At 49.4% G+C, this 116,581-nt stretch overlaps 6 protein-coding genes across 13 annotated transcripts; 3 read left to right on the top strand and 3 right to left on the bottom strand.

Annotated features, from left to right (window-relative positions):
- Positions 1-1,552: 1,552 nt before the first annotated feature.
- etfb (electron transfer flavoprotein subunit beta) lies at positions 1,553-6,802 on the bottom strand. The gene is made up of 7 exons (XM_049026834.1): positions 6,652-6,802; positions 5,022-5,180; positions 4,673-4,831; positions 4,464-4,526; positions 3,180-3,338; positions 2,364-2,576; positions 1,553-1,942 (listed from the first exon to the last, which is right to left on the bottom strand). Exons 1-6 carry the CDS (start codon positions 6,703-6,705, stop codon positions 2,406-2,408), a joined length of 765 nt encoding a protein of 254 aa, XP_048882791.1. The 5' UTR covers positions 6,706-6,802; the 3' UTR covers positions 1,553-1,942; positions 2,364-2,405.
- A 2,864-nt stretch (positions 6,803-9,666) lies between these two features.
- LOC125749504 (upstream stimulatory factor 2) lies at positions 9,667-18,827 on the top strand. Of its 6 annotated transcripts, none has more exons than XM_049026827.1 (11): positions 9,671-10,385; positions 11,231-11,271; positions 11,528-11,643; positions 12,591-12,710; positions 13,369-13,531; positions 13,704-13,791; positions 14,981-15,019; positions 15,757-15,815; positions 16,004-16,098; positions 16,333-16,461; positions 16,931-18,827. In XM_049026827.1, the coding sequence occupies exons 1-11, from the start codon at positions 10,348-10,350 to the stop codon at positions 17,018-17,020; spliced, it is 978 nt and encodes a 325-aa protein (XP_048882784.1). In that variant the 5' UTR covers positions 9,671-10,347; the 3' UTR covers positions 17,021-18,827. The 6 variants fall into 6 exon arrangements, with proteins under 6 accessions (XP_048882788.1, XP_048882787.1, XP_048882784.1 ...); XM_049026825.1 differs by having other exon boundaries at positions 9,673-10,385; positions 16,004-16,146; XM_049026830.1 differs by lacking the exon at positions 12,591-12,710 and having other exon boundaries at positions 9,670-10,385; positions 16,004-16,146.
- A 3,900-nt stretch (positions 18,828-22,727) lies between these two features.
- LOC125749064 (hepcidin antimicrobial peptide) lies at positions 22,728-23,810 on the top strand. The gene is made up of 3 exons (XM_049025923.1): positions 22,728-22,906; positions 23,002-23,085; positions 23,302-23,810. The coding sequence occupies exons 1-3, from the start codon at positions 22,730-22,732 to the stop codon at positions 23,398-23,400; spliced, it is 360 nt and encodes a 119-aa protein (XP_048881880.1). The 5' UTR covers positions 22,728-22,729; the 3' UTR covers positions 23,401-23,810.
- A 19,264-nt stretch (positions 23,811-43,074) lies between these two features.
- iglon5 (IgLON family member 5) lies at positions 43,075-93,854 on the top strand. The gene is given in 9 exon segments (XM_049026526.1): positions 43,075-43,735; positions 86,821-86,899; positions 87,763-87,995; positions 89,440-89,559; positions 91,864-91,995; positions 92,117-92,237; positions 92,725-92,876; positions 93,641-93,687; positions 93,689-93,854. Coding segments are annotated over 9 exon segments (996 nt in total). The 5' UTR covers positions 43,075-43,674; the 3' UTR covers positions 93,740-93,854.
- Positions 93,855-102,544: 8,690 nt separating this feature from the next.
- Positions 102,545-104,041, bottom strand: LOC125749125 (free fatty acid receptor 2-like). The gene has a single exon (XM_049026040.1). It carries the CDS (start codon positions 104,039-104,041, stop codon positions 103,046-103,048), a length of 996 nt encoding a protein of 331 aa, XP_048881997.1. The 3' UTR covers positions 102,545-103,045.
- A 3,106-nt stretch (positions 104,042-107,147) lies between these two features.
- On the bottom strand, positions 107,148-110,952 carry LOC125749404 (free fatty acid receptor 2-like). Of its 3 annotated transcripts, none has more exons than XM_049026644.1 (2): positions 110,875-110,952; positions 107,148-109,041 (listed from the first exon to the last, which is right to left on the bottom strand). In XM_049026644.1, exon 2 carries the CDS (start codon positions 109,020-109,022, stop codon positions 108,066-108,068), a length of 957 nt encoding a protein of 318 aa, XP_048882601.1. In that variant the 5' UTR covers positions 109,023-109,041; positions 110,875-110,952; the 3' UTR covers positions 107,148-108,065. The 3 variants fall into 3 exon arrangements, with proteins under 3 accessions (XP_048882601.1, XP_048882602.1, XP_048882603.1); XM_049026645.1 differs by having other exon boundaries at positions 110,879-110,927; XM_049026646.1 differs by lacking the exon at positions 110,875-110,952 and adding an exon at positions 109,614-110,863.
- Between the last annotated feature and the right edge of the window lie 5,629 nt (positions 110,953-116,581).

Genomic DNA, 116,581 nt, shown 5'->3' with positions numbered 1-116,581 from the left:
ACAATTCAAGGGCCTTTGGCAGCCAAACACCCTCCCTATAGGGTCAGGGGCCCTTGTAGGCAGAGGATCAAAGAATGTAGGCCCTCTAAAATAGACAAACGAAAATACATTGTTGATAAGCGTTGCAAATTGTTTTGGGCTAGGGGCCCCACGGGCCCCCTGCATCCCATGGGCCCCTGGGCAGCGGCCCCGCTGGCCCGGTCCGTAATCTGTCCCTGATATCAATGTTAATATATTGGATATACAGTGATCCCCCGGCTATCGCAAAAGTTACGTTCCAGAGCCATCCGCGATATAGAAAGACCATATATATTTTTTTATATAGTTTAAGCCATAAATACCTCTCCCACACGTTTTAAAAGCAATGTGAAAATCCACGATATAGAAAGGCCATATAACTAAGCATTTTTAAAAATAGTTTAAGCCTTAAAACATCCATCCCACACTGCCCTAAACACATGTAAACTTTGTAAACACACATGATATGTGGATGTCGGGCTAAGGATACAAGTAACATCATAATAATATGTAATGCGCATGCGATATATATATATATATATATTACACACACACACCGCAGAGAACTGTGATGCGTCGGGGAAAAATCCGCGATATACTGGGGAATCACTGCATCTTGCATTCTGTCACGCCAGTCGAATACTATGCAAAAATCATGCAGCCCGACTTAAGTAACCGGTACTACTGGCGTATGGGGTGAATTTAGTACTCGTTTATTATAAACAAGTTGCGTGTACGTATGTGGGCACATTCCGTAATAAAGCGTGCTTTGATAATATTAAAGTTTCGATCCATATCTAGGTTTCACTCGACTTGTGTGACTGGTTCCTTCCTTTCATCGTGAGCGGAGTTCAACAATTTTGCCCGCCAACGTTGATTTTCGTCAGTGGACTCCATTTTAAAATACTTCAGCATCACTCGACCTACCATTCATAAATGTGTCACATACCTAACATTGCAGTGTGTCAAGTGCCCGAGCTTCATACAGTCTAAACACACATAAGCAGTAATACATAAGCACCCCATTGTCTGATTTAGTCATTTTCTGCTCCCACAGCACAATTAGTCTGGGAGGGAGGGCAGCTGGTGCCAGTTGATATCTTTTCTAATGTTTTAAAGTTACAAAACTTGATGGTAGATATTTGTCCTGCACAATGAATGCCTGTGTACTTTACCACATGCGTAGAGGTAACAGGTGCTGTAAGCAAGATGTAGGCAGCCTCCACCCACCTCGACATGCTCCTACAAAAGGCCATTATTACTCCAGTCTCAAGAACCTGCCGGAGTGGGCAGGAGAACATGTGCTGGATGTAACAGAGCATGCAGAGGCGTGTTTGGGCTACTTGTTATTGTCACATCTGTCAACATCGCACAGCAGTCACAGCTGGGCAGTCGTTCCCCCAGTTAGAAAGCTGCTACCTCTTTATGTCACAGTTGGCCAAACACACTTACATAGTTTACATAGGAAAGAAAACCAGTTAAGCTTCCATCCTGAGAGGGGGAACTAATCCACAAGCATTTACTGTACACAACATTTCACTGGGACAGTGAGGAAATTTATTAATCTGTCACCGTGACAGATACGAAAATTTAATGTGGCACAGTGACAGACAATAGAGGCTATTCTCCCTGTGGGGCGCTGGTCCCAACACAGAGCGGTACAGAGGTATGGTGTCATTCAGACGCATTCGGGTTGGCTGGCAGACGGCACCCTAATCGCCACCGCCCACCCAGCCCCCCATCCCCCCCGGTGGGACTGCTAACAGCAGCGCTGTCACTTTCAGCATTCAGGAGGGAGACAACGAGGCACACAGAGTCAGGATGCGCAGGAGTCCAGTCGAGCCGATGGTGAGTCATCCTGCCGGTCTGGCTGGTTTTCCCCCCCAATCTTCTTTCCATCTTTGTTTAAAAAACCGCAGCCAGGCTGTAAGAGAAACAATGCGACTGCTTACACCTGCAGCCTGTCTGTTTGCAGTCACATCTGATTCCTCACAGCACACAGAAATATCAGCGTTGGAACATGAAAAAAGATTTACGCTGCGATAAGTTTTGTTTCCTATGACAGAAATGTTTTAGCTTTACTTACAGTAAAAAAACAGTCACAGTATCCACCCAGCTGACTGTTGCAGCCATTGCGGCATGACAACTACATATACATACCATACAATGCCGATATCGTCATTGCATGTTGTGCAGGCCTGAGGTAACAGCTCCCTGGGTGTTTCTAAAGGGCAACATTCTTCCTGTGTGAACTTCCTGGCTATGCCTACCTCTGCTAATCCCAGGCTGTAAGAACCATGCCTGCATTTTAATGTCATTTGTTTAATTTCCTTCTCCTCCTTTACCTCCCAGTCTGTCCCTGTACAGACTCCCTCCTCCTGCCGCCTCTATATTCTTCCACCCTCTTTGAGTTTGGAGACCAGGTCCTCCACAGTTTCGACCTTGACCCCCGCCTTCCGCTGGGGGGGCTCCTCTACCCGTAGCACCTCCAAACGCGATGTCACCTCCACACCTAGCTCGCCTGGCTTCACCACACTGATCTTCTTCTTCTTGGCTTTCTGGGAGGAGGAAGTGAAGTAGACCTGTACTATTAATGCGCACTAGCCAATGTGTTCCACACAAGCATGCTTTCCTTCTCGTTAAGCTACATCCTTCTGCGTTCAGAAAATATACAAGATCCGGCCACAGCTCAGACCAGCCGGGGTATGAACCGTGCTGACAGAAATCTATGGTAGTATAGCAATCCAAAAAGTCTTATAGGATATATAGGATAAGCATAACTTAAATTTTACTAGTGAAAATTATAATTCTTACTAGTAAAAAAATTAATGTTTACCAATAAAAGTATGAATTTCAGATATCTATAGTTCAATTTTGACTAGTATAAATCATTTCTACTAAGAACTGTATTACTAGTAAATATTCTCATTTCAAATATCTATAACTCAGTTTTTACTAGCAACATATTTCCATTGAATTTTTGCCTCCCATATCCAATATTCAATTTTAGTAAGTAAAAACTCGTACTGAGGATATTTACATTTTAAATTTTGACTACTCAAAATTCAAGGTCCACATATGACGACTAAACCTCATACTGCACAGACTGGCTTCCCGTACAGGTGACGCATGTGGAATCCACGCAGGAAATGGCCCGTTACCATGATGTTGGGCAGAGTGGCGTATCTCGGGGTGTTGAGACGCAGGTCCGCTGTCACCACGGCCGGCATGTTCAGCTTCACCGTCTCCAGGCCGCCGTCAATCTCCCTCACCACCTTCAGCTTGTCGCCCTCCAGGACCACCTCAGATGCGAATGTGCCCTGAGAGACAGCAGCTGGTTTCACAGGGAGGCAAACGTTCCCTATTCATGCGGCAGATCACTGCCCAAATACATCATCTGATTTAGAGACTGTCCCCAAGCTTTGCCGCTTCGGACTGCTCGCACAAACAACCACAGCTTAAAAAAATAAAATTAACTAAATATATGTAAAAATAAATTTGGGCTGGTCATATGCCTGGCATCATACGCTACCTAGTGTACGCTGCGAGCCGTATGATAGTTGCCGTGGGGAAAATTCTGTACAGAATGGTAGCGCGACCATCCCAGCCTTACATGCATCTCCCAGTCTTATTCTCACACCTAGTCATAAGTTACATTAAACGGAACCCAGTCTGTGTCACATTAAAACTATGGACACCACATAAACCAAATTTGTCCCTCTGGTGGTTCCACAGTGTAACTGCGCCCCCATCCAACAAAAATACACATAGTACTTCTGGAATGTGACAAGGGAAAGCAAAATGACTGATATTTTTTTTTAAATAAGCTGTTGTCTGCATTCCGCATTCCCCTTTCACTCATGTTTTTAGATTGTTAGAGGCTGGAGGTGTGAAAACAAGATAAAGTGAGATTTATCAATGAAATCAATTCCATCTTGTTTGATCATTCAAATCACAAACCGCAAACATATGCACAATCACCTTAAATGACATGTATACTGTGTATACGTTAGCTGTAATAACCCAGCTACTACGCAAATTATGTTTAATATATGCCAATGTTAATTATAATTGCTGCTATAGGTTTTATTGGTGTGAGTGTGCCCTACGATGGGCTGCCCCCCCATCCTGGGTTGTTCCCTGCCTCGTGCCCATTGCTTCCGGGATAGGCTCCGGACCCCCCGCGACCCAGTAGGATAAGCGGTTTGGAAAATGGATGGATTACTTTAATTACTTTATTCTATAGTTTTATCTAATCTCATCTATCTAATCTATACATAACTTTCTTAAATATTTTATTTCATCCGGAGTTTGTTGTTGTTCTGTAATGTAAGAGAATTTCCCCATGGGGATTAATAAAGTAATTCTGGTTCTGATCTATTCAACTACGCTTCAGGAGAGCCATATTTCCCAGAAAGCCAACAAAAGATGAGAAACCTGCAGACCTGAGGCCAGTCGAGCAGGGCGGCAGTCATCTGGCCAGTCTGATTACAGTCATCATCGATTGCCTGTAAAAAAAAAATAAAAAAAATAAAACACATCAAAACAAAAAGCCATCAGTGACAGCAAAGTCCATATCATAGATCAAAAAGCTTCAGGCTGAAGTGGAGACTTAGAACCTCCGTTTGTCCATCAGGTACAGGACTGCAGGTACCTGTTTGCCCAGGATGATCAGACTGGCCTCTTCTTTTTTGGCCAAAGCGGCCATGATCTTGGAGACCTGCAGAGGACCCAAGGTGTCGTAGTCCTTCCCAGACACCTCCACGTGGATGCCGCGGTCCGCCCCCATGGCCAAAGCTGTGCGGATGGTCTCCTACACCCCACATGGAATCATGGCCATAAACATGAATACTCACAGGGTGCACAAAATCACCTGGCAGGAGAAAACAGAACTGAAATAGAATTCATGTCAATCATTTTCGCCACAATTAACCAGCAAGACACATTTCTTTACAGAGCTGCAGAGATGGCCCTCTATAAACCAAGAGACTCCCTCAGCCCACCTGCACTTGCTGGGGGCCACAGCTGACCGCCACCACCTCCTTTACCAGCTGCTTCTCCTTCAGTTTGACGGCCTCCTCCACGGCGATCTCACAGAAGGGGTTCATCGAGTGCTTCACGCCATCTGTCACCACGCCGGTGTTGTCCGGCTTCACACGGACCTGAGGGTAAGCGAGACGAGGAGGAACGGCTCGTTAGGGGGTGGGAAGGCGGCACAAGCACCCCTCCGGCATGCTGCCATGACGCAGAGGATTTAGCTGCAGTCGTCAGGGTCTGATGGTAAAGAACCTCTTGCAACAGATGGCAACTGTGCCTAAAGACTTGTAAGCTGAAAGATGCTATCTAAACGCAAAGACGCATCACACTCTTAACAATACCAGGCAAAACGGTCAGTTACTATGAATAAAACCAATGACCAAGAAAACAGGAGAAACGAAGGTTCCAGTCATGAAACTGCAAACCAGTATCGATAGGGTTGATCTCCATGCCAGCGTAGCTGAAAGGCTTCCCCACAGCACAATCCACTGATGACTCTACAGCTTAGTGGCATTCATAAACGCGATACCTCATTAAGGGTCTTCAATAGGAATGAAATACTAGCTTTGTGGCCATCTTAATGCTAATAACGTCATAAACCACCACTCTGCCCAACATGTATTTCAGATGAAGTTAAATGTTCAGTTATTAAAGTAATCTGAAGATCATATCAGGCAAATTCAGTGCAGTTTATTAATTAAGCTGACAATTCAATCGCCAGGCAAACTACCTTCAGAACCTATTAGCGTACAAGTAGCATAACTACAGACTGCTTCGTAGCATACAGTACCTAAGTCACCGGGCAGGGGGAGACCAATTGTCTGTGTCCTGTTGCTCGTCACATTACTTGTGTACTTCAACCTCGTCTGGTTGATAATTGTTTGTGAGGGAGATACCTGTTAGAGGAGTAGTTTTAAGGACGTTGCTTGTGTACGTAGTAGATATACAGTCAGATAATAAGGGCAGCTGACTGTAGGACCACATGAGGTTATATCGTTAGTCAGTTATACCAAACCGATGTTTAAACTTGTATTATCCAACTGTAATACAAGTTAGAGGGCTGCACTGACTATAACGAGGAATCCAAAAATGACCAACTTTTAATCGGAAGTGTCAGCAAAGCGATCTATTATTGATAAAGAACATGCACGTAGAGCTGGATTCGTGGTAACGGCACACACGGCGTCAAGTCACAGCAACCTTTAAGCCAACACCGCCTGCACGCCATGCCACCTCGGCTCCACAATATCGCAATACGCAAAATATCGTTTTTGCTTACTGTTAATTTGAGCTCGTGTTCATACACAGGGGTCACACAACACCGGATGAAGCGTATTTTTTTAAGCAAAACAATTCCTAGGTGCTCACTAATGCATTCTAAAATGTACGTCTCCATTAAAAGATAGTTGTTAAAACCATGGTATTATACACTTATGTTAATATTGTAATAAATGTTAACACCCGGCGGTTTTGCCGCTGACCTTGCTGCGCGCCGACCCATTAGTAACAGCTACTTGCCACCTAGCTCTCCCAAAACCCCTAAAACGACGAATGGCCTACGCTCATATGAAGGTGAAACAAAAACGTGGGAAGTACCTTCACTGCATAGTCAATGACCCGCTTAACACCGACGAGAACTCGGGCAGCCATATGGGTTCCGAAGAGACAGATACACAAGGTTTCGCTCAAGAACTTCGTCGCGATACCAAAGGAGGTATTAGGGGGCGGGCTCTTGTGGATCCGCCCCAGAGCACCACCAATGAAAAATGCTTTACGTCCCAGCTATCAATCAAATTTAGGAAATATCCAATCGGGATCTGAGGAGCTATTGTTTGAGGTCCAAAGCAGCACTACACCAGCCAATAGGTTCACACGTCCTCCTACATATTCGGTTGCAAACAACGACCACGAAGAATGGTTCCTCTCTCCGTAGAGAATCCACAATGTAGGGTAAAGGTCAACTTCAGAATTGATTGGCTATTGATACTACTCCTGGAAACTCCGCGATGTGCGCCATAAATAAATAAATTTGCCCAAAAATCGCAGATCTAAATTATATCCTGAATAGTGCTTATATGCAATAAATAAAATTATGGTTCTTAGTAGCGATAAAATGGTTTCTTTTAGATTATTGTCCATAACCAGCAATTCACTGGTTAATTTGCATTTCCCAACTTTTCCCAGGAAGCACGGGCATAAGGGGTCACCCTGGATTGGACACTAGTCCATCACAGGGTTCACATACTTAGGGTGAATGAAATGCCAAACTGCAGATATTTGGGCTGTTATTTGAAACCCAGTCAACAAGAGGAGAACATGCCAGATCCACACACACAGTATACAAGTGTGATTCAAACCCTCAACCAAGGATTTGTAAGATAACACTGTTACTCAATATACCAAAGATACTCTGTATGTCTCCTCACTGCATCAGGGAATAAATGTAATTAATCATTTAAAAGAGTGAAACCCGCACAGCATGGGGGGAACAGACATATGATAGCAAAGCTTGGGGTCATATGCACCCCTGGAGAAAGTGGAAGGCCTTGCTAATGGACCCAACAGTGATAAGGTTACTCTGCCAGCCATCAGATTCAAACTGGTGACCTTCCGGAACATTCCTAACCCACAGAGCCACACATCACTCCACGTCCTGCCTTTTCAATTTAACATTGTCAGTTTATTACAGTTGGAAGCTTATTAAACAGATGGTCAATCAAACGGGCTCCGCCTATGTTTGTTAAGCACATAACGAGAAGCCATTTACTTTACCATCCAACCATCTTAAAAAAATTCTCTCTTACAAGGTAAGAGGGGTTACTTTTTGCGGCCATAAAATAAATTATTTTAACAATTAATTTTAATGATGATCATTATTACTCTGCTTGGTAAGCTTGTACTTAATGCGCCAAAGTTGCAGTGTTTCTGTTATCCTATGTATATAACACATATTTTTGTATATATGCATGTATATGTACACATATTTTTCCTGTCATTTTTAATTTACATTTTGCAATTTTTATTTGCACAGTATAATCTGCCTATAAAGCTGTATTTCACTGTATACCCTGTCCACATCTGACAAATAAAACTATTGACTATTGAGTTATTGAATATAACTGCAAATCTTTTATGACAAATGGAAGCATTAGTCAATGCAAGTATATGAACCTTACTTAGCAACAAACGATACATTAAAGACCCCACGATATTCCACAATACAGCAAAATATATGTGGCAAACAAACAACTTCATTCCTTCCAGCGTTAACGCTCTCCCATGGGTGGTTTATAAATGTGCTAAATCTTAAACCTCTGTATACAAAAACCAGCAGACATAGGAACAGCTTCTTCCCTCAGGCCATCACCCTCATAAACAGCTAAGCTGCGTCACCTGCCTTCTGTCAATTTTCCCCCCTTACACTCTGTTTGCACTCAACCTCGCACCTTATACTTTGTACAGTGGGTTACCCACGTGTGTACATTTCAAATTTTATATCTTGTATAGTGTAATGTATCGTTTGTACAGTGTCATTTATTGTCTGTGTACTAGGGAGTCTCTAGCAGCCAGAACCAAATTCCTAGTGTGCCCCAGCACACTTGGCGAATGAAGCCGATTCTGATTCTTAAGTTTGTACCTAAAAATGAGTGGTGATGTGTAATGGTGCTTGGTGTCAACTTTACTCAGCATGGGACTGCCAGCATATGAAACGCAAATAGACAGGCAACAAGCCCTTAAAGGCTAAATACGCATTGAAGACAAGCATGGGAAGCCTTAATAGCAGCAGAGACCAATACAGACACTGTAAAATGTGCTTCTAAGCTGGAGTGTTTATCAATTACACGGTTAACAGGGGGTACTTCTACGGGTAATAAAGTAAATTATTTAAATAATTCATCTGGATAATGATTATTTCTCAGTTTTGTAAGCTTTTACTTAACTTGCAATGTTTCTGTTAAAGTACGTATAGAGCACATATATTTATATATACATATGTATGTACATATATTTTTTTCGTTAGTCGACGCGAGTACAGGAATCTCACCGAGCAACAAATGAAACAATAAAATCGCCACCATATTCAAGCCCATAGAAATGCTTTTCAAACATAAAATGAAAGACCATTGGTCAAAAACGAGCGAATACCAGCCGTTTATTAGTTAGAATTACTTCAAGAAATTAGATCATTATTATACGTATATATGTAGCACTTTGACAAGGGCAATGCGCCTCATTTATACACCCAACTGCGCGCCTCCAACACTCCGTCCGACCCAGGGCGCTATTCTATGGGCAGCCGCACCACTTCGCCAATCTCTCAAGGCAGAACCGTTATAGTTCCGGCGCGTCACATAGTGCGGTTGTACACGATTATTACCGGGTACTGAGGGTAAAAGCACACAAAACACACACGCAAAATGTCAGTCCATGTCTAATTCCGCGTTTTAATGCAGCATATTCACATATTTATCCCACCAAAAATGCTCATTTCTCATCCGCATCATGTGGTTCACGCCAAAATCCGGATTGGATCAGCGCCGTCAGGTGGGGAAACCATCGTGACCATCGCCCTCCTTCGTGTTCATGCGTTTTCTATAAAACGTACATCTAGCCAACGCGAGACGTCGCGTTTTAGCGAATGAAACTGTTCACTCCGGGATCCATGCGTTTTATCGGCGTGTCACCCACCCAGGATAAATACGGATGAATATGCCTGATCCACCCATACCGACACTATTTCGGGGACAAAATTCTAAACTTTCGAAACCGTACCGGACGCAAAAATCTGGAAGGGAAATCCCACTTATTTTGATGTTTATACCAATTTCAGTATTAGTTCGGGTAGCGAACTGTTGCAGGCACCCCGAACCGGCGCCGTTCCCCACTCCGTGTTTTGCTGCCGCCCGCGGATGGATACGTTCCTGCACTGCGCGGCGCTCAGGTCGAGCCGATAGGGCGACGGCGGGACGGAAAGCGAAAAGAAAAAAGAGAGGGATAGCGAAGGTGGAAAGCGAGCCCCGGACCAGCGCAAAATATACCGAATCGACACTCCGCTCAGCTGGGTCAACGTGAACTGGGACCCCCGCAAAAGAGGGACAGGCCGGAGATCGCGCGAAGTAGCAGCAGACGGCCGAGCTCCGCCAGCGGTATCCATCTTGCTTCATCGGCCGGTGTCCGCCTCACGTGTCCCGGACGGCCTCTCTCACATGACCCGAGTGTTTGTCCCCGTGATCGGCGCCTCCATCCCCCGTCTCCGCATCCCTCGGCCCCGCGCTCTGTACCGCCACCCCCATGGATATGCTGGAGCAGAGTCTGGACGCTGCTGCGAGGTACGGACGCGTCCCCGTCGCCGTGCCTCCCTCCCCCTCAATGTCCGTCCGTCCGTCTCCCCCAGTGGCCCGGCCACCATTTTCTCCGCTACTTCTCCGGAGCTGCAGAATTTTCTGTTTGTTTTCTTTAGTATAATTTTAAACCCGAGGGTGTCCCATGTGGCCCAGGTACCGCTTAATGCATGCAAATTAATCCGATTATTGGTGGTTTGCCAAACGATATGCTTAGTGTGTATGGAAAGCCTTGGATTTCTGGTTTACGTTTAATACCGAGGACTCCTATGCGGGGCGTGTCGTTTATTCACCTGCTATATTATTATAATTTACCTGGGGTGCCCTCGTGTGTGTGTGAGTGTGTGTGAGAGAGAGAGAGTGAGTGTGTGAGATGTGTTTATCTCCACATTTGCTGCAGTATACAGCTGTAGGTAGTTGCTGTAGTTTAGTTAAACTGCTTTTATGAAAGTGGGTAACAGCTGTGTGTCAGAGCGGATACCTTCCAGTAGTAGTTTACTAGCATAGTGTTCGCAACTTTTTATTTTTTCGACCGGTCAGGGTAGGTTTTCAGAGATTAATTGGGGCTGTTTTATTGTAAGTAGTCGATTTACAGTCCTTGCATGAGGGAAATGCAGCGGTAATGTCATGTGGATTGGGTCCCGGCCCAGGGAAGCCTGAGAATGGTCAATCCTCTTTTGTTACTCTCTGTGCTGGTGGTCAGCTGTCTGTGTGTTTCTGTAAACACAGTTACCAGTCTCCAATTTTAGTGACATGGCAAAATATCCTTTTGAACCAGACATTCTACTTTTCTCTTACAATGACACTAATTTCTCTCTCCCCCCCCCCCCCAGTCACGAAAAACAGGAGGAGGAGGTTGTTCAGATTTCTGAAGGTAAGCTGTCAGTTTTTTAAATGACCCCCTCCTCCCCCCACCCCAGATGTTACAGGGACACAGCACCTATAAATCGACTTGAATTATTGCAACACTCAGCTCGGTGAATAATACAGACTACTGGGCCGGGCCGGGTCTGGCTGGCGGCCGTGTTGGTGCTGTGTTCCCATTCGAGTAAATGTTAAATGTGCTCCTTCTCCATTCCATAACCCCCCCCCCCCCACTTAGCTTTATTTTTTGTGATCTGTGCTCTCAGGAGACAGTGCCGGGGGTGGAGAACAGGCCGCGGTAACCATAGCAAGTGTTCAGCCAGCCGCCTTCGGGGATCACAACATTCAGTACCAGTTTCGCACAGAGAACAGCGGCGGGCAGGTAAGACGGGATTCTGAAGTCCCGGGGGGGGCCACGCCCTCTCATAGCCTGATGGGCTGCTCTTGGCAGGGCGGGGGGTGTACAGGCAGCTGCCTCATTCAGTACCATTCTCCTCTGATTTAATAGTGAGATACATTTGTTTGTTTACTTTAAATTTTTACTGGTAAGACCTGTGGCCTCATACCATGAAGTGGGGTTACTTGTCGGATTTAAGGTAGTCTGGGCGAAATGTAAGTGAACGAATATGCAGTCCATTTAAACTGTGGCACCTTAAATCCGACAAGTTACCCCGATAAGCCAGTAACCCCGCTTCGTAGCATAGGCCCCTGATTTTGTTCATTTTAAGCCTGCTCAGTAGTGTTGTGATTGGAAAGGACTGGGGGTGGTGGGGTAAATCAAGCAGCTGATTAACTGTGGTCACAATTACCATTTACAGTCATGTGACTTCAGTCCTACAGCAGGATTGGCACTTGGGTAGTGTCATGTTGGAAGGGGGTGTCACATGATATGGGGGTGGTGCCTTGGCCCCAAAAATAGCCAAGAAGAAGGCAAATCTTCAACACGCTTCTTCTGACTAAAACCAGCTTTTAAGCATAACATTGTATGTAAGTAATTACAGAGCAGTTCCATTGAAACCAGAATGCAGACACGCAGAATAGAATTCAAACAGCGAATAGTATGGATGGGCTGGACGCTGAGGGTTACGGAGAGGTTGACGGCAGGTATTTTTTGGCTGGCGATGTGGTTAGAGGCATATACTGTGACTGTAAAGGTTGTAGGTTCGAGTACTACTGATGATACATAGTGCTTGACCTGACTTGGTCCAGGTTCATGAGAGACCGTACGGATAGATATGGTAGTGAGTGTCGTCGGGTGAATGTTGGTAACGTTGGGGAGTGTAGCAGCTCAAAGCGTTTACAGGTTGAGCCCTTCTCCCCTGTGGTCAGGTGACGTACCGCGTCGTCCAGGTGACGGATCCGCAGCTGGAGACGGGGGATGACGGAGGCGGGGCGGTCAGTGTCGTGTCCACCGCCGCCTTCGCTGGGAACCCGCAGGCGGTCGCGCAGGTGCCAGGACTATCCGCCGTCCCATCCTGAGTCACATGCCCTTCTCTTCCCACTTCTTGTTGCCTCTGCTCCATAAGTAATGCCCTTACTTCCTGTTTTAGCCTTCGAGTTAAACGTCATGTTTAAGCGCTACTTTCCCTGCGTGCCCCCTTGCTAGCTGGCGACCCGGGTAGCGGATTTTTTTCTGGCGGTCGCTTTAGCTCAGAAAGCTAATTAGACACCAAAATCTTCAGCCTTACTGGATAGCAGGGCTGATTCTAGGGTTTGACCGTTGGGGGGAGGGGGAGGCTGTACCCCCTTGAGTAAATATGGGATACCACCCCCAAGTCCCCCACCCCCCTGCCCCTGTCATTTCCCCTGTAGAATTTAGCTGAGTGGGGGGGGTCCATGACAATGTGCACGAAAATACAGAATGAATTGCTAAATGGTCTTGGAATAATCATTTTTTTGGGGACTGAAATACAAAATTGACCTAAATCAGGCCTAGAACTGTCTAGCTGCGTAGTGCGCTGTGTTGTATTACTTGGCTTTATAAAGTATGTTCCTCGGTGAGCTGTGTGTTCGCCTTCCTGCAGAGAAATCTATTTGACAGAGAGTTAGCCCGCATGGTCTGTAGAAGGCTCACCATATGGCTGCGTTCCCCCCCCCCCTTTTACAGGCAGTGATCCAGAACCCCTTCAGTAATGGCGGCAGCCCCGTGGGGGAGTCGGTGGCCGGTGAGACGCGCTTTGCCTATTTTCCTGCCGCCACGGTGAGCGACGGGACGGCCACCGCTGTGTCGGTACAGGCCACCTCCGACCCAAGTCTCACGCAGGCAGGGGGTGAGTCAGTCCCACACGCATCGTGGCGCAGGCCGGGCCGCTCTGAAAGCTTCCTGTGTTGTGTAATTCTATAGGCATCCACAGAGTTTGCTCCACACCCTCCTTATGCCATTAGCAGAACCCTGTGACCAGGGATGGGCTCCATAACGGGCTTCCTCTTGTCTGCCCCCAGGCCAGTTCTATGTGATGATGACCCCCCCTGACGTCCTGCAGTCCGGCACACCCCGGACCATCGCGCCACGCACGCACCCTTACTCCACGTGGGTATCTGGTTCTACAGTGTCTTGCGCCCTCTAGTGGTCATCTTGGGATGGTTTGGATAGCAGCTCACCTCCCTGAAATTAAGGTCACTCAGATAGAGGGTCCTTGTGGAATCTCTCCACTGGTCGTGAACCCATCTTCCCTTTATTTCCTTGTTAAATTGCTCACCCCATGACCTGAAGTAATGATCTGTTCAGACAGGCTGTGACGGTGTCTAATTTCTTTCCCATAACTGTCCCATAATTGTCGAAGTGAGGGTTCGCACCCCTGCATTTCAAACGAGGCCTTCAGTGGGCCTTTTCCCCTCCACCGTTTAAAAATGCGAGCATAAGCGCACTCACACTGTAGGGTATTTCTTTTGAGTGTGTCGGCATTGTGGATATAAGTGTGACCGATGGAGGTGCATTTTGTTCTATAAATAGGACCCGTCCCTATGCGGGGGGGGTGTGGGGGGAGGTGTGGGAAGCCAAGTGCCTCTGTATCCTCAAAGCTGTCACACCTGAGAGAGAAAAGGTGTAGAAATTCATCTTTTATACAGTACTGAAGACATTTGCTGTCTAAGTCTTTCTGATGTGTGGATTTCCCCTGCTGTAATCGGCAATGATGGTGTCCAGTGCAGAAGGCTCTTAAAGGGTTTTAAGCCTGATTCTGCTTTGCAGTGAGGGGTTGACCCTTGACCTCAGACCGTCGATCCTATAAAGCCTGTAAAAAGTATCTTTCAAGTGTTTTATACTCGAAGTGCAGTGATGATGTGGCCGGGGTTATGGGGAGTCTAACCTGGTTACCCATCCAATTAGTCTTGGTTGCTATGGTGCTGTAGTCAGGGGGGAGGAGAGGCTGTGTTTCCGAGTCAAACCTGGGGGGGCTGAGCAGCAGAGGACCCACTCGGCACTGGTTACGTATGCGGACAGCTGCCTGTTGGGTTCGCATCCCAGTTAGTCTGGCTTCTGGCCAGCTGGGTAAATGCAGAGCAGACCGCTGTGGACAGGTGAATGCATGCATTGTACCCTGAGGAGCAGGACCTGCATGTCTTACCGCCACTGTTTGCTTTCTACTAGGAAAATACCTTGTTTGCTTTGTGTATATTATAAACACCTAGGTCACATTTCTGTAATAATGTCTGTTAATACTTTTTGCCAATCATGTGTAAATATGAGTGTGAAAACCAAACCTACCTGCTGTCCACAGAGTGGAAAACAGACCAGTGCAACATGACAGTTTAAACTGGTGAGAAACTTTTACTCCCCTAAGAAGACTAGTGCCCCCCCCCCCATAACCCTGTGCTGTGCCCCCCCCCCCCCGCCCCCACCCCCACCCATTCCTAAGTTCACCAGAAGACATCCTCTTGCATTCATGCTGTGTACTCTGCTAGTTATTTTCTGTGCTGTGTGTGTGTGTGTGTGTGTGTGTGTGTGTGTGTGTGTGTGTGTGTGTGTGTGTGTGTGTGTGTGTGTGTGTGTGTGTGTGTGTGTGTGTGTGTGTGTGTGTGTGTGTGTGTGTGCTGTGTGTGTGTGCTGTGTGTGTGTGCTGTGTGCCTTATCTGTGGTGTGATTGTGTGTCCTGCGGGCACTGCTGTGAGGAGCAGGCAGGCCGTACCATCTTCCTGGGCCAGAGATAGATTAGGTTGGTACGTTTGCCCAGACGGCCTGGTGGGACACAGGGAGTGCGCTCGTGGACCTGCTGGTGGTTGTGTGGATGATGAGGTTCTCCGCGTAGGGAGAAGTGAGGGTTACAGACCTGCAGTGGGCTGGACGGCCGCTCGCTGGATTGGGCATGCTGATGGAGCCCCTGCTCTTCCCACCACCATGGCCGCCGGCCGGGAGTTCCCTCTGGCTGCCGTGCGCATCTGTAGAGTGGCTGATTTCTTGTGTGAAGGCTCTCCGCAGCTCTGATCCGGCTGTTGACGTTGTTTTGTGGTGACGAGAGGTTTGTAATCTCGTTCCTCGTAATCCCCCACTACCCAGGAAGATCGACGGTCCACGCACACCGAGAGATGAGAGGAGGCGGGCACAACACAATGAAGGTGAGGGACTTGGAGGCTTTCATGTACCTCACTGTGGTCAGTCTGTTGTTATGTTGACCCTTTTCCACTAGATGGCGCTGCTGCCCAGCACGAACCAAGCCTTTAGCGGAGAAGTTCGGAAGTGTGCATTGCAGCCAGTGACGTAATGGCGGTTTCTGTGACCCTGAAACGTCCCCTTTTGTTTGCAGTGGAGAGGCGGAGGCGAGATAAAATCAACAACTGGATTGTGACCCTCTCAAAAATTATACCCGACTGCACTATGGACAGCAGCAAGACTGGAGCGGTGAGCCGTCCTGCCAGCGATGGGAGGGACGAGGCCTCCAGAGCTGAGGTGGGCGGGGCTACCGCAAGCTGTCAATCACTGCCTGCTCTTACCTAATGGGAACCCCTGGGGAGACACTGATTGACAGCGTGGGAGGGTTTGCCCCACCCAACAAGGGTCCCTCACGTCATCACGTGTCTCCTACCCTCCCCGAAGTAATCGGTGCTGTGTGCACACCCCCCCCCCCCCCCACAGAGCAAGGGCGGCATCCTGTCCAAGGCCTGCGATTACATCCGGGAGCTCAGACAGAACAACCAGCGGCTACATGAGAGCTACAAGGAGGTGGAGCGGGTCCAGGTGGACAACGAGCTCCTCCGGCAGCAGGTACACCGTCCCCCAGCAGGGGGCTCTTCATGTCACTCCCCACCACCCTACAAAAATGCTCAATGGTGTAACACCTTGTCCTGCAGGATCATTAGCATTGATTGACACGCATCTCGACCACTAAACCTGGAATTCTGTGCCTCAGGTTTTAGTGTCTCTGATATGGATGTTCATCATAATTTTTACATGTGTAAAGAAGGCACTGCTTTGTGTCATGTTGAAACATATTGGTTAATTTCCCCTGACATGGGCAGCCCGTGGCGGCCCCTACTGGAGCCCCTAGGTAGTGCACGTGTTTAGTTTGTTCCAGCACCCAAACAGCTGATCCAGGCCTTTGAGGGCTTGGTGATTAGTTGAAGTAGACGATCTGATGTGGAGGGAGAGAGTGGGGGGGTCCCCTGCTTTGAGTGGCTGCCGGCCGGGCGATTAATGCCGTCCCCCCCCCCCCCCCCACCCGGGGATCTTGCAGATCGAGGAGCTGAAGAACGAGAATGCCCTCCTGAGGGCTCAGATGCAGCAGCACGGCATCGAGGGGGTGGGGGAGTCGGCGCCACAGTGAGGCAGGGGCGTGGGCCTGGGGGCGGAGCCAAGGGGAGCTGCAGGGCGCGAGGAAGGACTGCTGAGAAGGCACCTCGCTGGCTGCCTCCCTCTCTCTGCAGGCTGGGGCTGGAATCCTCCGGAGGACATGGGGCGGCCTGAGCCAGCTCTGCCCGGGGCCCCCTGCTCATTAAGCCTGCCTCGGACCCTGATGATGAATGTCCTGCGGAGAGCCCTGCCGCCTCTGGAGGGTTTATTTCCTGCCCTTTGTCTCTCCTTTTTTTTTTTTTCTTTTGTTCTCAGTTTTACTTTTGCATCTTTTTTTATGACGTTTCTTACTGCTGTTCATGTCACTATTTGGCCCTTTGTTTGGGTTAATTTATTAGCTTTTTAGGCGAACGCAAGTGGGGAAGAGAGGGGCATAGAAACTGATGTGGCACCAGGTCGCGCGGTCTGGGCTGAGCGGACCCTGCCGGTCCCCGAGACGGGGGCCTTCCTCTCCTTAGGGACTGGCATAGTTCTCACAGATGGATTCGCAATAAAGCATCACGCTGTAGCGCTCGGATAACTCATGAGGTCCAGTACGCACGCTCTGAAGCTTTGAGACTGCCCTACAGACCGTGCCCCGCAGAAGAGCTGAACGTAGTCAGACAATTTAGGAGCATTGAAACCCTTTTCCTCACGGATATCGACACCTCCGTGCTGCAAAGCCAGCAGCCTCGTCTAAGCATCTTGGATCTCCTCATGCTCTTCCAATGTAGAATTGCACCCTTCGTAGATCCGGTTTCTCCTCAGAGCACTTAACGTAGCTTTGGGTCCGGCTCAGAACGCCTCCTGGTGCGTGTTTTTTATTTTTATTTTTATTTTATTTTATTTTGATGTTCCCCCTTTTTTTAGGAATGTAAAATACTAGCTAGATGGCTACTTTTAGTGACCAACTTGAAGGTGGTCTATGAAGAGCTGGAGTGACTGCAGAATGTCAGGACTTCCTCCTTCGGGGTTGTATGTGCTTGTATGTGCATTTTGTTTTGTGGTAATTTTTAATTATTTTTGTAAATAAGTTCATGAATAAGGACTCTTTGGGGAAAGAAAAGACTCATTACAGAGATGTTAATGGTTTTCCTTGCTTGTGTTCTTTGAGGGGGGAGGAAATGAATGTGGAGATTGACAGACTGACAAGCCAACCGGCACCACCTGCCTCCTTCGTCCCGCCTCCAAGAATGATGATAAATTTATATATCAAATTTTTTTAATTCATTTTTTCTTCAGTAGTTGGAGAGTCCTGTGACTGGATATTGGGGGTAGGGGGGCAATAATAATAATGTTGCGGGATTCCGTGTCCTGCAGTAGACTTACACAGACATCTCAGATGCTTCAAATTGGCACCTGGCTCTGTTCACGGGTGTGTGTGTGTGCGGACTCATCATGAGGTCTGAGCTTGGGGTGAAGAGTCCATCCTTTCAGGAACTTCTCTGGAGATCAGAGCTGTGTTTGTCTGGGCTGGATTTCCAGTTAGAGAAGGATGGCAGATTGTCTCCTTTTTGCCAACTAGTTTTACTTCTCCAGTAGCGCTGGCATGAGATTTCAAAGGTAGAAGAGAGAATAAGCTAAATAGAGAAAAAAAATATTTGCTTTTGGCAAATTTTAAAAAGTCTGGTTTATTTTAATGTTTATTTTTTTTGAAGTAGCTAAGACTAAAGTACGGAGAACGTGAAGGCTACGGCTGGGAAGGTCTTCGTTGGTCATCACGGACATCGGTGCCATGAATGATGCCGCGGACGACGACAAAGCCACGAAATAAAGATGTGCTAATTCCTTCTGAGAGTGAATTGGGTCTGTTTCCCTGCTTTTCTTTAGTTGTTAGTTGTCTGTCACCCGCCTGACGCCGCCGCCGAGTCTGTCGCCCCCCCCCCCCCCCCCCGTGTTCCCCGTGTCCCTCACCTGTCCCGCCCCCCGGCCCCCTGCTGCACGTCTTTGTCGCGCTTCTCTTCGCCCCTTATCTCGTCCGCCAGCACCCCGGCGTTTTCCCGTCACACCGTCGCCAGTCTGCACAGCCAGGCGCCCTGGTGTCCGCCGTCCTGTTTGAAGTGACTGATCTCTGATCCCTTGTCCTGTGACGTGGGGGCATTGCACTCGAGCTCTCCCGAGGACTGGTGATGGTCCTCAGGCCCTTGGCTCCCGAGGACTTGCACTGGCTATGGTGAGGGTCCTCAAGCCTGGTTTTTGGGTCCGGCCCGGGCCCTTGGAGGGGCATGGATACGCTGGCCAGGGTTGGAATGAAAACATTTTGGTAGAAGGGGCACCAGGAAATGGATTGTGAACCACTGATGTAAAAAAGCAGCTATTGACCATTGCCTGGCCTGATGTAGCCTGAATTTGGAACACCCTGTCTGACTGGTAGCTGGGCCTGTAATGGCTCCTATCTTTAAAAGGTGTTTGGGCGTCACTGGGTCCGTTAAGGAAAATCGAATTTCCTTGCAGGCATCAATAAAGTTTCATTATTATTACTTTTATTAAGCTGGTCTGATTCATAAATGCTGTTTATAGTTGCTGTCATCTAAAAAATATACATATATACATACACACACTTTATTTTTTGTTAGATGACATGATTGTTAAATCTGCACTGTTAAATCCTGGTTTAATCCTGGTTCTGCTGGCAGAAGGCTACACTGAGCAGCAGGCTTCTTCCAGGCTCGGTTTCTAAGACATCAGAACGCAAGAACAAAGTGAAGCAGGAGACACTGGGATCGACCAGAAACCAGTCAGGTAGAGTGCAGCTTTCTAATGGCAAAGATGACCATCAAATAATCCGACAGTTTTCTCATGAATCGTAGGATGACATCAAGTGACCTTCAAAAGGAATGGGAAACGTTAAGTGAGGGTGTGAAGTGCACTGCTAGGACAGTTCATATGAGGCTAGAAGCAGGACTGAAGTCCCATTAAGCGAGGAAGAAGCCCTTCAGTAATGAGAAGCAGGGAAGAGCCAGGCTGCAGTGTGCAAAGAAAATATATATATTATTTACAGACGCACACCCAGGATTGAGAAATGAGTGAAATAAATTGTGCTGTGGTCTCTTAATGTTTTCCAGAGCTCAGTGTCTGTCTGTCTGTCTGTCTCTCTCTCTCTCTCTCTCTATCTATCTCTCTCTCATATATATATATTAAAAAAAAAAAATGTGCTGCTGATTCACCCCACATGTGACTGTAGAAGAAAGAATGATTCAGCCATGGGGTGTGATGCAATCATTCCTGTGCTTGTCAATTTTGCATTAGATCCTAGTTAAAGATGTGATACATTGCGTTACAGCCAGGGGGGGAGGCATATAGAAGTACCTGTATGGCTCGGGACACAGGGAGGGAGGGGGAGTCACTGTCCTTGGCTGGTGCCAGTCGTGTGTGTGTGAGTGGCGGCCGCCCTACTGGAGCCCAGTCCTGTTTGAGCAGAAGATCGCCTCTGATAGCATTGGCGACTCCACGGTCCCTGTCTATGCTGGGGAAAACCCTTGGATCTGTGCTGCAGGTAAACACGGCTGGGAACAGGCAGCCCATCTGCCCATGTTCTCCAAAGCACATCCTGGTCACCATCCTCCTCATCTGTGGAAGAAGAGGAGATGTTCTGAACATCCGTGAGCTCACCTTAGCTCTACCTGGGCTTCTTCTGTCTAACTGTACTGCGGGCTGTTTGAAAGCACACATGGTCTCATGCCAGCTTTGTGGCACAGACGTGTCTCAAAGTGCCAACATTCTCACAAGTGGTACACCACCAAGGTGTGATATGTCACTTCAAGGGGTTTCACTGGCAGTGGTTGTAATTCAGTTTGCCTCCTTTCTGTACGGTGCCCTTAGCAAGGGGGTGGGCCGTGTCAAAGGCTACTGCAACAATTCCAAAATATTGGATGAATTACAATTCAGGATGTATGATTTTGGTACATACTGTACAGGAAATGTTAAAAGACATAATCCCAGGGGGTCCAAACTCCACAAAAAAATAAAATAAGAAAGCCACTCTCTCATTCGATATGTATCATTAATGGAAAATGTCTTGCATATAATTTGGAACATTAGCTCCCATTATCATTTTTAACGGACTTGTTTGGTTTACAACGTATGGGTTAGCATGTTAGCATCAGAGAGCAAACGTTTAAATGTGCTGCACCCGGAGAAAATACAGCCAAAAGAGAATGGTGTAGCCCCACTTAAGATAAAAGCGTTCATATTTTCTAACCTTAAGACAACAAATATCAGTTTAATAGGCAACGTTTTTGTATTATATACATTATATTTATATACATTATATACTTGTGTATAATGTAGCGTAAGTGTAGCGTTATTTCTGGTAATGCGATTTTATTGCGTTCTGTTCTATTTTTGGCATTGCTTATCCAAAAACAGTTATTAGAGCTATTTTTGTTGACAGTGGACACCCGCCAGTTAGAAAACCGTGTTACAGGTTATCGATAAACGAGACTGGTGCATGGGTGTCCGCCAAACGACAGTTGTTGTCCTACTTTATAGTTTTATCGTAAACTACAGCAAACGGTAAACGTCTATGTGATTACAGCTGTATTGCATCCAATAATACTGGCTTTACTCGGTCCAATTCATTAGCCCATATGTGGTCTGTTTCGTCTGACTTAAATCTTTATTATTTAAGTCAATCGATTTGTTTAATACTTAGAATAAATTATCTTATAATATCACATCATCTGCAATGTCCTAAATCAAGGTATGTTAGTCTGATATGCAAACCTTTACAGAGGTTTCATTACAGTATTGAAAACTTAAAACGCTTGAAGCGTTTCCAAACTCATAAAACGCTCCCAACATATTCAAGACCTCAATGATAAAAAAGAAAATCATTATTTGCATGTTTCTCAGTGGAAATTCCTAAGCGGGATTTCCGAAGACTGCCTTCTGTCTCCCCTTCCCAATTATGCTCCGGAATTTCCCGACAGGAAGGGACGGCTTTTCCAGAATTCCAGAACTCAAAATGACGAATATCTGCTACCACGCTGACTTCCAGGCCTAAACGAAAGGCGTCCCTAGTCTTTTTGTGTCGGTTACTCTCCAATAGACTTTGAAATAACTTTAACCGAGCTGTTGATGAATAACGCACCCTCTCACGTGTGCTTAATTTGAGGAAATCAAATATGAAAAATTACTAAACTGCTCATTTTTGCCCCTTAGAAAAGAAGAATGTGTTTAAGTGTCAAGGATGAAAATGATTAAATAAATACAACTGCATGCATTTGATTGTTGCAAGGATCTGTGTCCAGTTATAAATCCTGAAAGATGTGAGAAATTAATCCGTATTGTATATTACAACGCTGTTATGCATGAGTGGAGTATATGGCATGTAAGCTACTGTGGACTCCAAGCCTCAGGGCTGTGAAATGTCTTATTACGACGTTTTTTTTAACCTCAAAATGTATTTCCAGATATTTTTTATTGTACTTGACCAATGGGACCCATTATAATTGCGATTCTCGAACAAAACAAGAAATTATTTAATTCGATTATTAATATAGGTATCAAAATGACACATTCATATTTATCGCGATTTATTTGAAACGACCCGAAGTCGTTATATATATATGCACAAAGTTATATTTACATGCAGTTAAACATTCTCATTTGGAGTTATGAAATAGCAGAAATTACAGAAATGGGCGGGGCCGGCTGAGGGGGGGGGGCATGAGGCAACAGGGTGCATAACAGATATAAACTCATGTGGCTGCATTGTGAAAGCAGGTCCTCTTCTGCCTACTGGAAAGTGTCAGTTAGTCGACTGGTTGAGGAGCGGAAGGAAACTTTGCAAGTTGGTGTGAGAATGAAACTCCTGTGCATCGTCGCCGTGACCCTCTGCCTTTGCGCCCTTCAAACCGCGGCCGTGCCCTTCTCCGAGGTAAGCGCCAGTCAGTCATGGACCAGAAGTAGCGTGATTTGGAGCTCCGATCTTCAGATGCAGTTACCTTACCTGGGGTGTATTTCCACTGACAGACACTGACACAGGAGACCGGCCGGGGTGACACGCGAACTGAGGAGCGCTGGACACCCGCAGCTGCAGAAGAGACCAATCCATTGGTACGCTACTGGGGCACATTCATTAAAGTATACTGAAGAGATTAGCGTTAACTAAGATGCCGCATATACCCGGTAGGCCTATAATATTACTGTCATGTAGTTACTTAATGCTGGGCAGCAGACGGAATAAGTGAAGATAATATGTCTGGATAATACTCAGGAGCTTCTATTTTCACACAGATCACATGGTAACTTGATCGTTCGCTTTTCTCTTAGGTCCTCCTAAGGATGAAGCGGCAGAGCCACCTGTCCCTGTGCCGGTACTGCTGTAAATGCTGTAAAAATCAAGGCTGTGGTTTTTGCTGTAAATTTTAACCACCTCGTTGGACACACGGGGCCGGAACACTGCTGCGAAGATTAACTTATTACTGACATATTTCTAACTCCTGTATTGCACTGGATTTTTTCCACCCTGGTCATTTAATTCGTACTTCCGAAACCAGATGAATTTATAAACGGCAATATTTTGGTTATGCAATCTCAATAATTTTCATGACTATGCTTAGAGCTCGTCCGCTGGATTCCGTTTTAATTAATCATTTTGTTGCTCGAATCTGTTGACAAAATAACAGATTTGTATGTTTTTTTATGTATATTCGCCATGTACTTACCAGTTGTTTTATACACAAGTGTTTTGTTTCGTTTCTTCAATATAAGATTTATATAGATATGTTTCAAAAATAACATGTGTTGTCATGTAAATAAACAATTTATGATAAACAATATCTAAGGACACCTATTTTCTTTCATGGTATTCAGCTCTGCTCTCAGAGCTATTAGTGTCAGTGTCATTTTTGTGATGTTCATGGTGCCACTCACTGACTGACAGCTTTTACCCCCGCCGTGTTAGTTTGGCGTGACCCCCAAGATACCGTAGGCCAAAAGAAAAAAGTAAAGCGGAAATGGCGCAAAGCAAAGCCTTTCGTGCAGAACAGATGCGGCATTACTGATTAATTTCCAAATCATCCTATATCTCCCTACCCACCTCTTCGCGGATCCTGGTTAGTCGTCTGTCCCTCAGGGCCCGTGATAAGTAACGCAGCGGGCCACAAATATTACCACTAGGGGGAGCCAAAGACCACGCACTGCACTGCCGTTCGACAAGCGTTCTAATAATTGACCTCAATCTATAGTGGTTTGAGAAGAGCCAGCCGTATTACAGTACAGGTATTTTAAGTATTATAAGAGCACCTTCGATGCTTGCAATTCTATACACATAGGAGTTCAATACTATGTTTACGCATTGCACATAACTTTCTGCAAGAATGGAAAGCAACGTCTTCGGTGGCTTAAAATCCACACGTTTCTCTGTTCACCAGGTGACATCATTTGCATGCTCATTTGGCTGTAGTAGAACTGGCTCCCGCATCTCAGGTGCCGGGTCGATACTATAGCGACTCCTAAAGAGAATGGATGGGGTTTATAATGAAGGCGAACCACCAGCGCAAACATGCTGCCCGGCCGCCCCTTATCCCCGGGTCAGCGCGGCACCTGGACTCGTTAGTTTTCATTATCCGACAGCAGCGTTGGCGGTTTCCCATTCTCTCACCGCATACCGATGCGCTACAACAGACAGTATCGCGACCGGCTGGCATTTCTCCTGTGAAAAATATCCTTTAATCGTTAATGCTTATCTTTCGCATTTCGTTGTGCCTCTAGGTGGGTTCTTTATGAATTTACAGCAGTATTATCTGGACTCCAGCATTGTCTCTCCTTTTGCACCAAATGTATGTAGATCTACTGAAAAATGAGCCCGTGAAAACTACCCCCAATATGACCCCCCCCTTTTTTTTTTACTGTATCTGCTCCCCCCTCCGGTTCCACACGTCGCGCCGCTAACGTCAGCGGTCGCCTCCCCCCTTTTTCAGTTCCACCCTACAACGACACATATCGGTGCTCATTTAATTAAGGTACTTGCTGCCTGGTGCAGAGTGATTACTCTATCGGACTTCAGCTCAAACACAGGTGTTCGAAGCCCAGAGTGACACGCACGGTCTGCTCGCTCACGGTCGCAGTTCAGGTTTATCTTATCCTTTCCTGGGAGGGGGATACTCTCCATAAAAAGTTTCTCACCCAAAGGCATTATGAATGTTTTTGCACACAGTAAGCACCTGAGTGGAGGTGATGCTGGCAGATTTTTTATTAAACCGACAAAAACACAAGGAGCATAACGCCTGTTTACATCCATACATTCATTTCCCTTAACTGCTTATATAAGCCACTCACACATTCAGGAAGATCTCGTTTAACATGCCCGTGCAAGGAAATGTGGCTTACTGACTAAAACACATTTGTTAGGCTTCCTGCAGTAGTAGTTTGCCATTCATTATGCCAATAAATGTCTGCATTTATAGTCATTTATTTGGCGACCACTTCTGTGCATGTTAGTGTGAAACAGTGCTGGAGTAAAAGCATAAATGACAGGCGGGAAACGAACAGCAACGCTAAATCAGCGGCTAGCGTAAAGAGAAGAGTCACCGTGTGAAATGCATCTAACAAGTGAACAAAAATGAAGATAAATCAAGCAGAGAATGCACAAGTCCGCCTCAGACAGCTCCCGCTACGTCCCCGCGCATGCCAACAGCTGCGGGAGCGGAGACACGTCCAGGTGCAAGAAATGACACGTAATAGATGGTCAGGCGTATGATATAGATGCCACCTCTGGTTAGCAAGCTGAGATGGAGATATCAGCGTCCTCCAAACACCTGCAACGCCATTACTGACAAGCTGCTCGCAGACGATTAGTATTAGAAGGGATGTCAAAATGCGACACCGTCCGATTCTTAGCTGTGCGCTCTAAGTATTAAATGATTTCACAGTATTCACTCCGGAAAATTACGAGGAAGTCTCAGGGGCCATTGTTTTTAATTTTTCTGTTGCTGTTGTATTTTTTCTTGGGTGGGGGTTGGCGGGGAGAGGGGTCATCTCTCTGTTGTAGATAGTGACAGGTCTGTATTTGGCGTGTTGAGGGAGGGTCAAGCCCCCAGGGCCACATACAAGCAGATCTTTTGTCCCTGTTACATATTCCAGTAAACTAGTGTTTTTGTGGAACAATGATTCACTCAGCTAACAAGACCTATTACCGTGAACAGAGTAGCTTGGTGTATATGGACTCAGCAATGTTCCATTTCTCTATAATAATCCTGCATATTGAGATCTATCACTCCCTCTCCCCGTCAGCCCACCCCCTTGCATTTGTATTATCAATCATAGATGGACCCACACGGAAATGCTGTAATGGATCCTTTCTACTCAGCTGCTCCTCCAGCACCAAAGTGGAACGTTCCAGAAGAGCCACGAAGCTACGTCTAGGGGAGCTGGAGTTTCTCCTGGGTCTCTGGGGACCACACCTTTCCACTGGAACCTCCCCCCCCCCCCCGCCCCGTGCCCCCCACCCTCTCAGACACCTCTCCCCATGGTGGTTTTGCTGCTCCTTTTCCAGCTAGTAGTGACTAATGTGTGTCTCGCAGCAGGTTGAAACGGCAGCATCCTGACAGTCTGTGGCCCACGACTGCTGATTTTTATAGTCCCTCGCATCTGGGAGGGAAGACGTTCTCCTCGCTCACCCGAAATCTCCCTCAAGCGGTTAAAATTACCACAGAGGAGCGACTGTCCCGCAAGACTCGTGTGGTATACGTCACACCGCTTAAGGACAGCAGGTGACAGAGAGTTTAAGGACAGACAATGATTCAAAGGTTGCCGGTTTGAGCTAAGCGGGGTATTTAGTGCGAATTATTTAAATAAAATATTAGGCTGTATTAATGAGTAAAACTGTAAAGTGATGCAGATAAAAGCACCAGCAGACTAATAAGATTATAAATAAATCTCTTGAGGATTTTAATGAAACAAGAGCGGGGAGAAAAAACAGCTTTTCCGTGTGAGTAAATATGACCTTGAGCAGCGTCCGTGGAACAGAAGTACCATGCGATGCGCGGAGCCTGTGGGGGTCGACACGGCTGTGAGGTGCGTCAGAGCCACTCGCTGGGCCCCCCAACGCCACGAGGCAGGGATGAGAGACAGTGGAGGTTTTGAGGGCGATGCGGTGCTCTCATTAGAGGCTGGCTCTATTTCGGGTGCCTGCGTGTTTCATGCGTGCAATTCCTGCTCCCGTTTGGACCCCTTGCTTATGTAATACTCAGCTGACATCACCAAAGCCCGCGCAGCGCCGTGCTCCGAGCACCGCAGCCTGTTCCCGCGCTGACGGTGCCCCCCCCCTCCGAACCGCGAGCCGTGACCTTGGCGTGTTCTTGGTACCTGTCCCTGTCTCAAACAGTTTGTGTTTTCATTCCAGTCACGCAGAGTGAATTAATGTCAGCGTAGCTATGACATGAGGAGTTTCCTCACTCACTGGGGGGGGGGTCATCAAACAGAGCGGGATAGAGCACGCAGTGCCCCCCCCCCGTACAAATAATTACGCAAAGATGCTAAAAAAGGAATACATGTCGTATATATGTGTGTTTTGCTTTCTGTGCTGTGCTGCTGCCTGGCAACCCCCCCCCCCCCTTGGTCAACATCCTGGTCACTTCACTGCTTCTCTCCTCCCCCCCTTTGGACCTGGCTGTCACATTTGTTCTGGCCCTGACACTGGGGCGATAAAAGACTGGTTGGGGAGTGCAGAGGGAGGAAAATTCAACACAAAACATGCAGGGTAACGCTGAGGCAAGTTATTCAGCTGACTCAGCTTTTTCAAAATGAGAGTCCCCCCCCCCCCCCCCCATCCTCCCCACAGCTCTCTCTCTCTCCCTCAAGACATGGCCTGCTTTCCCCTGGGCGTCCACTGCTGCCCATGAAAGTCCCCTACATATGGGAGGGGCCTCGCTTATTCCCCGTATGGGGCGGCATTGCCAGATGGTGGGCAGTCAGCATGCAGGCCGTCGTTGTTTTAAACCTCGATCTCAGCTCAGAGGTTATTGGCTGCGGCAGTCCGCCGCCGCTCCTCGCCTTCAGCCAATCACAGCCCTCATCTCTGCCTACGCTGTACCTCTCACTGGCGGAGTGCTGTGTCAAGCCAGGCTCGACATGAGTGTTATTACGACACGGTGTTACCCCTCTGTCACAGGCCACTGTGATCAACCCCCCCCCCTCCCCCCGCAGGAGAAACAGAGCTGTGGGAAACAGAGCTGAAGCTAAACTATAAGAAAAAACTAACTTTAAAAAAAAAAGATTTATTGGCGCATGAAGCAGGGACGATAAATACCACAGGAAAAGCTGTGTTTTATACAGTGGCTTAATTTTTTTTTTCTCTCCTCCTGAAACAAATTCAAATGAAATCAATTTACAGCCATCGGAACATAATTTAATAGTTCTTATTTGTCATATGGGCATGAGAAATATGTATTTGGTATTTATGCGCGGGGAAATTGTTCAGACATTTTTATATATCTATTAATCTGTGTTTCCAATCACGTTGGGGCCTGTGCTTGAAATGTGTTCTAGAGCAGCTATGGGGAAAAACCGCTGGACGGTGCACGGTCTCAGAACATCGATCAATAAGGGCGTCGTAAATTAGGGAGTGAGCCTGGCTGCGCGGGACCGGCGGCTGGAGCGTAGCGGAGGTGAGTGGGAGTTTCAGGGCTCCGTCCGTCTCGCTTTGTGAGGCCCGTCTGCCTGCCTGCCTCTTTCCCCGGCGTTTCGATTAAAACCCGACTGATCCGCACAGCCTGGCAACCGGATCCCGCGGCACCTGCACTGATCTGCAAACCGATTACCATGTAAAAACGACTTTTAAACTTCTACATCCTGTCACCTTTTTTTTTTCTGAAGGAGATATGTAACAGAGAGAGAGAGAGAGAGAGAGAGAGAATGAAAGAGGGAAGGTGACATGTAAGGATGAGAAGCCAATACAAAACCAATCTGGTGGCGTGTGGGGGGGGGGGGAGGGGGGGGGGAGGAAGCGTGAGTAAAAGAAAGTGTGAGGAGGGAGAGATGGAAGAGGGACAGAAAGAGAGAGAGAGAGAGAAGGATTGGGGAGAGGAAGGAGAAGGAGAGCGAGAGGGGGAGTGACAGGGACACAAAGGAGGCTGGTGTCCAGGCAATGCTGGTTTGGGCCGGATGCCCCAGTTACTCCCCAGTGTGGCCCCCTTCGCCTGGCTTGTTAGAGGCTCCGCTGAGCCCCCGCCGACGACGGACCTCAGCCTTTCTCTCTGGCTGCCGGTCTCCCTTCCCAAGGTCAGCGAGGAGGCGGAGCCGGTGTGAGCGATGGCATGGGCACGGCGGTCCGAGGACAGGCTGCCCAGCCGGGTGATGGGACTGCTGGGGAACAGGCGTGGCCCCCATGCTCTGGGCGCTCCCTCCTGCTGCCCCCGCCTTCCTTTCATTTCTGTGGGTATAACCCTGATCTCAGCCCTAACCTGAACCATACGCCTTCATTTGATTGCATTCACAGATCTTTCGGGGGACCTGAAAAATGGTCCCCACAATGTCAAAATAACAGGTTATACACACACACACACACGTACATTACATCAAAAAAATTCTACCTCACACAATCGAATAGGTCCATCTAAGACCAATCATGAATATTTATTTTTCTGATGTTCAGCTGTTAAAGGTGCAATAACCAGAAGAACACCTGCTAATGAACATTCATTTCACTGAGCCAGTGTTCCATGGGTCGTATGCATGTCTGCTTTTATGTCCTGACCAGCTCACGTAAGTGAAGAGCCCCCCCCCCACCACCACCCTCCGCCCTGTTCCCCCTGACTGCTCCCAGTTATGCAGAGCAGTGTGTAGCCGTCAGGCCTGCGGGGCTGTCCACACTGCATCTGCCCTATGCAACCCCCCCTCCCTCACCGGCACTGTCTCCCATCAGAGTAACTGCCGCTTGTCAAACTGCCTAAACAGCGGGTGCGGGGCTCGCTCAATGATCCAACCAAGTCACAGTGCCCCCCCCCTTGCCGATGCATCCAGAGCCAATGGCTCATCTACCCCCTCCACCCACTCACTGTCCCCAGTTATGGTGCTTTGAGTAAATAGCTTAGACGTCACCGAGGATTTGAACATGTCTAGCAGTACAGAGTGATTGAAGGGCCTGGGTAGAGAGAGAGAGAGAGAGAGAGAGATTGAAAGAGGGAGAGGGAGGGAGAAACATCAAAAGGAGATCAAACGGGAGACACAAGGAGGGAGAGATAGAGGGAGGGAGAGAGGGAGGAGGAAGAGGGGAGGAGGGAGAGGAAAAAGAGAGAAAAAGAGAAAGAGAGGGAGAGACTTAGAAGGAGAGGGAAGGGGTGAAGAATGGAGAGAGAAACACAGGAAGGGAGATCGAAAGGGAGATACAAAGAGGGATGGAGGGATGGAGAGAGAGAGTGGAAAAGAGGAAAGATAATGGAGAGTGCAAGCGGGCAATAGGGTAGCTGCCTGTGTGTCATAGAGGACACCTGATGACATCACGCGCAGGAACCGGACCTATGCAGGACGTCCTGCCCCTCGAAGCTACCCCCATCTTTATAAATCACATCTGGCTGGAGGAAAGAAGAGGGGGCATTGAGGGGAGGACAGAGAGTCAGAAGAGTGGGTGGGGGTGTCAGGGAAGAACAGATGGGGAGGGGGGTGGTGGGAGCAGAAGGATAAATATGTATGCTCTGTAATCTTTCTACCTGACAGACTCTATAAGGCTCCAAACATCCGTGTCATGTCAGATTTAAGCGTGAGGCGTGTGCTGGCAGGACGGGGCCCTTTGAACGTCACGCCAGCGACGTGTGGCTCAGGTCTGCAAGGAGGAAAGGAAGCGGAGGGAGGGAGAGAGACGTGTATCTGTGAAAGGAGAGGAGCGGCCTCGACCGCTGTGTGCCTGTGAGTCTGGGTCATGCTGCGTGGTCCTGGGTTTCCCGATGGTGGTACCGGAGCTGACTGCACTCGGTGGACATGTGTCACAGCGCGAGTCTGTGGGGGCGCGTGTGTCCTCGCACACAGGGCGGGGCTTCTGGACCTGGTCTGGCCGGGACCGTGTGCCTGAGAGGGTTCGCCGACTGAGTGTACATCTGTCAGTACCTCCCGTAACCTCCAGGGGGTGCCCCAGGCCCACCTGCGCTCCTGGCCCACATGAGTGCTGGGGACTGAGCCCCAGAAGTGTCCTGGGAGTGGTTCTGAGAGTCAGACGAGCACGAGAGAGGCAGCCCTGGATACAGCGAGAAGCACTGCGCTTTTCCTGACATATGCCAAGCCTGGGGGAGGCGGGTGGGGGGGGACTGGCACTCACGGCCCCCCGCCTCTCCGTCATCTGTTACTGGTGGGAGCGAGAGAGCAATGGAAAGAGGGATCGAGGTGGAAGACAGGAAGGTGGCAGAAGGAACAGGAAGCGTAGGGAGGCGGGGCAGGAAGAAGAAGGGTGACACCAGCGCTGAGACTAAGGACAAATGTGTCTAACCAAACGCTCAAACGAAGCACTTAAAAAATTTCATGGCCATTAAGCACATACGTAAGAATAATGTATCGTCTTTCAAATACATAAAACAATGTAAGAAATCCTCTATCACCTATGGTGCTAAGCTTAGGCTTAGCTGATCTGTTAAACTTTTTGCCCTTATGATAACTGCCCCCTACTGGCAGTTAAGAGAAACTGCACATTTCACATATTGCTGTTCTACCTGAGGTAGTGATATTGTGTGTGTTGCTTTGTCCAACGCCTTTTAGCAATGTAGCATTTTATCCTAATAAGCTGTCCAGCTGGATATTACATTGATTTATCTCATAATAATGAATGCGAACATTTGCGCTGCCGTCATCAGCACTGACTTACCAGTATTAAGATTCAAATGAGTCACCCCACATGTTCAGCTTTAAAAGGTGCATTTCGCTGCGGCGAGCTGAGCGGAGAGCTTAGCGTTACTCAATGGATTTGACGTGTTTGTTCAGTCACGTTCCCAAGTGGGCCATTAGATTTGCCTGGTATTTCAGGGTTAATTCACATCTTACTGATCCTGTGCAGGAGTGAAAAAAATCATCTCCTAGATAACCTACATGAGGGGGAGAATGTGAGAGATCAGGCTGCTTCCTGACAAACACAGGCATTACAGCCCAGAATCAGAGGAACCTTCCTGAGGAAGTTTGCCGTTAACATCTCCATCCAGAGAAACCTTCCCATCTTCCAAAGGAAGGTCTTCATCGATGTTTCCATCCAGAGAAACCTTCCCATCTTCCAAAGGAAGGTCATCATCGATGTCTCCACCCAGAGAAACCTTCCTGTCTTCCTAAGGAAGGTCATCAATGATGTTTCTATCCAGAGAAACCTTCCCATCTTCCAAAGGAAGGTCATCATCGATGTCTCCACCCAGAGAAACCTTCCTGTCTTCCTAAGGAAGGTCGCCATCAATGCTTCCATCCTGAGAAACCTTTCACTGCTTTTCACTTGTCCTTCATGACAGAGTACAGAAGGTTTCCATGAACTGAATAAGCTTTACTTTAAACTAGGAATTCTAAACAATTCAAAACAAATCAGATAATATTGTGAGCCGCACAGCTAATAAAGGCTTAATGATATTTGGATGAATTTGATGTGGTGAAGTTTACGGTCTGACCCCCGAGGGCGAGGTGGGCTGGAATGCATGACGCCAGAGCCGTCACACCCCCCCCTCCCACAGTCAGCCGTCAGACCACAGTACAACCACCCCCCCCCCCCCCCATAGTGACCTGTCAGTCCCTGTGACAACATCCAAAATGCGGCAGATCTTTAAGCAGCCCCCCACCCCCACCTCAACTCCATGCTGTCGGCTTTGCGGGGGTAGCTGATGGATCACCATCGCCGGATGGCGGTACTCGGCAAGATGCTCTGCCATCTCTGCGCACAGGGGCCGATTAACGGACACGCCGGGGGCGCGGGGGGGGGGGGGGGGTGGAGAGACGGATGGCTTGAGTCACCGGAGACACTCTGACCGCTAATAACTCCACGCTGATAGGCCATCAAGGGAGCGAATGAAAAATCAAAGAGACACAACAGAAAACAGTGAGAGGGCCACAGAGTTGACTGTTAACAGGGGCTGCTATGCCAGGCCCCCGGAAGCTGCAGGCGTCCTGGGCCAGAATCTCTGAGCGTGATCCGCAGTGAGTCGACATTGGCGCAGCGAGAGGCAGGAGTTGTTTAATCAATTAGAGGCAGCTGGGGCATTTTCAGCCGTTAATGAAGGGGGGGGGGGGGGGGGTGGTGGGCTGGGTGGCATCAGCACACACACAGTGAGTAATCAAGATATCTAACACATGTCGCACTGACAATTATCCCGGTAATGGCAGGGACTGTGATAATCTCAACACTAGCCGATGCTGTTTTGGCCATAATGACAACCATCACTGTTGTACCAAACAGGAGACACGAGATCTCTGAAGATCTTCACATTTAAGCAGTTAAGTGTTCATAAATAAACACCAGGCCAGTGAATTGGCTCCTTATTAGTGTCATAATCTAAGTTTGGATTCATTATAACATTATTATGCTAAGGATCCAGCATGCGGTAATACCCAGGTGGCCAGTTAGAGAGACAAACTCATGGGAAGGTATTTTAGGGGGCTATCATGGTGCAGGATTACTCCATAAAAGTAAGGAATGCATCTCATGTGCAACGGCAAAATGGGCCCCAGGAAACGAAGAACACCGGGATTTGGTTCCAGAAGAACGACCTTAGCAGGTAGAGGGTGGATTTAAGAAGGCCGACGCAAACAGGGTGAAGGAGAGAGAGAAGAGGGAGAGAGACAGATAGAGTCTGGAATGGAGATGGATGGGGCGGGTTCAAGGGCAGCAGTGGGAATGGCGAGCAATATTGGAATCAATCCCGACTGAAATGAGAGCGATTGATCTCAGATGGCTGACATCGGTGGGGGGGGGGGGGGGGGGGGTGATGGAAAGAATAGGGGAGAGGAAAAGAGGAACAGAGCAAACAGAGGGGAAGCCGGTCATGCTGATCCACATTATCGTCCTGCCCTCCTGCCGAGCCGTACCACTGTCTGGCCCAGTACAGACGCCCTACTGGGCTGGTGAGAGACTGATCCAGCCAGCCTGCATCTGCATGCATCCGTCAATCCAAACAGGGATTATTGGATATTTGCTGTCTGTCTCTCTATCAATAATAACAGAAAACAATTGTACATATGGACTGACTGACGCGCGATGGAAAATAACCACAAATATCAGTGTGCTTTCTGAATTCCAGTGTCCGTGTTACTGGTCACCAAATGCGCACTGCTTAGACTGAACAGCAGTGTGTCCCTCCCCGGGAGGAGAGGCTGGTTTCTCTGGCATTGAAGTGAAAGGGGTAGGGGTTTGCTGTTTTTATTAATAACAAACTTCCACATTACACTGTAGGAGAAACTGTATTACTGTTTTCAATCGACTGCAGAACCTGTCGTCTGTGCAGCCAGGTCACCCTATGTCTGCCTGTGTCTTTCTCTGTCTGCCTGTATCTGCCTGTGTTTTCCTGTGTCTGCCTGAATCTTCCTGTGTCTGCCTGTGTTTTCCTGTGTCTGCCTGAATCTTCCTGTGTCTGCCTGTGTTTTCCTGTGTCTGCCCGAATCTCCCTGTGTCCAGTATCTATTGAAGCCCATGTGGCGCCCTAGGCAAGCTTATGCCTGGCGCCTGGTGGTCACCTCCACCACCTAAAGGACTGACTGACACTGCCTTTGTGTATGTCTTCCTGTAACTACCAGAGTTCATGGGTGTCTTCCTCTCTCTGCCTATGTCTCCCTGTGTCTGACTGTGTCCACTGCTTTCTGTCTTTGTTTGTAGGTCATAGTGTGAGCTTCCTAACCGGCTAAATAGGGGCTTTGGTGCTGCGTGTTGCGGTGTGTCTGTGGAGCTGGATCACTCGTGGATCCAGGACTTTATGGATCTGCTCTGCAAGGGAATGAGCAGTGGGGGCCCGCCTCTCTCCGCCTTCATGCGTCGTTGGCTCTTCGACTTCCTACTTGCGGGGCGTCTCTGCAGAATCGCGCATGCAGGGGCTCTGAGTTTTGTCGCAGGTTTGGCTGGCCAATACGGAACTCCTGTGCATGGTAATGCTATTAGATATTCTAGACCAGGTTCTGCCTAGAATATACAGTCATTCTGGTTTCAGCTGGAGCTCAGTCCCTGCCAGGTTCAAACTCCTTGATGCACTGATATTCAGGTCCAGGAATGTGGTGAGGGTTCGAGTCCAGGCCATGTTCTTTAGAGTAAAAATGCGTTTGATTTTGAGGCTCTTGGCTTCTTTCAGCGACGTCCTGCTTGTGTGACTGCGTTGGTCTCCTACAGCCGCTCTGACTCACTCCTCCTCCACCGTGTGAAGAATTTTCTCATTTATCACAGATTTTTAAATCACATTCGCTTTCTATGCATGTTAATATTATCATGTTCTTCACCCCCTATACCACTTTGAGGGACTCTAGCACAATCAACATTGCCAGATAAAGCGAAATGCTTTTTAAAATCCCGGAGACTTGCTCCGGGTGGGATGATGAACGGAATCGGGTGCCACGGGGATGGAAGGAAGGAATAGGGAGGAAACGGCGTAAAGTCAGGATGGAAAGTGCTGCAGTGAGGTGAGAGCTTGGCTTTGGGCACCGAGGTATGGGTGCATTTTCTCAGCGAGGGAAAAACAGGTGAATTGGAGGAAAATGCTGGTCATGTGATATTGCCCTAACCTCCTCCCTTAATAAGAGTAGTAATAAGCAAAGGGGTGTAAATATGATGTTTTGGCAGGAAGCCAGTCTTAGCCAGGGCAGGAAGAGTGCATTAGAGATGTTGCAGAGCCTTCCACAGATTACCGCTCACACAGAGGAGCCGCAGTTTCTGGGTCAAATCACTCTCCAGTCTTATGAAGGACACCAGTATAACTCTTATGAGGTTATAAGACCTTGACTGCAGGAGACGGGGAAACAGCCGGAATGCAGAAGTGGGCTGGATGCATGAGTCACGCTTCTGGTCAGGTGGTCCTGGGTTTTGGTAGCGTGAGCTTCGCTAACCGGGTGGTCAGTTAGCGGCTTTGGGTCTCTATTTATGTCTGGGCTGTTAAACATTCCATTCATTGTTTTGTTTCATTTGGGACTCCAGTTCTCTGGCGGGTCGTCTGTGTAGTTTGATTCGGTTTTAAATGATCATTCCGGCATTTGCTTGTCTCGTGTTACTGGTCATTTGTCATTTTTTTGTGGCTGAAGGTCTCAGTTTTTCCCGGAATTGATTTTGACACATGGACAGTTCAGTTCCCCTCGGTATTTCGAGGGGGTGTGTCTCTGCCTCCCCATCCAAGGTTGCTACGCTCATTACATCCCCAGCTTACTCCAGGTCATCCTCACCTTCGCTGCTTCTAATCAGTGCGCAGACTGTCAGCCTGATGAACGGCAAAGAAAGACAGATTGGAGGGAGGAGAGCAGCGGGGGAGGAGACATGGAGGAGAAGGAGAGATAGGAGGAGAGAAAGAGTGAGAAGGAGGTGGAAGGTATAAAAGGGGTCCAGGGAAGTGCATACTGAGACAAGCTAAGGGTTAGCTACCTGAGGCCGCTCTGCACTACTTCAAAATATGGCCCTAGGCAATTTATTTGATTTGATAAGTATGTACAATGGAGTCCCACTTATTCATCAGTCCCATCCACTTGGAATACTGTGGGCTAGCGGTTCACTGTAAAGGAAACTCCAGCGATTCCTCTTGAGTCGAGAACAAACACCCCCGCGGTTCTCGCCTCCGTTTGTTCAGCGGGAGTCTTTTTTCTTTTTTTTTCCCATAACTCTCTCCAGGGTAAAGCTTGTGACGTGAACAGAAGGAGAACTCAAGGTCAGCATCTGTCACCGTACACGTCTCGCGATCATTCTCGGTTTCGCTCCCCGTCTCTGTGCTTTACACTTCACCGCGGTTTAAACAGCGGGCGTCAGAGAAATGACAGGTCGAACCCTCGACGGCTGCGGGTGTTTGTCCGTGCGGATGTGGATGCAGGAGTCGGGGAATGTGTGCCATGTGGATGTGGATGCAGAAGCCGAGGAATGTGTGCCATGTAGATGTGGATGCAGAAGTCGGGGAATGTGTGCCATGTAGATGTGGGTGCAGGAGTCGGGGAATGTGTGCCATGTGGATGTGGATGCAGGAGTCGGGGAATGTGTGCCATGTGGATGTGGATGCAGGAGTCGGGGAATGTGTGCCATGTGGATGTGGATGCAGGAGTCGGGGAATGTGTGCCATGTGGATGTGGGTGCAGGAGTCGGTGGAATGTGTGCCATGTGGATGTGGATGCAGGAGTCGGGGAATGTGTGCCATGTGGATGTGGGTGCAGGAGTCGGGGAATGTGTGCCATGTAGATGTGGATGCAGGAGTCGGGGAATGTGTGCCATGTGGATGTGAATGCAGAAGTCGGGGAATGTGTGCCATGTGGATGTGGGTGCAGGAGTCGGGGAATGTGTGCCATGTGGATGTGGGTGCAGGAGTCGGGGAATGTGTGCCATGTGGATGTAGATGTAGGAGTCGGGGAATGTGTGCCGTTTTACACATCATTATTACTGCCATCGCTGAGCCACTTGCCTGACACATTTACCCAGCCTGACCCACAACTTCTGCCATTTATCCAGCAGGATGTACAGCAGAGCTGCTGGGCGATTCAGGTTAAGTGCTTCGCTCAAGGACACAAAAGCAGCGTCGCTCCTGGGGCAGGGAAGCAAAGAGACAGCTATTGTGAGCGACATCTCCAAAGTATGCTGCTAGAACATTTGGAGGAGACTCAGAAGCACCTCCATCACCCGGGCTGATGGAGCTGTGCACGAAAATGCCAAAAATATCCATTCGGCACAGAAAAAGCACAAAGACAACAAACAGATGTGCTTCTGTGATGCGTTTTCCAGAGATCAACAAGAGCTCTGCACTGAGCCCAAGACTAGGGCTCCGGGCAAGACGCCATGTGATACTCTCCATATCAAATAATAATAAACCATCAACCAACCACTTACCCAGGCAGCACAGGGCACAAGACTGGGATACAGCCGGGATGGAATGGCAGTCCATTGCAGGGCACGTGCACACACACGTACACACACACACGTACACACACACGTACACACACACACGTACACACACACATACACACACACATACACACACACACGTACACACACACATACACACACACGTACACACACACATACACACACACGTACATGCACACACATACACACACATACACACACGTACACATACACACGTACACACACACACGTACACACATGTACACACACGTACACACACTCACACACACATACACACACACATGTACACACACATATACACACGCACACACACACACACATACACACACATGTACACGCACACACACATACACACACATGTACACACACACACACGCACACACACATACACACACGTACACACACACACGTACACACACACATACACACACACACGTACACACACACATACACACACACGTACACACACACACACACACAAACACGCACACACGTACACACACACGCACACACATGTACACACGCACACACAAACACGGACACACATACACACACACACACACACACACGTAGGGTATACCTATCCTATTGGGGCCCGCTCATTCAATTCTTTGGGAAGAATGTTAACGCTAACTATGACAATCTTAACCCCCACCCTGCCCTAACCATAACCATAAGTAACCAAGCAAAATACAAGAGTTTTTGCATTTTTAGTTTTTTCATAGCAGTCACCGATTTTTATAAAATAGAGTTTTCCCTTATGGGGACCAAGAAACCTAGAAGGGAAAAAAACGGATATTTATCACGTTATGGGGACATTGTGTCCCCATAAGGATAGGTATACTCGCTCACACACACACACAAACACACATGATCATACACTACAGGCAATTTAGAGATACCGGTTAGCCTGTCTGCATGCCTCTGAACTGTAATAATAATAATAATAATAATAATAATAATAATAATAAAATAGGTTATATTAATTATAGTCCTTTACATACACTATATGGACATAATTCAATTCAATTTTATTTGTACAGCGCATTTGCAGAACATTACATTGTCTCAAAGCACTTTACATTATTCCTGCCCAAAGCTCCCAGAGAGTAAAGCCAGAGGCGACAGTAGCAAGGAAAAACTCCCTCAGGAAGAAACCTTGGGAGGAACCAGACTCAAAGGGGAAGCCCATCCTCCAGGGGCCGGCAGAGAAGGCAGCCAAGCAAAATCCTAATTTACACGTCCAAATTTTAAGATTTGAGTCTCAATGCAGGGAGCAGGCAGGTGAGGGCAGGCGGGTGAGGGCAGGCGGGTGCTGCTGCTGCTTCTGATGGCAGGATGAACAGTGGTACAGCTGCAGGGCAGGGAGGAGACAAAGGGTGGGCAGCTTGGAAGGATGTCACAGGTAGCAGAGGTATCACAGGCAGAAGGCCGTTACACCTACAGGAACTTTTATGACATCCCATTCTAAATCCATAGGCATCAATAAGGAGTTGGTCCCCCTTTTGCAGCTATAACGGCTGCCACTCTTCTGGGGAGGCTTTCCACCAGACTTTGGAGTGTGTCTGTGGGTATTTTTGCATTCATCCAGATGAGCATTTGTAAGGTCGGGCACTGATGTTGGACATGAAGGCCTGGCTCCCCATCTCCATTCTAGTTTATCCCAAAGGTGTTTGACGGCGTTGAAGTCAGGGGTCTGTGGGGGCCAGTCAAGTTCTTCCGCACAAAAAGTGACAAAACTCACTCAACCAAGTCTTTACGGACTTCGTTGGCCTTTATGGACCACACTGTTCCCAAGCTGGAAGCATAGAATTGTCCAAAATGTCTTGGTATGCTGAAACATTAACATTCACTGGAACTAAGGGGCCCAGCTCAACCCCTGAAAAACAACCCCATACCATTATCCCTCCTCCACCAAACATTACCTTTATAGCATTCGGCGGACACTCTTAACCAGAGTGACATAAGTGCTTTGAAGTCTCAACTTTACAGTTGGTACAATGCAGTCAGGTAGGTAACGTTCTCCAGGTATCCGGAAAACCTAGACTCCTCCATCGGACCGCCAGACAGAGAAGCACGAGTCGTCACTCCACAGAACACGTTTCCACTGCCCCAGAGTCCAGTGGCGGCGTGCTTTACAGCAGTCCATCTGACACTTGGCATTGTGCTTGGTGATGTGAGTTGCATGCAGCTGTTTGGCCATAGAAGCCCATTCTGTGAAGCTCCTGGCCAAATGCATCTGTGCTGGGGTTAATGCCAGAGGAAGTTTGGAACTCTGCAGTTACTGAGTCAACAGAGCGTCTGCGACTTTTACTCACTATGCACCTCAGCAACTCTATTCTGTTACATTTACGTGGTCTGACACTTCGTGTCTGAGTTTCTGTTGTTCCTAAACACATCCGCTTTACAATAAAACCACTTACATTTGACCGTGGAATATTTAAGAGGGAAGAAATTTCATGAACTGACTTATTGCAAAGGTGGCATCCTATGACAGCACCACGCTCGAATTCACTGAGCTCTTCAGAATGACCTATTCTTTCAGAAATATTTGTAATCCTGACTGCATGACTAGGGGCTTAATTTTATTCACCTGTGGCAATGGCTCTGAATGAAACACCTGCATTCAATGATTAAGAGGTTTGTCCAAGTGCTTTTGTCCTTATACTGTCTGTGACTCCCGATTGAAGACGTTGCCCCTGGAATGTGAAGTCTGGCTGGGATGATCAAACCCATCTCAAGCCATCACCCAGTTCCTCAAGTGAACATTTCCACTGGAGCATGCAAACTGTCCTTCACCCCAGTGGCTGAGTGGGAGGTCATTATGGGGGAATCATGTCACGGATGGAGGGGAGGCTGGTTTGAAGAATTCAACAATCAAAAATAATAAGTAATCAATTCAAAAAATGACATAATGGGTCGTTTTTCATGTGTGCAATTCGATTGTTTTATGGTGGATTGTTGATTATATGAATGGGCTGTTACGAGAACCGCAAATGCAGAGGGAGCGATGGAGGTGATTGGCCTGTATGGACAAATGTAAACGTATCGCTTATCACATCTCGGCCTTTGATCCAACTTCAAGGCTGCACAGTCCAGGAGTGTATTTTTGACTGCCCGAGAATGTGGTTCTGTTACACCCCTCTGTTACTTTTTCCAAGGGACACAACCAAACACACCAGTTTCTATAAGTCAGTACTGCGAAGGTGAAGAATCAACTTATGTTTCACTTTATATATGTCATGAGGAAAGATCCCTCCCTCTGTCCATTTCTCTGCCTTTCAATCTTACTTCATTTTTCCTTCTCATCCCACAATCCTCCTCTCCAGTCTTCCTCAGCCATTCACCATTTTTAGCTCTAACTAAAAAGAAAAAAACGAATCGACCGGGCGTCATCAAAGTGTGCACGTAACAAGGATGCATTTCCATATACTTTTAGATAACAAAAACGTAAAAATATGCAACCGGAATCACTGAGCATGAGTCCTTGGATCCCAGGAATCGTTATTCCGACAGGTGTGTGAGGTAGCTGTCAGCTTGCTTTTGTCTATATCTGCATTCTCGTTCTTACTTTTAATCACGGAACTTAAATTTCAAAATAAGATTCCTTTGCGTCAGAGGCGCAAGAGGCAATGACATGGAATGTGATTGGCTGAGTGAAACTCCCTGCACTTCACCTTTGTTTGAGGAGTGTGTTCTGTTTTTGGGGACGTGCGCTGTGTCATTTTCAGTGTTCATAGAGCTGTTCAATCAAAAGTAAAAGAAAAATCTCTCTGCATCTTTCAGTCTCTGTCACCCTGTCTTGCTACTGTCTATCACTCTGTTCTCTAGGCTGGCCAGTGAATGCATCACCAGGGAGACACAACTGTCCTCCTTGAGATATGGATGTGGGGGGGTTAGGTTGGGCAGGAACGGCGTGGGACCGGCACTCTGGGGGATGGCGATTACAAGCTGGCGTCATCTGCCTCATCCACGGCGATTAGTGGCCAAGCCGAGGGGCTTGGGTGGGGGAGGAGCAGGTGGCACTGCCCCCATACATTTCCATCCTAAACAGGCTGCCAGAGCAAATTACGCAGGCAACACCACAGGCAGCGGTGGGAAGTGGGAGGGGGCGGGGCTCCGGGTGGGCACACCGCAATTAAATGTCATGTGACTGCAGGAAACACCTAGGTGTAGATTCCTCCCTCGAGTCTGCTGGAGACAAATTACACCTCGTGCACCTGCGAAAAGGGCATTACTGTATTAAAGGGAAAAAAAATAGCGGGGAGTTAATTGTTTTGCAAACCTGTGAACGGGTCCGTGAACCCCCTGTTCATTCCCCCTGAAATGTCAGCCACGAACTTCATTTATGCACCCGTGACTTTGAGGGACTCCGGTACATAAAGTACACTGACTCCCCTGAAAATACGGAAATGTAAATCTCATTCTTTTTTCACTGGATTTATTACAAAAAAATACACCCTGTCGAGAAGAACTGTATGCCCACACACATCACCACTTACGTTCATTTCAATGTATTTTTTTCCTCGTTTGCTCAGCTCTCGTTCCCTGTGAGTTTCAGTTGTGAAGGATGTGAAGCAGTGACTAAAACTTGCAAATACGCAGTCGCATCTCCAGGCAATTAATAACAACAAACAATTCAGCCCCCACAGCACGCTCATATTAGGACTACCTACTCCGTACGTCCATTTGTTTTCCAAATTTGGGCTACAAAATTAATTAAATTACAGATGCCTCCCCACCACCTGTACCCTTATCAACAAGACTTCCAATCCACGCCCACCACCACTTAAATATCCAGCACCGTACTATACGTACACAGCATCCGACCTCCTCGCCGGCGCTTTCTCCGTATACTGCAGCAGCATTAAGCGCACAATAAATCACATTGCATTACAGGAGCGTCGTTTTCGCCTCTCTGGCCCGCCTTCCCAGGGCCGCTCATTGGTCAACAGCCCTCCTTAGCCCGCCCCCTCAGACCATTTGTAGAGCCCGACTTCTTCCTTGGCGCAAGGGATTGGCGGAAGAAAGTTCTCCTGAAGCTGTCAATCACGGCTTTCTTACGCGTCGCTTTGGGGGTGCTTCTCCTTATGATGCATAGAGCGCAGAGCTGCTAAACGCGCTGAATACTGAAGGCAAAAGGGAGAATAAAAAAGGACAAAAACACACAACCGCACACACGCTTTTCCCACTTCTACACATAATACCAAATATTTGATATAGTTAGCGGTTTGCATAATTTTTTGTTAATTCGGAGTCTCATCTCCATGCGCCTTTGAACGTCTATCAGAGAAATTTGCATATATATTAATTCATTTTGGGAATATTTGCTTTTTCAAAAAAAAAAAAAAATACAAAATAAACAAACGGATCGTTGTGCTATTTGCCAGTTGTTTTGTCTTAGGAGAGCCGTCCGACTGTTTTTGACGAGGTGCATGAGAAGAAAACACCGTAAAGGAATAAGCATAATTGTGGGTTTTATTTTTATTTTTTTGTCCGCTTGTACTAAATTACATTTGACAGCTATTTAAACATCACCGTTGCGTGAATTACGCAGGTGACCGAAAAGGCTGCGTGTTGAACAGTCTAAAGGGGACAAAAAGGAGACTATAACTGTACTTAATACAGGAAAAAAACGCGTCGGACGAGATTAAAAGGGCAACATGAGCGGCGCCGTCTTGCAAAACGCGATCTTGGGGCTGTTTCTTGCAGCGCTCTGCAATGGTAAGTAGTTACATCGCAGTACTTTGATTTATGACCGCTTCTTTGACCACACGTCTGCATTTTTTTTCTGCCGTTTTCTGTGTTATACTGCTGGAGTTGAATACTAATGTCCTTCCTCCACCGTGCCGGGATTCTACCTGGCCGTGAATCATGCGTACTGCTGTCACGGCGCACTCCGTTTTGTTTTGGTTTGCGACACAGTGTGTGTCAGTGTGTGTGTACGAATGTGCGAGTATTTATAAGAAAAAAAAGTGGTACGCGATGGTCTTGTCATTTGCCTAAATATGAAATATATGTATTTCCCCCGCGATCCAGATTAAAGGACGCCGAAATACGCATCTCTAAGATTTAAAGCTAAAGTTCCCAGTGCGGCGGCAGTCCGGCGCGGTTCGCCCCGTATTGCGCATCCATTAATATGACATTATAAGTGAAGTCAGCACATTCCGTGGCGATCAGACCACGAACTGCCTGCGGATCATCGTGGACACGAACGACCAACGCCTTTTTAAACGTCCTGACACGTACGCTCTCCTCCCGCTCTACTCTTATTTATTTATTGATCTTTCTACGGGGTTTCGTCGGGGTTCTTTCGTTGCCTTCATTTCTGGGTTATGAATCTGTTCAGTACTGTATCTCCAGACGCCGAGTACTCTCTGTCCTCAGGGTCAAACTTAGAGCCAATGTCATCGCTGGGAGCCCGCACTAGGTCAACAGGATCAATGCTCGCGGTTCCGGCGATTTCATGTTTGCTGGATTATTTTTCCTCTATCCATGCTCTTTTAAATCTAAATTTAAGCATTTAAATTTCCGTGCTCGGATAAAATAATCACGTTGTTATACGTAAGAAGTAGCCGTCGGACGCGTTAATTCCCCTCATTATTAACTGCACGAAAGACAGATGCATCGTGAGTGGGAAGGTGCTTCACGGCGGACTAACGCGCACTGCAGACGGGAGATCATTTCCGCAGCGCTGTCGGATTGCCGTTATTTTTGTTGATGATGGCAAAAAGGCGACGAGAATAACCGCTAAACGGCATCAGCGATGTAAAGGGGACGACTGCGTGTCCTGCCGTACACCCACACGCACGTTTATCGCCGGGGGAGGCTCCACTGCTCCCGGTGCCTTTGCGCAGATGTCTTCGGTGCGCAGTAATGCAACAGCGTCAGTACACATGCGTGCCTGAATTAGCGTTACATTACCGAGTGGGAAATAAGGGTATAAAAATAATAGCTCATCGCTAAATAACTGTAATTGAATTGTCGTCGAGAAAGGCTGGCGGGTGAAGCGCCAGCGAACCGAGAGCCATCTGTCCAATAGTCCGAGGTGTACGAGCCGAGCGCATCTCCACAGAATTACGCAATATCTAACGGGCACTGGTGTACGCGTCTTATATAAACACAGCTGAAAGGGAAACAGACAGCCTGGGCAATGTGGGTATATTGGTTTTCAGGTGTTATCTGCAGATTTTGCCCGCTTCATATTTTAACGGCGTGATGGTTTTTAAGTGTTTTCAATTCACATGCTGTGTGTGTGAATGTCACCACTCCACCCCAACCAGAGGACCTCCACTGTGCAGCACCAATGCAGTGCCAGGCTTGCATTTCCTCTCTGATCTGGGGTGCCATGCAGTTACTGACGCACATGGCCGCCTCTTACACAAGCATGTGGAGGAAACAGTGGATAACTTCAGGACAGCCCTGTGCCATAAGTTATCATAATTAAACTTAACTTAAGAGTTACGTGGATGAGGAAAACTGGCGGAGAGGTTTGGAATAACCCTGTCTTTGTTCTTGTATTTTGTGACAGGTTCTAGTTTTTCATTGTGCCTGGATTTTGTAGTAGATTGCTGAGTCAACACAAGACAGGAATCGAATCTGTCTGCCATCATCTGCTGAGAGCTGGACATGCATTCGGTGTAAAAATAACTTTTGAAAGACAGTGAATTGCTGAGTTTCCCTGATTGGGTCACTACCACTGCAGCGATTTAATGCTCACTGGAACCGGTTTGCGGTATCAGCGTTACACTGTGTCGCAATTTCCAACCCCTATACTTCACCAGCTGGTTATTTCACCAAACTCCTTTGCCAAAGGCCGCAAGGATACCGCTCAGAGGTGCCGTTAAATCTTCGACATCAAGGATCACACGTCAGGACTCTAAAGCTCGCTTAATCCTCTTATGGATCCGACAGCTCAGACCCTCAGACCCCCGGAGCCGGGGGCTGGGCCGTCTGTGCTGATTCGCGTCAGTCCTACCCTGTAGAAATGTAACATAATTGTCTTTGGAAAAGCTTTTCATTTCTTCGCTCTGCAGCCTGTGCCGGGACGGTTAGCTACAAATTTCATTAACGACAAATATCACGGGCCTGATAAACCTTATTAGTTCCAGAGTGTCGTTCGTGATAATTGTGTCTGCCGGCTCCCCTCTTCGTAAAAAGGCAGCACACCTGGGCTTTGAGGCCCGTCATCAGAGAGTAGCGGGGATTTCGGGTGGGAAAAGTGGGCATAGGTGGGGGGGGGGGGAAGACGACGTGTCGCGCGGGCGTCTGCGAGCTGCCCGCTCGTCCGCCGTCCCAGCGGGTCTCCGGATCTGGCAGGGGCCAGAGGGGGTGGAGATGGTGCTCGCTGCCAGTGCTGGCACTCACCCCGCCGTTCTTAGGAGATGCTTCCTCCTTCATGAAACAGGCCGATGTGACGTTCCTCGGCTTCTCAGCGGCGCCCCCCGTTGGCCGTTCCCACTCTCACGTTTGCACATCTCCCGGAGCCCTGACTGCGATTCCGTCCGCGTGTGGCAGCACTGGGACCGGGCGCTACGCCAGCCACTGCGAGGAGGGCCGACCCGAGCTGGTCTCACGCGCGTAATCGGGTTGCGGGAAAATGCTTGGGCTTTGTGTCGCCGGGAAGGTTAAGTGGCGCGCAGGCGGGCGGTCGGGCAGGAGCGAGGCTGGCTTTCGCTCCAACAGAAGTGACACATCTGGCTGTCTGGCTCCGTGGTCCAAAAATGGCAGGCGGGGGAGGGAATCTGGGAGCATGGGCCTCGGCTGAATGGGCTCCCTCTACTGGTGGGCTTTAGTTCACCTGATAGGAATTGCCTGAAAATCCCATGTTCACTCATCGCTGTAACAAAGGCCCGAATGGCTCCTTCGGCTTAAGCCGGCCTTATGCAGGTCCCTTGAGGAGGGACCCCTTCACCCACTACATGCAGTAGTCATCGGCCCATTAATTAGCCTCTGTGCCCGCCCCTCCCACACGAGCAGCTAGCAGGATGCTACACCCTTGGGTAACCTCCGCTAACCCATCCCTCCCGCCCTCCCCGGCGCCTCATGGGGTCGGGGCCATGCCGTTGCTTCCACGAGGCTGTGGATTCGAGAGGCAGGTCAAAGGGTGCTGCTGGACAGGCCTTTTCTGCCGGGGATGGTGATCAGTGCTGCAGACTCTGGCACATAGTCCATAGGTTTCTGTGCTGAAAAAATGCAATTAGGGTCAACCTTAAATAATCATTATATCCCAGCTTGATTGCAATTATATCTGTGTTTATAATATATGGAGTTATGCACCATGCAAATGTGTTCAATCCAAGGTAGGTGGATTTACTACCTGTGTTTAATTAATGTAAAACTTCCCTCCAGTCCTGCAATTCCCACCCCAGATTCACTGCTGCCCAGAACATGAATACTTACATGAGAATTCTTCACCGTAATAATAATAATGGAAAAAAGTGATATTTTATTTAGTACAGAGAAGATCATTCAAGTGGCGTGCATATAGTAGTAGATGTAGAGCGTACACACACACAGGCACATACAGTCAAACAGACACACACAGTCAAACAGACACACACAGACATACAGACACACACAGGCACATACAGTCAAACAGGCACATACAGTCAAACAGACACACACAGTCAAACAGATACATACAGACATACAGACACATACAGTCAAACAGACACATACAGACATACAGACACATACAGTCATACAGACATACAGACACACACAGACACACACAGACATACAGACACATACAGGCACATACAGTCATACAGACACACACAGTCATACAGACACACACAGACATACAGACACACACAGACATACAGACACACACACACAGACATACAGACACACACAGACATACAGACACACACAGTCATACAAACACACACAGGCACATACAGTCAAACAGACACACACAGACATACAGACACACACAGACACACAGACATACAGACACACACAGACATACAGACACACACAGACATACAGACACACACAGTCATACAGACATACAGACACACACAGACATACAGACACACACAGTCATACAGACACACACAGACATACAGACACACACACACAGACATACAGACACACACAGTCATACAGACACACACAGACATACAGACACACACAGTCATACAGACATACAGACACACACAGTCATACAGACATACACAGTCATACAGACACACACAGACATACAGACACACACAGTCATACAGACACACACAGACATACAGACACAGACATACAGACACACACAGACATACAGACACACACAGTCATACAGACACACACAGTCATACAGACACAGACATACAGACACACACAGACATACAGACACAGACAGACATACAGACACACACAGGCACATACAGTCATACAGACATACAGACACAGACATACAGACACACACAGACATACAGACACAGACATACAGACACACACAGACATACAGACACACACAGACATACAGACACAGACATACAGACACACACAGACAAACAGACACACACAGACATACAGACACAGACATACAGACACACACAGACATACAGACACAGACAGACATACAGACACAGACATATAGACACACACAGACATACAGACACACACAGACATACAGACACAGACATACAGACACACACAGACATACAGACACAGACATACAGACACACACAGACATACAGACACACACAGACATACAGACACAGACATACAGACACAGACATACAGACACAGACATACAGACACACACAGACATACAGACACACACAGACATACAGACACACACAGGCACATACAGTCATACAGACACACACAGACATACAGACACACACAGACATACAGACACATACAGACATACAGACACACACAGACATACAGACACAGATATACAGACACACACAGTCATACAGACACACACAGACATACAGACACACACAGACATGTGGGGGGGACACACACACATGGGCAATTACTGGGGTTACCAGCAGGGTGAATTTAAAAGACCCCCGCCCCCCAACAGCTTGCATGAGCAGCAAATCAATGCGATAGACACACAGAAGCGGGGGTGCGGGTGATTATAGGTTTACACGAAAGCCTGGGCCACGAATAACCTTCATTGATCCCTTATCAGTGTGGGGAGATGGCAGTGGGTCTGCGACAAAACCGGAGCCCAGGAAAGAAATGCACTGCTTTGGCTCCCCTGGATAATTTAGCAGTTGGGTGATCTGAAGAGTGATTGTTTTTTTCGTCTGTGCGGGGATGTTAGTGCCGTGAGGAGTCCGACTCAGATTACTGCCCCTGCTTTGCCCTGGGGGCCCCTGCGGGAGCGGGGGTGGGGGGGTGGGGGTCCCTGCACACCCTCTGTCCTCATTAGCGAAGACAAGCCTCTCGCCAGCGAATCGATGGAGGCGCCCTGGACGGCAGGGCGAGTCTCGCCATGTGATGGGGTCGCTGTGCGTGTGTGTGGACACGCTGAATCAAATCCCCCCCCGACGCAGTACATGGAGGTACATGGAGCTGCCTGCAACCTCACAGTGCCCCAGTTTACCACCTTACCACCGTGCTGTTTAGTGTTTAATTAATGTAGTGCGATAGACCCATAATTATGATCAAAATCATACCAAGGGGGCTGTAGGGCTCCCAGTTCTCTGTGTTATTATTCTAATAACTGGTAGCTAAATATTGACGGGACATTCCTGTTTTTTCCGATCCGCGGTACCGTAAAAACTGTGCTATTAGCGGCCTGGCAGAGGATGGGGGCTTCCGAGGAGGACACAGAAGGAAGGATGAAGATGAAGCCCAACATACGGCACGGGACATGCTGCCAGAATTTGGGCCGGCATGGAATTCTGCCGTCTCTGGCCCAGGCAGGTGGACAGACTGGTAACTGACCTGAGGAGTGGCGGGCAGGGTGTGGGAGGCACTGACTGGCTAGTGACGGGGGACTGAGGTCTTACAGCCCACCCGCCACCTCATTTGGCCACATCTGATGCCACACCGTGCCACGTTAGCCCCTTTCTCTGCCCGCCAGGAAAGGCGTTTAATGAGTTCTGTCAGCGCAGTTGGCATCCGATCCGCTTACGTCTTGCAGCTTGAGCAAGACGAGACCTTTGGCAAGCGTCGGAAAAAGGCAAATTAATATTTTCTGATGGGTTTGGCTAAATGTTGTATAAATGAATATGAATATGATTGTATAGATATTGCGCAAATGAATCATTCAGAGTGGAATTTGTCCATTAAATTTCCTGTTGCGTCACAAGGATAATAACGGAGATTAACCTATGCAGCGCTTCCTGTGCAAATGCACCCCCGACCTTCATTTCTGCCATTTGGTAAACTGCAAGCACCTGACGGGCCTGTAGGGGGTGCTAGTGCAGCAGCCTGCCGTAATACCCTGGCTGACTAAATCTTTCCTCTCCTAGAGTGGGGATGTTACTCTCAGACGGGGGTCACAATCTGTGGTCCACGCAGTTGGACTGCTTCCGGCTGCAGCTTGGCTATTAATAATTGTTTGAGATATATCAGTCACTGATTTTAAAGAGTCAGCCTCGTACCCCCCCCCCCCCCCCCCCCCCAGTCGGTTGATGGTTTAAATTTTGGTGTTCTCTAGACAGATTATCTACTGACTACTACCAAGACTTAGTATTAATTATGGTCAAATTACTGATTTTGTTTGTAACCGACCACGGGTGGTGTGAAGCAGCAGCACCCTCCACGAGAGAGATTATGCTCATGCAGACGGCCGCCTTTGCAGGATTCTCTGACACTTTCATCCAAAGAGCTGCATTGTAATGTAATTCTCCCTCTTACATTTTTCTATTTGTCGCAGGTATCCTCTCCTGGGAGTCACCTGTCGGTCTTTTTGTTAAAATATCACATTTCCCAGCCTCTACTCGATACCCATGACCGAACTGATTAAGTAGCAGGGTCTGTACCCTGATGGCTGCGAGATCGAGCCCAAAAGGGTCATGCTGCAGTTACCTTCGAGCAAGTTTTAGCTGAATTGCTAATAAAATTTTATTACCTAAAAAAGGAAAGTGTATTTGCGTTGTTATTGTTTTCTTTCGTCCTCCCGGCATTTTCATACGTGCGACTGAGAGACGTGGACGGCAGGTAGCGTGTGAGCACCGGTCTGGTAAGTTCTGCCAGGGAAGGCCAGGAGGACCGTGGCCCGGGAAAACAGATCGATAAATATTTCAGCAGTTGATCCATTTGCGCAGTCCTCCTGGGAGGAGGGGGGGGGGCCTTTCCGATGGAGGACCATTTTGGGGGTCGGAAAACAGACTGAGAAGGAGCCACCTCCCTTCCTCACCCTGATGTTGTAAATTTCTCAGCTTGCATTATGAGACGAGGTGGGGAGTGGGGGTGTTGGGTAGGGGTGGCTGACAAATGACTACGGTGTGAGAGACTTGTCAAAGCACATGGGGGGAGGGGGGTGGAGCCTGCCATGGCCTCTCGCCGATTAATGACCCTCGTTTCCATGTTAGTGGGGGGGGGGGGGGGGGGGGGGGGGGTCTTATCGGTTTTCCAGGCAATTAACAGACAAGTGGGTCTGAGCATGCTGTGTGTACATTATTGTTTAAAATCTGTACAAGGAATACAAGGTTGGGGGCTGGGGGTGGGGTAGATGATAGATGTCGGGGGGGGGGGGGGGGCTGTGCATCCGGGAACAGCGCTAACCTGTTGGCAGACAGGGCAGACAGCTGATGGCAAAGCAGGGGGGTGGGGGGGGGTACAGTAGCCCCGGGGTCAGCGCTAACCCGGAACCCCCGGGGTCCGTACAGCAGCTGAGGCGTTGCTAACATGGTGGGGGTCACGACATCGCCACTTAATAAGCCGTTAGCGTCCACGTGACTCCCCCTTGCAGCAAAAGCTCGCGGCTGCGAGGTATTATGGGGAACTCCGCACCGGTAGCGGGACACGGTTAGGCCCTTCAGCGTGGTCTAATGCCATATGGTAGGTAATCTGTTAGTGCAGCGTTATGCCGTGTTTTCCCACGCTAATGAACACGCTTGGGACCCCTAAGTTAGTTTGGCAGTCGGGACACGCGGCGGCCTTTCTGACTAGCCTCACTAGCTGTATTTGAGAAGGTCACTCGTTAAGGGATGCTGTGATGGCTCATCGGTGAATAAGGGGAGTGCCCAGTGCAGTGTGGGAAGTTGGAGTGACATCGCAGCGCTGTGATTGGCTGCAGCGTCCAGTGGACGACATAACACCGGTGTGCGTCCCTGTGCGTTGGGCGATGTACACATTAGGCAGCTGGGGTTCTGCCCTAATTCCAGTCCACCAGGGGCCTTGTTATAGTTGCTGTGAACCTGAGTTACTGCACTCAAATGTCCAGCTTATTAAAAGTCGTGGGAAGCCGAGCATCTAAATACGGATCCCTGGACCACTTTCATTCCCGCTACTGTGATGACAGCCATAAGCTGCTATCACTTGATTCACTAATGGCGTTCCTTGGTCTATTAAACCTTCCATTTTTCTGTAACAATGATTCAAGCACCCACCCCCATCTGAGACTGGAACTGTCGTGGCCATCTAAGAACTGTCATTGTAAAAACCTGCTCGGTTTTTTGAGTTTGCCAGTGTTTGCAGCTGACTAGAAAGACACATTCCCGTCTTGATGTTTCTGTTAACATTTATGGCTGTTAGCAGTGATGAGGACAGCATCACGGGAACATTAGAGTCGTCCGCGGATGCGAAGTTCAAATCGGCATTTAGCCAACAGCTCAGCCAAGCTTACTCAGTTAAGTTTCTGCTCAGGACAAAAAGCGCTACATTGGTTGCCCTGCACCGTGGTTTGCAAACTGTTAATCATTACCCATGTTTAAGGGTGTGACCCCCTCCCGCTGCCTGGGCGGCCTTCGATCTTCCATGGGGGGAGGCGTGTGTATCACCTCCGGACTCTCCCGCAGGTCTCATCCCGCGCTCATGCCTGTTGTGTTTCACGCATGCTGCTCTCCGCCAGAAATTAGGACCATCTGTCAGGCAGGCTGTGTGGGAGCCCTGGTATTACCAGAATGGGGTCCCCCCCGAGAAATGACCTGAGTGCAGATTGGAGGGTCGCGACTAGAACCAGTCTATAGTGCCCTTCACGTCAAGGCTTGTTGGGTTTGCATGAATATTAATGAGGTAATTATGAATATTACACGCTGCTGTTGATGTGGGTAGGGTACAGAGTTGGGATTTTCTCTGCAGGAGTAGGGGGGGTCAGTAGCCTATCCTTTGGTCTCAGTCAACAAAATCCCAAGTCACCCCCAATGTCAGTTGCAACATGTAAGCAGATGAAGCTCAGCATCAGGCCTGGCCTCCCGTTGAACATCTCGCCGTCTCTGGCCAACTATTCGGCTTACCGTGTGCCCTGGGCCCAGAAATCTGCTCTGTGCTGCCTGGACAAATTTATACCCTTTCTTGGTCTTATGTATCACCCTTATAAAGTAGAAAAACTTCTTGTCTGGATCAGAACTGGCAACTGGTGAGAGCGCTGGCTCCCTAGCGTCTGTGGGAGAGCTTGGCCGAGGCGGAAGGAGGTCCTGTAAAGGACATGGACTGCGAGAGGACACACCCGAAACTGGCTGGGGAGCAGACGAGTCTCGATTGACATCAGACAAACAGCTGCGCTTTAAATATTAATGCTTACTGAGGAAAAAGTTACGAGAGGTTTTGAAATGAAGTCTGATATAAATTTGTTGCCGGGCACATCCCCCCCCTCTTTCTTTTTCTGTCTCCAGTTTTGGTTGGGTGTGTTTTCTTTGTTCGTGTTTTAGCTGTTCCCTTCTGTTTTAGCTCTGTGTGTTTTGCCTGTACGTGTTTTAGCTGTTTGTGTTGTAGGTGTGTCTTGTTGCCTGTTTTCGGTTTGAATGTTTACTTGTATTTTAGGTCTCTGTATTTTGTCTGTTCTTGTTTTGACTGTTCACTCGTACCTTAGCTCTGTGTTCTTGTTTTGGCAGTTTTTTGGTCTACGTATATTTTCTGGTCTTATTTTAGCTGTTTGCTTGTGTTTTATCTCCGTATTTTGTCTGTTTTAGTTTGCTTCTGTTTTTGCTCTGTGTATTTTGTGTGTTTTTGTACTGACTGTTTGCTTCTGTTTTAGCTCGGTGAGTTTTGTCTGTTCTTGTTTTGACAGTTCACTTGTGTTTTTGCTCTCTTTCTTGTCTAGTCTTGTTTTAACAGTTCACTTGTGTTTTATCTGTGTATTTTGTCTGTTTTTAGTTTGACTGTTTCTGTTTTAGCTCTGTGTATTTCGTGTGTTCTTGTACTGACTGTGTTTCAGCCCAGTGTGTCTTCTCCGTTTTTGTTCTGGCCATTAATTTGTTTTTGTTTTAGCTTGGTGTGTTTGCTCTGCCTCTGTTGTAGTAGCGAGTGTGTCTCTGCTGCCTACCGTGTAGCTGTGTGGGTTTTGACTCTATATCCTGGCCTCTCATGTTACGGCTTCTCGGATTCTGGCATCCAGGCGCGTTGTGGTGAGGAGAATCCCAGGCTCGCCGGCATTTCACAGTTTGTTGGGTAAGCTGGGTGTCATATCTGTGGTTTCCCGAGGCAGTGGGCGGGAGGTGTGAAGACAAGCTCTCCCACCATGTTGACCAGTTTGCCATTGCGGGGTGGATGGATTCATCTCTGTTAAAATTATTTTTTAAGGCCCCTCCCAACCCCCTTGGCCCGCAATGCTCAGCCTTGTTGCATGCCGGACTGCAGTTTCCGTTGCGACAGTTACATGCTTCATTGGAGCAGTGGAAGTATCCCCCGTTCCCTATCTGATTATTTTTTATTGCGGTCGTTTTTCATCTTTCGCTGCCTCGCCCTGTCTCTCCTCGATCTCTTTACGCGGTGTGAAGACACCCCCCTTGTAGTGCTTCACTTTTTCATTCCTCTCTCGGACCTGCAGAGGGAGGGGTCAGGATGCGGGCAGGATGGAACACCTAGTGTGAGAGAGAGGGGAGAGAAGGTCAAATCAGGGACAGCAGAGATGCACAGCTGGAGGGGGAGAGGAACGACTTTGCGGGAGATGCCGAGGCAGCGGATTCCGGGCAGCTGCAGAGGGCTGCCTCCGCATCCTCCGGAGCCGGGACTGCGGGTGTGCAGGCGGATCAGGTGTTCACACTCAGTCTCTGGGAAGTTAGCGATCGCATTCTGATTGGCTGGGAGCTGAAAGACGCGATGCTGAAGGACGGGTGAGCACAGAGCGATGGGCTGGCGCTGTCCTCGGAGGGGGAGGTGAGAAAGACGGATATAAACAAGTCTGTGAATTGAGGGCATAAATATATCTAAAGATCGGCTTGTTTTCCTCCTTCCTCTCAACTCACTTGATCTTTCCGGGCTAAATGGGGGAAAAGAAATTGAATTAAAAACTGCTTTTGATATCTCTACAGCAGTGATAAATAAAATTGTCGGAATCTGTCAGCAGCACCGCCATCTCCCCCCCCCCCCTTCCACATCCTGCTCCCTCTCCCGTCCAGATTGGAATCTTGAAGCCCCATTTACTTTTCCTTCCACTCTTCTGTGAGCACTGTCAGGTAGTCTGAACACGTAACCCACCCCCCGTCTTGTTCCCCCATTTCCATCTCCCCCGTAGCCTCCATCTTCGTCCCCACAATGCCTGCCTTCGGGCCTGGGGAGAATTACCCAAAATTACCTGTCATGCTGGCCACGACGTGTAAATAAGGTGCAGGACGTGCCGCTTTTCCATTCCCCTGTTCTCCTCCCTCCGTCCTCCCCCTTTTTCCATCCAGTGCCCCCCCACCCTCCCTTTCCCCGATCTAACAGGAAGTTTCCTCCAGTAAATGAGCCGGGTCGCAGTGCTGGCTGGAGATGTTTCAGGCAGAGGGGCAGGTCATTGACTACCTGTCATTTAGCACAGCAGTTTAAGGGAATTGGGAATTACAGAAGGTGGGGCGGCTCTTCTTGGGGAGTAGAAGGGAGTCAGCCTGCTTTTTTTTTGGGGGGGGGGATTCTTCACTTCTGAATAAAGTTTTTCTTTTGCTGTCATCCATTGGCTTGCATGACAAGGGGTAGGGTGAAAAAAAAGGGCCATAAAGTAAGAATGTGTTGCCCCGGTGAAGCGATACCCCATTCTAGGCTGAAGGAGACATGTTATACAGGGGGGGTTGGGTTATTTCTGGGCTTTTTAACGGAGCCTTTGGGGCCAAACACTATATATTTCTCTATTCAAGGACTGCTGCGTAATAGCTGACCTACATACCTCTTCAAAGACCCACCATCTTCTCTCCCTGTCTGCAGACTAATTTAAGCACAGAGAGAAAGAATGAACCATAAACAGCAAACAAGCGAGCGGCACAGTGTGGGGGGGGCTCTAGCCCTGGAGCTAAGTTTCGTCAACCCCCCCCGGCCCAGTCACATAGCGCCTGTGGCTTTGGGTGTGTCCCTGGCCATGCATGTAGCACCCCCTGCTGAGTAGGGAGAGGGTTTTGTAGGCTGAGCTGGGGTCCCAGGTTCTTAATGCGACAGAGATGTTAAGTGGGGCTATGATATTTTTTGAAATGGGGAGTGACGGGGGAGGGAGCAGTCTGGGGCCCAGTCAGCTTTCAGCTGGGGCCCCGCCCATGTATATGTCCCTTCCTGCATTGGGAACCAATGTGTGGTTCTCTAGGCGAATCTCTCAGGAACCACGATCCGGCTTCTGTTGCATTAGTGGGCTGGTGGTGGCCAACATCCCTGCCAAACCAGGTATTTGCTCTGTGGAGGTGGTTCGAGGCCCGCAAAGCACCTCGCGGGAAGGTCGGGGCCCTGGAATTTGCTCGTTGGGGCGTTCGGATCGTGAGACGGTTGACCGGGGCTTCGGAGACCACCGGACTCCACAAGTCCATCTCTTTATCCCTCCTTATCGCTGGGTTGTAGCTCTCGATTCCTAAGGGGCCAGTTCAGTCCCTTCGTTATTTCAACAGTAGACACCAGTCAGAATCATGCTCAATTGGGCCCATAGCGTAGCACAGCAAAGGAAGTAAGGTTTTTTTTTTTTTGCTCAAGTTCTATAATGACAACGACGAGCCAGCTGTGTCCAAGCAGCTGGGCCCAGGCCAGGCCAAGCTTTTATTAGACTCTGTCGACAAATCTAAACTCCGGACCGGTTCCTTTATTGATCTTTTGCATTTCCCTCTGTGGAGGAGAAGCTTTTTAGCCTTAACAGTAAGCAGATAATGTTACGCCGGTGGGACAGTGGATTGCATTATCCGGGAAGTATTCTGTATCTGTAATCCGGCGGAAATTAAAGCAAACAGTTGGGGGGGGGGCATCTGGATTGCGGTTCCGGGTGAATGCCAATCGTCTTAGCTGCCAGGCAGGAGCTCGATCCAGTGACTACCCAGGGGCAGCTTGTAAAAAGGGGGTGTCCTTATTTTCCCCGATATCCATCTGTCCTGAACTACGCTGCACATTTCTGTGGTGGCCTTATCTCAGGAAACATGCCCCCCACCCCCCACCTCTCGGACATGTGACAGCGAGCCTCTTTGGCCCGGAGGTGTTTGCGGGCCCTGATTGTCTTGGTGACCTATGTCACACCCCACTGTCTGAGCCTACGGTGCTGCGTTCGTGGTCTTCCCGTCCACCTTGCAGGCCAGTGAAAGTGCAGTATCACCCCCAGGGGGGGGGGGGGGCGGGGGGGGGCGTGCCACTATGTTTATTATAGAACGCAGTGAGTGGGACGGAGAGAGGAAGACAGACGGGGGTGCAGAGGGAGCCAGGACAAGGAGGGGAAAAAAAGAGAGAGTGGTGTGGAGTCGCCCTTGACTCGTGAATTATAACTGGGCTGTATTGATTGTGCAGGGGAGGAAAGGAAGGGGAGGTGAGGGAGACTGAGGGTGGAAGAGGAGGATCGCTAACATTCTGATGTTCAACACGATGAGTCACAATCATTAGCCCCAGCCAATGGGATGTTGGGAAAGGACGTACGGAGTCATATCTCTCGACAGTGTCGACGCGCATTGATTTAGGAGGAAACCTGCAATGAACAGATGTGCTGCGCCAAGAATGGTCTGACCCACCAAGGACCTTGGGTGTCTTCAAGACCGAATGGAGTGGAGCAGGATTACGGAGAGAAGGATCTCGAGGAGGACCATCGCAGGGAACAGGCTTCCAAAGGCTCAGAAAGTCTCGTTTTTTCTCACTCCCGGCAATATGAGTAAGCCGACTTCGTGTCGCTGCGTAATTATCAGTTTTAAGCTAGTTTTTGAGTCTGATTAGATTTATAACTGACCGGTAAGGTTTTTTTGGTTGTGTATTCTGAAAATAGTGGATGTTTCCACAGTCCTGGTGCTCTGATATAATCAGCATACATCTCCTCATACACGAGGCCGCGCGGCTGACTGAACTTATCGCCAGTTACGAGGTCTGGCTCTCAGGATGAGGCGTGAGGTGGGTTCCAGGCATGATAAGCCGAATGCGGAGAACGTGACTCATGGAATATTAAACGCCGGAGCAGATTGGGCCGCCTTGAAGAACGAGATGAGCGAGGGTCTCACAGGAGTCTGCTCAGTCCTTGGCTTGGCCTTGTGTGAGGCCGATTTACGTGTGACTCCCTCCGCCCCTGGTGTCTGATTCCTGATCGGCCAGATTGATAGGCCAAGGTGAAAGTAACATTCAGCCCCCACACCAAGGCAGTTGGTCAGGTGCCCGGAGGGTGGTGCCTGACAGGGACCCTGAAAGTTGATTAAAGGTAAAACAGGTTGCTGTCCCGGGAGTCGACCTCAGTCGAGGCCAAATCATACCGAAACGTGGAGCTGTTAATTAAACAGCTAATAGGCAGGACTCCTTCTGTTTCTCCCGGCTTCTGATTGGGTTACTCCTGCTGACAGATGCGCCTGCAGAGCTGCGGCACTGCAGTGTAATTGATGTGACATTACTGCACAGCTGCAGCGTTGCACATTTCGCATTACCTGCTCCATCACCCTTTATATGCTTCCCGTTACACGCTGCAGCTTAAGGTCAATATTACATCCCCAGGTCCTTTTTCAATCTCCGTCAGAGGGGCCAGCGGCCACAGAGCCATGGGGTACATAGCATAACCCCCCCCCTTCCCATTTTAAGTGCTATAAAATAGTTTACTGGAAGAGTCCTTTGAATGGATCTAAAGCTTCCCATTAGGGAGGCCTATCGATACAGGACAAGCAACCCCCCCCCACCATTCCAGCCATATCTGGCTGTATTAATATTACCCAAGCTCTTAACAAACATTTATTTCATTAGTGGGAAATGTTATCTTGAGTTACGATGAAGTGTGGTGGAAAGCGAACCAGGAGTCGCAGGGGTTCCCCAAGGACCTGCACTGGGATCCCACATAATGTCGGCTTTTATCATTAGAATTATTTCCCTCGCATACGTGCGGGAAATTCCTTGGTGATTATCCACTTAACGCTAAATAATTCCCTCACATAAGGCCCAGTAGGCGTGGATGGAAGCTGGAATAAGCGTTGTAAGCAGGCAGGAATTGTTTCCACTGGGTGATTGATCTCGTGGACTCTCAGCCTGTGTGATGGGCTGCAGCGATCCCTCAAAGCCATGTTCCGGGAGTCTGACTCACGCACTCCGACAGCACCTTAGCGCGGCGCTCTGGACCCCTAGCCACCTGCGTCTGCGCCACTTACAGCCTGCTTTGATCAGTGGGTTGGCCCTCCCCCTTCCTGGCACCTGCATGCCCACTCCACCTATTTTTCTGAGCTGCCGGGCTTGCCGCTTCCGAAACTCCTCCGGCATCGCCCACCTTCCTGACTCCGCGGCGCTTGGTACTCCCGCGGGATGGGGAAGGGGGGGGGGGCGGCGGCTGCGGGTGAAGGGGGGCGAAGAGCGGATTAGAACGGAATAGAATTAAATAAGACATAGTACAACAGGATGGAATGCGCTTCCTTATCTGCGCATGGGGATCAGAGCCGCCACCAGCGGCACAGAATCAAATTAGGACGTAAAATCGCGATGCGGACGGCATGGCGGAGGGCTGTTAGTAGGCCCCGCATATGCGCCGATCGGAATGCGGCACCACGCATGATGCATCAGAGAAAATGGAAAAAATAAATAACAGGAATGGGAGTGAGTGGTCGCCGTCCTCCCAATTAACCTGCGAGCAGCCCACGCAACCCGTGGGCTGGGTAATTACAATGAGACTCACTTCCTTTGTGGCGTGCCGGTGAGCCGTGATTCCCACGCGGGGGCCGGCGTTCCGCTCTCTTAATCCCTTTGTTTCAAGGCCCTCCTCCTTTAGTTACACTGCCGCCCTGCCGCAGCAAACCGCCACCTCGCTGGAATTCTCCCTGCTGCTCTCCTCCTCGGTCGCTTACTGGCGACACTAAAGTCATTACTTTCTCGGCCCGGTCTCTCGCTGTCGGTGTTGTCGTCCTCGGCTCTGCTTGGTTTGCCTGTGGATACGGCCCTCCCTCCCTCCGGTCCAGCATATTGACGGTTCCAGTCTTGTTCGTGGGAATGTTAGCAGTTGCAATGGCGTTCCAGTGCGTTTGTAAAACACCAGTTGTTTTATGAAGCAGGTGGACATTATGACACCCCCACTGCACTTCCAGTTACTGGAAGAGCAGTGGGGATCCAGTGATATGTGATTTATCTCTGGCTCCCTTTTCCCTTTTGTCAGCCATGTGGATTTGCTCTCTCTCAGGTACTTTCTTTTCACACCGGGCATCGGGAAATTAGAGCTAACAGCCCCCCTTCCCTATGCCTTTTACTGCCCCCCCCCCCCCCCCCCCCGCCATTTCTTGTCGTCACCTATCTGAGTGCAGCCTACACGATACGGGCTCTCCTATCCGACAGGCCGGGCGTAGCCCACAGCCAGTCGTGTCGCGCGGTGAGGAGCCGATGGGCCTTGAAGATGCAGGAGCAGATGTGCTTTATGTAACCTACGGGCTGATGCCTCCTGTTGGTTTCCCTCTCGGCTGCCGGAGTGCACTTTTATTACCCATAATACCTGTGCTTCAGAATGCAGACGCACGGCCTTACCCATAAACAATCAGATCTGTGCGCAGGGATTTATAAGGGCTTTCAGCATTTATAATGAGCTTTGTTAGAGCGTCTTTGATAAGACAGCCTGCCAAGCAAACATATAATAAGCTGTGGAACGTGTCTGTGAATTTAAAACCATGTACATCTTCACTCTCAACTCCATTATCATAATCTTCAGAGATGCTTATCTTGTTCATTTTACTCCTGACCCCAGCAAGTAGGGCGCCGAATTTTCAGAAAGAACAATGAATAATAGACTCGGCGCTGACGTTCCATGTGGACCGGACCAGCGCGGGACAGAGCGAGAGCCGGAGTTGAGATCTGGGGCACCGAGCCCAGTTCCTCTAAATCTGGGGTGGGCGACCGCATCAGTGCTGGGAGGGACTGCAGGGTTCTGGGGTGGGTGGGGGTTTGGATGCGATGTGCTGTGGCGGGGGGGGGGGGGCCCTGAGCATGACTTACCGCCGTGAAACGGAGCGTAGGTGTCTGGCTGTTCTCCGAGAGGCTCCCAGCTCTCTGCGCACTGCGAAGCGCACACCCCCCCCCCCCCAAGGGAGGCGAACAAGCTACCAGCGTGTCCTACTTACCGCTGGCTTGGGGGAGGGAGGTGATGCCTCGCTCGTGAGGAGGGCCCTCCTCTGAGACCAGGGGCCTTAAAGAGGATTACCGTGGGCTTTCTGATCCTCAAGGTGTCTGTAAAGGTGTACAACAATGCAGCACTGCCCACATCGACGAGATCAGAGCCAAAATGGCGCCCCACAAATCAACGGCACGGTTGAATACACGGCACCGGTGTATTACCTTAATTTACCCACCAGTATCCCACACATAAACTTGGGTGACAGGCGGCAGCCGGCCTCTGCGTCCGGCCATTTCGCCTCGCTCTGTTCCATTAATGATTCTCAGCACGGAAGCCTGTGATTCCTGGCAACGCTAGCGCTGGTATTCCGCGCATTAGCGATTCACGCCGCGGATACGCGCGAGCTAAAGGACTTCGTTCAAGGGCACCGGCTGCAGCGGATCCCCCACCGAACAGCGTGGCCGTAACCGCTGTCTCCCACTGCAGCCCCTTTTGGCTCAGAGGCCCCGGTTCCTCTTTGAAAGCCCGACCTCCATCATGCCCCCCCTCCCCAGCATGTCAGGGATGGACAACGGCGCTCTGATTTTAGATCGATTGGTTTACTGTTGCCCGGACCCAAATTCGCTGACTTCGACAAAAGGCACAGAAGGCCCCAGAATCCAGCCTCTCCTTTATCCAGATTCCCTGTGATCACAGCCAGATTTAACCTCACACTCCCTGGTTTCACTCCATCCCTCCCTGTACCACCCACTTTGTGCTCTTTATTCTGCTTGTCTTTCATCCCCTGATCCTCACAGCCCTTCCTTACACCATCTATCACCTCAACGCTGCCCCTCACCTCCCTCGCACCTCTCCTTCCAGGGGCGGGGTTACAGGGGCACTGGCTCCAACTGAAAGCTGACTGGAGGCCAGAGTGGCCCCTCCTCTTTTACTCACTGATGCAAAACACATCATTGGTTAATAATAAGGTTCATCCCTTTGTATGAAGTATGACCCTTCTCATGCTCCGCACCAAAATCATTCCCAGAGGTCTGCAGGGGGGGTCCGACTGGGTTGTTGGAGACGTGAGGGGTCACTCAGATTTAACGATGCCTCGTAATGATAGGCCTCTGCTGCCGCCTTCTTGCACTCCAGTTAGAATGGCCTGGTATCCTCCACCATCCGTGTGAACTCGATACCGGACCGCGGTCACACTGGGAACATCCGGCGCGGTATGTAGATTTCCCGCTTCTCCGCTCATTCCTGCGGCCGCCTCCAGCGCCTGAAGTCCCGCCTCCAACTTTCAGCTTCCATTTGAGCTGCAGTGACTGATTCGGCTTTTCATCAGCCGACACATTATCTCATCAGAGCGAGATGGCTACACAGGCGGCTCGGAGCTGTGACGGGTGGGGGGGGGGACACTCAGCACGGCCCCATTATCCTAAAGCAAGAGTGACACGCAGATCAGGCCGTCCTATCAGCTAAGGCAAATCACTCGCCGGTGACACCTGACTGAAGCGGAGAAGGATGTATGGGCCAGTGCATCAGATTTTCCCTGGGAACTCCAGTGTAATTAAACGGCAGCCTCAAGCTGAACAATTAAACATGCTTAAAAAAACACGGTGACGTCTCCCCACCTGGGGACTTAACGCCATGGAGCGCAGGGGGGTGGAGCTTAGGGCGGTAGCATCACATCTTCGAACCCACTGACGCTGAAGACGGTTCACCAAAGTTCGCCGGCTAGATGTGCGAGTTCCTGACCAGCCGTACCACCTTTTAATAGGACGTGTTGATGGAGTAAAAAACCCCTGTTTATTTACACAAATGAGTGGTCCTGTTCCTCATTAGGGAGCCAAACGAGCACTTAATGAGTTAATTGGCATATTACACCGATTGCTCCCAGGGCTCATGGCGAGGTTCGCCTGTCATTCATCGAGAGCACGAGCAGGCGGGAGACGACGCGGGAATCATGGGAGAGCAGGGTGGGTTAGCGCACAGCGCACTAGCCTGTGTTACTGACGCGCGCTCCTCTCACCGGTAATAACTGCATCGGTCTAACGAGGGGGAGTGGAGGAGACAGATGCCTTTCGGCCTTCGGAGACGCGAGCGGAGGGAATGGGAGACGTGTCGGAGAGCTCGCCGGAAAGAGGGGACGGCCGAGACTGGGAAAGAGCCCATCCAATTGGCTGAAACCGACAGTCGGGGCGTCGCCGGGCCATATTGAGCTTGGGAAGCGGCACATAAGTGAGCGAGGCGCTAATGCTAAAGTAGCAGCTCTGCTAGTATTTTCTGGCCAGCTTGTTCTGTCCGGGTATCCGGCAAGTAGACCCCCAGCAGTCTGCAGTTAGCGGGGCTGCCGGCGTCCGCACCCGGTCCCCTGAGCCCAGACATGGTAGCCGGTTGGGTCCTATCCTCCCAGAGTGAGGCTGATAAGAGGCCTTGGGCTTCCTAGCGCAGAAGTGGCAGCGGCGAAGGTGGCTGCATGACCAGCCTACAGCACACTGACGCGGCAGATTCCCGCCCCGGACTTCGGTCAGAGCGCGGCGACCAATGAAAGGCCGCAGTTGCCATGGAGGTGGGCGGGATTTCTACACCGCCGCTGCTGCTGTTTATCCATTCAGCCAGCATTACTTTCCATGTTGGATACTCAGCTGGGGTGTGTGTGTGTGTGGGGGGGGGGGGCAAACAGCCGCATCGCTGGATGGAGACGTGTTAGGATGACAGGTTGTGAGTGTCACCTCTTGTATGATTACAGTACCTGGCAGCAATCGCACATTTTCTGACTTGGGCTTTTTTAAAAAAACGTAACTGGTTAAGTGCACCGCGTCAACATAACCCGCTCAGCAGCGCTTACATACACTAGTCGTCGGCAAATTTGAACTGCCGTTCATTACTCGAGCTCTCCGACACTTCTCAGGGAAGCCTCTGGTGAAATGTGGAGGTCTGGAGACGGGAAAGCGGCGGCACAGCGATGGGGACGGGGCGCGTGGTGAGGTCTCGCCGGGGAACGAAGCACAGACACGCGAGGGATTAGGGAGGCAGCCGGACAGGATCAGGGATGAGGCACCAAAACACAACAGCCGTAAAGTAATTCTACAACGAGCGGAATTCCATCACCGAGCAGATAAGTACAGGGCATGCCAAGACTGAGTGAAGTTTGTCATAGCACCTACAAAGGGGGGGGGGCATAACATATGTAATCAATAAATAATACCCTCATGGAGGCAGCAGTGAGAGCGTGTATTGATACGAAGACATCTGGGAGCTTGTCTCCTAAAAATCTTCGAGAGAGAATGTGGGAGTGTGTGTGTGAGTGTGTGTGTATGTGTGTGTGTATGGATTATGTTTCTATTACATTTTAGGGACAATGTAATAAAACCTGTTATTTTGACTTTCTGGGGACCATTTTCCAGGTCCCCACAAAGATCTGCGAATGCAATCGAAAAGGTAAAAAGGTCAAGTATTTTATTTGGTTGCTTACCATTAAGGTTAGGGCTGGGTGGGGGTTAAGGGATTACAGTTTTCCCCATAGAAATGAATGGAGAAATCCCATAGAGACAGAATTACAAACGACTGTGTGTGTGTGTGTGTGTGTGTGTGTGTATGTGTGTGTGTGTGTTTGTTTTGGAGAGGGGAGTCAGGCAAAGCTTCCATTATTCATTTTGATGCTGGTGGGAGCTGTAAAAAGAGACCTGAAGGGTGGGGGGTTCGTTCGTTCGTGTTATGCGACACATGGAAGTCAGGAATTTAAAAAATACGAGATAAGCTGTGTGTTTAATTTCAGAAAATGATTGTCAGGGGTCAGAACCGCTACGATATTTGGGTATTAAGCAAGTGGAAGGGAACTTTGAGCACAAGATCGGTTTTAAATCTCAGTGTTAACAATCTTTGCGATAGTCATTTGATAGGGATGTTTCTGTCATTTCTAATACTCTTATAACTGTTCTGATTCCATCTTTAATGCAGTGTCCCCAGGGCGGTGGGGTGGGGGGTAGCGGTTCAGAACACGGGCCTGTAATCCGCAGAATGCTGGATCAAGTCCCATGAGGACCCTGCTCTTGTACCCTTAAGCAAGCTTCTTAATAAGAAATAACCAGCTGGAGAAATTGGGTCCTTCTTTTTGGGCAGGGGGGTGTCAGCTAAGAAACTGAAATTGTAAAATATGCAATGTTTCTTCGGGGTCTGTGAAGGCAGCGAAAATGTAAATGAGGGGGAGCGGAAGGATCTGGTGGCAAAGGCAGCAACATTGCTGGCTACTCTAAGGCTCTCCGGGTCCAGGTTTCTCGCAGGATCTCGCCGTACGGCGAAACTGTGACCCATTATGATTAATTAAAAGCGTTGAGCTGTAAACCCAATCCCCGTGGACCGGCGTTCCTGCTTGCTGTTTCCAGGCTATGAGAGATTTTCACTCGGGGAATCGCAAATAAAGAAGAAGAAGCGAGGAAGCGGTGAATCGCGAGGTTCCTCGCCAACCCTGAGCGGTGGAACAAATGACACTGGATGCAATTTTCTATAAATAAGAGTGGAGCTTGGCCTCTATTGGAGGATGGCTGTCGCTTAAACACGGCACGCAGGTCCATAAAAAGACAACAGCGTGGAAAAAAAAAACAACGAGCAGAACTGCTTAGAAAAGAAACCGCAGCTTTCGAATTTTTTTTTTTCTTTCCGTCTTGTTGTTCGTTTTAGCTGTCATAGGGAACCTCTGAAGTCTCCGAGCCCAATGGCGGATCAGACCTGGAGATGTATCCCAGAAGGCACTTGGATGTCGCCTCCCTCGCGTGCGTCATGGAAACGCGGGCTGGGGGCCTTGTCACATCACTGCACGCGCTGACAGCCATGGCTGGCAGCACTGGGGGTTTCTGTATGATTTTTCCTTCCAATCGCAGGCTCCTGGCTTCTGAGTGCCGTGGTGCTCCGGCGAGTCGTGGTTCTTACTTTATTGGCTCCTCGGCGCCGATTGCAGCCGGTCGAGCCGTACGTGCAACGTGGTGCGAGGGGTCCAAGTTGTGGCACTTGTCAAGTCCTCTGGCTCTTGTAACGGCCTGCTTCCTGTGGGAAAGCGGTAGCGTGTGGGAGGAGCCGCTCGGAACTCGGTCCCCCCCGGGCCTCAGACCAGGATGCCTTCGGCCCGGTCCCGGTCCGCCGCGTTGCCCACCATTGCCACAGGAGTGCGTAAGCGAGCGTTTTCCCCTCGTGACTGCTCCAGCAGACGCTAGCATATGTTTGAACATATGGAGCAGCAGGTAGCGTGATTAAGGAGCTGGACCCGGTACCCGGGAGGGTCGAGGCTTCAGCGCCCCCTGAGATGTGGAAACGGGTGGCGCGTAACCAAGCCATGCACGCCGCTGTGTCCCCCTCCCGGTAATCCCTCCGTCTGAAGCTCCCTTCCTCACGGAGACGTCACTCCAACGTTTGAAGGATCCCTGAAGAGCCAGAGTTCCTCGCTCAGTGTCTGGGTAACGGCACGCAGGGCCTCCCCAAGGCACAGGGTCAGTGGCAGTGGCCACTTGTGGTCCCCACATATCACCGCCCAACTTCCGCGGTGTTCTGGGGCGTGGTGTGAGGGTCTGGGTCTCAGTCTGGACCGACTCTCTGTGTTCACAGAGTCAGATGCAGGACTCATTGAGGCAGTCTGCCCTAGAAGTGATTTCCAGGGAGCTAATCCATCCCCCCCCCAACGAAAAAGTCCCCGTTTTCTGCCAGAAGCACTTTGGAAGGTGAGCAAATGGGACTAAAATGGGGGCAGAACCTGGGCAATGGATGGGGGAGGTGGCTGATTAAATCACCTTTATGCTGATCATGGCCCCCCCGGGTTTTTGCTGCTCTGGTGGGGGCCGGCCCAGGAAGCGGGCAGCACAGGGTCCTCCAGGGGTGATTTCCTGCAGGTGCCTTTTAATTAGTGACTCATTAGGACCCGTGAAAACAGGCAGCTTGAATTATTGCCTGAATAATTAGTAGAATTTAGTAATTAAGACCTGAGGTAGTCGAGACTAGGGCATTCCCCCCCCCCGGGAATCAGCTACACCTGGTGTAAACAAATGTGACCGTTGCCAAGTCTTAAGTTGCTGTCCCATCAGAGGCGTCGGGTGGGGGTCTTGTTGAAGGGCACTTGCACTTCACAGAATGTCAGTCTGAGCTTTTTACCCAATCTAGGTCAATATGCAAGTGTTGGGGTTGATGTAGAGATGCATGCTGGGTAAATTGGCTTGTCGAAAAAATGGTTCGGAATGAAAAACCCAAAGCAGGAGTCCCTTTTGCAAAGAGGAAAATTGTCAAGACTCTTTCAAGGAGGATCATTGAAACCTACTTGAGGTTCACAAACAAGCTCTCATTCCCAGGTGAGCCAAGAATTGATATAATCCGAGTCACCGTCGGACGCGTGACTGTCAGGGGGAAATATACCACGCTGTGGACTGCGTGACATTTACCCAGCGATGGGGAGTGTGGGCTGGAGTCGGGCCCGGGGCCTCGTCTGAGGGCGAGGGGGGGCGTTCAGGGGCCTCGTGAGGCAGGACCATGGGCTCCCCCCACTCAGCAACCGAAAGGTTCACTGGGATTTCAATGGGGGAGGAAACCCTCTGAAGATCACCGTCAGTGACTCCCGAAGGTGACTTGGCACATTGTAGCCATAATAAAGCGGCCTGTGGATGGCGCCGTGCCAGCTCCTCCCCCCACTCAGCCGTCTTCGTCTTCCTGAGATCAATAGTCCCAAGTCGATGTCCTGAAAGACGATCCATGAGGCTTGGAGGACGGGGCTGCAGTGCCCCCCCATCCTTCACCTTGGGACAGGGGAGATGTGGGACAGCCGCGTGGGGCAGGGATGGGGGTCCCCAGATGGCAGGTAGAAACTTAACCCTGGAATTTGGGGGGAGGGTGTGCATTACAGGGCACCTGGGTAAAAATGAGCAGATGTGAGGTAGGATGTGCAGTGGGGGGGGCGATGTGTCGATGGTCACATGTGCTGGAACCAGCCACCAATCTCAATCCCCAGAGCCCCCTGAGCCCACGGTGCCCCCCCCCCACTGGCCCATCTGTGTTTACCAAGATTTGCATGAAAATGGCAGCTTTGCCAAATATTACCCATGTCTTACACGGCGGCAAGTTAAACAGGGACAGGCAGTCCTGGCGCTTTGGGCGGGGGGGCGTCATGGGCGGCGTCCTGGGAGGGGGGGCTGCCTCTCAGCTGTGGCGGCTCAGTGGTGCATACAGGAGCACCGTCCCGCAGATTGAAGTGTTCACTGGCATACAGGTCGCCCAGGCTCTGGTGTTTATGTGAGTCAAGGAAATTAATGGCTTTTAACGGGGAGGGGTGGGTTCGAAATGAGAGCCTCTCGCCCCTCTGACCGATCCCAAAGCCAGGATCGGGAATGCTGCTCCCCCAGGTCTGTTCTCAAACAACCCAAAGTCTGTATACATGAGCGAACGAGGGGGGGCGAGGGGGGGTGGCCGGGGGCCAGTGCATGTGAATGAAGAGACCATTCAGTTAGCAGAACGTCACCGGCCCGAGGCTGATTGTCTAAGACAGGCCAACAGACCCCAGCTTCTCACTGATTAAAACGGGTGATGGGGGACTTGGGGGGGGCGGGGGGAGACATCAAAAGTATGTGAAGCATCAGAACCCCATTCAGGGCTCTGCAGAAAACAAGGTCGCCATGTTCCCTCTGCATGTGACTCCCTTGGGGTCATCGTAATGGGCAGTACCATGCGCCAGAGGAAGGGGGAGACATGCCACTTTTTAGGCTGTACCACTTTGCACAGAAAGCAGGGGAGGCTGTGCCACCATTGCCACCTTTAAACGATTGCTGTGCTCTATTACGCCGCATTGGTGGCAGTCCAGTAGCCACTCAGGTTTTAAGTAAAAAGTCATGTAATTTGTCACTGATGAAATGCATTGATTAGGGCCTAATTATGCCCGTGTCCTCGTTAATATTTCACAATTTGGTAGAACATATGCTGTTTGAAAGGGGTGAATTGCATTCATCAGCATGTCAGTTATGTTAGCGACCATCAAAAAGTGCTGGCTACCACAGTCTGCCTCGTCCAACTTCACCGGGACCGAGGTGCAAGGCTTCCTTGCCCTCCCCTCTGCTCCTCCAAAATGGAAGATTCCGTCGCCTTAGTTTACGTACCAGGATGTCCCATTTATGCCAGTGTTGACATAAATTGCCGAGCTTCAAACAGCAGCACTTCAGTCAGGGTTGCACGTGCGTGTGGAGCGTGTCTGTCTGTATGCGCGTGTCTATCGCCCTCCGCTTCCTCTACACTGCGCTCACGCCGCGTCGGGCTCTGTAATTGCAGGTGACATTAGCGTCATAAAGGCTAAGCGGCAGACAGGCTGCCTCCCATCATCTGTGAAGAAAGAAAATTCACCCCAAGCTGACAGTCGCGATGTGCTGACATGGGGAGGAAGGCAAGAAAAAGTGTGAAACAATGTTTAATCACAATGAGCGTGGAGCCATGCTACCTGCAGCGAGGGTGTCTGTGAGTGTGTCTGAGTGGCTGTGTCGGTTTGTTATTGTGTGTCTCTGTGAGTGTGTCTGAGTGGCTGTGTTGGTTTGTTATTGTGTGTCTCTGTGAGTGTGTCTGAGTGGCTGTGTTGGTTTGTTATTGTGTGTCTCTGTGAGTGTGTCTGAGTGGCTGTGTTGGTTTGTTATTGTGTGTCTCTGTGAGTGTGTCTGAGTGGCTGTGTTGGTTTGTTATTGTGTGTCTCTGTGAGTGTGTCTGAGTGGCTGTGTTGGTTTGTTATTGTGTGTCTCTGTGAGTGTGTCTGAGTGGCTGTGTTGGTTTGTTATTGTGTGTCTCTGTGAGTGTGTCTGAGTGGCTGTGTTGGTTTGTTAATGTGTGTCTCTGTGAGTGTTTTTGAGGGCCTGATAGTGTTGGTCTGTTAATGCGTGTCTCTGTGAGTGTGTTGGTTTGATAGTGTCAGTTTGTTAATGTGTGTCTCTGTGAGTGTGTCTAAGAGCCCGAGTGTGTTTGTTTGTTTGACTGTGTCTCAGCGTGTTAGTTAGTGTGTCTTAGTAGGTACATTTGTGTAATTATGTGTCTGAATGTGTCTGTGGGTCATTGTCTTTGCTGTTTGTGTGAGTGTGTGTACATCGATGTTCATCTTTTGTGTGTGTCTCAGTGTGTGTGTTCATCAGTGCATTTATCCATTGTGTCAGGGTGTGTGTGCATGAGTGTGTATGTATGTGTGTCAGGGTGTGTGTGTGTGTGTGTGTCCGGGTGTTTGTGCATGTGTGTGTATGTGTTTAAGGGCGTGCATGCCTGTGTGTGTGTTTACCAGCTAGTCTGCTGTGTAGCGATTGGCCCCAGCCACTCGCCATCCATTCAGAGGCCTGTCACACTGACACTTACCGTAGTGTGCGGCTTCGTCAGCTGCGGCCTTCTGTCGTTAACGGGAAGCCAAAGCGTGAAGCAAACGCAGGAAGTGTTGCTCAAGTCCGGAACGGCCCAGGAACCAGCGCCGAGGACGCAGGCGAGCTCTTTCACTTAGATTATCTGCTCAACTGTTGCCACACCAACCGGGCCCCCTACAGCCAAGACCTAGCCCGGGCCCATATTCCAGGGAATGGGCCACCAAAGCTACCTGTGTCCACAGCTCCCTCCCCTGCCCTCCTGATGATGCTGACAGAGCTTTGGGGCGGTGGAGGGGGGTAGATCAATCGCATCGTAGTGCATCGGGAGATAAGTGCCAGAGCTCAGTGTATATGTGCAAGAAATTGCATCTTGAAGGAGGCCGGCCTGATGGGAGGGGGGGGGTGGGGGTGGAGGGGGGATGGATCGATAGCCATGAGGCTGAGCAGAGCAGGGGCTGAATGGCAATGCGGGGGCCCCTTCTAATTCGTCACGTGACCAGCCCCACTCAGTCGGCTGACGCCGCCCTGCTAACCGGACTGTTCCAGGCCGGATCGGCGGGCCAGCGTGGGGGGGGCATCTGTACAATCGCACATTCCTCTAATTAATATCTCTCTGACATGCTAATTACGCGCTTAAGGATGAACGGCAGCCAGACACTCATGGGGCAGTGGCAGATACGCCACTCGTGAGCGCGCACACACACATGCACACATGCGTCGGGCCCCCTCAGCCACCAGGCGCGCGTCCTCACGCGCCCCTACGCTCACGCTAGCCGGCACTGCGGCAGAGATTTTTTTTTTCTCCCTCCCTCGCCGCCGCCCCCCCCCGCCAGTTTCCATGGCAACAACCTCCAGTTTCTGGCGCTGAAAAGTGGAAACTGACAGGAAGTGTGAGTAGCCTCCAGGGGCGAGAGAGGGAGCGAAGGAGAGAGAGAAGGAGAGAGGGGGATGAGGGGAGAGGAGGAGAAGGCTTTGCTGGAAGCAGCGGAGCAGGTGTGGGGCAGAATAGTGATCAGGCTGCTTTTGTGTCTGGCCGCATGCTCGCCCCATTTGGCGTCCCTGGCTTCCTGCGTAAACACACATGGTTTGTGGGTCTCGGCCAGTGAAACGTCCGATAACAAACTGTGTCTGGCCTGAAACGGGCGTCGCGCAGCAGTGCCGTGTCAGAGCTGGTGACCCTGAGCTGGCCGCCACCGCTAGCTGGGGACAGGCCAGCCGCCCATCAGGGGCCCTGGGCCCCAGGCCCCACGTACAGCTTTCCGAAGCCTGTGAGAGCAGCTCTGCCATCAAGGGCTTCCAGTGTTCCTCAGGCAGACGGTCGGGGGGTTATTATCGTGGATCTATTCTCTTTCGACCCCCCACCCTCTGCTCACAGCTTTCTGTTTCGCTCTCACCTCTCCCCCCTCTGCTCACACCCCCTGCTCTCTCTCTTCTCTCATCCTTACCATCAGCCCTCACGGCCTTTCACTTCTGTCCTCAGGTAACCCCCTGCCATCCCACCACATTGCTCTCTGCTTATTTGTCTTCCATATTCTTACATTCCTCCTTCCCTCTTTCTCCTCCCTCCTTTTTTTCTGCCTGCCTCCAGTCTTACATTTTTCCTTCCCCCTTTCATCTCATCATTTTCCTCCCTCCTTTTTTCTATCCACCTCCTTTCCATTTCTCCCTCCTCTTTTTCACTCCCCCTTTTCTATTTCTCCCTCTCTTCTCTCCCCACTCTCTCTTCTTCTCATTTCACCTTCTACCTCCTTTTCTTTAGCTGGTTTTTCTCCCTCCTCTCTCTCCACTTCTCTATTCTTCTCTCCATTTGATTTCCTCCCATTTTCTCCTTCCTCCTTCTCCCTTCTGTTTCCTCCCTTCCTTCCTTTCACCACTTCTCCTTTTCTCTCCCTTCCTCTTTTCTCTTTGCTCCTTCTAACTTCTTTCTCCCCCACTTCACCCATTCCTTTCTTTTTCTCTCTCGTTCTCATGTCTCCTTCCTCTCCCTGTTTCTCCTCTTCTCTTTCCTCCTTTCCCCATCTTTATTCTGCTCCCTCTCATTTCTCTTCTCCCTCCTCCCCTCTCACTCCTTTCACCTCCTCTTTTCTCTCTGTTTCTTCCTCCCTCCTTTCTCCTCCTCCCTCCTCTTCCCCCTCTGCTCTCTGGCTCTCTCCTCCCTCTCACTCAAATCTGAAGAGTTTGTCTTTAGCAGGCTCTGCTGCCATGTGTGCCATGGATAATCCACAGACGGCTGACTTCAAAACGCATACGGAAATGAGCACCGGCTCACGTGCGTGTGAGAGAGCAGACGGGCTGTTGCTTCCTCCTGCCTTGTGTATAATTCCCAGACAAAAGATGGGCCCGGGGTCGGCGTTTCTCGCGGCAGGGACTGGTGCATCAGGAGCTCCACCTGTGGAATCGGCAGAGCTTGTTTACCACCAGCGCGGCTTGTGGAGTGGGCGGGTGTAGGATTACGTGTGTCTGCTCTGCTCGGCTTTAATGCCGTAAACTCGGAGTCATGTTGGGTTCAAAGCACACCTGTTGCGGGCCGGACTGAGCTTTGCCGACTCCACTGGCATTCCGGCTCAGCTGAATATAAAAACTGGTCACGTTGAACCCTGATTTCCACCGGGGGGATTTGTCTTACCACATCACACTTTCCGTTTCGGCTGAATCGCAATTGCAACTCAAACAACATTTTTGCCAAAGTATCAGTCAGGTAACCAGTAGGCGGCAAAAACTGAGACTGGCACAAATCACATCGGACAGAACTGCCACCTATTTAGACCCTAACCCAAAAAAGGTACATGAGCTGGAGGCATTCAGCAGTGACAGTCAGGCAGCCCTTTGACCTTTGTCCTCTGAATGGACCTCCGCTCTATAATACCGAATTGCAGATTTGTCCCCCCAGCATAGGTCCCTGTCTCCCTGGCCTTGCAATCGAACCATTAATTGAAGCCCCCCTACCCCCACTTCCTGATTGAGGCTCTGCTTAATCCCCCCGTGAGACCACCTCACCGATGCCTCTCCTTGCATCTCTCGCTCTTCCTCTCTCTTTCTGTCCGTCTCTCTCTCTCTCTCTCTCTGTTTCTTGATTTCTTCCCTCCTGATGTGAAACAGACAGCCCTAATTCTGCCGGCCCTCAATTCCCCACCCGGCATCTCAGTCTTCCGCTGTGATGAACAAACCTGAGGATCAATTCCCCCTCCGGAGTGCCGGGACCCCCCCTCGCCGACAGCCTGCCAAACAATTACCGCACACGCCTCACTCCACCTCCCCGCTGGGCCCCCCCTCCAATTTGCCCCTGTCCTCTTTACACTGGCCACCCTTTTGCCCTTCTGTCCTCTAAATTACTGCACAAGTGATGGGAACTAGTCTCAGGCCTTTACATCCCATTGGGTCTTCCCCAGTTATCGCCCCTGACACTCACCTTAGGGTACTTCATCCAGCCCCCCATCCCATAAAGTGCTCGCAAACAGGCTCGGAGCAGTGAGGCTGCTTCTCTGGGAAATTTCCGATTCGGCTGCTAACAGGTAGCAGCTAAGCGTGATCTTCCGGAAAGGTGCTTTCTGTCATGTCTCACTAAACAGACATGCTTGTCTCTGGCTTTCCGTCAGCCGGGCCCGGAGAGAGAGAGAGGCGTCTGCGTTCACATAGACGCGGGGAAACGGGGCTGACAGAACGGCGTAGGAGTCTCTCTCTCCCCAGCCATGCCCCTGGCTTTTTACCTCCATTTAGTTTCCTAGGTGGGATGACAGTGATGGAGGAAACACAGGCCGTAAAGGAGAGACTACCCTCTAAGGCACCTGGTGAGTTACCTGCGGCTCGAAGCTCTTAGGCGGCGTGTGCTTCTTCAGTCACCGTCTGTGGCCGTCTGTCCCCATCACACGCGGGACCGATTTACAGCCCGACTGCTCCTCCGTGGAGCTGCTCGCTGGAGTTAAAAGGCAGCGGCAAAATCAGGCAGAAGGTCCCGATTCCTCGCATTACCCACCTCAAATCCTCATAGGGTTCAGGGGCTGTCAATCAGAGGTCGTCTGATGTTTGCCAAGACGCCGCCATAAACTGTAAGGCAGAAGTAGAGAAATTTACCGTCCTGCCTCAGAATGATTTTGCCTCACAAATCTAACTTCTCCTGACGCTTTTTATTAGGAAATAATATTTCCAGGCTTCCGAGCTCCGCCACCGTGCTCGTCACATGTGTCCCCCCCTGGGGCTTCAAAGTCTGACCTGTAGCTCCATCCCACAGATTCTTTGAAGTGAAGCTCACTCCTTAATATTTCGTGAGCAACTTACTCCCAGCCTTACCTTGATTCCCTATTGATTGCCATTCGCCCCGGTTGGGTGGAAAGACAGTGGAAGGGAGCAGGGTGCATGCCAGTGTTGGGGGGGGGGGGGGGGATCGATGCAAGCGTGAGCCCCCACGGGGGTATCAGTCGTTGTCCGCGCCAGCAATCATTAACCAATCCCACCCAGCCCGCTTCAGCAGAACAACAGAATTGCAGATTTTTTTTGTCATTTCACAAAAGATTCTGATTTCCATGCAATTATTTTGTTCTTTTTCACATTGAATTCACATATTGGATTTTGTTTTTGCAACTGTAGCAAGTCGCCGACGCCCCCACATCACACGAAGCTGTCGATAGGCGGCCACCCGAGGCTTGGAGGGTGGGTGGAGTGGGGCCTCCACGTCCCTCTGTGCCAGAACTTAAGCACAGCTGGATGGATCCAGTCTGAGAAGGTTCAAGTCAGAAGAGTAGGGGTCCCCCCCCCGACCTTTGATCTTTGATGACCCTTAACAGACAACAGAGAGCCCAAAGTATAAAAACGGAACCTAAGGGGATATCCCATGAGCCAGCAGCGCCCCCTACTGGTCGGCCGGCTCCAGCACAGCACCTGGCAGCCATGTCCTGCAGCACATCCTGATTGTTCTGCTAGTCTCCTAGCAAATGTCCTCAGATGATATTTTGGGCGCCTCCCTCCTTCCCTGGGTCATGGGGGCTGCGTTCCTTTGCTGCCTTGGCCATGGCCCAGTGTCCCCCCCCCCCCCCCCCCATCGGCGTCATGCCCCGCGTGACACCGTCCCTCGGCCTCCCACGCTGACATTTCATCTTCGCGCTTCACTGGCCTCGTGTTTCGGTTGGCAAGAAAATAATAAAGATGGTAATGACACTGTGCTCAAACGTGCGGGGGGGTGGGTGGGCAAGGCGGTGACCCCACGGTTTTACATGGCGCGCTACATGCTTGCGATTACGACGCAGCAGCCCCTGCCTGCCGTGGGCCCCCGTAACTTGATTTCGATCCCCTCCTCCCTATGGCCAGCCCCTTCATTGCCGCGATTATTTTCTCACGCGGCCCCGGGATCGTCAGGGATCGATTGAGCGATCGGCTTTTAACGAAACGCAGCCGCTGTGTGTCCACCGCGGTTTAAGCCTCCAATCCATCACTGGGTGTCTTTTCAGCTCTGTCCTTTTCTGCCACGTGCCTCCCTCTCTCCCTTAACTGGGTTTGGAAAGGGAAATTATCCTCTTATTAAGTTTTAATTAAAGGCCATTTAACTTTTTTCTCAAATGCCTGTGGACACTTGCTCTTGCTCCCGGATCTTCTGCGCTGTTAATGAACAGCTTTACCTCCAGCTTTACCAACCCACTTACTGTAGACCTTCTCCTTCATATTAGTGTTCTGATCAGGGTGGTTCAGCATCCTGTCACCTGCACCAGAGAAGTCCTACCGGTCCCAGCCCAGCCTCACTGTCAGGGGAGCTGGACCCGTCCAAATGTCCAGAGAGGGGGCTGGGAGGGAGCAGAAGTGCGGACATCTGGGGGGACCCCCAAGGACCAGGTTGAGAAACACTGCTTAAGAGGTAGAGGGCGCCACCGTTTGGGCTGAAACGGCATCTGCGCCCTGCTTATCCTTCAAACGGAGTCCTGTAATTTGCTGCTGAGCCGCAGGGTTAGAATATGAATCTTGTCTGGCCTGTGTGACAGGACCAATTAAGCCCCCCAGGCCCTGAGGTTGGGGGAGGGGGTTAGGGGATGGATTATTTCATTAGTCCCTGACAGTGCAGCCGGTGGCTGATGACAGGGCCCCTCACCACGGCACAGCGCCCCCTGGGGCAGAGTTATCCCTCCTCAGAAAACTAGTCCAGTCGGGTCTTTAATGATCTGTGGTCCAACAGGCGGTGGCCTTGGTGGCGACGCATTTGTGTGTGTGGATGGGGAGAGCTTAGGAATCCAGTCACCTGACCATGGAGAGCTGCAGCAAGTATCGTGGTCAGCAGCCGTGCATCGGCGGTCATGCTTCCACAACGGTGCAAGCGAGTGTGCGAGTGTGGGTGGAGGACATGTTGTGCTACAGGCTCTGTGTGTGTGTGTGTGTGTGTGTGTGTGTGTGAGAGTAACTGCAGTGCTTTGGTGCAGTGTGACGAGGACGAGGTGACAATGTGCTCCACCTCCATCGTGGTTCCTCCCTTATCCTCGAACCTCGACACCACCCCCTCACAGCCACAGGTAGCCATTTTCAATGCGAAATCAGACTTTGTGTGGGTTCAGTAAAAACCGTGATATGTACACAAGAGAGGTTACAGGTAACACTTAAGGAGCCGTGAGGAAAGATGATGGGATGCTAGGTGCTGGTGGGGGGCGAGGCAGGAGGGGTTCGGGGGGGGGCAGAGGGTTAAATACTAGGGTGGAAAAGTGGTTTAATGACGGCTGCCACCGTCCCCAGCCACCCTGAGGGAGAGGAGGGTGAACAGGATGGGAGTAAGAACAGGGGGAGGTGAGAGAGCTGGAGAAAAGCGATAAGTGGCCAGTGTTTGGCTGCTAGTTTGTTTACTCCTCTGGAGTGTGTGTGTGTGTGTGTGTGTGTGTGTGTGTGTGTGTGTGTGTGTGTGCGGTCTGCCAAGGCAATGCAAAAAGGAGCGCAAAGATGCCGGGAGGCCCCTAGGAGCCCCATCGAGGTCACGGTCATGAAGCCACGCTCAGGTTTCCACGGTTACCTGCATTGTCCTTCACTGTTCAATGCCTTCCTGAGACAGTCGCGCCGTGCAGCTTCAGGTGGGGATTGTGTGAGATGTTTGAGGGACCTTGGTAAGTTCTCAAAGTCCTGATCCGTCAGTGTGACATTTCATAAACAGGTGAAAAATTAGAGGAAAAGGCGATGAAATAGAACACCCGACCTGTGGGGGGGGGGCGCTCTTCCAGCTCTGCCCTGAGCGATGCTATGGGTCCCGGAAAGACCCCCCGTCATTGGCTGGCCCCCTCCAACATCTGAAGCTGCCGACAGTCCCAAAGTTGTTGTTATTTTTCTGTGTGGGAGGGGGGAAGCAGGAGGCGGAGGGAGCCGAGAACGCGACTCCTTGGAGACAAAGAGGGAGTCAGCGAGCGAGCTGTGTGGTGGAGCTGCTGCCTTTGAGCCTGTCAGCCTGCAACCAAAGAGCCGGATCTGTGTGACACATCTGTACAAAATCTCTGTCAGAGTTCCTGTCTGTCTTTATCTCTGGCCCAGGGGTCCCCGCTCCTCCGCGCCCGTCTCTCGCTCCGAATCGCTCCTGCTGTCTTTCTCCTCCTCTGCCCGTCGCTCTCTGGAGCTGCGGGCCTGACTCCCATGCTCAGATAAGCCAGAGAATTACACCCAGTGGGGGTCGGGAAGGGAGCATACGTGACCCACGGGCCCAGTGGGGGGCAGCCTCCTGTGAGTGTGCGCGTGACTCTGCAGCAGTGTCTCCTCCCCAGCCGGGCGCACTCAGGAGAACACGCCATGGGAACAGCCGCGGAACGGGAACTCTCTGCAAACACCGGCGTGCGGCGCGTGTGCGAGAGAGAGAGCGGGAGCGGCGGCGGTGACTCAGACGTGAGATCGGCCTTCGCTTTTTATCAGTGGCGGCCGGGGGAGGTTTTTATACAAAGAAACGGAACATGTACTTAGCCGCGTCATTGGACGCTGTTGGAAATGGACGGCTGGCGTATCCTAGCGACAACCTACACCCGAACAAGGGGACATTTGTCCTGTATGGCAGTGTGGCAGTCTGGTCTCCGGTCCAGCGTGGGTGTGGATGGCTCAGTGTCGATGTGGTGCCCTCTTTGGTGATGAGCGGAATCTCTGGGGGACGCCGCTGTGCTCTGTGGGCTGAGGACTCCGCATGCACCCGGCCCGGCAAAGGGGCCCGCTGTGCTCCGCGTGCCTGGCTGCCAGCACCAGGTCGCCACGACGACGGCAGCGGCTTTGTATAGAGGGACTGAGACCCGCTGGACATGTGGTCATGTGGGAGTGTAGCCATGAGAGCAAGCCCCTCTCTTATAGGAATGTCTTCAGCTGCTTAGAACTGGAAACTTCCAGAGTGCTGCTGCTGCTGGCTGGGTGTTTGGAGCTGGTCACAGCAGATCATAGTGGATGGTCAGGATAGGGAAGTCAGAATGGAGGTGTGGTCAGAAAAAGGCGGTCAGAATGGGGGTGTGGTCAGAGAAAGGCGGTCAGAATGGGGGTGTGGTCAGGGACAGGGAGTCAGAATGGGGGTGTGGTCAGAGAAAGGCCGTCAGAATGGGAGTGTGGTCAGGGACAGGCGGTCAGAATGGGGGTGTAGTCAGAGAAAGGCGGTCAGAATGGGGGTGTGGTCAGGGACAGGCGGTCAGAATGGGTGTGTGGTCAGAGAAAGGCGGTCAGAATGGGGGTGTGGTCAGGGACAGGCGGTCAGAATGGGTGTGTGGTCAGAGAAAGGCGGTCAGAATGGGGGTGTGGTCAGAGAAAGGCGGTCAGAATGGGGGTGTGGTCAGAGAAAGGCGGTCAGAATGGGGGTGTGGTCAGAGAAAGGCGGTCAGAATGGGGGTGTGGTCAGGGACAGGCGGTCAGAATGGGGGTGTGGTCAGAGAAAGGCGGTCAGAATGGGGGTGTGGTCAGGGACAGGCGGTCAGAATGGGGGTGTGGTCAGAGAAAGGCGGTCAGAATGGGGGTGTGGTCAGGGACAGGCGGTCAGAATGGGGGTGTGGTCAGAGAAAGGCGGTCAGAATGGGGGTGTGGTCAGAGAAAGGCGGTCAGAATGGGGGTGTGGTCAGGGACAGGCGGTCAGAATGGGGGTGTGGTCAGAGAAAGGCGGTCAGAATGGGGGTGTGGTCAGGGACAGGCGGTCAGAATGGGGGTGTGGTCAGGGACAGGTGGTCAGAATGGGTGTGTGGTCAGAGAAAGGCGGTCAGAATGGGGGTGTGGTCAGGGACAGGCGGTCAGAATGGGGGTGTAGTCAGAGAAAGGCGGTCAGAATGGGGGTGTGGTCAGGGACAGGCGGTCAGAATGGGTGTGTGGTCAGAGAAAGGCGGTCAGAATGGGGGTGTGGTCAGAGAAAGGCGGTCAGAATGGGGGTGTGGTCAGAGAAAGGCGGTCAGAATGGGGGTGTGGTCAGAGAAAGGCGGTCAGAATGGGGGTGTGGTCAGGGACAGGCGGTCAGAATGGGGGTGTGGTCAGAGACCGTAGATCAGAATGGGGGGTGTGGTTATCATGGTCATTATGGTGGAGTGTGGTCAGCGCTGCTCCCCCAGTATCGGTCAGCTCAGCGTTCAGCAGAAGCTTACTAAGCAGCCGTTAGCTAAGATCTCTCTTCCGAGACAAGGCTAAAGGAAGGGGTGGGGGGGGGGCTTGAATTACTTTTTCCAAGGAGATGTGAATTCTCCTGACTGTGCGCATCCCCCCCACCTCCTCCTCCTCCTCTCCAGCTCCCCACCCCTTTCCTAAGGGAGCAGCAGTCAGCACTTGCTGTCAAGCCAGAACTCTTCCCCCGGTCTGCGGAGGTCTGGGTGCTGGAGACTTAGCTCTGCAGCTCGTTCTTCTCATTTCGCTTCAGAATGCAGCTTTCCTCCGACCCAAACCGCTGGGTCCAGAGTAGGGTCTGCTCTGGTCTGGTGTGAGCAGAGGAGTGCGCATATCACTCTGCCAGGGAGTTTAGCTCTCGTCATTCATCACAGAATAAACCCCAAACCTGGATAGATGATCCCATTTTAAGCCGTGACTTGCTTTATGAATGTCCATATCGAGACCGATGAGGGTGTGTATACAGCCACGTATCTAACGAAGCGCTTAAGGGTTAATTGATATCACCTGAACCGTCTGTTAACCGGCATTCTCCTTACATTCTTGATCCTCTCAGTAAAAGTAGTTTATTCACATATTGTTTTCATAGTTACTTTACATTTAACTCGGCAGGCATCACCCAATTAAAATGTGCGCTTTGTCATTTCAGATTTGTCCAAAATAAAAACTCAGGCATTTTCCGCAAACTTCTGTCCTGCTACCTCCGTTTTTATTGTTGGGAAATAACTGGTACTGTGTGGGAGACTGCAGACACAAAGACAGGCAGTTGTGTTGAGGTGATTATACTTGCTGTGCCATGCGGTGTTTGAATAGAGGAAAGATCGTGTTTGAATTCAGTAGACCATACTAACTGTGCAGGGGGTTTGAATTTGCTCGCAGGAGTTGTACTTACACAAAAATATTCTGAAGGCAGAAGAAATAACGATTGGTTTCCGAGTGATAACAAATCAAATTGTAGAAGAGGTGGGTCAAAGCAACTAGAGGAGGCTGGGCCAAGGTATCTGATTGGTTGGTCCAGCCTCCTCTAGTTACTTTGACCCACGTCCTCCACAATCTGATTGGTTATCACTCGGAAACCAATCATTGTTCCTTCTGCTCACAGAACATTTTGTGTAAGTAAAACTCCCATGAGCTTTGAATATAGCAAAGATTGTATGAACTATGCAGGTGGTTTGAATTTAGAAAAGATTGTACTAACTGTGTCAGGGGCTGAATTTAGATGAGATTATATTAACTGTGCTGGGGGTTTGAATTTAGAAAAGATAGTGTTAAATGTGTCGAAGGGTTCAGTTTTTATGAGATCATACTAACTGTGCAGGGGGGTGTGAATTTAGAGGAGATCATACTAACTGCAGGGGGTGTGAGTTTAAAGAGATCATACTAACTGTGGAGGGGGGGGGTGTGAATTTAGAGGAGATCATACTAACTGGGGATTTAAAGGAGACCGCGATAACCATCTGTGCTATTTTAAGTTGTGACTTTTGGGAAGAATCCTCCTCTAATATATATCAATCACATGCGAAGTAGCACAGATGGCGAGATCTTCTCACGGCTCATTGAAAATGCGCCCGTAGATGAATTCTTTGAGGGCCACTAATACGAGACCCAGGCACTGCCTTTTGTGTGTGAAGTGGAGGAGATGTAGACATTTCCGTAGGCAGAAGTACTGGGGTATGAGTCCAAACGCTACGTCTTCATTGCCGTCATGCCCGCGGGCCTCTGCTTTGCTGCAGCTCTTTCCCAGATAAGCAGCCCTCACTGCTGTCGTGGATGGATTTGCCCCCCCCTTGGGACTCCGTGGCATTGTGTTACCCCAGATTCTGTTTACTGAAGGCATCCAGCTTGAGTTTGATGCAGTTCGACTTAAACTCCTTCCGTGGCATGGAACCTTAGGATTCTTTCACACCTAGATAATGCATGTTGTAATCTAAATTCCGATAAACCCACTCGTGCAGAAATCCATTTAAATACGACTTTATCCATGTGTCGTCCTCATTGCCATTAGCAGTTGGAATTTCTATTACTGAAACGGCCACAAACACATTTATAAATGTCACTTATGAGAAACATAATAACTGTGTTTTATTCAGTTTTTCATTTATATCAATTTGGTACATTTTAACTGGATATGACACTGCATTTGCAGATATTTGGATATATTTTTCATGAAACATATTGTCATGTACCGTACCAAAGCTGCGAAGGGCTTGTTTGCCATGACAACATTACACTAGACAGACCCAGTGCTGGATGGTGATGGGGACAGGCCACGGGGCGGTAGACGACAGCCCAGATCAGTTCACCAGGAGGATTCTCCTCTAATACCAGATTCAAACCCGTCTCCCACAGTGAAGACAGCAGCTGTAACCTTCCATCACCAGTGCAAGGCCTTCTGGTGAGGCCTCTGCCATCGCCACAAGTACAGAAGTGGTTTCGATTTAGTAACTAGCAGTGCAGAGTTTATGCGACATATAACATGAGTACCAGGGTGATTCTGCTGGGTACCTTAACCTGAGTTAGAAATCTGCTTGTTTCATTTTCCTATTTACAATCTCCAACGTGGCATTTTTGAGAGGCATCCCAACTGCTTGCCGTTCTTCCGCGTAAGATTGATAACACCCCCAGGACTGTGGCTGTTAACATTTTGTTAGTACCGGCAAAATCATTGATCAAACTCAGATTTCGCCTCTGTGAATTAATTATCTGGCCATCCTTCAGTGCCCGTTCCTGTCGCGGCGTGTTCAATATCACGTATCTCTAAGAAGAGTGCGCGCTGTCGAATGAATCGACATAAATTGACTTAGCTTTTTTTTTTATTTGAATAAACCTGGAGTATTTTCTTCTTGGTTCATCATGCCCTTCTGCCCTTATGTGAATGGCCGCACATTCAGTGCGAGCCATCGGGATGCGATGGATGTGTGTCAGGCTATCAAACTGAGCATGCTCAGAAGCCCGTCCTCTCTGCCCCCCCCACCAGGCACCATGTGATCTTGCAGGTGGCTCTTAAACCACCAGGCCTCTGGTGGTGCCTGATGTGCTGGGGGCACGTGGCTTAGAGACAGCAAGACGACCCTGGACTCGCTCAGCAGTGCCACCGTCTATAAGGTCACAGAGCGTGACTTTACATGACGTGGGCGAGGTCCCTCAGTCCTCAGCACGGCGTGACGTCCTCCCAGAGCCCCGCAGGAAGAGCGATAAAACAGGGCAAAGCCAACATTTTTTAACCTGGCGTGAATAAAACATGGGGCTCTTTAATCTGTAATGCAAAGTCTCCTGCGTCTAGTTTCATGCATTCCTACATTTTATTATATTTCATTATATTATTTTAATGCTTTGCTTTCCGGCAAGTTCTGCCTTGCTTCCACGGCCAGACGTCCTGTCAGTACGTAAAGCAACCAGAGCCGGTGTATGTACAGGCCCCTGGCAAGAGGCCGTACCAATACGACAGCGCCCACAGGGATCCACATCGAAGTATTTACAAGGTGAAATCCCACATGGTTATAGCATCTGGTTAAAAATACAAGCATCTGCTCCAAACAGACTTGATAACCATTTCTCCGGCATTAAATATGCCTCTGTTTTGTCGAGACCCACAATGATGGCAGATGTCACGCAACCCCCCCCCCCCCCCCCCCGCGTGCACGATAGACGAAATGCACGTTGATGCAGGCGGAGGTGACAGTGTCCTCTTTAATATTCCTCTTCCAACGAAATCTTAATCACCTCGAGATTTCACATTCCAGCTACACTTTGGTACGAGGGGTGGGGGGGGGCGAACGTCCGTCTCCAAAATCAGGTTTCTGTTCCGAAGCGGCCTGATTCAATCTCGAAAATCAATTCCGTCCGCTGGAAATTGGAGCCAGTGACTACAAATCAGACGCGACAGAGCGCTCACTTGAAAGGTACGTGTGAGGCACTGCCGCCCGGCTCCACGCCTACCTGTAGAGTTGGCGCGATGGACGAGGCTGGCCCATCTCAGGTGGACACCTATCCAGATGTCCCTCAGGGCAGTGTGAGTGGAAATGGGTTGCAGCCCCCCAACAGCGAGAGACTTATCTTTACACAAACATTATTTTCATCTGTGTGTCTTAACACCGCGGTGATCCCTCTGTGGCCAGCACTGTGAGCTGACTGGCTGTGTATCTGATGGGCGGTCTGCGATATCGCTCCATCCGTGCTGGATGTAATATCGCGGGCAGCCTGGTGGGCTCGTGGCGAATGACCGGCAGAGCGACGGTTGCCGTGGGGCTGTTCGGTGGAGGCAGAGCGGCAGAATTAATGGGATCAGACAGGAGAGTAGAAGGATCTGTGTCCCGGTGAGGCATTAATCCCCACCCCAAGCTCCAAGCACCCGGGGGTCTTGGGCTATGAGAGCATCTGCACATGTCCGATTGGCACTCTTGGGGCAGTAGTGTTCCCTGCCCTTCCCATGCCACTGTTCTTTTCCTCTTTTCTCCTTTCCGTATCTCCCTTCCCCAGAATTTACCTCTTTCTTCTCGCTGATCAGATTACATTGTCGAGGAACTCAAGATGATCAGATTCAAAGGTGTGCACACTCGGTGACGTTTTTAATGGGGGGGGGGGGGGGGGTGACTGGGGGAAAGGGAAGGGGTGAGAGATTAAGCTCCACTGATGGTTTCAGCAGAGTGGGAAAGGATTCCTGAGGATCCAGAGGATTGCAGTGTGAGATGGGGGGGGGGGGGGGTTACAGGGGATAGGGCAGTGGAAGATGTGATGGTGATGTGGTGACTGACACCAGTCCCGCCCACTCCGCAGCCTGTCTGTCGCGCAGTGATTAATGTCCTCTGGTGCAGGATGTAGCTACTAGCTGGAAGATTCTGAGAAGGTCAAACTCAGAGGCTCAGGGCTTCACAAAAGGCATGACTGAGCCCCTGAAAAACTCTACCCCCCGCCTTCTCTGAATCAAAGAACCTGTGAACAAGAGAACCAATCAGAGCCAGGGGGCGTGTCCTTTACCAAGTAGGACATACGGAAATCTCTCTGTGTGTGTCACAGTGACACCAAGGATGATCACAGGGGTGTGAAAATGGGGGCTGGCCTTCTGTACTGGTGACCTTCACGGCCCATCAGGTAACATACCTTCATGTCCGCAGGGTGCAGGGAGGGGTTACTCCAGTCCAGCATGTGTCGCACCTGTGGACCATAGCCAAAGTTTTTCCAAACATAGATCGCAAATGTGTCTCCCAAGCAGCGTCACAAACTTTCTACTACATCGCATTAATGTATCATGGTGGTGCTCACCCCTGCCCTCCCTGGGGGGGGCAGCGTTGTGCTAATGTAATGTTGGCCGGCCAGGCTACGCTGCAGCAGACGCTATGATTGCAGCTCCTTGCAAATGCTCCACTCTGGTGCGCTGCCTCTCACACACACATACACTCTGGACACATTTACTCCCAGTCTTCTAACTACTGCTTTATCAGATGTGACGTAGTTTGAGGCGCAATAAAAAGAAGAAGGACTCTTAATTTAGCAGAGCGCCCCCAGTCACATGGTGCGCTGACTCATGGCTTTTTACCCGATGACGCCGTCTCCGACACAGAACCTGCTCGGATCGGATGCCCAGCTGGTCCCCCCCCGCCCCCCGTCCCGCGTTAGACTCCCCCCCCACCTCGCCGAGGCCCTTGCAGGCCCGTCCTGACAGCCGTCTCCAAAGCGGTCCGTCCGGTAGATGGGGGAGTTGGTGGGAGACCCAGCAGTGACACGGAGCAGCGCTTGGCTGACGGCACGAGGGCACAGATTGGCTCCTGGTGGAGAGCACCTGCTCCTCCGTGCCGCCGTTGGCACAGAGCGAGGGGGGCGTGTTCCTGGTCACTGCGTGTGCGAGGGGTGTGTGTGTGTGACAGTGCAGGATTATCTGTATGTGTGCCGGTCTGGGATTCTGTGTGTGCAAGGGTGTGGGATCCTGTGTGTGTGTGAGGGTTTCTGTGTGTGTGTGTGTGTGTGTGTGAGGCTGTGGGATCCTGTGTGTGTGTGAGGGTGTGACTCCGCGTGTGCATATGCGTTAGGTTTGTTTGCACACATGGGGGGGTGATCTGTACCCGTCCCCCCCCTTCCCCACCGCTGTCCCTTCATTTCACGCTCCAGTGGCTTCCCATGAATCCTCTTCCCCCGGCTCATTATCGGCGCTGTTCAGTGAGCGTGTGCAGGGGCGCACACTAGCCGGGGGGAGCACGCATCATTCAGATACGGCGTGGGTCAGCTGTACACCGTGTGTCTGCTTGCATTTTTACTGCATCACGTCAACAACCAAGAAAATGGCAAAACACGCCCCCCCCGACAAGAACTGGAAGCATGCGTCAGACCCTTTAGTGTGTCGCTTTGACTCTGTTGTTCCTTCTCATCCGCTGCAGGGCTGAGCACAAGTGGCGCCGAATTCGGACACCTGCCGGATAACATCACAGTGAGCGAGGGAGAGAGCGTCATCCTGAGGTGGGCCCCAAACCAGCCGCTCCCGACAGCCCCCTCCCAGACAGCTTCGTTAGCCTCTTCCCTATTAAACATTAATTTTGCTCCTGCTTAAGTATCGCCATGTCGACCCCTGCTGTGATCGGCTGTATTTGCTGTCTGTCAAGTAGTCTGTTATTTAGCCCCCAACCAGGCACTGTGCCATCGCCGGGCCTGGCGTCACAGAGCTGCTCTCCTCCAAACAAGTGACACCCTGCCAAAAGCAGGCTCCGCCCCCCATCTTATGATTTCTTTGAACTCACCATGACTTGGCCTGCAGTAATAATGAGTGTTGTTGTGTGTAGTGCCGTCAGTGGTTCACTGGGGACCTCTAGTGGAGCAGGTGGATACTGCAGGACGGTCGGACCCTCGTTTCATATGCACCTGAATGCGGTGGATGTGACATGAAAGAACAAGCTAATCAGGGGCACCACTAGAGATTTTGGGCCCCAAGAAAGCATATCATATTGGACCCCCAACCCAGACTAATCCAATAATGTTCTAAATTTTTTAGGGCCCCTCATCCTAACTTCTCATCTTTCATGGTACCCCTGAAGCAAATCCAGCAAATTACCTATCCTCCACCCCCCCGGGTCCTGTCCCCTGCCGGTTTTATCAGTTCTGAATGATGTCGGTCATTGAACAGTGACCACAGATATTCAAAACATGTGAACAGAAAGACTTCATGGCCATAAACACTGCATAATAAAAAAAAAATAGTTTCCTTTCCCCTGAAAATAATGTGGGGTGCCCACCAAGCTCACATGGCAAACCACTGTATTTTAAGGGTTCAGTGGCAGAATGAATGATCTGCCTCATCTCCTTCCCCAACTGAAATCCTGCTCAAGGTGTAAAATCGACGATGAGGTCACCAAAAAGGCCTGGCTCAACCGCTCCAACATCTTGTTCACGGGGACGGACAAGTGGTCGCTGGATCCGCGTGTTTCCCTGGTGAACAGCAACGACAGCGACTTCTCCATCCAGATCAAGCGTGTGGCGGTGGCGGATGAAGGCCCTTACACCTGCAGCTTCCAGGCCCGCAACCAGCCCCGCACCGCCCATGTCTACCTAATCGTCCAAGGTGAGGGGTGAGGGGGGCGTGGCCATGGGCTGTCCGTCATCAGCCGGACCCCGCCCACACCATTTGGAGCAGGCGTTTCCTAGTTCATGGATTCCCAAACTTTTCAGCCCATGGTCCACAAAATAACTTGGGACACCCCCCCATTTTGCTGACTACAGGGGGAGTTCCTCTCTGTAGGTTCATGGCAGTTGATCAATTGTGGTTACAGTTAACATGGAATATTTCTAATGTTTTAAATATTTTATAAACATAATTCTATATTCTGGAAATCATGTCGCGAGCCCTGGCTCTGTCCTACTTAAATATGCTACCAAGCACTGATCCTGGATCAGCTCTAGTCCTAACCACATTTTACAATGTTTTATGGTCAGTGTGAAAGCTACAAAGAGGCAGAAGACTCTGAGGTTGAGGAGACTGCAGAAGGTCGTGGTTGGGGGGTGTTTGATGCCGGGACACGATACACCGCCTGCCGAAATGAGTAATCGCTAGTGTAGGCCCCGGGTGGGGTCGATCGCCAAGGCAATAGCGGTGCCAGCGAGAGACCGGCTGCTGTTCACCGATGTGATTTATTGGTGTCCAACTGACTGCCTGATAAATTGGCCTGTGTGCGTGTCGGCTGTCAGGGAGAGAGAAGATCACCTGTAATCTGGCAATCGATACCTCAGCATTATTCAGCATTACTACACGGAACCTCACCAAGAAAGGCATGCGGGCAGGAGAAAGTGAAATGGAGAAGGCAGCCATCTCTATGTGTTGAGTAGCCCCACCAAACTCTGGATATCAAGTGTGTGGTGGTTTTGTTTTGAGCTAGTGCAACGCGGCACTTCGCCAGCTCATTGCTGTCTTTACACACTACGGTGCACATGACATCAGACAGGAGCGCTGATTGGACCGCAAGACATGTCACATCAAATTTGGTCAACCAATAGGAAACCTTTGTAAGAGGGACTCGAGAGGAGGCAGATGAGGGAGGCACACCTGAAGGGGAAAATTCTGTGTACTGACAGAGACACTCAGGGCCCAGGGGCTGTTTGCAGTTCGGCTTGAGATTCACCGCGAATGTCTGCTTTTAGGAAATTTGTAATGAGCAAGTAATGCTGTGCAAATTCTTCTCTCTCCATATTACTGTGGAGGACTGTTTTTAAAGTGATACCAAAAGAAATAGGGTTTTTTTCTAAATAAAAGAGGATTATGGGAGGAAAAAAAGTTAATTGACTATTAAAATTCAAGTTATCTTTTTCTGTAATGGAAAATACATTGTTCTGTGTCTGGAATGCTGAGCTAAATAAATGACAGTGTAACTGTAATTTGGAGACGGCCCAGACTTTACAAGTTTCCGTGTCCCCTGTACTAAGCACCTGAGAGTGACCTGTGCAGAACAGGGGGCTCTCCAAGGTGACCTGGCCCACAGCGGTCATGGGTTCCCCTCTGTCCTGTGTTGCAGTGCCGGCCCGGATCGTGAACATTTCAGGGGACGTGACAGTCAACGAAGGCAGCAACGTGAACCTCTTTTGCCTGGCGGTTGGGCGGCCGGAGCCCACGGTCACCTGGAAGGACTTCAAATGTGAGTGACCCCCAGCCTGTAAAATTACACCGTCCGTGAAAATCCCCCAGCCCACCTCCGCTGGTGTCGCCGAAACAGCACCAGTAATCTGGGTCATCTTTAGAACAGTAATTACAGTTGTGAAGACTGCGAATTACCACGAAACATGTAATAATTAAGCATTATCAGAAAACATCATAACATGACTGTTTGCTTTAATAACAGGCACTCAGGCTGAGTACACCTATTGGGTTGCTTACTGGAACCATTACAGCATGCTGTCTTTCTCTGGGGGGCCAGGATTATGGACTAATCTCGTAATACAATAAATGTCAAAAACACCGCCCACTCTAATGATGACTGAACTGACCCCAATACTCATCTCACACTACTAATCCTACAGTGTATCTAATATCAATCCTCCATCTGCTGTCATGCAGTCTAATCCCATAATGAACACAGCACTCGGACACTGATTACTAATCCCACAGCAAATCTAATCTCATCTAGACTCACCCCATAATGCACGACACTCTCACACTGACTACTAATCCCGCAGTGCATCTGTTGTCATACAGGTTAATCCCATAACACGCATTAAACATTCACACTGACTACTAGCCCTGCGATGCATCCACTGACATGCAGACTAATCCCATAATGAACACAGCACCCGGGCACTGACTACTAATCCCACTGTGCACCTGGCCCCATGGTGACTAATCCCACAGCACACTTGACACAAACACTACGCACTCTTACACTGACTAATAATCCCACAATGCATCTGTTCTCATGCAGACTAATCCCATGGTGCACCTGTCACTGTGGTATGTTGAATAATCTCATACATTTACTCATTTAGTGGACACTTTTGTCCAAAGTGACATACAAGTGAGGATCAGAGAGCAGGGTCAGTGTCCCTGCAGCAGTTGGGGTTAAGGATCTTGCTCAAGGGCCCAAGTGTGACATCACTCTGCTGGCCTCAGGATCCAAACCAACGACCTTCTGATCACAGTCACAGAGTCCAAAAACCAGAGCCACACTTTGCCACCATAATGGTTAGATATCAATGCCCCATCACACTGACTGATCCCATAATGCAATTAACACTAACGCTCCATCTGCCATCTTTCTGCCCACTCTAACACAGAATAATCCCATAATGCATCTGTCCTCACACAGACTAATCCCACAATGCACCTGGGAGTAACAAGCCATCCTCATTTGCTCTGACGAATTTTAAAATGCACCCAATATTACTCCACCCACTCTCGCACTGACTAATCCCACAATGCACCAGTTCTACCCATAAGTACCCCCCCCCCATCCCAGCCCACCGCGGGCGCATGCTTTATTGCGTGACCGTTCTGCAGTGCAGCACCGTCTGGATGCTCTCCAGTGCCGCCAGGGAGAGCTCTGTGATCCGTAACACTCCTGTGTTCTCATATTGCCGTAATGCCGGGATACGAGGCTGTCAGCTGGCATTAGATTCTGATTGTGCCCCCCCACCACCACCACCACCACCAGCGAGTCTGTGCATCGGCAAAGAGGACTGAACACACACTCTGACAGCCTGAACACCTAGTGGCCAGAAACAGGAACCCCGGTGGCCGCTAGTTGCTCCCAGCGTGGACGGCAATGCAGGCGTGACCGCTGAAGCTGCCGGCTTTTCTGCGCTCGTTTCCCGGCTGACTAAGCCGTGTCCCCCCCCCCGTAGTGAGGGGGGGGGGGAGTGTGTTTTCTGTCTGCTCCTCAGAGCTTTCCGGCTAATGAGATGAGCGATCGCCGCGCCGGTTTCTGTGTGCGCGTTAAGATTCCGCCCCCGTGTACTGCTGCGTCGGATCTACCGTGTCGCTCCCGGGTCTCATGCCACGGAGACCGCGCACATGGCAGGTTGGCCCCAGGGATATGGTGGGCAGAGGATACACTGGCAGTTTTAGGGCAGCCGACGCTTTACAGGGGCTGTTGGATACATAAAATTATATGCTAAATTTTGTCAAAGGGCCCAGAATTTTTAGCTATACCCCTGGGGTGAGCCCATGATCCTCAAAGGAGATTAAGCTTCCCGGGCCCTGCGTGCCGGGGTCACGTGGCTGCATCATGACTCAGAGCCTTGTTTGATGGATCATCTCCCTTTTTAAAGAGCACGGCGATACATCTTCTATCTGACGGTCCTTGAGGCATTGCACTACCCCCTGTCAGCCAATTGCATACCAGTGCACCGTGAGCTTCAGCAGCATAGTCCTCTACCTGATCCTGATTGGCCGACGGCGCCGTGACATCACAGGCAGCCCCCCTGAGCTGTCCCTGCCGTCTCTGTAGATGACCTGCTGAGCGAAGGCGAGTTCCTCGACATCACAGAGATCAAGCGGCACCAGGCGGAGGAGTTTGAGTGCATCACCAACAATGGCGTGGCCCCACCCGATACCCGCCGTGTCCGGGTTACCGTCAACTGTGAGTTCCTCCCAAAATGTACCATGGGGGGTGGGGGGTGGTCATCAGCTGCTGATTGTGCTCTGATTGGGCTCTGGTCTTGCCAGGGTCTCGCTCCTCTGAAGCGTCTGTCCTCTTTCAGACCCGCCCACGATCACAGACGTGAAGAACATGCCGGCACAGCTGGGCAAGGCGGCCATCTTGCGCTGTGAGGCCATGGCAGTGCCCACTGCCACCTTCGAGTGGTACAGAGACGACCGCAGGTAGGCCCTTGGCACCAGCTCTCTGGAAGACCCAGCTGGCCCCTGCGGCCTTCCCCACATACGCTCGGTTCTCTCACTGTTGCTAAGTGGCACTCTCTGCCAGCCACCCCCCCCCCCCCAAACCCGCCGCTCTGCTTTGAGAGTCTCACTCTTTCCGCTGAGCAGTTCACACACCGCAGAGCCGGCCTGCTGGGAAGGTGCCCTAAATATGTTTCGCAGTCAATGCACTTAACACATGCCATGTCCCCTCGTGGCACCGTGCCAGGTGTTTGACTTTATAGGTGTATTTTCTTTTTTTTTGGAGCCCATTTTCCCCGAGACCTTAGTGGCTTGCTGTCCCTAAACATGCCGAAAGGGGAAACAGCATCCGCATTGTGGTCCTGGCGAATGGCTTGCCTGCGTCTGCCAGGCCTGCAGGTCGGCCATGCACGTCCGTGTCTACCTGATGTGGCTTTGCCCCCCCCCCCCCCCCCATCCCCATCCCCAGGAGGGTGGAGAGTGGCAGCACCCTGCAGATCAAGAACGAGAAGACACGCTCCCTGCTGCTCTTCAACAATGTCACAGAGAAGCACTTTGGAAACTACACCTGCTACGCCTCCAACAGCCTGGGCTCTTCCAATGCCAGCATGCTTCTCTTCCGTGAGTAACTCACCGCCCCCCAGCTACCCCTGTACGCGATCCACATCGGTCCCCCCCTAATTGCACTCCCCCTCCGTTCCTGCATGGTAATGCAGTGTCCCTCTCCCAAACAGTCCTCCCCCAATACAGTTTCCTAGTCTGTCCATCTCCCCCCCCCCCCAGCCTCCCTTTTGTCCTGTTGCTCTAGCACCCTGGATCTCAACCAGCTGGCTCCTCTGGGGTCCCCATTGAGGGCCTGGGAACTGGCAGCCACCCCCCATCCCCCGCTTTCCCACAGACCCCCTCTCCTCGCTCTCATTGAATCTGCCCCCCCCCTCCCCCCAACTTCGCTATCTGAGATGAGACCTCGATATTCTTTTCCACGTGGCTCATTCCTCACCATTATCTCATGAAGCTCCGTCCACATGGCGATTCCACAGCACTGCTGTTGACTCCCGTATCTCCCAGATCTCCCTGTCCGTCCTCCTGCCTCTAATCTTCTGTCCTATCTTTGATGCAGCCCCACTGGCCGTCATCTGATAACTCCTCTGCCTTTTCCTTGCTTTGCTGATTGTCCATCCCCAGGTGCTTCCTCAACTCCTCCTGCTCCTCCTCCTCTTCCTGCATTCATCACCCCCTCCATCTTGTTTCCTCCCCTGCTGTCTGCTTGGCTGTTGTTCCCGCTCTTCTCTTTTGCTCTGACCCCTTCTTTTCTCCCTGTGTTTTTCCTTTCTCTGCCATTTGGCAACCCCCCCCCTTCACCTAACCCCCCCCCCCCTCCGCAGGGCCGGGGGCTGTGTACAGCCGAGCCATGGGCGCTGTTGTGAGCTCTGGCCCCGGGGGTGTGTCTCTGCCTCCTCCTGTCTCTCCTGCTGAAGATCTAGGGGGGGGGCATTTTGGCCAGCAGAAGAAAGGAGTCTTTAACTACGAACCCATCACTGTGAACAAAAACGATATGCATTTTCCCAGGAGCCATCATCGCATCGCCAAGCCCCCCCCTCCCACCCCCCGTCACGTCCCCTGTGTCCAGTATCACCACCCTACTCTGCTCCACCAGGCACTGTCTGTCCTCTCTGTAACCCACGAGGGTCGCTGCGATTACGTCACTCAGGACAAGTATGATGTCAGGGGTGTCCACAGTGGCGCTAATGATCACGGCGCATAATATATAACTCTAATGACGATTGGCGGGCGACGATTTATGTGTGAAATAACCGCGATGCCAGGATTGACGAGTGCTAAGCCCCTGTAATGACAGAAAATTTGTGTAGGAGTCGCAGGGGAGTCCCCTCCACACGCTGGTCCAAAACGAGCGGCGTACACTGTCGGGATGGTGCAGACCTTAACGCTGATGATAACTCACGTTATAACGTTAGTGGAAGTCCAGTAGTGATCATGACATCCGGATCAAATGGCACCCACGTTGTCCCCGTGTCCCTGCCCCCCCACCCCACCTTTTTTACCCCTCCAAATTTGGACCTCAGAGCCATGTGAGAAATACTCCCCGACCAACACCGCCAGAAACACCCCCACCATATGCCTCCACCCACCCCCCATTTGCAACTCTTTGTTCCTCCTGCCTTGTCTGTTCTCATTGTAAATATTCAAATATGGAGGCTATCGATGACCCAGTGGTCAATAAAACTACGTTACCCAGAATACTCTCTGTCTTCGAATCACCAGGAGGGCACCGCCCCCCTGCATTGAATGCTCATTCCCCTTGTCGCTTGTTGATAGCATGTACTGGTTAGAAATGTTCCTGTCGTGAGCCATCCGGCCGCCTTGCGCTGCACTGTGTCAGGTGTTCTCTGCTTAATCGCTCTTATTTCTGGTGTTAATAATGACGATGTTAATGAGTATTTGAATAAATATGATATTAATCCCACGTGACAAACCGTGACGGAGCCGACTACGAGCTGTGTGTGGATATATTTTGCTCTGGGAAAAGCACGTTGATTTAGCCAAAAGGAGCTGTAAAAAGTTTTCAAGGTGGCGTACCCTGATTTGCCCCACGACGATATCTGATTAAAGAATCTGAAGCGGATCTCAGATGGCTTTCTTCTTCCAAAAAAAGAAGCAATCAGTCAGCCATTGTTTGTTTTCTACGGTGTGTACATAGAGACGTGAGTCGCGTTGTCCGTGTGACGTAGATTCATCACAGTTCATGTTGTTCGTGTGTTTTTTTTTTTTAACGAAACCCGACAATAATCAAAACGGCGCAGTAGCCGCACAGCTCGCCACGATGTTAGCACCGAGGGGTTAGATAAAGGCTTCGCTCAGCGTGGGCTACGAAGCGGGGCGAGGGGGGGCACGTCTCCCTCCAGGCGACTAGGGACCGGAGTCGTAAATCACGCGCAGCCCGGCTGTCGGCGGGAGTCTCTGAAGGACGAACCGTCTTGCCACGGTACTTTTCCTGCACGGGCGGGGTGCGGCGTAAGGTCCCCCACAATCCAGTTACGCGGCCCCCTGTGAGCAGCGGCGAGGGGGGCAGCGCTCCGGCCACAGCGCGGTGTGTCTATGCAAAATTTGAGTCGGGAATGCCGCGCCGGGGGCAGCAGCGCGAGGACAGAGGCGAGGCATCGATGGCTGCCCCACGCAAAGCAGCAATAACCTCCATCACGTGTGCTGTCATGCTGATGGTGGGGCCCTGGATTTCACAGGGCTGCCGTAATGAGACGGGGCGGTTCTGTTTTTTACCCCGGGTTAAGGCCGCCGCGCCAAGCTTTCGGGCCGTTCTGTCAGTCATCTTGTCGGCCTAGTTGGTGTCGAGTGAATGAGCCTTGCGGTGCGTCGTGTATACGCAAGGAGGCCATCCTGCAGACTGGTGAAACTGTGCACGGGCCAAATGCTGGTGAAAATCCAAGCACAAGAGCAGGTCACGTGGTCACTGCTGTCTCTCTGTCCCTCTCCTTCTCTACCCTCTTCCCGCCCCCTTGTCAGCATCATGTTCACATCCCCGCGACGTGGCATATTTACATATTTATGTACATATTCTTTCATCAAAGAAAAAAAGAAAACTAAAGGAGAACAAAATGTCATGAATCTCAATGTGGTTTAAATACAGCATGTTAATGTTTGTTCTGGATGGATTTTCAAAAAAAAAAAATATTGTATGTGGGTTGGGCATTGTGGGGTGGGGTGGGGTGTGGGTGGGACAGCATTTTTAGCCCCCCAGAGGAAAACTGAGGGAGGGGGTGCAGAGGCGTGTGTTTGCCAACACGGTCTGAATTGTTTTATGCGTACCCCAACCAAGAGGCGGGCACAGTGTGTTGGAGGCGGGCCAAGGTGGGGTGGGGGGACACACAGGCACTGGGAGGCGGGGCTTAGGGTGGGGTGAGCTCGGCAGTGGACAGGCTGTGTCCAATGTCATTCTCCCCCGCCAGCATCACAAATCGGATCATGGAGGGTGAGTGTTTCCCCGAGGCAGATGGGGCATCGCTGGTCAGAGAGCGAAAACAACAATAAATCAAAGTCCTTCCGGGTGTCTCCACTGAGGCAGCGACTCTGAGGTCAAATCGTTCCCAGCTGATCACACATCTCTTCTGTACCGTGACCTAAAAGCGCTATGTCCGATCAAGATGATTATTGAAGCGTTTTGGGCTTGCGCGTTCATGACAGAGCAGTCTCTCGTCATGTGGCTTGAAAATCCGCCATCAATTACGTCTCTTGGTCCCTGAAGGCAATCACTGCACTGGCTTGATTATGTCCTGCTCCGAGTTTTGCTTATTATGCAGCTGCCTGTTCGGTGATTGTTGACATGGAATAGGAGACTAAGGATAGATGATTGGCCGATGATTGCGGGAAGGGCTTTGATTGGTGGAAGCCAGCTGTAACTATGCAGCAAGGCCACCAGGGGGCAGTGCTGAGTCATTCTGCACTCTTCACATTGCTATAAATTGCATTTCTTAGTTTGATATAATTATGTACATAACTAATCAATAAATAAAGTCTGTATTATTTTATTTATATATGAGATTATTTAATTGAAAAATATTTTCATGAAAACTATTTGAATATCAGAAATATTTTTAAGGGGGTATTTGGAAAATGTGCTTAGATAGCTTAGTTGATAATTTAGTTAGTTTTTTTAAACTTTGTTCCCTTGGCTGCAGCGGCCGCCCCGCAGGCCGACTCGCTCTTCTCTGGCTTTTAAGAAATGGCTTCTCCTGGAGATTCAGCAGTGGCAAGGCAGCGAATCAATATGCTCCACAAGGGCTCAGAAGCCAAAGCGATCAGACCACAGTGGCATGAGTTTTCGTTTTTAGGCGAAATTACATCATGTGCAGCCCATACTTGCAAGTTTCTGAATCTTATCCCAACAGAAAATGTAGTTTCTGGGCTTCAAAACTGAAGTGAAGATTAGATTTTTGTTCTTAATTTTTGCCTGCTCCAAGAATGTTAGGCGTTGGTTCACCTGAAATTTCACGGCAAAGACCTCAACTAATGGAAAATTGATAGTTTCTGATTTCATGTGCTTTGAGAATGTCAATACCTCCAGATACCATGGATCTAGCGGCTATAATGTGATGAGCAGCGACGCCCTTTATAGAGGGAGTCCAGGACCGCGTCCCCTGAAGCCTCAGAGGAGTTGCCGTTTATCGAGAGATGAGAGCTGTGGGTGCGAACATGAGTCCAGATGAAACAAAGTCTGCATGCAGGCCACCAAGTTGATGCTTTCGCTTTTGGTAGGTTCACTTAGATAAGCGTAGTTGAACTGAGAAGGGGTGATGATTGCATGGACAATACTTTGATATTTTTTCAATATGGATGCAATAATCACTTATAGATTTAACTATAAATAGTTAGATAAGGAGCAAAACAGATAGATAGATAGATAGATAGATAGATAGATAGATAGATAGATAGATAGATAGATAGATAGATAGATAGATAGATAGATCAGTCAGTCGCAATGCACTGCCGTGACTGCAGCCTATCATCTCGGCCCTCATGGACCACAGTTGTCTCTGGTTCCTTGATCGCTCTCGACCTGAAGCAGAGTTACAGGCACTGACAGGTGATTCCTGTTCCACTAGGCGGCGTTATGGTACAGCTGTGACACTCTCTGGACCAGTCTGCTCTTGCGCTGTTCATAGTGAGACCAGCGGCCCCCGTCTTGCTCTCCACACTGATCCCCCCCCCCCTCCATCCTTGGCCTTTCTGCCCCGCCTCTGTGCCGGCCCGGCACAGCCCAAATCCCTCCTCCCCATCACGATTTTATTTCTTCTGCCAGAATCCTGACCTGGCATCTCTGTGTTCTGTATATGTGTGTGTCTGTGTGTGCGTGAGCGTGCGTGTGTGTGTGTGTGTGTGTGTGTGTGTGCATTCTCTGGCTAATAATGGCAAGCATGTTGAGTTCTAGATACAGACTTCAGCTTTTAAACGTGTTAAACGTGTTAAATTTCCAGACCACAACATTGGACAGAAAAAAGAAACACTGTCTTCCACATAGACAAAAATATGTGTCGTGAGGCAATGGTTGTTCTGTTTGTTTTCTTCCCAGACTGTCAGTTGCATTTCTTTATTTGTGTCTTTTTTCAAAATTCATGATGAGAAAAAAAGAAATCTAATGGAGAAAAGGATAAATAAACAAACTTTGTTTTTAACATAACCTGTGTCTGCTTTCTGGAAATGGTGCCTTAAAAATGAGTGGTGGGACCGAACATTTTTGGTCGCGGGGACAAATTCATTTGCATATTGTAGCAGACGTGCACAGATATATACAAGTACTGCAAAACTCAAGGCAATAGACAATGCAGTGCAAACAAGGACATATAAGTATAAATCGATTTAAATATAAATACAGAGGGTGTAGACGGTACGTACATGTTATGTCGGGTATTATTTGTTTTGTGACAATTTTTAAGAGCCTTTTATAAAACAAGGCTGCGGTTTAGGGGGACTTCCCATAATGCAACAGTCTGGGCTAGTCTTGCATGCATCATTCGGCGAAACATAAAAAGCACAAACCATTTCACATTACTGCGTATGCAAAAATTAGCTGCAGTGTAAAGATCACAGGAGCTGGAGGCAGGTGTCATAAGCGGGTTATCGCCGATCTTCAAACCACAATCATTGTCTACTGCTGCAGCCTATAGCCGCTTTGTTTACGGAGGTAGCAGAGATGGGGGAGCAGAGCTGGGGCCACAGACTGGGCTCCAGGACATGCAGGTCACGTATCTGTAGGTGGGGTGAAGTGCTGCTTCATTCAATTGGCCAGTGCGGGACCCCCCTCCGGTGTGATTACTGATTGGGAGATAGAATACATGGGTTGTTTATGGCTTAGACTCCTGGACGGGGGGGGACAGGATGAGGACAGCCCCCTCCTCAGGTAACCTCAGCAAGCCCATGGGGGGTATTTGGATGCCTGAGCAACTGCCCCCTTTGGCAATCCACCACTCTGTTTCACAACTTTTACCCTAACTCCCCCGCCCAGGCTGGCTGACAAGTATGTGCCAAATGCCCTCAAGGCACTGAACCACACGTATGCATTAAACATCGGTCAATAAGGCCATTGTCCTGAAGCTGCCCCCCTGGCGTGTACCTTGGTCTTTAAAAAAACCTAATTTCGTAAACAACCGTTTGCTGAATTGTCGGTGGGGCCGAGAAGAAAACTCCGCAGTGGCAGAAGTTTTGGAGCTCACTGGTTTCACAATGTCCACGTCCTCCTTCTGATGTCACAGATGCTGTAATCTTCTGTAATCCTCGTACCCTGTTACTGCAACTGGAAAGTTGCTTCACTTTCTTAAAGAAAAGAAATGTTCAATAGGTTTTCTACATCGTTTTCTACGTTTAGTACGTGCGCATGTTGTTCTTAAATATGAACCCCGAAGACACAAGAACGTCATGATATTTTTGGTAACAAAACAAATCCCCCAGGTTAGGAACGAGATCTGTTGTCTAAGTCTGTCTTTAAGTGGAATTTATGGGTAAATCAGAAATATGATAATATGGGACACACTAATAACAATTATACAGTAATAATAATAGTAACTACACACGGTACAGTACTGTACCACAAGCCGACAAACTGCTGAAGCCATGCAATGTTTTCATGAGCATCACAAAGTAACGCATGCATTTGTTATTACAAACCATTGCACTTAACTTTTAAATAATAGTAGTCCAAGTACAAGTTGAACAAGTACGAGTTGTTCATGAGTTGAACTTTCTTAGCCCGGGGATTTACTGTAATGTTCCGTCATTCTACTTGTATAATGGCCACTAATCATTTACATTATTCAAATGAATTGAAACAGCACCCCATTACCACCACAGCCCATCATATCATTGTTTAACCAGATATCGATCGCATCCGGGAGTTCGGGGATGAAGTGCAGTCTGACTTTTGTGTCCCTGAGAGCCTGCGAGTTAATCTGCATCCTCTGACTTGGGCAGGGGTGGCTCGGGGGGAGGTGCGGCAAAAAGATGAACACACGAGAATGCTAAACAAATGCGAATGGGTCAAGAATGAAATCTTAAAAATCTTTGCTCTCGGTTAATCTTCTCGGCCGGGCAATTACTGGGCACAGTGTCGGCTAATTATCCGAGTGCAACGTGAAAAGCGCGGTATCGATCTGAACAGGAAATGATTGTCCGTGAATTTCTCATCACAAGCGTTTGAAGTAAGGAGGTGATTAAGTATTATGGGATGGAAACTCCCGGCCTGTGCTGGCAGTTGCCTCCTGAATTGCTTAGTCCAGTGTTTCCTGCCCCTGTCCTCAGGGATCCCCAGCAGTGTATGTTTTTGCTTCCTCACAGCTCCTGATAAAAACATGGTCAACCTGGGGGTCTCTGAGGACTGGGCTGGGAGACACTGGCTTAGCCAACAGTGTCCATTAGGAACGCTTGGACTCAAATTATTTTATGCTTTATTTATTTCTCTGCCATCAATGTCCTGAATGATGTAAACTTTTCATAATGCAGCACATCTTACCAGTATAAACAAAACAGATCATAAAATAATAACCCCAGCTACCTAATATCACACAGGCATTTTACTGCTGTGCAAAGTCTATGCTCATAGCTATCCTAATGTCTGATTCTCCCAGACCCTCCCCCCACCCCCCTGAAAGGGGATTTGATACAACATTTGATACACCAGTGGGTGGAAATTAACAATAGGAATAAGCTGGACACAGACCACAAATTAGCAGGAGTGTGGAAAGATAAGGACAGCCCTTGACATCATTCTGAGCTCCTTATTAATCGGGTTATCAGATTCAGATGAACAAATGATTTGTAGGCTGGGCCTATATGTGAATGTGACATTTGCACAACCACAGGCGGAACAGATAAGGCAGTGTCCCGGTCGTAGCCTCCCACCTGATCCTGGGCATCCTGGCGATTTTCTCTGAGTGTGATGCTCACATATTTTAGCCAATGGCTGGAGAGATGAGGAATCCAGATACCATCCAATCACACACAAGGAGGCCAGAAGGGAGACCAAGGATGAACCTTGCAGGTGAGGGTGGGATGGCGGGGGGAGGATTCATCAGGAGGGGCAAGTAACAAACTGGCAAATGCTTAATGTCAACTAGGAGGTGCTCGTAGAAGGAAGCCAAGTCATCCCCCTGCTGGCTGGATGGGTGGGTTAGTGCATACATGTATAAATACACACCACACACCTACATCTGACCCCATCTCCTCTGAAAACTCCCCCCGAAACTCCATCCTCACTCAGCCCTCAATGTGTGGAATGTGAAGTAGGTGAGGTAGGGGTATGTAATACTGCAGCACAAAGGCAAAAACACAGGCTTTCGCCAACAGTAAATTACTTTATTAACCTGACAGAAACGTCTTAACCCCTTTAACCAAATACCACAAATAAAGGTAAAACACGAAGAAAAAAAAACACAAAACACACCAACCAATCAGCCAACGACGGTCAGATGTTTCAAGTCTCCTTGATTCTCCCTCACCCTCTCAGCTGACCCTATTTAAACCCTGACAGGGGAACAGTGTAATCAGGGTCAGCTTAATGGCATCACTCAAACCGTTTGTAGGGAGGCGGGTGGCTGCTATGCCACCCTCAGGTCTGGCACAGGTTTCCAAGACACCAACATGTTTGCTGGATGCTCTGCTGTGCGAGTCCATCAAAGTATGACCTGATCTGTGACCAAACCCAAGGTAGAGCATGAAATAGGATTTTTCAACTGTCTGCTTTCACACATTGTACTTTCAATCTGTTTCGATGTGCCGCTTAAATCCATTTAATTAGATTTTCTGCTCGAATGCATGACTAATGTATAAATTAAACGTTTCTGTTTTTATGATGTTTTCCAGCCGCTCTTAATGACCAGACGTGTACTCCGTCTTTCAGTTCCTCGGTTGTGAGCCCTTTAAATGACCTACCCGGTTATGTCCACATGGTGAGTGTGGTCTCAGAGTGATAGCCGCTCACTGTCCCCTGTCTACCAGAGGTTTGGCTACCTCGGTAATGCACCGGCCTCACCACTACGGTGTCGACACATGGAGATTATATCAGCGGTTGAGCGGATGCTATGTCACAACAACAACAACACAGTTTTGCAGGCATGATATTTGGACTGTAAGTATCTGCAAACTTTCCTCCAGCTGTTCTCAGACGATCAGATAAATAAACCTTTAACCCAGTGATGGTGAAATCACCCCCCCCCCCCCCAGGCACCGTCTCTTCAGGCATGAATTAATATAATGAATTAAAATAAATATTATTTCCCGTTTGCTGTTTACACAAGCGACGCGGCTCTGCTATCGAGTGCAGTATAAGCGTAAGAGGAGAGTTGAAAGAGCGCATTCATTCGAGGGATTTATTGCGGCGAGACGTGGGTCATTATCACTGCACTCCGCAGACCGAAGTCCTATCAGTGCATATGCCGCTGCCGTGTTTCCTGCACAGGAGAGTATCGCACGCTACACGCCTTCTTTTATTGTGGCTGTCCCACTAGACAATCTCCCACAGCTGCCTCATGGTGGACTGCTTCTGTTTGCTTTTCTCCTCAAAGCAAAATTGGATGTAATCTTGTGTACAGCCGTGTGGAATCTGTACATGTGTACGCGTGTAGCAATCAGCACATCATACGGGGGTCTCATAGCTGTCCTGTGGGCCGTTAATAAAATCAAACAAAGCGTAATGGAAAAATACGGGTATAGATACTGTGCACATGTACGCTAACACCAATACGTGTCATAACCCATGATGCAGCCCGTCAGAGGGAATTGGCCACCACAGAGCTCTGGCCCAGGTCCTTGTTAGTCTCAGATCGCTTCAACAGGGGGCAGCAGTGAGCGCATGGGGAGCTTGGGCAGTCAGAAAGACGCAGCCTGCTCGCGAGCCCCGGCAGTAGGTCACGGAGCGTGCTCCTCACCGCCGAAGACGAGAAGTAGAAGATGATGGGGTCCAGACAGGCGTTGAAGGTGCTGAAGAGGAGGGTGACGTATCTCCAATTGGGACTTGTTCCGGTGGTGAAGCCCACCACGTGGGAAGCATTGTAGGGCCCGAAACAGAGCGCGAAGACCAGTAGTGTCACCAACGCCAAGCCGATGGCGCGCTGCCGCCTCCGGCTGCTGATGTGAGGCAACCTGCACAAGATGCGGATGAAGTTGATGTAACAGTAGCTGCAGATGATGAAGGGGATGCAGAAGAGAACCAGACACAGCTCCAGACGCACGGGCAGCAGGATCTTGAGCTGCTCATCGGTGAATTCCTCATAGCAGGCGTTGTGCGGAGTGGGCGTGCTGAAGCTGTCACCTTCAGGGTTGTAGTAGGGCATGATGTAAACGATGCTGAGCTGCAGCAGCGAGAAGACCCAGAAGAAGATGCTGGCCAGCACGGCGTAGAGCGGCCGGCGGTTCAGTTTGTGCTGGATGGGAAAGGCTACGCCCAGGTAGCGCTCCACGCTGACGGCCGTGAGGAAGAAGGTGCTGTTGTAGATGGTGGTGTAGAAGATAAAACCGGAGAGCGGACACAGGAAGTCTGGCATGTACCATTTAAGGCCGTCTGCTGCCTCCTTTATCTTGAAGGGCAGGAAGATGAGGAAGATGAGGTCGGAGACTGTCAGGTTGAGGAGGAGGATGTCGATGGGCGTGGGCTTCTGTTTCACCTTCAGAGTGAAGGTGTAGAAGGCCAGGATGTTGGCGGGCAGGCCCGTCACGAAGGTGACGATGTAGACCACCAGAACAAGCTGCGAGGGGATGGGCAGCATGGTGAGGGGGTCGTTTCCGGGCTGCTGTTCGACAGCGGGTGTGAGGAATCGTGGCATGGCATGGGAGAATCTGGGCAGAGAGACACAGACCGGAGAGAGACGTTTAGCGCGGCGGGCAGCCGGCGATGTCATATATGTATATGAAATATGGTGTTCGGCACGCTGGTGTTCAAGCTACTCAGATAGGAGTTTGTCAGGAGATTCCGGAGCAGCTGGTCAGCCAGGGGTAAATTCTAGGATATGACCCATAGGTTTGCCATTTCATCTGCAAGTGATAAAATTTGGGGAGTGGGGGGCCTCTCCACAAGAAAAATTGTACAACGTGTGTGGGCAGAAATATGAGACAAATTGCTAAATCGATTTAAGGTCTAGAACTGTCTGTGATGGCAGCCCAGGAAGAGCCTGAGGGCAGACAGCAGCACTTGTGATATAACACTACAGCCCGCTGCTTAACTCATTTCATTAATTACTTCAGCTGCCCTTTTTTCATAACTGATACAACTGGCTTCAGTGTTTTATAAACCCAATAAATTAAGTAAATTCTGTTTGCGAGACAACATACAGTATAAAGCATATTTTTATGCTTTGTACTAAATTTAATTTTGCTGTGCAATAGTCTTAGTTTAAATGATCTTCATGTTGGTATAAAACTATGATATTATGTCAGCTTTGCTGTTTTAGTACCTTTCAGTCACCCCAGTATTTGCTGCACCATCTAATCCTCACATGTAGTTATACATTCGACCACCAGCACACCTTGTTTAGTTAATATCGTTTGTCTCGCACTTTCAGTACCCGCTTATCCTGTTCAGGATTGCGGGGGTTCGGAGCCTGTCCTGGAAGCTGCGAGGGCAAGGCAGGGAATTACCCAGGATGGGGCACTTACTGATCACAGGTTAATTTATTTTAACTAATCATTTTAACTAATTACGCCAGTGGTGATATAAACAAACACATGGAATGGCTGGGGCGTCCCTCAGGAGAGGTTTGTGAAAAGCGGTGTTTATCTAGCCATCCAACAAGATACCAATAACGTTTTGGAGAATGTAAGAAATTCTTAGGTTTATTGTGTTTATTGTGTATCCTGTATATGTTCTAATATTAAACCATATTTTTTTTCTGAAGAAATATTCATTTACTGCACAGAAAAATAGCTTAAACATTTTCTTTGTCTAAGACTTCTGCACAGCACTGTGTTTGTTGAATGACATTTCCGGACCAGAAGGGATTCTTCAGTAGTTTCACAATCCAAAATATATGATTCTTAATCATTCCAAGAAAGCCTCGGAAAAAAGAAGCAACAGACACGTTCGGCCAGCGTTTCGCGGGAGAGTCATAAAGTCACCGGTCTCTTGCCGTTACCGTCCTCGTCCCCTACGCTTGTTAACACTGACCGTTACGCCTCACACGTTTCATCCTGAGTTACCCCTGTAATGAACGACAGAACGTCCTGATTAAAATCTATATATTATGTAAGGGACTTGTGCTTTAAAAGAGAAACACACGCACGTTTTGACACTTATTACACTATGGGAAATAATTACGGTCGGTGCTGTAAACGCACGTGTCTCGGGATCCGAGTGTCCTGGACGCCCGGCAGAATTAATCGGCACAATTTGAGGAAGAAGGAGCCAGAGGGAGATACAGGGGGAATGAAAGACGGTTCCATTAAGTCAAAACCGAGAGCGCACTCAAGACTGGAATTTAAGAGCTCTCTGGAATTAACCTGACGGAGGTGGGTAATGAGGGAGATGTAATGAAGACATAATTACAACTGCCCTTAAATTCCATTCTCCAGCAGGGGGAGGGGGCCCCCTGCTCTAGCCAGAGCCCACGTACTCACCCTAGGGAAATGTAGCCACAGGTCCTGCAGTAGATCTCTCTGGACAAGGCTGCCGTGGGCGACTGTCCACTGCACTTCACTGTTTGCTCACTCACCTCAGCTCACAGGCTGGAAATTTAATAAGGCGCCACTGTAATCTACATCCCACCCACACTCCTCCTCTGCCCTTGACCCCCCTCTTCTTCAAACAAGGTCACCTAGGTAACGATGTCTTGGGCGGGGCGGCGGTGGGGGGGGGGGGGGGGGTTCATGGTATACTTCTTTGCAATCCTTTCATAAATGGGGGCTGTGTCAGAGATATCAGTCAGCTGATGAGTGGCAGAGACAAGACACTCTTCACTGATTCCGGCTCCTCCCCTGGGGGTATCACTGAAGACGAAAAAAAATAAATAATCGACAAGCGTGTGCAACCTCCGACCCAAACAGCAACCTCATTTTCTGGAGGTGTGACTCGATGGGGCCACTCAGTTCTTAATTGATTCTATCGACCTTGCGCTGTCTGAGCTGTTACCAGCTGGTTAACGGAAAAGCCAATAAGCTCACGTCCACCTAAACCATCACAGGTGAGCAGGAAGCAACGTAAGGAATGCTGCAGCGGCTTCCCGGGAAGGCCAATGGATTTGCAGCAACCCTTCAATAAACCCATATATATTTTGACTCGACCACTAGCGCACTTCATTTGGCTAATCAGTACCTCACTGACTTTTTAAACTAACTAAATCAATTAACTTACTGAGCTAGAAATGATACTTAACAAACACATGGAATGGCTGGGGGGGGGGCCCTGGGGAGAGCTTTGGGAGTTTATCTAGCCATCCAACAATATACCAGTAACTTTTTGGAGAAATGAATAAATTCTAGTTAGGTTTGTTGTGCGTGACTGGCATATGTTCTAATGTTATATTATTTATTGTTAAATTATTTATTGTTAAAATTATTATTTTTGTTCAGAGTAAATACACACTTACTACCAGATAAATGGCTAATCAGTTTCTCCGGTGGCCTGACACTTTTCCACAGTACTGTACATACATACTGCATATGCTGGTAAAAATAAACTTAAATAGTGAGCACACCACCCATTAATGTCTTATGAAGGGATTCTTCCTGGTTACCGTGAACTCTGACCTGTGCATGTCTGCATGTGTTTGCGTGGGTTTTCTCCGGCTCCTTTTCCCGTAAAACATCTGTAAGATCCCACCGACGTCGGGTGATTCAGCTCGGACGAATGTGGCAGAGTTAATTAAAAACCATGGGACACACTTTAGACTTCATCTCTTTATTGTACTGAGGACGACTCTCCCACATTTTATTCCCATTTCCCGAGATTTACAGCACTTGATCAGCATTATGTATGATTCGGAAAGACTCCATCAGACTCGCTCAGGAATAATGGGCCGTCTGATCTTTTCAGCCACCGAGCCGATGCACGTTACCACAGTGTTACAGCAGCGCATTACAACAGGAACTCATGGCCTCAAACAAACACCAGCTACTAAAAATTACCAAAATTCTCTGTTAACTTAAGTGAATTATTCACCGGCATGATTCCTTCAGATAGATTTCTGTGAATTTTCTGAGCTGAGACCACTGTGTTCATCTACGTACTCTAAAACACATGTGACAAGGTTTTTAAAAATTATGTTGCAAATCTACATTGGTATAGGATCAAGTGAAATGTCCATGTATACATTCTTATAGCAGAAGGTTTTGCTGTATAATAAAAAAATATGCATATTAAAAGTCTTGTTACTAATGCCAGACAAAAGACAATATTCTATAGACATAAATAGAGAAAAATGCCACTCCACATATAAACACAATATATATTATATGTTTATAATATATAAACATATTTACAACTTCATGTAAATATATACATATATGACGTGCATATGAAGTCACATGCAAAGCACCATCCAGGATAAACCGACCAAATAAAGCAAAACAACGAATGAACTAATGAACTAATCGATGAACTAATGCAGCCAGAAATGATCAACAGCACCTCTTCTTTCGATGTGACAAGATGAATGGGGCTGCATGTTTTTCTGCACATCACTACCGGCGTTTAGCATTAAAAAAATGCATGATGTGAAACACAGGGGCCAGCCTAGAGAACCAGTCCATGTGGGTGGGGCCCTCAGCCCCAGCCGCTCCCCAAAGCACACCGCCAGCCAATCAGGTGGTGTCGTTGGAGCTCTGGGTGGTGCTTTCCTCCGGCCCAACGCAGCTCCACTGTGGGCACTGGCAGCACCTCATGTGCAGCCTTTCCACCAGATCCTTCAGGATGCGATTCAGCATCTTCCTGACCGTGGAGGAGGAGCAGTAGAAGATGATGGGGTCCAGGCAGGCGTTGAAGGTGCTGAAGAGGACAGCCTGCGCACGCCACTTGGGACTCCCCCCGGTAACAAAGCCCACCACGTGAGACACATTATAGGGGCCAAAACACAACATGAAGACCAGCAGTGTTCCCATCGCAAGCCCGATGGCACGCTGTCTTCTGTGTGGGCTGATGTGAGGCAGCCTGGACAGAATGTAGATGAACTTGATGTAGCAGAAGCTGCAGATGAGGAAGGGGATACAGAAGAGAACCAGGAAGAGCTCCAGACGCACGGGCAGGAGGATCTTGAGCTGCTCCTTGGAGAAGTCCTCGTAGCAGACGTTTCTGGGGACTGAGCTGTTTGTGCCGGTGTAATGCATGATGTAGACGATGCTGATGTGCGACATGGACACCACCCAGAAGAAGATGCTGGCTATGACGGCATAGAGCGGCCGGCGGTTCAGCTTGTACTTTATGGGAAACGCTACGCCCAGGTAGCGCTCCACGCTAACAGCCGTGAGGAAGAAGGTGCTGTTATAAATGGTGGTGTAGAAGATAAAACCAGAGAGCGGACATAGGAAATAGGGCATGTTCCAATGCATGCCGTCTGCCGCCTCTATCATTTTGCATGGCAGGAAGATGAGGAAGATGAGGTCGGACACTGTCAGGTTGAGGAGGAGGATGTCGATGGGCGTGGGCTTCTGTTTCACCTTCAGAGTGAAGGTGTAGAAGGCCAGGATGTTGGCGGGCAGGCCCGTCACGAAGGTGATGATGTAGACTGCCAGTGAAAACTCATGACTCCAGTATTCTGTCATCTTGGAGCGACAATAACCTCTGCAAAGAAAAAGAGGAAGTGGAAAGAGCTGTTATTTATTAGCAATGCCCGAGAAGTTCCCTTATGAGCTGTTGACTTAAAGCTTCCCAGGGAACCAGACTCATTTAGTCAAGCTAGTTAGGTAACCAGTCGGTTTCAAGTTAGTGCTTGTCAATAAACACACTCTGTGTAGTTCACAGACCTGTGCGATCATCGACCTCATGTCTGCTCGTACTTAAACCCTATGAGTTGTTTTGCAAAGCCTTCGGGCTAAAGAATAATATTCAACCGGGGTTGCCGGCCACTTATCAGGTGAAGCCTTCAAACGGCAGTGTATATCACTGAAACACAGTGTTAGATATCTCTACAGCCTCTCTTAGCATTCAGCTTTCATCCAAGCTCAACAATGCATTTAATGGTTTCATCACAATAGTTCAACATAAAATGGAGAGCGGTGATGGATGAGAAAGGAGATCTATGCCATTTATTCAGCTGCCATGATATGAGCTTCCCCACCAAATGGTAACCATAAAATCCAATATTTACCAAAGCTGCCCAATGTTGCAACATCGGTCAAGAAATGAGGGCTCACCTTATTACAGAAACTTCCCTGCCTTCCACTGGGTGGTATGCAACACTCTTAACCCTTCGAATGTGGCTAGTTAGTCCAACAAAGTCACCACAGACCTAGCGAAACTGAGTGGCGACTGCCCGCAAGAGACTGTCGCCAGAGGTCACGCTCACGCGAGCATTTGCTCAAACGTCAACATGAAAGGCTAATCGTTCATTTCAGGAAGCAAGGCTTCATACACAAGCGAAGAAAGAGACAGCTATCTGTAAATCAAGAAGCCAAGTTGGACACCTACAGGGGAAAACAGGTAGAGGCCTCTTATTCATTATAGCTGGTTGTCTGGTGCAGTTTGGTAATAGCTGAGTGTGTCAACCCCACAAGTGCATGAAAAGGGCCTGCGGCATGGTGCCCCCCCGCAAAAGCTGGTGCAAAAGGTGGTCTTTGAAAGGCTCCGGTTGTTTGGTTTCTTCTCTGTGATCCACGACGTGTTTGTTCGTTAGAACAAACAGTAAGCGTCACTAAAACATCACTCGGGGAAAGACAGATGAGAAGCTTTTGCGCATATATTTACATATGAATAAATGCATATGGAGATCTATAGGATGTAAATAAGCCCCTTTTGACTGTCTGCCTCTCAGTACACAGTTATATATTTTACAGGGCTCTTGCATCAAAGGTCATATATGCATTTCACATCCACGCTCTCAATTTCACCCCTAGTGGCTGGTGATGAAAATTACGTTACATTTTATACATGTATGTTATTCCATAAATCCTTTCATTTGCAAAACCTGTATATTTATTGTACTTTAGTTCACATTTGTATCTGCTCTTACTAAAATACATTTTGAAATGTGATGATAAATAATAAAAAAGTTATGAAGAAACTTGCAATTTAAGAAAAATACAAAATTTATTAGGGTACTTGACAGAATAAATAAACAATTTGACTCTTTGCTTGTTCATTGGTATGACAAATATCAATGGAAACAATTTATCCAACTGGAAAAAAAAATTATAAATCAGCAATATGTTGTAATTTATTTTGCAAATTCTCTAAAAAGTTACAATCTTTTAAATGGATGATGGTGTTTCAGTGCTTTGTATGAGCTAAGAATCACAAAGTTCTGTAAAATTTTCCATCTGTTCAGCTTAGAATTTAAAAAATGGCATAAGGTTCTAAGCGCTGAATATCAGCCATGCTGCTGGATCTGCTGACTGGTGACACACTACATGAATGCCTTGTGAAGGCATGGATCGGTCTCAGAGAATCGCGACGTACCTACAGCTGGCTGCTCTCTCTGGCCCTCCTCCACGGCGACGCTGACAGTGCTCTGAGACTTCGGCACTGCTCGCTGTTTTATGGTGTAGCAGACATGTGACCTAACAGGATGGTAATCACTGGGCTTCCCCACGGCGGGGCGCTCTCTCATGAGTGCCAATCCAAAGCTGCAAACTTCTCATCTTTATTGTCTCACTTGTTTAATTTTTTTATTTAATTTTTTTTAGTTTTTCTATTATTTTTCATTATCTTACATTTGCAGTTGATTTTGTCTGTAGGGGTGTCACTAAGCCTCCTCCCCCAAGAAAGCTAAGCATATCCACACACACACATTACCGAATTTCCCAGAGGAATCCACCCAAGGGATTAATAAAGTTTTATCTATCTATCTCTATCTCTATCTACATAGATGCACACATATGCAAATGCACACCTCACTGCTCATGAGAAACTTGGATCATCTGAAGCTGGTATGAACTGAGTTTGAAGGTGTGTTGTCCATAGTGTGGGCTGCCTGTTTTACTACGATCAGAAATAGTGACTGCATTAATGTGGTTTTCACGAGTAAACCGTGTTATGAGGAAGCATGATTGTAACTGCAATGATATGCGCTCTTTGTACCAATGAGGAAAATGTCCTTCCGCTGTTTTCTAGAAAGTATCCTGTCATTTTCTCAAAACTGATCACTAGGTCTGATATAAATATAAATATATGTATATTTTTACAAGGTATTGGTGTCAAAATAAGAAGTTATAGTATCTTTCAGGTTCACAGGCTGATCAGCCCGCCCCCACACCAAACACCTTGGCCGGCTTTCCGCTGTTCAGCTGCTGCATGTCTGAGCGCACGCTGTTTGCGGTCGTGGGGAAATTCCTTACTTCCTTCTCCACGTCAAGCAAAAACGTGCAGGCCGAAGTGAAGAAACATCCTTCTTATGCACAACGACACTGAAAAGAGATGGATCTGCTTCTTCAGGTATGAAATCAGAGCCCAGTGGATATTTGTTCTGGGACACCTGATCAGACAGCGCTTCTCTCTTTTAGGGATTCATATTTGATCTTTTCTTGTTTTTATAATTAGGTAAATATTCCCCACTGAGAAGCAATTTTCCAGGAAAAGCATTTCACTGTCCAGCTGCCTGAGTGTTTTTGAATTTATTTCTACTTATTTATTTCTAAGTTTATAAAAGTACAATGTTGCAGACCTGCGTCTCCAGGAACGTGAGATGGAATCCCACCCACCCACGTTTGTCAGTTAGGTATTTCCAAATTGCCCATTATTGCATAACTCTGTTCCCTACGACAGACTGGCCTCTCATACAGGGAGTCCCCCTACCTAGTCATGTGACTCTGTACTGGAAACAGGATTGGCAACACCCCCATAATTTTGACCGTTGCCAACCCCCCCAGGTCAATAACTTTTATTATTACCCCCCCCCCCCCGTCCCCCCAATAATCCGGGTAATGCCATTGGTACCCCCACCCAGTGAAAAATCTTGGGTCTGGCCATCCAGTTTGTTCTAGTGCCAACCATAACTGGAAGACCAAACTGAAATTGGATGGATTATCAAACTGAACTAAATTTCTATCCATTAATAATCAGTCTTTTTTGTTAGAATGACAGAGAACTTTGAGCCAGTTAAATCCAGAGAAGGACACCAGTCACCTGATTCTCCTCCTCAAGCGCAATGTGTTCCTGACTACACACTTCACACACATCCCAAAATTAATCCGTTTTATCTAAAAGAGCTAGCGAGGTGATTTTACTGTGAGCATATGTGTCTATGAGTCTGTGTACATCTGTGTGCATGACTGTGTGTATGAGTCTGTGTACATCTGTGTGCATGACTGTGTGTATGAGTCTGTGTACATCTGTGTGCATGACTGCGTCTGTGATTCCGTGTGTCAGTGCATTTACACTACCACTGCATGGAGTGGTCGAGAAAAGAGGTGAATCCAAGAGATGCTTTTATCCGATTTTGAAATCAATATTTCAGAATCTATATATATCCTTTATATACTACAAACAACAGGCTCATATGTAAATCCAACTGTGAATGAACAAGTAAGAACGATCGGATCCCACCAGACAACCCAAATCCTGAACAAAAAACTCACATTAGAACGAGTCAAATTGAAGAACTTGGCCCTGGGATTTTGCACAGGAAGCGTACAGCAGATCTCAAAAGCAGAAGCAGTCACTGCCAATGACCAAGGCTGCACACGGGCAGATTCGAAAGCCGGGGCAAGAGCTTCTTTCCCATCAGGGGCAGTTTGCTTAATTCCAGATCAGTGTAATACTTACCATATTTATAGTACACAATAACAGGTCAGCAAAGATCTACAGCGGAAAAATCAACGCTGCATTTTCCCCTGCATCTCCCCATTTCAAGAGGACATTCTACTCCTTCTGACAAGAGGCCTGTGCTGTAAAAGAGGCAGCAGGCTTTATGACATGGTTAAATCAATACATTCCTGAAACTCATGTAGAATAAAAATCACACAAAGAGCAGACCTTCCTGCAGAAGAGCAGGGAACAGGGGTGGAGCCCACAGCAAGTCATCAGCGATTATTTATATGAATATGTCTCTCCTGCCTGTTGAAATAATCCCCCCAATTTTGACCTTCTTCTTGAGAATGTGGCAGTTAAGCTTGGATTTAATGCAGGTGGCCTAATTTTGCCGTAAGACAGGGTGAGTGGAAACACTGAGGCATGAGAAGCGCTGAGTGTTGGGGTGATATCCACTTTAACGGAAATGCAGAAAGGCAGGTGTAAAATGTGAGCAGGGCATAAGAAATGGGGTCAGCCCAATTTTAAGAGCTTAAGATCTTTTGAATCCAGGAGGATGGTCCAGCTTCCCTTTGCCTTGCTAACAAGGACCCGTGAAGCAGAGCCAGAACGGTGCCGCTTTCCGACTGCTGTCTGATCCAGGGAGAACCCAAATCCCAGCACAAAGTGAGGGGTTAGCGGCTCTTAAGCTAAAAGGATTGTGCTGGGGGATCGGATCCTCCAGGATTAGAGATCACAGCTTGGCAAGTGAACGGAGCCGGCGCTGGGTACCTCTGCCTAGTCTGTTTAGCCTTTGTACTTAATTGATCAGGGCTACTGCCTTATATCCTTCCATCTATCCATCCAGCCTCCAGCTGTTTATCCTGGTCAGGGTCACCGAGGGGCCTGGAGCCTGTCCCAGGCAGCACAGCGCATGAGGCACGAGTGCACCCTGCATAGAATGCAATTTTTGCATCACATATGAATAGAAAATTGTTAATGTGGCTTGTTTGGTAAAAACAGAAAATTCTGTCCAAGCAATTACTTGGCCTGTGAACAGAGCTGTCAAACAGCACATGCGTAACTCTGTGTAGATAAGGATGAGATACGGATAGAGAGATGCTGTGTTTGTGTGTAAGGGTGAGAGGTAAACAGACTACATGTTTGTATTGTTGTCAGGGAAGTAGCAACCGCACTCAAAGAGTAAGTCTCAGTTGGGAATGAATAGTACACAAACTGCCTCCCCTCAGCCTCTCTCCAGGGCGGCATCCTGCTGTCAAACACACAGATACAGCCTCTAATCTCAGAAGAACTGGGCCATTGTGGCTGAAAATAATACACATTTTTTCACATTTACTTAACAAATGCTTTAAACCAAAGTGATGTACAAGTCAGGAAAGTCAGAGAGCAGGTTTATCACCCCTAGAGCAATGCGTGGGTGGGGGGGGGGGGGGGGGGAGGGCAAAGACCTTGCAGATGGTCCTAATGGTGAGATTGCTCTCCCAGACCTGATATTCAAACTGGAACCCTCCCATCATGACCACAGTGTCCCAACCCAGTGACACCCCCCATCCGAGGCAGGACAAACAGAGGACAGCCTCAGCCAGTGTCCCGGGACAGTTGGGGTTAATGGCTGTGCCGAGGGGTCTGTTACTGACAAGATTACTCCGTCCAGTAATGGGATTCGAACCCCCAAAAGCTGGAACTAAAGCACACTAACCTCACCTGCAACTAACCAATAAAGTCGCCTTTGGCCCCAGAGTAAAAGAAACCCTTGAGTTTGCTTAGTTCCCTTTGAATTACATGACGTGACAAAAGATGCATCAGCAGGCTTGCTGTGTCATTGTTATGTGAGAGTTTAATTGCTCGGCACTGTGAGATCACCAAAGCCAGAGGTGACCCATGTTTTCTTTCATTATTTAAACATCATGAAGGGGTTTTCCATTCATCACACTGTAGGTAATTTAAATAATTCATAACTGATATTATATGCAACATTTTAAAGACCTTGTCTTCCCATGCCTGTATCTATGGACAATGTCTATTTCAGCTCAGATGTGGACAGACAGACAATAAGTATCGTCTTATTTGGTAGCACGAGGGCGCAAATAATGTAGCAGTTCACTCTTGCTTAATGCATTAATTAATCACATTCGTTCATCATTAATCAATCAATACAGTTCATGTATTTCATGCAGAATCTACATTAGTTCATGATTTGTTCTTCAGTATTTGTCCCCCATCATGTGGTGTTTCCTCTTATCCTTATTCGCTGCAAATGTCACGAAAGCTTCACGAGTCTGGAGTGCTGATAAGGAATGCCCAGAGCAAGGGCATACGGCCCTGGAGGCTTCTTCAGCATCTGCTGCCCTCTAGAGGCAGACCACTGTATGACCCAGGCTGCATTGTGAATGCTGGATGGGGGACAGGAAGGCATTGATCATGTTAGTTCTGTCCAAACCAGGCATTGTTATGAAATATCAGCTACGTGGCTCTTAAATATAAATACGAGAACCTGCCTCAAGCTTAGAGTGGCCCTTTATCGGTGGCTGATGTGGACGTGGGCTGTCGATGGGTATGTGGGGGTCCCCCCCCCCCGCCCGCCCCCCCGGTAAGCAAAATGTATCGCTTGACTGTAGGAGACCCCAGTTTTTAATCCCAGCCCAGCCCTGTCACTGTGGAGTTTTCTGCTTATGGATGTTCCCATTACTTCTCTTTCACATTTGTATTCCCTTCGCTGAATAACATTTAAAACTTCATTCATTTTCTGTACCCACTTGTCTGTGGGAATCTGGAGCACATCCCAGAAACTACAGGCACAAGCAGAGGAACAACCCTGGATAGGGCAGCTACCCAGCACCGGGCAACACACACATTTGGCAACCCTGATTTACCTGATTTAGGACTGTGGGGGGGGGGGGGGGGGGGGGACTTGAGAACCTGCAGGACACGGAGCATGTGGAACCTCCACGGACATATAGTCACAGTAGAAACTCAAACCCGGATCCCAGGGATGTAAGAAAAGTGCTACCCAAAGAAGCATAAATATGCTGTGTTAGGATTCTCAGTGACGTCTACCTTGCACAGGGCATCAGAAAGCAAGGAAACTGCCTGTGTGTCTCTTCAATAGTCCATCTTCTGCTACTTGAGCGTTAGTGAGGCCAGGCAAACAGCGTGGCATGGCCTGCGTGTTGGACATGCGACGGATTCTGGTTAACATGCACGCGCCACATGCAACCCTGCCACCCCAGAGCAGATTTTTTTTTTGGGGGGGGGGGGTTGAGGTGGGGGTGGGCTGGTGGACCTTCCTCTGTCCAGACGGTCTTGTTCCCATCTGCAGGCAGCAATAAATAAACCAAAGTGCTTTAGAACTAGAGGCTGCTATTTTAATGGTGTTTACTTTTAAATTTTGACTTTCGGAAAAGGGGGGCGGCCCTGT

This window comes from Brienomyrus brachyistius, chromosome 9 (assembly GCF_023856365.1).
Source record: "Brienomyrus brachyistius isolate T26 chromosome 9, BBRACH_0.4, whole genome shotgun sequence".
Lineage (NCBI taxonomy): Eukaryota > Metazoa > Chordata > Actinopteri > Osteoglossiformes > Mormyridae > Brienomyrus > Brienomyrus brachyistius.
Note: the sequence above shows the minus strand (reverse complement) of the source record. Positions and strands in the feature narration are given on the sequence as shown.

Excerpts from the sequence above, each read along its gene's own strand:
- etfb (XM_049026834.1), bottom strand. The coding sequence starts at position 6,705 with ATGGCTGCCCGAGTTCTCGTCGGTGTTAAGCGGGTCATTGACTATGCA. Across the intron at positions 4,527-4,672 it reads TGATCATCCTGGGCAAACAG|GCAATCGATGATGACTGTAA; the intron begins GTACCTGCAGTC and ends TTTTTTTTACAG. Across the intron at positions 2,577-3,179 it reads CCACTCTGCCCAACATCATG|AAAGCCAAGAAGAAGAAGAT; the intron begins GTAACGGGCCAT and ends TCCTCCTCCCAG.
- LOC125749404 (XM_049026644.1), bottom strand. The coding sequence starts at position 109,022 with ATGACAGAATACTGGAGTCATGAGTTTTCACTGGCAGTCTACATCATC.
- LOC125749125 (XM_049026040.1), bottom strand. The coding sequence starts at position 104,041 with ATGCTGCCCATCCCCTCGCAGCTTGTTCTGGTGGTCTACATCGTCACC.
- LOC125749064 (XM_049025923.1), top strand. The coding sequence starts at position 22,730 with ATGTGGCTGCATTGTGAAAGCAGGTCCTCTTCTGCCTACTGGAAAGTG. Across the intron at positions 22,907-23,001 it reads CGGCCGTGCCCTTCTCCGAG|ACACTGACACAGGAGACCGG; the intron begins GTAAGCGCCAGT and ends TTCCACTGACAG. Across the intron at positions 23,086-23,301 it reads CAGAAGAGACCAATCCATTG|GTCCTCCTAAGGATGAAGCG; the intron begins GTACGCTACTGG and ends CTTTTCTCTTAG.
- LOC125749504 (XM_049026825.1), top strand. The coding sequence starts at position 10,348 with ATGGATATGCTGGAGCAGAGTCTGGACGCTGCTGCGAG. Across the intron at positions 10,386-11,230 it reads AGTCTGGACGCTGCTGCGAG|TCACGAAAAACAGGAGGAGG; the intron begins GTACGGACGCGT and ends CCCCCCCCCCAG. Across the intron at positions 16,462-16,930 it reads ACGAGCTCCTCCGGCAGCAG|ATCGAGGAGCTGAAGAACGA; the intron begins GTACACCGTCCC and ends GGGATCTTGCAG.